The sequence below is a fragment of the Quercus lobata genome, chromosome 8, assembly GCF_001633185.2.
Source record: "Quercus lobata isolate SW786 chromosome 8, ValleyOak3.0 Primary Assembly, whole genome shotgun sequence".
NCBI classification, from domain to species: domain Eukaryota; kingdom Viridiplantae; phylum Streptophyta; class Magnoliopsida; order Fagales; family Fagaceae; genus Quercus; species Quercus lobata.
Window position 1 is genome coordinate 38,688,955 of NC_044911.1, and position 137,952 is coordinate 38,826,906.

A 137,952-nucleotide genomic window follows, 5' to 3' on the forward strand; every position below is an offset into this window, starting at 1 on the left:
AATGTAGCAGAGGAGTTGGAGGAAGAATTAAAGGAAGATGAGGAAGGGGGGAACAATTTTAAAGCTCTGTTTCTTTGGTATTTTATATTCTCCATATACGCCAAATAATGAATTTTGTGATTGATAGGGTTTTAAATAATGGGAATGTACAGGGGTGTTTGATAGAGTAGTTTGAAATGGAATTTTTGTAATTTTTTGTAATCTTTTGAAATACGTGTGGGTGAAAAAAGTGTGTGGAAATGTGTGTAAGTGTGTTTAAAATGTGAAAATTGTTGCTCAAACAGGAATACCAAACAGATTGCCATCTGTGATGAGTAGAATGTTCATCATTTGTAAATTTTGTGTAATTAAAATGTTCTTCATCCAAACACTCATTTATTAGGCTAGTCCTTGATGACGAGTAGAATATTAAGTGCCATATGTGAAATCAACGGCACTACAAGATTAAAATAAGTATTACTATTTACTCAAAAAAAAATCCCAAGGAAGTAAATGGTTTCATAACCGACAGATTGCAATGGTTAGGTGAGTAATCATGGGATGATTAATCATCATGAATGACCTGAAAGGCGTTACTTTGACAACCAGAAATGAACCATAAAGAGGCTCCCGACGGCTATAGAAAGAAGGGCTATAAATAAGCCATCACCCATCGAGAAAAAGATACGCAAACCCAAATAACTACAATCATTTCCTTTTTACTAAAGCTATACGGAGAAGCTTTATGATTGAATCATCAAAGGACCTATGGCTGATGCTACTCCGGTGTAATTCCCTTCTTTTTGCAGGAATTATTACCTTGTCTAGCTAATAGATGAGGTCATCGACTAACGACTATTTTTGGTATCATCACTTGGTATGTGCAAAATTTGTATATTATTAATATGTGCAACAAAGTGAGATGGTTCAAAGAATGATCTCATTGATTAGACAAATTTACAGTTTAAACTTTAAATACAATGAAGAGAGGGAGAATTATTTTGCTAAGTAAATAGGATAAGGAGATAAGTAGATGAATGCCTTATGATGTAACTCCCAAACCCACCTCAAAGCATCTCAAAACTCTAAAGGTTTATTCATCAATTTGTGAACACAAAACAGGGAAAAAAAAGGGTTTATTTATCTTATTGAAGTAGCAACCTTCAATAAAACTGCCAAGTCAATTTGTAAAATTAATATAAAAAATTAAAATGATATATTATGATCCATATAATTAACCCTGCAGTTTCTCTTTATTATTATTTTTTCCCAAGTGATTTGAAAGAGAGGAGTGAACGGGACTTGTCCATTAAATTTATTCAAATATGAAATGATAAAAGGCATGAATCTTCTCAAGATTATAAAACTCAAGCAATCAAAGAAAGTAGGAATCTTTCATATGATTGCTCATTAAGGATAGATCCATCCTATTCTCGAGCACTTTTATCTTTTTCTAACCTTGAAAGTATGACTAGTGTAATTTGACTTTAAGCCAACGTTTGGATTTCGTTTTGAAGAAAAGATTTTTGCATTTTGCTGAAAATTTGATGGGTCCCATGTTATTGTTCATATACTTTTTAGTACTATTCATCATTTTTTGGGTGGATCCCATGTTATTGTTCATATACTTTTTGGAACTATTCATCATTTTTTGGTATTATTCATGGGTTTCACTGTACTATTTCAACTAATTTTTACCTTTATTTACAGTATTTTCAGCAATAAGTTTTCAGTTTCAACAAAATAAGCGGTATCTAAACACACCTTAAATCTTGGAAGGATCTCTCTTTAAGAGAAAAGAAAATAATTTCTACCATATCTTTTTGGTCAAAAGCCGCATAAAGCAAGCACACCGCACCCATATTGATATTTGTGGTAATAGAAGAGGAGAGGACCTCACAAACACAATGTCATTGGGCATTTAAGAATCCTCAATTCAGTTGGTATATCACTATCTTGGTATGCTTGTGTTTATTCTATGTTTCTATTGGCACATACGAGGATTGTTATCTCAGAAAATCAATATTGTAGATACTAGGTAGATACTAGATAGTGAAGCATGTTTTCAGCAATTAGAGTGACGTAAATCTAAATCATTTTAACATGGAAGAAGATGCTCTTCATTTGAAACAAACTCTCTCTATTTTACTCTTGTTCCAATCAAGTTGAAAATTCAGTTAAATTATTAGAGAATAAATTGCAATATACATCCTTAAATTGTGGGGGTAATTTTGACTTTATCCCCTAAAGTTCAAAATTTTGGATCTGTATTACATTTTGATTTCAATTCTTCCATCTATGTCCATTATTGATGACTGATATATCTTTTAAGTGTCACATAAGCCTAGGAGACATTTGTTGAAGGAGGATTGCATTATGGTGGGAAAGAGGAAAAAAAAAAAAAAAAAACAAAGGCCAAGCTGGGATCGTAAGGGCAACTGGTGGAGAGAGAGAGAGAGAGGAAGTAATGGAAAATTAGAAAAAATAATTTTTTCTTTGCTGAATATAAAGTACATTGACCTACTTAGTGAGCTCAAAATGACTTAATTTTGAATAAAAAAAATTATGTAGTTTTGATTTTATATGCCAATTTACAAACAAATCAGAAACGAATATGGATGGAAAGACTTTAGTCTAAACACTAAATAATATTAACCGTATGAATCCAAAATTTTTAGCTTCAGGAGGCAAAATCAAAATTACCTTCAAACTTATAAAAATCCAAAAAATCCACAACACGTGGATAATGTATGCAAATACTATATAGGCATACCAATACAAATCACCAAGTACAAACCACACATCCCCACCCCTATAAACAAAGAGAAAACACCCATTTATTAAATAATCAAAATGGAACATGAAAAACAGGTCAGTAATAATGTCAAATCATATAATGGAAATCCCCCGGGGATGGCATTTTTAATGGGGGAAGATGTATACCAGGAAAGATGGGGTCGCATGCTGCATGTGGTGCTGGCAAGAGAAAACTCCAAGCACTGGTAGTGAGCTCTTGACTATTGTATGCAAGAAGTGATAGGCCACCACGATCCTACTGATTACATCACAAAATTTTCGAAAGAAGTTTATCCATTGGCCTCCTGCAAATGACCCGGCCACCCAATTTTTTTTAAAAAAAAGGAAAGAAACAAAGATGCTAATGCAGACAATAATGATGATGGAACAAGCACATGAATATTTAACATTAAAAAATTAGTAAAAGCAGGAACTAGCATTGAGTAAGAGAGTGAACGAAATTATTCACACCAAATGTGGTGTTTACGAGGTGAACGAAATTCTGACTTGGTAAACCAAACAATGAAAAATTAATATAAAAATAAGTTCATCAAAAGCTTTGTTGCATTAAGCTTATAATAACATATTGCAGTTAATCTTCTGTAGTTATCCAATTGACTAGTTTAATAAATCATGCAAAATTAGCGTGCACTATTTTGTCTTTGTTCCCTTTGTCTTTGTGTGACATACTTGGGACTTGAGGCAGAAAAGTTGGACTCAATCTTCGTTATGAACGCACGCAAGCAGCCTCCAAGAGATGCCTTCCTCTTTCAAATTTAAGAGGTTGTGTATAAAAGTAAAATTCTGTTTGTTTTTTAGTATGGTGCACGTCTTCTTATCAATAATTTAATGTTGTTTCTTTGCCATGCGTTTGTTCTATTAAAAAATCGTATCATTTTTCACTGAGTCAACACACATGCTCCTTGGCCATCTTAACAGCCAATCCACATGCAATGTTTTGTTTAGAGTATCAGAAACGGTGAAACCAATCAAGCTTCAAACGGAGCAAGAAATAAGTCCTAGAGTCTAGCCTAATTAAGTAATTTTTGTTCTTTTATTTATACTAATACCATCCAAATTTCAATTATGTTATTAAAATATTTCATTTAGTTTACATATGATTTTATATTTGGCACAGTGCTAATTACATTCCAAATTTTCATCTCTCTGTGGAAAGTTACAAATACACTTGGTAGGCCCCAGAATCCACAACCTCACCTCACTTTCCATCCTATTATTATGAAGGAACAAAGTGTCATTTGAGAAAGAGTTCATAGGCACAAATTTTTCATTCCTCCCAAACTTCACTTCTGTCTTCTCAATAAGTGAAAGAATATAGCAGATTAGAAACATCATAATGAGTATCAATTACATGATAAAAATGTATGGTAAAATCATTTATCATGACTTAAGATTTTGTGTATAAGCAACTGTCATGATCTACTAGTTGAAAGGGAAGGGCCCTGCATCTGCAGCAGATGAAATGTAGTTTGAACTTTCAAGAATATAAAAAACATAGGAACTGGGAGAAAGAAAATTGATTGTGGCAGCAAGAAAATATACAACGTGAAATCCTCGTGATCACAAATCATCTGATACTGATTGTCACCAAAGGAAGGAAACCTAGTCCTGACTCATATTCTCCCAATGTCAAAACATCAGACTTGCCTTTAAGGAGTCTACATCTGAAATTAAGCAAAAACAAGGAAGAATGAAGACCATTTAGAGCATAAATCCGTGACCAGAGTAATAGATGTGTACATGAGCTCTAGCTCAAATGGCACCTCCCCTCTAAAAAGTGCAAAGCAGATGGTGAGGCCATGGGTTCAAGCCCACTAGGTGCATGAATAACTTACCAATAATTTTAATATATATATATATATATATACACGCACACATGAGGCAATGATGAGCTTCTAGAATTCAGTAGATACAAAGGTTTAAGTCAGACAATTCTAAATAATTTTTTCCATCAGAACTTGTCTATGGTGCCTGGGAGTTCACTTATAGAACTGAATGAGGCTTGAAAATAATTATTTCAAAGAAACTTAAAGTAAATCAAAGGGCTTTTCCCTGAAATTCCACGCTGCTATCGATAGGAATTTAAGCAAATGAAAGAGAAAAGGAGTGTTAATCTACTATGAGAACCATGAAGCCAGAGGGCACAACATACAACAGATCAATGACACTGAAAATCAAAGGTAGACAGAAGCAATATGTTTCCAAAATGATAAACCCTCATTTAATTCATTTATAGTATCCACCCTACATATGATTCCTCTAGTGGAAGAAAGATAACCTTTTGGAATAGGTAATGGGTCAAGTATCTGAAATTGCAAAAAGTGCATCTCGATAATGCATTTTTGGGTGCAAAATGGCATAAGGAGCATAATTGGTTCTTATGTTACACTTTTATTTAGACACACACAGTATCTTGCATAGGGCTTAACTCAGTCTTTTTCTTAGTTGAATCTTCAATATATGGAAACTGGATTTAGCTTGTCATAATCAAGGTGAAAACTGTGTCAGAAGTGGAGTTTGCAGAAGGTATCTGTACTATCAAATAAATAAGTATTTTAAAAGATATGTCAGCATCAATGAGGCCAAAGATCTTTTTTTTTTTTTTTTTTTTTGATAAATAATGAAAGTTCATTAATCAAAATAGCCAGGTACACCAGAAGTGTACATGGATAGGAGTACATCAAGCTCGTAAATTACAATGATTAAGCATATTTAAAAGATTAGAACATGAAAAAGAATTAAAACAGAACTCCAATCAAGCAAAGAGTGGAGGAGGAAAGATTCAATCTCAAGAATCGACCGTTCCTTTCCCTCAAAGCATCTAGTGTTCCCTTCTCGCCAAATACACCATAAAACACAATGTGGGACATCCCTCCACAAGTCAATGTTACAATGTCTACCAAAAGGGCCTTGCCAAGCTGTAAATAAATCCGTAACGCTTTGTGGCATAACCCAAATCACACCAAAAAGGGCTCACACCATAGACCATAGCTCGAAAGCAATGGGACAAAAAAGAAGAAGATGATTTACTGATTCCCCACTCCTTTTACACACATAATGACAGGGACACCCTTGTTCCATAATCTATCAAGAGTCAAAATCTTACCTAAAGCGGCAGTCCACAAGAAGAAAGCAACTCTAGGAGGGATCTTTGAGCGCCACAAAGGTTTCCAAGGAAAAAGAGTGTCAAGGGTCGAGGAGTGAACAGCTGGAAATCTACCCGCGAGACAAACTTGAGATTTACCATATCATTAAGGCCCTCCATCCCCTTGATGCTCTGAGGAAAATTTTATAGTTTGAGAGACAACCAAATAAACTTGCCACTCAGATATTTGTCTTTTATTATCCCACTTGTCATTGGTTTTCATAAGATCAACATCAGACTACATATTAGCTCTTAATCTGTTCAACACCATGCATGGATGTGGTGTGGAAATCTTAGTCTTTACAACAAGATATCTAAAGCAATGGCTAAACTTAAGTCTAGGTGTGGACCAACTTTTTAAAACAAAAGCAACACTTAAAAACATATTTTTTAAATTGCTCTCCATTGCTACACAAAGGTCCCGTAATTGTGTACAAGGCGAAACGGAACATACTTTAAGCTGTCCTTTTCTTTATTTGTTGTTGCCTTTTCAGGTAAGAGATAGCTAAAGCACAACTCAGCTTAACGAAGCATTATCAAAGCCTACTTGATACATCTTTAATCATAACTGCCAGCAGTCATGTATATATGCAAAATTCTCACTGTTCAGCTCAATCTAGGGCCACATACTTCTTTCATTTCAGATATTCATGGCTTTTTAAAAATATATATTAACAAGGGGTGCAAAACTCTTTGAGCACCTAACTAATCTGTGGAGTGCAGACATAGATAGTCCCCTGTCTCACACACTGTACTCCCAAAGAGTTGCTTGGATTCTAGTTAGGAAAGTCAAACTCAATACTCCATTTGAGAGATCATGACTTCAAGGAACAGCTAGACCAACCCCAAAAAGAGTCATGGCTTTATCTACTGCCTCAAACTCAATGCCATCAAATTCTCACAATCATCACACAACCATTTTGACTTCAAGTGTTGGTTTTTCCTAGGAGATCCAAATTTAGCCACATTTTCACTAAAGGAACCTCCTACATGATGCACTTCACATGATCATACATAACAGGCAAGTCTAAAATAAAATTCTTTCTCTACAATACAGTTATAGCATCTTCCCCGTGAATATCCAGAGAGTAAAAATAGCAAACCAAAATAACACAGTTCTTTCTTATTCAAACAAAAACAACATGCATTGCAACAAACAATGATGCAATCACAGAAACGAAAAAACATCATTAAGAACCTTTTTGTCAAGAAGATTTAATAGAATCAACAAACCCACTACTCAGCAATCTCTCCACATACTTCCCCAATATATCCACCTCCAAATTCACCTTCTGCCCAACATTCTTCAAAGGAATCACCACCTTCTCCTGAGTATAAGCTACCAACATGAAATTAAAGCATTCCTCATCATCAAACACATCCACAACTGTCAAACTAGTCCCATCCACAGCAATAAACCCTTTGGGCACTATATACTTCAACAACTCCTTCCCAGTCTTCACCTTGATCCACAAGGAATCCCCCTCAGGCTCCTTTGACACTATCTCCCCAGTCCCATCCACATGCCCCTGCACAAAATGGCCCCCCATTCGGCTCGTGGGCTGCACTGCCCGCTCCAAATTCACGAGCGAGCCTGGCCCGAGCTCGATCAACGAGGTCTTCCGTAGTGTCTCCGGCGCTAAACCGACAGTGAATTCGGACAATTGGGTATCGAATTCAGCGACCGTTAAGCAGGTACCATTAACAGCAATGCTGTCACCGAGATTTACGCCTTCAAGAACGGTCTTTGCGGCTATTCTCATGTCGAATCCGCCATCTTCGGCGATACCCAGTTGCTTAATCTCGCCCACTTCTTCAACTATGCCGGTGAAGAGGCAACAGATGTGGGATTCGAATCGAGTTCTCAAATGGGTTTTTGGGTTTTTTTGGATTGGGAGGAAGAGAGAGAGAGTTGAGGGTTTGAAAATGGGGTTGAATTTGAGGTGGGGTTTGGGTGAGATGGCAGGGGGAGTGAGAATTGAGGCTCTTGGAAATGTGGGTTTTGGGATTTTGGAGAATGATGTGAGAGAGAAACAAGAAATCGCCATTGAGGAGGTGGAAAATTAGGGAAGATCAAGCAATGAAAGGAGAAGAAGAAGAAGAAGAAGAAGACAAGAGCAAAACTCTGAACCTCGGTGGACAAATAGTCAACCTTAACCACTGTCGGAGCCACTGTTCAGATGGACTCGTTGTAAGAAAAATAAATATAATAATAATAACAACAACGTCGACGACAATAACACACACAGCAATGTGACTAAATAGCTATATGGCTATTTTAGATCCACCAAAACACAAAAAACTATCACCTAGCAGTGGAACTATAACTATTTTTTTAGTTTCATTGCTACAATACACATCTATAGATAGATGTGCACTGAAAGCTAAAAAAATAATATTTTATTAAATTTCTCTCTCCTTTCATTTAAAAAATATTTTTTCTTCCTTCCTTTTTCTCTCTCCGGCTTCTCTTCTTTCTTCCTTTTTCCTTCTCAAATTTTTTTTCTCTCCCTCATCAACTCTCTGCTTCACCGATCTGTTTTGGGTTCATCTTCATCACTGTCCCACGTCGCCAACTCATCTCGCCCAGTCCTTCATCGACGATCTTCATCTTCATCGATGTCCCATGCCACCGACCCATCTCGCCCAGTCCTCTATCTCACCGCCAATCCAAACTCCATTGCCGACCAAAGCTTCATCGTCGATCCAAGCTCCACTGGCACCGCCTTCATCGAACTCAATAGCGCTGCGGATTTCGTGGTTGGATTTTGTGGCTGTGGCTAGATTTCGTGGTGGCAATTTGGCTGGATTTCATGGTGGCTGTGGGCAATTGTTCTTGGTTGGTCATGGTGGTGGATCGGTTTGTGGTGTTTTTATTGTAGTGAGATGGATTATTTTATTGTAGTAGATATATTATTTTATTGTGATGTTTCTATTATTTTATTGCATTGATAACTAAAATAGATCCACTACTACAGCATGTGTGTAGGTAAAATAGTTAAAGTAACTTTTGGTGAAGCTAAATAGCTAAATTTTTAGCTCCACTGCTATGGATGCTTATAAGGCTTTATTTGCATTTTCATGAACTTTAACTCACAACCAAAAATCGGTGGGGCCCATAGGTAGCATATGCTTATTTAGATGAGTTTCCAAACCATTAACTTAGTGATAATATCTCATAATTTTGAGTGTTGGGTGAACAATTTTGGAAACACGGTGAGACTGTTTTTAAGTTAAGAGTTTTGAGTTATTAGTGGCAGTTTTGTAAATTTCCAGCAAACACGGGTCATACAGTAATGTCTCGTCCCATCACTGCAGACTTTTGTGAGCAACATATATTTTTCCTCATTACTTTCCCAACCACCAAACCATACTCTTCTTCATCACTTTCCCTTTTCCCTTCTCCCAAACCCACAGCACAAGCAAAACTCGGTCCAAAAGCATTCTTGTAATCCATCCGAAAATCTTTTGCTCCAGTTCCGCTGATCAGCACAAGGCCCAACTCCAACAAAGCTTCGTTCACCAATTCCATTTTCAGGTGAGACCCAAACGCTCCCCTTTCATCTGTTTACATGCCTACAGCAGCTGGGTTTTGCCTTTTCTTTTCTTTTCTTTTTCTTTTTTTTTTCCATGTTCCTCCATTTCTTCACTGTGAATGCTTGGTTAAGAACAATGTCTCAGTATAGCTACTCATGCATATTTTTTTCTTTGTATTTACTCTCTACGTTGGCTGTGAATGCTTGTTTACTCTTGAATACCCTTCATGTTTATGCCTCTTTTTTTGTTTTGTTTTTTTTGTTTTTTAGAAGTTTCTCTGTCTTGTTCCTTTATTAGAACCATGGTATTATGAACAATGTCTCAATATTTATAACCATGTATTGTGAATGCTTTGCTCTGCTTTTGGCTTGGACAAAAAAAATAAAAAAATAAAAAATAAATAAATAAAATAACTACCCTTGTTAGAGTACTCTACCTGTATGCCGCTGTTTTTTTTTTTTTTTTTTCTTTGCTTAATCCATGCTGTGGGTTCCCCTACTTATTTGCTCTATTGTCTGACTTGATTGGGAAAAAAAATTGTCAGCTTTTTAGTGCATGTTTGCAACACATCAAGAAACATGTACCCCTTCATAATTTTTTCATATTAATTTATTTGACGAAGATGAAGCAGTGTTACTAATGAAAATAAGATGATACCTAACACATCTTTAAATCTAACTTGGATCACATACACGGATCTCATGAAGTGCCATGATGGGGTTTCATCTTTAGAATTTGATATTTGTGGTTGTTGTTGGTATTATTGTAGCTAACCATAAAGGGTATTTCTTAAACTGCCTATGTATTCACTGTCAATTAGTTAAATGAAATCTTTCAATAGTATGTTGTTGCTTTGGTAAGTGTTGTTAAACCTCCACACCATGGATGGCATTGAATACATGGAAATGTTTATTGTTTATATGTGATTGTTACATGATTAGAGGTTGTTTTTAGATGGCTGGGGATTTAAGGGGGTGGGATGATGACTGTGTCGATGAATTATGTGACATTGTCTTTGGCCAATTCCTGCTGGGTAATTTTGCGGAAGGTGTTCCCAGTGAGCCATTGTGGGATGTGATCACACACACTCTCAACGCTTGAACTGGGAAGGAGGATAGGTGAGGGGCAGAAAATGAGAGGCAGAGAGAGGGCTTCTCGAAGATGTGAAGGTCATGTTGGGGTTTATGCCCTAAAATCGAATTTATTGGCATGTCATAAATAATTAAATTGTTTAATTAGATGAGACTATTAATAATTGAACTAATGGGACATTATCATAGTCCTTGAGATGCATTGTATGTGCTTTATGTGATTTAGTCACAGAAGATATAAATCACAAGTTCCTTGTAAACTGAAAGGTAGTTCGTAGTAGGTGATGAAATTGGGCGTTTTATCTGCGAAAACTATAACACATCAACTAAGATGATTTATCTTGATCATGTAAGTGGAGACTTCTAGTTGATGTGTTGATGTGTCTTAAGAGTTAAGACATATTGAACTGGACCACTGTAAGATTAATTATTCAATCAACAACTGTCACTTGAATAATTAATCTCACGGCTTCTAATTTCATAGACTTTTAATCTTGAGAGGGTAGTGAACTCGATCATAAAATGTAGGTTACTTTGATATATCAAGACTGAGATCTAATATTCACGATCAAAATCTTAGTATGTTAGGTAACCAAACGTAGTGTTGAGGGAACACATTTTCTCAAGATGGAATTCATAATCTCTTTTTGTAGAGACACGAAATATCCCCTTGAGATAAGTTTAACGGGAACTAGTTATTCAAGGCGCCCACTTTAATAAGGAGTCACTAAAGCTTATATTTATTGAAATTGGATTTCAATAAATGTGAATAACTAAAAGATTAAACCGGGTACTCAAAGATAAAATAGTTGTTTACAAAGTGACAGTTCCCTATGACTTTGTTCATTATGAATATTTCATGGATGGGTCAAATGATATCATTAGAGTCTTGGGATATAATTTATTAATAAGACCTAGAGTGTAATTATATTTATATAGTGGTATTAAATATAATTAATGATAACTTTAGATTTGTCAAGAGTTGAGAGAAAAGCCCAAGGCCTATTGGAGCTAAAGTCTTATTTGTTTCCTTTGGTCTCATCTCAAGCCACAAACTAAAGCCCAATTGGGTATGCCCAAAAGGCTAACCCAATTGGATAATCAGTTTTTATTTAATAAGAGTTATTAAATAAAATAACTACCAAGGTAGTTAGTATGTACGTATGATAAAAATAAAAGAAAACAGTTTTTCTCTACAAGGAGAAGAAGAATGATTTTTCTTTGAGAATTAACGTAGATAAAGACTGATTGAGAAACCAAACTTCTTAGGCATCATAGTTAATATGTACGTATGATAAAAATAAAAGAGAACGGTTTTTCTCTACAAGGAGAAGAAGAAAGATTTTTCTTTGAGAATCAATGTACATAAAGACTGATTGAGAAACCAAACTTCTTAGGCATCATGTGGAATTGAGATGAAGATTAGAGGTATTCTCAAGTCTTAGTTTTGAATTTCACTGCATCAAGATACACTTTCTATTCTTTGTTCTATAATTCAAGGTTACATGTTATCTCTCATGAATGAAGTAGATCCGTGATTGTTGCTTTCCTTGTGTGTTTTGTATAAGATGCAAATTTTCCAACAGGTCTATGGTTTGGGTGAGGAGAAGTTGCAAATAATAGAGGAGTTGTGGAGAGAATCGAGAGAGAAGCTGATGAGATTTTGTGGGAAGGGCATGAAGAGGAGAGAGGTATTACACACGGGTAGTCTGTTGTCGTTGTAGTGCTTTTGCAATGCAATCAATACTATGTGAGACCTAGTGAGTGACAGAAAGGTGGGGTTTTGAATTTGAGATAATTGTGAAAATCTTCAGCCAAACGAGCTTGAGAGTGAGTTATGGGTTTTATTGAGTTAGAGTTGTGAAATATTGGAATATGAGTTTGAGTGAGGAGATTTAAGTTATGAGTGTTGGGATATGAGTGAGTGACAAACCAACAAGGCCTAAATTTTTATTTTAAAGTGATATTTGGTCATTTTGAGCATTGCAGGGGCAAAATTTTATGTTTATTTTAATATAGAAATCTATTCTTTCTATTTTATATTATTACTATTCAACAACACACATTATATATTCAGATTATCTACTTTATGCTACATTTTATTATTAAAATATAATTTTTTATCAATTTTTTATTATTATTCTCTCTCTTTCTTTGTGTATATAAGTAAATAATTATTAAAAAATGAATTTGAATGTGAATAGTAACAATGTATATTTATACAGTTAAATGTGCAAAATTAACAGTTATGTTATTTTACCCATATTGATGTGATGTGAGTGTTCTTTAAAAAAAAAAATACTCCCAAATTTTTTCTTTTTTTAAAGCTAATGTATGAGCCCTAAGATTTTTTTTTTTTTTTTTTTTAAGGGTAAATAGATGACTTTCATTCAAAATTAAGCAGTAGACAAAGAGTTTTAAGGATAGTTCCTCTCATCCTACAACCCAATATTGTCATAATATAAAAAGCATAAAAATGTCCACAGGCGGACTATCAAAAACAACAAAGTCTTGTTGGTGGATGACCCTTTCCTAGCTAGAGCATCTGCGCATTTGTTGGCTTCCCAATAACAATGACTTATCTTCAATTGGGAAATTGGTTGATGAGAGTCCTGCAATCCATAACAAGAGAGGAATGGTTAAGATTACAATTGGACTCGCTAGAAATCCAGTCAAGAACTTGCATCAATTCATATTTCCAATGCCAAGATATTAAGAGCTATGCATAAAGTTAACCCATCCCTTAAAACCCATAATTTTGCATCTACGCTAGTGGAATGCCCAATGTAGGGTCACAATTTGAAGCCCAATCCCAAAATGTATGGAGTCTTGATCCAAGGAGCCTAATACAATGAATTTGTAGAGAATGGGTTGAAAACCCAGACTTTTGCAAATTAGATGATCGGTCAATAGGTTTTGATGCTAAAGAAAGAAAGATAACAAAAATTTATTAGGTAAAGACGTCCTCGGGCTTTACCTGAGGGGGTTGATTCTTAAATATTGTTCTTAAGACTTTGTTACAAGTCTGGTACCCAGATTGCTCTGGCCCCTTCTTTTTTCCCTTCTCCTCTATTTTATATTATCTTCATCTCATTTCCACCGTCCACGTGTAGATTTAGATTGATAGTGCTGATACTTGTTCCATTAGCCCCTCCCTAAAGTCTTTAGGAGTGGTTGTAAAGGCTGAAAAAATGGTTCAGTTAGTTGCAGAGCATTTAATGCAATAGTAGCAACTTTCTCATAGATATTTTTGTGTCTTCCTTTGTCCTGTTCTTTCTCAATACTTATCATCTTCCATGGAATGGTTCGGAGTGTTACTCTTAATGACAGGCCATTCCCTTTGTCCTCGACCTTGCCTAGCCGAGAAAGAGTTCTTCCTCGAATTGGGCCCTTGGCCCAACATATACATAGATATGGGCTCCCTGGCCTTTCACCCCCACACCCAATATTTTGGGTAAATCCTTTAATCCACCGCTCATTGGAGTCACGGATTAATCCCTCTTTGCTAGCCCTTCTATGATTCTCCAGAGTCAAACCATCTATATTGAGTTTGCACCACCCATTGAAGGAAAAATTCTCTAACTCATTATATGGCGAATGACAAAACAATTCACTTGTACTTCACATGACTTAGAGCATCTCCAACAGTTTCAGCAAATTTTTGTACTATTTGGAGAATGAACAGTGACATTTAACTTTTACATACCCACTTTTTCAAATACACTTCCAACAAATTCCCTATCCCATTCTCTATCTTATTTAAATATTATTTCTTCATTCATTCTTTATCATCATTTATTTTTCCTATATTTATTCTCAACAATTATATTTTTTAATGAAAAGAGTTATATTTACAACATTTTTTGCAATACTTTCACAAAAAAATTTATGTGAAAAGTTGTTACTAATTCTAATTTGAACTCATCACTTAAATTATCTTTTTTATCGCCAATATTAACTAATAACAATTTGTTACGTAAAATTTATTGTGAAAATATTGTGGTAAAATTTCTTAATTAAGATTTTTTAATTTTTTATATTATTTTTTATTCTTTCATTTCATTCTCCTCCACACACGTGTCCTCTATCCCCCTTCTTTTATTTCTTTTTCTCCTTTTCTCCTCCAGAACCTTCCAGCAACATCTCATTTGCTCCTCTGTTCCTCAAAAAAAAAAAAAATTGCTTTTCTCATTGGAGAAAAGACAGAGACAGAGATAGAGAGAGAGGAGAAAGACTGGGAGAGATCAGCTTGGCCTCCACCGCATGCATCTCCACCGTCGCTCCAGCATCTCCACCGCCAGGCTGGGTTAGATCGGTTTGGTTTTTTTTCTTTTTTTTTTTTCTTTTTGCATACTTGCTTGTTCTTATTCAAATTTATTTTAAGAATTGGATTTTGTTTTGTGGTTTGTGTTTTGTGTTTGGATTAGTTCTTTTGCTCATGAACAGGTCTCTCTCTTTTCTCTTTTTTCTTTATTTTTTCTGATTTCATTTGATTTATGAGAAAAAAAAAAAAAAAAAGCAACGGCAACGTAGAGAATGAGATGGAAAAAAAGAAAAGAAAAAAGGAAGCAACGGAGAGAATGAGAGAAAAAAAGAAATCTGGATGAGAGAGAAAGAATTGATAAAATAAGGAGTTGGTATAATATTTTTGTGGGGCCCAAATGATTTATGGGCCAGGCGCATCTACCCGAGGAGAATCCAAAGGCCCAAGCCGAGGAAGGCTATGGCCCAAGCTCGACAAAATAGCCTATGGATACCGCCGAGGACAGCTCAGTCCTCGGCAGACCCAAAGTCCCCCCTGAAAGAGGGGTAAAAACGGTATATGACTGAAACTTGGAAGAAAGATCTAAAATATCCGGGGAAAGTTGCCCTTACTGCCATTCAATGCTCTGAACCTGACAGAGCCGCATTCTTTGGCTTTTACAACCACCCCCAATGACTTTGAATATGGGCTGATGGGACAAATATCAATCTTGGAAAGGTTGACCCTATACGTGGACGAAGGACAATGAACGCAGGCAAATATAAAAGGAAAAATAAGTAACCTAAAGGAGTGGTTGGGAAAAATGGCCAAAAACCAGAGTCTCCCAGCCCACCTCCAGGAGAAAGACTCCATGGGTGAAGGAAAACTTAAACTTGTACGAACACCACGAAAAACCCACCGCCTGTCGATCAAGTCCTAGCCTTCCAAACCCACGCTCTACAAATGATATTGTTAGAGCCTTTTCACGTGCGAACCCAACACTGTCACGATCCGCCACGAATCGTGTCCTTACAATTTTAATACAAGAAATTCAATTGCTAATGTACAGTAGCTCATCAGATCTGATGAGCTACTGTTCATTAGCAAAAAAAATTTCCGGATATAGCTAAGCTGTTGGAGCATGAACAAGAGCGTATAGAGGATGAACAGTGTAAAATATTCTCTATATTTTGGCTATGCATTGACTGTTGGAGATGCTCTTATTTAATTAGTCATATAATTTATTTAAATAATCTATTTAGATTGTTTTGGATAATTGGCATATAATAGCTTTAAATAAATTTCTTCAAGCCTATTTGAAGGAAAACTTTGTTTTTTTTTTTTTTTCTTGGATATTTAAAAACTATACAAAAATATATTTCAGATAAAGCAAGGTTTGAGATGTGGACACGTGGCAATTATTTGACACATGTCTAAATCCCAAAGTACTGGACTCAAGTCAATTCCTTTTGGATAAATATTTTTAAAACCAGTTTTAAAAACATATTTTTAAGTGGGTTCTAATTAGGTCAACCGATAAAATTTCTTGTAGTTGAACAAGAGACACATAATTCAATCTCTACCTACCTACAACAAAAAATGATTGTGGTGTCTTAATCTGATAATAACGAGCAATCATTAGGAGTAAATGTCATAGGTTGAAACTCTAAAAAAAACGTATTTTAAAAATGATGAGCCAAAAATTAACAAATTCTTGAAAGTTTATGTTGGAATATATGCACAAAAATCTACTTTTGTGATTTTGTGAACAAGATCACTAAACAATATATGCTCAAATCTATACGTGTGAATGTAGAGAAAATAAAGTAAAACTTACAAACCAAATGAATGAAAATTTTTTGATAAAAAACTAATTAAGGATAGTGTTTGACACTACGTCCTTAAGATAAATTTCACCCCTCTTACTATTTATTTAGTGATGCTTTGAGTCTTTTAGATGTTTGCCTCTCAAGATACAATGATCAACAACACGTAAAAAAAGCACTACAATTTTCATGCACAACAAACAAAAATGTGTGTGTGTGTGTGTGTATCTCTCTCTCTCAAAAGACTCTTATGAATGAATGTAAAAGAAAATTTTGAAATGAAATGAGGGATGACCATTCATAGGTACATTTGCACCATTTCAAAATAGGTGCAATATTGAATAGACATATTGTTACTCCCTCACATTAGATAAGAAAATGTGCAATAACGAATAGACATATTGTGTTGGAATTAAGTACACTGCACACAGACAAACATTAAAATAAAAATTGATTAAAAATTTGATGGACAAAACCCAACCCACATGGGCCGGCACTTACATAATCAATTTTTCATTCATACCTTAATGGTTTTTGATAAGTGTCTATGACGTTAATATATTTTTCCCAACAATTTAAAGTCACAAAAATTATTTGCTAAAAAAAACTCACAACAAATGTTCTAATCTTTTATCAAAAACAAACTCACAAAAATTAAAATTTGCGATAGTTAACATTTAAGTTGTTCAGATATCCTCTAAAAAAAGGTTGGGATATGTTTAGAAATTGAACTTATAGTCTTATATAGCGTATTTTTAGACAATTTTTTTTTTTTTAGAGAGATTTAGACAAATTCTGGTGGCGGGCCAAAAGACGTAAAGAACGCAGAGCGTGAAGTGAAATTAGATCCATTTTGAGGACAAGTTTCAGGCAGAATGGAGGGTTCTGCCCAGTTGTGGTCCGACATGTTGATGAGCCTGAAGCAAACAGGCCCCATACGCAAGTATGTGAAGGCCATCTTTCGTAAAGTTAGTTAAAAGATATAGATCTTATTTGTTTAAAGTAATCTTATATATTCTTTGTTAAAGATATATTAGTCCAATGTAATAGGTCCAAGCCTAATCCTTCTAGTCTAGGGTTTAACCTACTATATATACCCATGTTATGATTCATTGTAATACAGGATTTGTACTATAATTCATTGTAATACAGGATTTGTACTACAGCCTAATATATTATTGATGTAACTCTTTAGGGTTTCCTCTATGAATATAGGCTGTTAGGCAAAACCATGTAACTCTCGTGTATTATTATGTTCTATATTTTATGTTTTTGCTTCTACATCCCTATTAACATATTCAACGATGTGTGTCAATTAGGGAAGTCAATACCGTTTTATACAAGCCGATATGGCCGGTATTTTCCGTTCCAAAACTCACTCTAATACAGAAACACCCCCTATTTTGTCTCACTCTAAATACCGGACCATTTCAGAATGTACTAGCCATTTCGGCCCATTTGGCCATTCTGGACAAAAAATGTATTTTGGTCTGAAATGATTTCTTCAGCAATTTTTTCATTTAAACCAAAAAATAAAATAAAATAAAATAAACAAAACAAAACAAAAAAAAACAAACAAACAAACCATGAACTAGAGGCTAACAGAGGCGTGGTGCCACCCTAGTGGCGTTGCTTTAGTTGGGTTAAGCGGAACTGAAGCTTGGTTGGACTAATCGTCATTTTATGGAAGAAAGAGAGAACAGTTGAATAAGTAGAGAAGGAGATGAGAAGAAAAAGTAACAAAAAGAAAAAGCAATAAAAAATAAGAAATAGTTGAAAGTTAAAGGGCCCGTTTGGTCATAGAGTACAAAAATTGTTGTTTAAAAAGATGTGAAATTGTGGTTTAAAAAGTGTTGTTGAAAAATATGTTTTAACGTTTATAAAACAAAAAAAAAAAAAAGTGTTTGGTACCATGGTTTAAATAACAAGTTTCAGTGTTCGAAAAACTTAAATATATGTTTGGTATGTGTGTGTTTAATTTTTAAAAAAACTGACACCCTGTACAAAATAAAATTTTTTATTTGATGAGGGCAGAGGGTTTGATGAGAGGAAGAGAATTGAACACAGACATGTCACATCAGGTGGTTCCCATGGTGTTTGAAAGTATTTACGGTTCCAACGTTGTTTGTTGTTTAAAAAAAGGCCACAGGTGATTTCAAAAAGCATCATTTAAAAACCATATTTTCAACAACAATTTTCAAGCAACACTGAACACAAATATGTTGCCAAACGCGTGTTTTTATTTTTAAACACTATTGTTCAGTTTTTAAACACCGAATACCAATGTTTAAACTCGGTGACCAAACGGCCCAAAAAGGTGTGGTTGAGGGATAAGGAGTAGAGTTATTGTCCACACCAACTCTCATCTATTTCCAAGGCAATCCTGTGGGTTTTACAAGTTTCAATTTTGAAATTTTACTTTCTATTTTTTTTTTTTGAAAACTTTCTATTTTTTTCTGTAATTATATTTTATTTAATTTATTTTTTAAGTCTTAGATAGTGTTAGATTGGATATGATATGTTGGACTTGGGCCATTTTTATTGGTATGTTGAACTAAACATATAGGTGAGATATAAATTTAATAACTATATACATTAATTGGTATCGAAATATTTCATTGTTTATCAAACCAAAACGTCTTCTTGTACAGTATTGACTCCCTTGATATCAATGCTAATATTTAACTTCTTCTATAAAAAAAATAAAATAAACTCATAATTTATGCTATTGACCATTATCTATAAATTTAAAACTTTACATTTTACATGACAAAATATATCCTTGAACATAGATAAATATCTTAATTGAATAAAAATACATATTTTCTTTTCAAAAAATTTAAAATATACTGTAGAATTTAAGTGTCATATTCACAATTCTCACAAAGTTAGGATATTCAAGAATTGACATGTCCTACTTATAAGATGAGAATTTTAATTTTTCCTGTTTCAATAAATTTGATATTTTAGTGGGATATAAGTCTCGAAATTTTATTGTCAAATGAACTATTAAATTTTCATGAATTAACAATTTTAACTAAAAAAGACAATCTGAAAAGAAAGTTGATGAGGTTGGTGTTGAAATGGGCCATGTGTATGACTTGAATTGCCAAGCCCAAGTCAACGTAAATAGAATCCTAGTTGTAAAAGGAATGCTCCAGCCGACCTTAACATATACATATATATACTGTATTCAAGTGCAGCCGTGAGAATACATAGAGAGATTTCCAATTAACCTAGTGAGCAAGCCACATGAGAGAAAATAGAGAAAAGAGAGGCAGTCAGCTTCTATTCTTAATTTTTCTGTGAGAGAATTTTTCTGTGAGAGAGTGCTAGGGTGTAATTGGGATTTGGGTTTCTTGAGAGTATTCTTGTGCACTATTGTATTTTTCCTGATAATAGTGAAATCTCTGCAACTCCGTGGATGTAGGCAAATTGCTGAACCACGTAAATATTGTCTTGTGCGTGTGATTATTTTCTTTGACGTGTGTTTTCTCTATTTGTTTTGTTTCTCACAGGTTGGAATTTTAGGTTAAATTCCCTACAACTGGTATCAGAGCCTAGGGTTAGGTTTGAGTGGGAGCAATGACAGAGGAAGCAGGAAAGGCGTCTGGAATAGAAAAATTTGATAGCACAGGCTTCGCGTATTGGAGGATGCAGATTGAAGATTATCTCTATGGGAGGAAATTGCATCTGCCTCTTTTGGGGACAAAACCTGAGGCTATGAAGGCTGAGGAATGGGCTCTTCTTGACAGACAGGTACTAGGAGTTATCCGGTTAACTCTGTCTAGGTCTGTTGCACACAATGTTGTAAAAGAGAAGACCACAGCAGATCTGATGAAGGCTTTGTCTGGTATGTATGAAAAGCCGTCAGCAAACAATAAGGTGCACTTGATAAAGAAACTATTCAATCTGAAGATGGCAGAGAATGCATCAGTAGCACAACATCTGAATGAATTTAATACTATCACAAATCAATTGTCGTCTGTAGAAATTGATTTTGATGATGAGATTCGTGCTCTGATCGTCTTGGCTTCTTTGCCAAACAGTTGGGAGGCAATGAGGATGGCAGTAAGCAATTCTACAGGAAAGGAAAAACTCAAGTACAATGATATACGAGATTTAATTCTGGCTGAGGAGATTCGCAGAAGAGATGCAGGTGAATCCTCAGGATCTGGTTTTGCCCTAAACCTTGAGACAAGAGGCAGAGGTAATAACAAAAATTCAAATCGGGGCAGATCAAAATCCAGAAATTCTAATCGGAACAGAAGTAAATCAAGATCAGGCCAACAAGTACAATGCTGGAATTGTGGGAAAACAGGTCACTTTAGGAATCAATGCAAAAGTCCTAAGAAGAAGAATGAAGATGATTCTGCTAATGCTGTAACAGAAGAGGTACAGGATGCATTACTTCTTGCAGTAGACAGTCCACTTGATGATTGGGTCTTGGATTCAGGAGCTTCGTTTCATACCACTCCACACCGAGAAATCATACAGAATTATGTTGCAGGTGATTTTGGTAAGGTGTATTTAGCTGATGGTTCAGCCTTGGATGTTATGGGTATGGGAGATGTTCGAATATTGTTGCCCAATGGGTCTGTTTGGTTACTGGAGAAGATTCGACATATTCCTGACCTGAGGAGGAATCTGATTTCTGTTGGACAACTTGATGATGAAGGACATGCAATGCTATTTGTTGGTGGTACTTGGAAGGTTACAAAGGGAGCTAGGGTATTGACTCGTGGAAAGAAGACTGGTACTCTGTACATGACCTCAAGTCCAAGAGACACAATTGCAGTTGCTGATGCAAGTACTGATACAAGCCTATGGCACCGCAGACTTGGTCATATGAGTGAGAAAGGGATGAAGATGCTGCTGTTAAAAGGAAAACTACCAGAATTGAAGTCCATTGATTTTGACATGTGTGAAAGTTGCATCTTAGGAAAGCAGAAAAATGTGAGCTTCTTGAAAACTGGCAGGACACCGAAAGCTGAAAAATTGGAGTTAGTACACACTGATTTGTGGGGGCCTTCTCCGGTTGCATCCCTTGGAGGTTCAAGGTACTACATCACTTTTATTGATGACTCAAGCAGAAAGGTATGGGTTTATTTTCTGAAAAATAAATCTGATGTATTTGAAACCTTTAAAAAGTGGAAGGCTATGGTTGAGACAGAAACAGGTTTGAAAGTAAAATGTTTGAGGTCAGATAATGGAGGAGAGTACATAGATGGAGGGTTCAGTGAGTATTGTGCTGCACAGGGAATTAGGATGGAGAAGACCATTCTTGGGACACCACAGCAGAATGGTGTGGCTGAGCGCATGAACAGAACTCTCAATAAGCGTGCTAGGAGTATGAGGTTGCATGCTGGACTACCAAAAACTTTTTGGGCTGATGCTGTTAGCACTGCAGCTTACCTGATAAACCGAGGACTTTCAGTTCCCATGGAGTTCAGACTTCCTGAGGAGGTTTGGAGCGGTAAAGAGGTAAAGTTTTCACACTTAAAAAGTTTTTGGTTGTGTTTCTTATATTCATATTGATTCTGATGCTCGTAGTAAACTTGATGCAAAGTCTAAAATATGTTTTTTCATTGGCTATGGTGATGAGAAATTTGGCTATAGGTTTTGGGATGAACAAAACAGGAAAATCATCAGAAGTAGAAATGTGATATTTAATGAACATGTTATGTACAAGGACAGGTCAACTGTAGTGTCAAATGTTACAGGGATAGATCAAAAGAAATCTGAGTTTGTCAACTTAGATGAATTGACTGAAGGTACTGTCCAGAAAAGGGGTGAAGAAGATAAGGAGAATGTAAATTCACAAGTAGATCTGAGTACACCTGTAGCTGAAGTCCGCAGATCTTCTAGAAACATTAGACCTCCACAGCGTTATTCACCCACTTTAAATTATCTCCTGTTGACTGATGGTGGTGAGTCAGAGTGTTATGATGAAGCCTTGCAAGATGAAAATTCAAGCAAGTGGAAGTTAGCCATGAAGGATGAGATGGATTCCTTGTTAGGGAATCAAACATGGGAACTGACTGAATTGCAAGTAGGAAAGAAGGCTTTGCACAACAAGTGGGTATACAGAATAAAGAATAAGTATGATGGTAGCAAACGTTACAAGGCTAGATTAGTTGTTAAAGGGTTCCAGCAGAAGGAAGGCATTGACTACACAGAGATATTTTCTCCAGTTGTGAAGATGTTAACAATCAGACTAGTACTGGGAATGGTGGCTGCAGAAAACTTACATCTTGAGCAGTTAGATATGAAGACAGCATTCCTTCATGGTGACTTGGAGGAAGACCTTTACATGATTCAGCCAGAAGGGTTCATTGCTAAAGGACAAGAGAATTTAGTTTGCAAACTGAGAAAGAGCTTGTATGGCCTAAAACAAGCTCCTAGACAATGGTACAAGAAATTTGACAGTTTTATGCATAGAATTGGGTTCAAGAGATGTGAAGCTGATCATTGTTGCTATGTTAAGTTTTTTGACAATTCTTACATCATATTATTGTTGTATGTGGATGATATGCTTATTGCAGGGTCTAGCATTGAGGAGATTAATAATCTGAAGAAGCAATTGTCCAAACAGTTTGCAATGAAGGATTTGGGAGCTGCAAAGCAAATCCTTGGTATGAGAATCATTAGAGACAAGGCTAATGGTACATTGAAGCTTTCACAGTCAGAGTATGTGAAGAAAGTTCTTAGCAGGTTCAACATGAATGAAGCTAAACCAGTGAGCACACCCTTGGATAGTCATTTCAAACTAAGCAAAGAACAATCACCGAAGACAGAAGAAGAAAGGGACCACATGAGCAAGGTGCCCTATGCCTCAGCTATTGGCAGCTTGATGTATGTTATGGTGTGTACAAGGCCAGACATTGCACATGCAGTAGTAGTTGTGAGCAGATTCATGAGTAGGCCTGGAAAGCAGCATTGGGAGGCAGTCAAGTGGGTTCTGAGATATCTGAAGGGTTCATCAGATACATGTCTTTGCTTCACAAATGCAAGTTTGAAACTGCAGGGTTATGTAGATGCTGATTTTGCTGGTGATATTGATAGTAGAAAAAGTACTACTGGGTTTGTTTTTACTCTGGGTGGTACAGCTATATCATGGGCTTCAAATCTACAGAAGATTGTTACTTTGTCTAGTACAGAAGCTGAGTATGTTGCAGCAACTGAAGCTGGAAAGGAGATGATTTGGCTACATGGTTTCTTAGATGAATTGGGTAAGAAGCAGGAGATGGGCATTCTACACAGTGACAGTCAGAGTGCAATCTTTCTTGCCAAAAATTCGGCTTTTCATTCAAAGTCGAAGCACATACAGACAAAATACCACTTTATCCGTTACCTTGTTGAAGATAAGCTGGTAATGCTTGAGAAGATTTGTGGATCTAAGAACCCGGCAGACATGTTGACTAAGGGTGTCACTATTGAGAAGTTGAAGCTGTGCGCAGTTTCAATTGGTCTTCTAGCTTGAGGACAGGAGGATGAGTTGCAGGGATGAGGGACTATGTTATGGAGGATTGTGGTTAATGTTTGCAGCTTGTGAGCCCTTAAGGGCTAAGGTGGAGCTGATGGAGGAGTTTGCTAGTGTAGCTTGATCAATTCAAGCCAAGGTGGAGATTTGTTGAAATGGGCCATGTGTATGACTTGAATTGCCAAGCCCAAGTCAACGTAAATAGAATCCTAGTTGTAAAAGGAATGCTCCAGCCGACCTTAACATATACATATATATATATATATATTGTATTCAAGTGCAGCCGTGAGAATACATAGAGAGATTTCCAATTAACCTAGTGAGCAAGCCACATGAGAGAAAATAGAGAAAAGAGAGGCAGTCAGCTTCTATTCTTAATTTTTCTGTGAGAGAGTGCTAGGGTGTAATTGGGATTTGGGTTTCTTGAGAGTATTCTTGTGCACTATTGTATTTTCCCTGATAATAGTGAAATCTCTGCAACTCCGTGGATGTAGGCAAATTGCTGAACCACGTAAATATTGTCTTGTGCGTGTGATTATTTTCTTTGACGTGTGTTTTCTCTATTTGTTTTGTTTCTCACAGGTTGGAATTTTAGGTTAAATTCCCTACAGTTGGTAGAAGTTACCAAACCTTTTGTTTTTAGGGTTTGGCTTAAGTCCTTACCTAAAATGTTTGGTGTAACGAGCTTGTAAAGTTGGCTCTAGGCTAGGCTAAGGCCCCATTACAAAAGAGGCGCAACACATTTGTAAAAGAGACATTATTGTCTCACACTAAGAATGTTCACATTTTGTGTGCAGAGTGTGGAAATTCTTTTTTTTTTTTTTTTTTGTGTTTTTTTGGTGCGAGGGCAGAAAAAAACTGCACCATGAGTGTGGAAATTCTTGAAGTGAGACAATTATAGTCATTTATATTTATAAAAGGAAAACTGTTTCTCTTCAAACTAATTTGGAACCCTTCAAACTCTCTTTATATCTTATTAGATGTAAATTTTAAAAATCTAACCATTGGATTGCATGTTTTTATTATATTCTCCATACTTGCAAAATTTTACAAAAATCAATAGTTATATCATCAATGATAAGTTTAAATTTCAAGTTTTTAAAGTAAAAAATTATGCACAAAAAATAAGCTTATTGATAGAATAGTAAATAACATCTGAATTAAACAAAACTTGACGTGCATGTTGAAAATAATATAAATAACATGTAATCCAACTGTTAGATTTTCAAAATTCATATTCAATGAAAATAAATAAATAAATAATACTATGACCGCATAAAATGGCACAACTTGTGCCATAACTCGGCTACGTGGTGGGTTATAAGTGATAGAGGTGTATCTCCACATGGACCCATTATTACACCTTATCAATGACAATTAACTTCCACTAACAACTTAAGGCTTTATTTTTTTTATCCAATAACCTACACTATACGTTGTCAACACAAGTCACCTAATGTCCTACTTACCCTACACATTTACTTACTGAACAATCTCTATCTCTCACAAAATCAATATTAACTTCACTTAGGGTCCATTTAGTTGGGTGGATTTTAGGAATGATGAAAAAAAAAGAAGAGAAAATTGGGAGAAAAAGAAAATTATTGAAGTATTTAGTTGGGTGAATGGTATCAAATTAGTAAAAATAGTAATTTTAGGACCACACCTTTTACCACCTAATTTTTCACAACTATCATATATGACAGATTATGATTGACTGTATGTCATTTTTACATGAACCCACTACTTTTTTTTTTCCCTTCACTCACAATATACCACGTCAAGTTGTGGCAAGGTTGTTGCACAAAAAGAGTAAAGTCGTATATTTTATTTTCCCTAGTGAAAATGCACGTGTTTACAAGTTTTCCTTTTCCCCACCCAAAACAAAGAAAAAGTAGATTCAGGCATATCTAATTCCTCCTCCTTAGCTGCCTAATTCGTAATTACCGACATCATACAATAGAACCCCAAGATAAAGGTCCACAAAGCAGAAAAATTAGAAAATCTATAACTGGGCGGTAGTGGTGACAGTTGAGAATTTCAACTAACAAAGCACAAAAAAGTACGAATACAAGTGCACCACCCCTCATCTGTCTTCCTAACACTTATTAACCCTTTAGGTTTCCCATCCCCAGCAGTAACATTCCATGTTTTATATTAATATTTCAACCTTTATTCCTTAGAATCCCATTTCCCTTGTGCACCTAATTGAGCTCCAACAATATTGTCGCATCCATGGCCAAAACCAAGAGACTATGCACCCTTCTGTGTAGGCTTATGGCATTAGGTGCCACCGTTTCAGCTGCAATTGTCATGGCCACAAGCCATGAGAAAGCTAACTTCTATTCAGTTTCTTTCGAGGCAAAGTACAGCCACACGCCTGCCTTCAAGTAAGTGATTTGTCGGAGTCCTTTAATTTTGTGCCACTAAGACTTTTCATTGTGTACTTCCTTGTATTGGTTACTAAAAGCTTGCCATGTATAGGTACTTTATGATCGCAAATGCTATTGTCAGTGTTTATGGGGTTTTGGTTCTTTTTCTTCCTTCTGAGAGTTTGCTCTGGCGATTAGTCGTTGCCCTGGACGTGGTAATTGTTTACAAAGCCTTTTCTTATATATACCTGTGTTTTTACTTTGGTTTATTTCATATTAGTACAGCATTCAATGTTGAAATGTGGTTCTAATGAAAACATATCAGAAATCCACCAATAAAGATATGTGGCAACTATTGAGGTTTTCGGCAATCCAAATGTGGCTTTGTTTTCTATTTCCATTTCTGAAAATAGTTAAAATACATGTATTAATCTTAAGAAATAGCATAATGGGTTGAGGATCACGGAGGTCATTAGTTCGAATCTTCCATTTCCAATCTTTTAGGATCATTCATATATATAAAAGAACCCCATAGAGGTAATGTACTAGGGAAATGAAATTGATAATAGCCAAGCCATTATACCAATTATAGCTGATGCATTTCATTATTTGGACTATAGGTTTTCACCATGTTGTTGACTTCAAGCATTTCGGCGGCCTTGGCGATTGCTCAAGTGGGGAAGCACGGAAACTCTTATGCAGGTTGGCTACCCATCTGTGGCCAAGTTCCCAATTATTGTGGCCACGTTAAAGGAGCTCTTGTTGCTGGCTTCATTGGAGTCATTCTTTATTTGCTGCTTATTCTCTATTCCATACACAGTGTCCTTGATCCTCTTCTCTTAAGAAAGAATTAGATGATAAAGTCTCAAGTCCAGCGAGTTCCACCCTTGCTATAAATGTTTCTTAATAGATTAATCTATCAATGTTCTAGGCCTTCTTCTCCATTTCTACTGGTGTGGCATGGGGATCAAGTCTGGTGACAAATATTATGTTTTTTTTTTTTTTTTTTTTGCTACTGCATGTTTTTGACATGGTATTGTCCTCCATGGTGATATCTATAGCTCGGATTATAAGTTTCAGCTTTATCTGGACTAATTAATCAACTTTTTAAATTTCTCTTGGCATTGCAATCAGAGTTCTTTTTTTTTTTTTTCTTTTTTTGCTAAACTTTGCAGTCAGAGTTCTTATTAAGGGAGTACGGAGTACCATAATAAATTAATAATCAGATAAATGAACTTGAGAGCTAATCCTAAATTGGGCTCAAGACAATTTTGTCTTAAGCTTATTCCAGAGGGGTTATAAACTTATAATCATATGCACTGTAAAAGTCATTTCCTGGGGTGGGCTTAAGATTGGGAGTTATAGTACTCTTTTTACTTTTTAGGATGGGTTTGTGGCTAACATCTAGGCCTTGTACACCTCTCATTCTTCTTAAAGTTCTTTGTGGACTTTGTCCCATATTACTTTTTTCTTTTTCCTTTTCTTTTTATAGGATTGTCCCATATTATTAAGAATGAAGTTTTTTTTTTTTTTTTTTTTTTGGATAAAAATATTAAGAATGAAGTTGAATGTTAGCTTTATAAGTGTCTAAATTACCTCGGATAATACAGTACTTTTTTTTAGGTGGGTTAGGGGGTTAACACCCGCTAGTCTTTTATCTATACTTCCAAGACAACTGGATTAAGTACATATCAAGAACATCACAAATTTCATTTCCCTGCCTTTATTTGAAAAACAATAGTTCAAACAATGAGGAAGGGTTCAAGTGAGTGTAGCATTTTTTGCGATGTTTCATGTCTATAGTTCAAACTCGATCACCTTCCCCTCCCTCACTATCTATCTTCTTCTCTATTTTTCTAATAACTTAAATAAAAAAATAAAAAATAAAAATCACTGAAGAAATAACTTTTTTTTTTGGCTTCCCGTCACACAGCAATAAGGATTGGACATCAACATTTTACTAATGAGCTAAGAAGATCACGCCAATGTTTTGTCTATCATATTTGGGGGAATGCAGTGGAAAAAGTTCCTAAAAAGAACCATCAAACTCTTCTACAAAGATTTGTGCAATTTTTGGTCAATCACCAAGCCAGTCTTCCCTATATATATTTTAGCATAATACAAGATTTACTAGAGTTCATATATATATATATATTTATATATGAGAAAAAGTCAAGGCTTATATGAATCACTACATGATATATAAGGGTGTCTACGAAGTGGTCCAGGTTAGATTTGTGCTCAACCAAGATTCAACCTGACCACTTCGGGTGGGGGAGAACATAACCTGCCACCAACTCATCAAATCAGGCCTCATTGGATGGCAGTTGGCTGTCAAGTTTGTAAAAAGCAAATAAAATTTTGTCGGATTTGTTAAGATATGATTGAATATGTCGAGGCGAAGTAAACGAAATCTGGTCGGAATATTGATGTGGACTGCAAAGGAACCTTCAAATGGGTGAAGAACTCGCCAGAAAAAGGGTAGAAGAGAAATTTTTCAAACTAGTTGAGTTCATCAAGTTTCATGCCCTCTCACCCGTCACTCAAACCAACTTCATCAGGTATACACTTTTCAGAACCACCGCCAACTGACAGGCTCTTCTGGTCAATCAAACTTCGGATCAAATGATAGTAGGTCAATCGATTTCTTGAGTTCAATTCTCCTTGGACAACCCTAATGATATAAGACAATTAACTACTTGTGTGGCAAAAATAAAACGAACTATTTTCGTGAATATAATTAAATTAAAAGAAAAAAAAAAGAATAACAGGTAAAATTTAAAATTTAAAATTTTCCCTTGGATATTTTCTTTTTCATTTAAAACACATGAGTATAAAGTTAATTAAAAAAAAAAAACCAAAATATATCAGTAGCCCATAAAATTTAACTATGGAGAGCTGCGCTTTTAATCTCAAAAAGTTTGAAAATGAGTCTTATTGGTCTTTTGGGTTTGGGCTTGAATTGAAGGAAAGAAACAAGTCACGTTTAGAATTGCATATATGTAATGTTTTAATAAATTAAACGGTCATGTCATTAAAAAAAAAAAAAAAATCATTTCATTGCTCCCTTAGGCCGATACTAATAAAACTACAAAAAGTGAATTGAGTGACCAATAACGCTCATTATATATTTTAAGATGCTCAACAGTTACACTTTAGGACTAACAGTGTAGGTTTCTTTTTTTTTTTCTGTATAATAATAAGTATTGAATAGAAGAGAAAACATGTAAGGGAAAAAAGAAGAAAAGAAAAGAAGATAAAATATCAACTATGCGAGGCCCAACCAATCTGGATCCTTCGATACAGTGCAAGCCCATTTGGTTAAGTTGTATACAATCAAGAGCCCACTTTCATCTTCAAACAAACAAGCATGCATGAATATTGTAATAGGATTCCCTTGTGCATCCCGCCGCATATGAGTATTACCCTTTGTATTGCTTCATTTTGCAGCCTCTTTAGTCTTTAATCTTTACCCAAGTCAATGGAAACCTACTCCATCTCCATGCTCATCATAACCTCAGTTTTTATGGACTCGGCAAGCTGTTTTGAGCTATACTCCAATTCATTTTACATCCTGTTAACATATGGTCCCCAATTTCTTAATTTAATCACCATTTTACTTCTTTATTGTTACATATCATACAACCAGCCTTTCTTCAACACATGTCACACACGTATTGCACATACATTGCACCTGACCCAATTCCACATCCATTAAGCAATCTCTTTCATTATTATTCCTTTTTTTTTAAAAAAAAAAAACACAAATAAAATAATATTAGAATCATAATCAATAAGATATGGAAAGATTAATTAAACCAGCACAGTCCCCAAAAGAAATTTTTTTTTAAAAAAATGGGGAGCATATTCAAATATGGTAGTAATTGTTGGGGTCAAAATTTAGTTACAAAATTTGTTGTAGTTTTAAATTACAACCTTACTCAATAAAATAAATATTACTACATTTTTTAAAAATATAACCGTTAAATTGCATGTTCTTTACACACTTAATACATATGTAAAATTTTGTGTTTATCAGATACTATTTACTATATGATTTATAAGTTTATATTTTATGCATAATTTTAAACTACAAAAACTTGCAATTCAAACAATTTATTGATGACATAGTTATTGATCTTTAATTATCTCTAAATTTTGCAAGCATGAAGGATATAAGAAGAAGATGTAATCTAATGGTGGATTTGTTAAAATTTACCTCTAATAAAAAGATATTGCATAAATTTGTAACCTTAAACTACAACTAATTTTATAACTAAATTTTGTCCAATTGTTGCTTACAATGTGTTACACAGTTTTACACACCTTATTTTTTAACTAAAATTATGACTTAGAATGTGTTTGAATACCGCTTATTTTCCTAAAATTGAAAAATTATTATTGAAAGTACTGTAAATAAAAATAAAAGTTAGTTAAAATAATACAGTGGGACCCATGAATAGTGGCTATAAATAGTAGCAAAAATAAATTGAATAGTGAAATAATTTTAATTTTTCATTCTTACCTAAACGCACATATAAAGTTACGATTTCTAAACTCAAAATTGTGATTTCAAGTCATAATTTCAGTTCAAAAATGAGATGCGTGTGAAACAGTTGTAGTATAGTGTGAATAGCACTTAATCATTGGAACATATTTAAATACACAAAAAGCAAAGGGCATAGCTGCAAAAAGCATGGTCGGTGACTGTCATCCTTATCTGACCCGCAAAGCCAACACAACACACAATCTGTCCCCATTCTCTATAAATATAAAACCACCAAGTACCAACGATATTAAACAAAACAAAAAACACGTTTTTCACTTAAACCCTGCAAACCCGTAAAAAATAAAAAATAAAATCCACGAAACTTCTTTTCCAAACAAAAGCTGAGTTAGTTCCACGGAATTTCTCTCTCTCGTAGAAACCCTAACTTTCTCTCTCTCGATCTTTCTCCATCGATGGCGTCCGGATCGTCGGGTCGGGGCAACCCGGGTTCAAAGGGGTTCGATTTCGGATCCGATGACATTCTCTGCTCCTACGAAGACTACACCAACCAGGACTCTTCGAATGGGAACCATGGCGACCCAGTCATCAGCTCCAATTCGGGAAAGGTACTTCACTGTTAGTCTCTAGGGTTTCACTGAAAATTGGTGTTCAATGTAATTTAGTATGTTTTCTGAGGGCATCTTTGGAATCTGGGTTTGGGAATTTTTCGGAAATGTGGATAGGGTTTAGGATTTTGTAGATAATTTGATAAATTCAATTGGGTTTTTATTTTTTTTTCCTTGTTTGAATTGTAAAGATTGCTTTTTTTTCTTTTTTTGGTATTCTATTTATGTTTTGTGGATTGTTATAGCTTATAAAACTTGAAAGCTTTTGTTTTTACTTTTTATATATGGAAAGAAATTAAAATTTTCAACCCTAGATTTTGTTTTAATTTTATAAAACTTTGCTGCACGGATCACTTTACCCATAGGTGAGCTTAGTAATTAGTAACAGCTCAGCTTTCTGGTCTTCTTGGTTTCTCCAAAGATGGGTTTTCATTTTGAGCAAAGATAACATTGCATTATTTCTTGGTTTGCTTTGGTAGTTTTTACTGGTTGGGATCTTTAAAGATTTTGCTCACAAGGTTGTAAGAAATTAAGAATTTCATTTTAACCATTTAGTTGACTTGGGAAGCTCAGTTTGAGTATTTGGTAATTGTTTTATCTGCTACTTGGTGTTTTCATTTGATACTTTTAAGTGATTATAACTGGAGCTTTATTGTTTACACTTGCTTACAAGGAGTTGCTCTGTCCCATTTTGTGCAGGATTTTCAGAAAAGCAGAATCTCAAGAACGGCGATGTTTCCTTCTGTCTATAACCAGCCAGAAGATTCTTTCAGCCAAGATGTGATTGCAACTGTGGAAAAAAGTATGAAAAAGTATACCGACAACCTTATGCGCTTTCTTGAGGGAATCAGTTCACGTCTGTCGCAGTTGGAATTATACTGCTACAATCTTGATAAATCAATTGGAGAAATGCGGTCAGAGTTAGGTCGTGATCATGGAGAGGCAGATTCTAAACTTAAATCTCTTGAGAAACATCTTCAAGAAGTGAGTCAAAATTTTAAATGTTTATATTTCTGAAGTAGAGGAGGATATGCTTTAATATTTTTGTTATGAGATTTGAAATGCAGCAGCTTTACACATTCACATTGTAGGACCTTTATGATATTATAGGCTTCCTTAGGTTTTCTGAAATTTTCCTGTTTGCATCAAAGGATGGTTGGGTTCTAAATTTATTCTATTGTGTGCGGGTAAATAGAGCTGTTGGGAAAACCTTGTCCTTTGACTTTCAGCAAGTGGTCAATAAATACTTAAAGGGACATCTTGAAGTGTTTGAATTACTATTCTATTGGTTTGCTGCAGAAATTCATGGAATTATAATACTTGCTGCAGGGGTTTGTGGGAGTGAGGGGCTGTCAGGTTTGAAAACTAGTAGCGTGCAAGGGGATGCATGGTTATTAGAAGTCATTGTATTTGTATCAATACATCTTCTGTATGTATCCAAAATTTAAAAATATAATTTCTGTAACGGGAATGGCACTGATATGGGAGGCTCCTATTGATGAATAGATAAGGGAGAGTCACTTGAGATGGTTTGGTCATGTTTAAGGATAGTAGTTAATGCACCAGTGAAAGAGTGAGTTGATTCAAATTGAAGGAATAAAGAAAGGTAGAGGAATATTAAAAACAACATTAATATAAGTAGTAAAAAAAAGGACATGTCAATCAAGGAAGTAACAAAGAGTATGAATTTTGATAGAATAGAATGGTTGAAAGAATACATGTGGATGTGGTAGACCCTCACTATTTTGTTGAGAATTCATAGCGGACCCCAAAATTTTGGGTCTTGATTCTTGCTGTTGTTGTTGTTGTTATTGTAATGGCATTGATACAGTGAGATATAAATGGATGGTAGCCAGAATATGGCATGGTTAGATTTAGGGGATTATGATACAATGTTCTATGCCTATTAATGTTTGACATTTATCTTTTAAACTAAACATTTAATGTAATGTCAATAAAACATTTTACCATATAATAATTAATTAACGCATCTGCTTTATTGACACATGGTTGGATATAAATAGAAGCATCAGATTATTTGTGATCACGGTCTTGTTCTTCTGTACAATTAACAGAAAAATGTTTCTATAAAAAAAAAACAGAAAAATGTTGAATATTTTCTTCCATGTTCTTCTTTAGAAGGTTTTGTAGTGTTGACTAGTGTCATTTTTCTTTCCTTTCTCCCATTGTTAATTTCTCATTTCTGCATAGTCTCCGGGGTTCCTCATCATAAAAAAAAAAAATGTTTACTTCTCATGTAATCATCATCATTTTGATTATTATTTACATGTGCCATTTTCATTTGTCGAAAATAATTAAGAACCTCAGTTCTTCCCTATATTGTCTAGTTTAGAATACAAGTTTGCCTATTGAAAGTGTAAAGGCCAGTGATTTTTAAGTTTTTTGGGGTTCAATGAGAGGTTCTCCATGAACATTAACTGGTAAAGTTTCAGGTCATTGGATAATGAAGGGGTTTGGGTTTGAATCTCACATATGCAAAAAAGAAATCTATTAGTGTCTTGGCCTCATTGTAAAGAACAATCATCATGAAATGGATGCAATATGTTTAAAATTTTATTGAATTTCCGGGAGGGAAAAAAAAAAGCAGTTTGGTGATTGCATTATGTTTGTGTTCCTCTGCTTGTGTTTCTTTTGTTTATGCCTTGCTGTCCACTGAGCTGGAGAGGGTTGTTGCTGGTATGTAAATAGTAGGGGTTGCCAGAAGTGTGTTAATGAACCTTTTTGCCCCCAGAAAGTATTTTAATTCATTTAAATTGCGTTGTATTTTTAATTTAAAATTTGAATAACATCTGAGTGGCTGGCATGCTTCTCTAATTAATAACCTGTGGTTGTCATTGGACACGTTAATGGATGTATATCATCAAAATGCGTTTGAAAGAGTTGTGTGACAGCAACTATGGAATTTGGGATTCCATTTCAAATCTACTGTGATGATATCCAAATATTTCAAATTTTTATTTTCCAGATAAAGTCTGTTGGTGCCATTCTGAGTCTTTTTACATACTCACTATTGCAAATTATTAAGTCTTTTCTTTGCCTACTTCGACCTGATATGGAGTGGTAGATAATTTATAACTTTTGTGTTTGTGAGGGAAGCACTTTGATTTGCTGTTAATATGAAGGCTCAAATAACCTCCATTGACATGCTTTACAGTTATCATTTCTTGATTATATGCAATGATCTTCAGTACAATGCCTTCTGCGTGCCATTTGCTGCAAGAGATTAACTTATTTATATTGCCCACTGCAGGTCCACAGGTCTGTACAGATCCTAAGAGACAAGCAAGAACTTGCAGAGACCCAGAAAGAATTAGCCAAGCTTCAGCTTGCGCAAAAAGAGTCATCTTCTTCAAGCCACTCCCAATCCAGTGAGGAGAAAACCTCATCAGCTGCTGCTGATGCCAAAAAGACTGATAACACATCTGATGCAAATAACCAGCAATTAGCTCTTGCCCTGCCACACCAAGTAGTGCCACAGCAACAGCCTGTGGCACCTCCTCCACAAGCACCACCACAGAATCTAACGCAGCAACAATCCTATTATCTCCCTCCAACTCAGTTACCAAATCCACAGGCCCAAACCCAACACACACACAGTCAATATCCACCTGATTCTCAGTACCGAACACCCCAACTGCAGGACATGTCTAGGGTGGCACCACAGCCAACACAGTCTCAAGTAAATCAGACGGCACCAGTCCAACCATTCCCTCAATATCAGCAGCAATGGCCCCAGCAATTACCTCAGCCATCGCAACAGCCCTCAATGCAACCCCAGATCAGGCCCCCATCGACAACGGTTTACTCAACCTACACACCAAGTCAACCAACAAACCCATCACCTCCAGAGACGCTGCCAAACAGCATGCCCATGCAAATGCCATTCCCAGGAATTCCTCAACCTGCGTCCAGCCGTGTTGATGCCATGCCGTATGGGTATTCTGGAGCTGGAAGAACTGTTCCACAGCCGCCCCCGCCTCAGCAAATGAAGGGCACTTTTGGAGCACAACCAGGTGATGGGTATGCAGTTGGTGGACCCCAGCCTGCACTTCCTCCAGGGAGTGGATATATGATGTATGACAGTGAGGGAAGAGCACATCATCCACCTCAACCGCCTCACTACACTCAAGGTGGATATCCTCCAACAAGTGTTGCTCTTCAGAATCCACAACCAACAACAGGCCCCAATCTTATGGTCCGGAATCCAAGCCATTCACAATTCTTTCGCAACCATCCCTATAGTGAACTGATTGAGAAATTGGTGAGCATGGGTTTCAGGGGTGACCATGTTGCAAGCGTGATTCAGAGGATGGAGGAGAGTGGGCAGCCCGTTGATTTTAATGCTGTGCTAGACAGGTTGAATGTGCATTCCTCTGGGGGTTCTCAGAGAGGATGGTCAGGGTAAAGAATTTATTCAGTAATTTGAGTTCCATATCAGTGACAATCATGCGTGTTTTATTATGCATTAATAAAAGGTTGATGTAATGTGCACGGTGTATTGTATATGTGGTTTGAGAGATACAAAGATGGTGTATATCTGCGACCTCATTCCAATACTTTTGTCTTCTGTTGTTTGATGACACTTCTAGCAGTAGAAAGACTTCCATTAAATGGCTTTTCTTTTCTTTTTAAAAAATATATATATATTTCCCTTCTTCGATTGGTAGAAGTCCCAGAATCCATTGCACACAAATAGTTTTTCGAGCTTGTCATCTAATTGCCAATTTGCCATTACTCAATGCGTGTCCAGCCAACTACACTACCATACAGTTTCAAAACCTAGTGATCAATCAAATTTAAACCCTAACTCCAAACTCAGCCCCTAAATCCAAACTAAGCCGTTATCACGTATAGTTTTTTTACTTTTAACAATGCAATAAAGTTACATAGTGTCTATGTCTATTATTCGTTGATTAAAGGGGTATTTCCATGGGTTTGCCTTGGGATCGTGTTCATACCGTTGTATTTAATGATTCGGGTCAGGATTTTTATTCGTATAATGCATACAACTCTAGTTGCTGGTTAGGCCGGTTTGATGCTCTATCCTACATAGTCACAATGCCACCAACCACCTTTGATGATCATATAAATTTCTTGATCAAGTTTACATATTTATATTACCCTCTAGCAACCTTCTAATTTTTATTGTACTTATAAAGTCGGAAGGTTTAAGATTGGATTTCATTTTTCATTTTTTTTTTTTTTAGAAGCAAGATTGGATTTCAAAAGAAAAGAATTTATACCTATCTTTTTTGAGATAGGTAGAAAGTGAGAGAGGTGGAGTTTGAACTATAGACATGAAACACCATAAAAGATGTTATTACCGCTGAGATATCATTGAACCCCTGAATTCATAATTATCTATCCATATATTGCTGATCATAGAAACTCATTTATTCCATTGTATGCAAAGCCATGCGGACAGTCCTTTTCAAGCCTGATTCTTGGAGTAAAGGACCTAATAAGTGTAGGGTCTAAAATCAAATGTTTAACTTACAATTGAGTTTAATATGCACAAGTAGAACCTTGTCCAAAAAAAAAAAAAATGATGAACATTACAATTTTTATTTTCCAAATCCAGGATTTAAAGGACTAGTGTTTAGCTTACATGAGATCGCTTCAAAAATGATGCCAATTTTTGTTATTTTGCCTTGAACGAAATTTGAGAAATTAACTACCTTCATTAACACAACAATATAATCAACCCAAAGAAGAAATTATAAAATATATAAAAAAAAAAGAAGGTGATGATGATAGTGATGAAAGGCCAAACCAAAAATAAGAATAATAACAAAAGTAATCAATTACTAAAATGTTTGATCTTTTTTTCTTTGTTGTAAATTGTTTAGTAGTGTTGTCTAAATTGGGCCAACTAATAAGCAACCCATTACAAATGAAAACAATTTAAAAAAATTTCCGTTGCCGGGACTTGAACCCGGGTCTCTCGGGTGAGAGCCGAGTATCCTAACCAACTAGACTACAACGGATTATTGGTTCCAATGTAAAGTATTATTTAATTTGTAACTATTTTTCAACCCCAACATTCTCAAAATCCTGAATACTCTCAAATACAGAAGCAAAGTAGGGCTAACCTTTTCCAAAATTATCAAACCATTCCAATCCCTTATTGCACCCCAATGCCCAAGTGAGTCCTCTCCTAGCAGGAAGAGACCCACATATCAAATCCAATAGATTCTCTTAAAGGGAAAGTCCACTCCTAATAATAATTCCATATACAAACATTTGATTCTCATTTCTCATAATTTATTAAGACCTTAAAAAGTTGAAACTTGAAACAGACACATTTGCCTTACTTATATAATAACCATAACAAAAAGGTTGAGGCAAAAAGGTTTTATGTGCCCTTTGTAGTCCCAATCCTCCATTTGGCTTAGGCTTAATTTCTTCCCAACTCAATATAATTTAATTTGCAAATGCAAGGTCTGGAACAACTCATATATTCTATAGAATAGTTGCTCCTAATTTTCCATTTTATCTTTCAAGGCACACCAAATTTATAACAAAAGATTTACAAACTAACATAATAATTGCTGTGATACATTCTTTTTTTCTTTTAGTCATGAAAAGATGTTCTTTTAGGAATTAAATTTCAGCTGAAGAAGTCAAATATGCATTGCTTTCTAAATTATCAAAATATTTTCTTTCGAAGAGTGTATCAATAGTTTTTAACTTGGACGTACTTAAATTTTAAAAGTTAAAGTGCAATGATTTAATAAATCAAGAATTTAGCATAAATATATTGAAAACAATAACGTTATTTTGAATCGAATCAAATATGAATGAGAATGAAGAATAACAGTTTTTTAATCCACACACGGTAGGTTGAATTGGAAAACTTCCTCAACCAATGGTGGCTCCAGGATTAATTTTTAGAGGAGTCAATAAAAAACATAAATTATATAAAATTTAAAACAAAAGAAAACTTAAATATATCAACATCACAAAAAATAAAAATCGAAATACATAAAGTTTTACAATTGCTTTCTCTGATGTTTCATATATTGAAGTTGTTAAATGATTTTTTCATTATCAATCCTATGAGCTACATCTTTTTCAATGTACACAACTAAGCAATCATTCATCGATTGATCTCCCATTGATCCATTGGACATATTAATTTTTTTTCCCGGATTTTAAATCAAATTGGTTTGTTATTGAGTTTTTTGTATTTTTTTTGGTGTTTAAAAATGCTAAGATATTGTTAAAATGATCATATTTACCTATCAAATCAAAATCCACAATATTAAACTATCCATCGTCTTGTGTGATTTGTCACTAGACCCAAACCCGAGAAGGAAAACGGTAGTCTATTCGGGGTAGGTTTCTCCTGGGACATCTGGAGTCTGACCCCAGCAACCAAGAAAAGTTGGAAGTTGATGTTTCCCAACTATAATAATCTCTTCCTTTCCTAGTACATTGTCCTTTATTAGAGCATCCACAACCCGAAATGCCATCCTATCCCATTTTACCATTCCAAAAAGCTACTTTATTAATTATACAATACCATTTTACTATACATCCAACATTCCAACTTTTATTTTCCTATTCTACTCATTAAAATAATATATCTACGTAATAAAATATATTTTTCCATTTTTTGTTTTTTCCCAATTTTCTCCTCCCCTTCCCTCAACCTCTATCACCGCGCCTCCACTGCCAAGTCATCACCACCGTGCCTCCACCATGCCCACCACGCCACCACTGCCCACCAAAATCCCATCGGAACAAAAACGCATAAAAAAAAAAAAAAAACCCAGCATCACAAAAGAAAACCAGAAACCCAGCAACACCAGACCCACACCAATCTCCACCAAACCCAGTGAGCCTACACAAAAACGTAGTGGTGCACGATAACGAAACGGTGTGTCGCGGAGTCAAGGACTGGGAAAGAGAGCTGAGGCTTTTTCCGTTGGGGAATTTCGACAGTGCAATGATAACGATGGGAAGATCACCGAGATTTCCGATGTACGATAATGATTTCGGGTGGGACAAACCTTTGGCGATACGGAGCGGTAGAGCTAATAAATTGGACGGTAAGATTTCGGCTTTTCCGGGAAGAGAAGGCAACGGAAGCGTGCCGATCTCCACCAAACCCAGTGACCCACGCCGAGCTCCACCAAACCCAGTGACCCACGGCCGCCGATCTCCACCAAACCCAGTGACCTACGACCGCCGATCTCCACCAAACCTATCACCAATCTGAGCAACCCAGAAACCCAGCCATACCCACCTCTTCCTCTAAGCACCGATCACAGCTAAAAAAAAAAAAAAAAAAAACCAGAACACAAAACACGACCCGAATTGCAACCCACCAGAAAAAATGAACTACTGTGATGTGTGATGTTGATGTTGGGAGGAGGATGGTGTTTGGGTTTGAAGAGAGGAGAGAGCAGATGAGAGAGAAGGAAGAGAGAGTTGAGAAAGTAGAGAGCATTTCGGAATTGAGAGAGATAGTTGAGAATAAAATATTATTTAAATTTATACAATAGTGCTACAGTGTCATTCTACATGTAGAATGGCACTGTAGCACAATTCTAAAAATTTTTACCATTCTTCAGTTTTACAATTCCAAATGCTGACTCTTTTAGGCTTGAAATGCCAAAATTTCTTTAGATATGGCATATGAAAGTCCCAGTGCTGATGCTCTTAGAGTCTAAAAAAACGGATAATTACATGGTTTGGATTTTGTTGCTTGGACATGTATGGTTTACGGCCAATAGATCTCACGTTGTATTAACATTTAACATATACAAAAAAAGGTGTGAAGTTAACCTTAGTAGTGGACCCATAGCTTTTTTTAAATCATTGATTAAGCTCCTCAAAAGAAACAACATCGATTAAGTTATTAAAATAGAACAACTTCTATAAAAAAATGAAAATATATTTAAAAAAAGGGAACAATGAATACTTCTAGTAATATAAATTAATATTGGATCCATTATTCTAGGAGTGCCATTGGGCATCACATGTCTTAGCCGCCCAACTAATTATTGCTTAACATTTTTATCTCAAAAAAAAAAAAAAAATTATTGCTTAACATTGAAACCTTTTTTAATATATATATATATATATATATATATTTTTTTTTGATAGAGAAACTTAACATTGAACTTACACTTGATTAACTTGAACAAAAACATTTTATATGACCGGATTGTAACCTAATATATATGATTAATATGTCAATTTTTGGAAATGAAGTCCTTTGAATTTGATACACAAACATCTCTTTCTCTTGCTTGGTCCTTTTTATAAATAGAGCAAGTTCTTCAAAGTTCAAAGTCCCAAACTGACTCGTTACTAATGGGACGATTTTCATGATGTTTTTTTAACATGTAAGCAGGATTTAAAATAAATAAATAAATTATTCCAACATGTTAGAAACAGGCTAATTTAGATTTTTATAATGTGATCGTGGTTGGTTGAATTAGGATACTCCATGCTCTTCATAAGTTGAATTAGGGTTTGAGATTGTCCCATCTCTATTATCTAATATTATTTCTCCTTGAAATGCATTTCTAAATATTTAGAGAAATTAGGGTCAATGAATAATTTTAAGAGAGTTGAACTATTTTAAAAAGTTTTGACTATAGATGATATATAACTATATAAGAATAAAATTCTTTTTCCCCCACCCTCTCTTTTGTGATGAATCTTTTCTTCCCTATTATTCCTCCCTTACTTTTTCAAGCTTCATTGTCTCTTTGCCCTTGTTGAGACATGAATCAGGTTTGAGTTTTTCTTCTTAACTAACTCAGTATATAAATTTAGAAATAGAAACGCATTCCCTGGTATGCAATGAACTGTCTCAACTGTACATATCAAGATAAAAGAAAGGGTGAAGGGACAATGAAACACATGGTTTTAATTGAATTCAATTGTCTTTGGACAAGATATCACTTTTTGTATTTTATTGGTCAAATCAACCAAATGTTTGAATTTAATTTAAGTTTTTTTTTTTTTTTTTTTTTTTTTTTTTGAGTTAACTCTATGATTGAGACATGTTAATATGAAAAATGAATCATACTTTCCTAACATATTTATAAGTATATATAGTAGAGTTGTCTACAGGTTGTTCCAAGTTGGTTTTGGACTCAACTTGAAACCAACCCACTCAAGTTGGGTGGAAGACGTTGAGACCCACCATCGACAACCAATCACCATAGGTCGAGTCGAATTAGGCATGGGCAAACGATTGATCAGTTTAGGTGAAACTAATTAAGGAGCAATGGTGGGTGGTGATATGTAGATCTTTGCCAGATCTGAGTGGAGAGCAAGATTGATGCGGCTCGTATAGGCATAAATTGACTAAGTTGTTCGCCTCACATGCTATGTAAACGTTAATATTTTATGACATGATATACTCTATTTTTTTTTTATTGTTTTAATAGATGTTGTACAGTCACTATTTAAAATTTATGAAGAAAATTTCAAACATTTTCTAAAGAATAATAATAGTATAATAATATAATAGTACTGTTAATTTCTTGGTTACCCACCTTTACCTTGTCAATGTTTCTTTTTTTCTTTTCTAGGAATGGCAACGGATCAGGTTTAGTACAGGTTTTTTTAATGCTGGACCCGACCCGCAGGCCTTCCCCTGTTACTCAGACTTGGCCTATTTAATAAATGGGTCATTTTTTTAGCCCCAAACCCAGCCCGTTGGGTCTCCACCGGCCCTGCAGGCCCCATCCAACCTTATGGGCTTAATCCGTGGCCCAATCCACCCCAATCTTTAATAATTAAAAAATAAATAAAAAAAGCAACACAAATCAATCAGTCAATCTTGTTGAAATGAGATTCTTAGATAGAAAATAAATAATAAATAAACACACAAAATAGAAGAAACAAAACTCCATTTATGGACTGATTTTCACATTAACACAAACATCAACTCCGATTCACATTCTTTGAAGTTATCTCAGGCGCTATAGTCAACTAAACCAACACAAAATATACACATGCATTACATTATATACAGATTGAATCCTTAAACAAATACCTAAAAACAAAAACTACTGAGAGAGAAAATGAACCCCAAAAAAAAATGAAGAACTTAGAGCACTAAAGCTCCATCGGCGGTGGTTTCAACCATCAATCCCACCCCTGGGCTTCGCCTGACCTCAACATGACCAAGAGCTCCTCCAATCATCACATCTCTCTCCAATCTAACAATCCTGTGCTCCGATCTAACAACACAACCACATCTCTCTCCAATCTAACAATCCCATGCTTCGATCTATGGATCTCGTGCTCCTCCGTGACAAACAACAACCACCACAAGATTCGTGCTCCTCCATGAAGGTGAGGTTGGGTCGGTGAGTGAATGAGAGTGAGGGTGAGGATGAGATGTTAGTGAGAGTCAGTGAGGGTGAGGTGAGAGAAGCAGCTGAGTTGAGAGAGAAATAAGAGAAATAAGTTTTAAGGTTAGGGTTATGAGATAGATATATATATATATATATATATATATATATAAGTAGGTAGGTTTTTTTGTAATTTTACATTAGCTGATCGAGTCAGGCTGGGTCTGAGTTTAAGTTAAGTTTTTACCAAGACTCGGACCCGACTTGGACTTGCTTCGAGTTTTTTTTAAAACCCAAATCCAACCCTATTCTTTATCAAGCTAGGTAAAATCCGACACATTAGGGTAAGGCCGAGCCGGGTACCCGTAGGTCAGGCAAAAATTATCATCCCTATTCTTTTTCTTTTTAGTTGTGTAAAAAATGGGTTTTTCTTATGTGGATTCATTAATTTTACATCACATGACGACAATAAATAATACCACATATACTATTAGGACCTTATATAATATTATTATTATTTTTGAGAGCATATAAGATTATTATTGTGAGTACAACACATTCGTTAAAACATCATTACTCAAACCACTCATGTGAACCGTAAAGTAATACAGATAATCCTGCACCAAACCACACGTAGTTGCTTGTCAATGTTTCTAGATGCTCGTGCCTCGCACATGTACAAGTCATAGTCAGTTAAATCAGGACCGTTACATTCAAATATGTTTAAATCTATACCGTTCATCACGTAAGTAGAAAGAAGACCCACCAACTTGTGGACCACTTTGTGCTGACGTTGAATCTAAAGAGTAAAGATGGTCCCCAAACCCATATATTCCCATCTGATCTTATCTGTCTGACTCTCTGTATGAAAATTTGAATAGGCAAAAAGCCAAGGCGTGAGGTGGGAGTTCTTTTCAAGTCGAAGCTTTCAATTTTTAAATGAGCGCGTTTGACTTCAAGCCGTAAGATGAGTCTACACGTTAAAGAAATCGGCCTAGAAAGGTCGAATTGCTTTGGTCCATTTGTCATTGTTTGTGAGTGGGAAAGAAAGCCTTTTTTTTTTTTTTTTGAAAGCAGAAAGAAAGCCTTTAAAAGAATAGAATAATAGCACTATCATCTTACTTTATTATATATATATTTTTTATTAAAGTTACAATTACCTTATTATATTAAAGCAAGAACGTTCTCTCTTGCAGGGACCTAATTAATAAAATCTTAGTGCTCAAAAAAAAAAATAATAATAAAATCTTTGCACCAAAATTCAAATCTCTAGAAAGCGAAGGGTAGTAAAAGTAAAACATTGGAACCTTCTCGTCATTTCTCTTGTTTTGCTATTGATGTCACTCTCTTGTTTTAGAAATACTAGCATTTATAGCACTGACCCCATTTTTTGGTTAAGAAAAAAAAATTAATTAGGACCTCCTATTTTTAGATTTCTAAATCAGTGGTAAGATTGAGAAACCAGTTGAATTTGACCCGAATATACTCCTATCTTTTAATATAACTTTAAAAAGAGAAAGAAACTCTTAAATCTTTTGAATTGTCTATTCATTTTCATGCAAGTTTATCTTATGAGTATTTCTAATTTTGGTTTGGAATTTGATTTTTTTTTTTATAAATTTAAAAAAGCAATTTTTAACAAACTAATGCTAATCCTATCCAATTCTTTACTAAGATCTATCATCAAAAACGGACGTTATAAGTTGAAACTTTCTAAAAAAAAAAAAAAAAAAGTTACCAGTATCTTGAATTTGATTTTAATGCCAAGAGTATCGTAACTTAACTAATTAGCACCTTCTAATTTTTTCTACATTAATAGAAACATCCCCTACTCTAGCAATTTATCCAAAAACAAAAATCATTTTAATAACATTTGAATTAACAAGTTAAATTGTTAAATTTCTCAATAGTTTCTACACCTTTTTTTTTACTATTCAAATGTTACAATCAACTAATAATCTTGTAGTTCAATTGACACAAGTCTTAGTATTTTTAATAAAAACATCTAAAGTTCAAATCTCTCCCACTATTATAATTATTAAATTATCAAAAGGAAGAAAAAAAATGTTACAATTAATGGAAATAAGAGATTCGAATCATGTATATCCTCATAAACAAGATAAGACAATAATACTGAATTACAAGACTTTTGACATAAATTTTTTATTTATTTATAAAGTTGACTAATACTTTTCAATCTTACTTTTCTCTTTTAAACCCCATAATTGGGTATAAAATTTTAAATTTCACTACATTAAGGAGACAAAATGAGTTTACGTTGCCATATAATCAAATACTACATTAACTAGGCAGTAGGCACAAACTGATAGTGCACCGAAATCATCAAAAAAGTGAAAACAATAGTTCTTTCTTACGTGCATGCGCTAATTATTTGACTTCAGCATATTATTCTTTTCACAATTCGGTAGTTAGGAGAGAAGAGATTTGAATACCATATTTGTTTTTGAAACAATAGAATCTGCTAATCGGTTAAGCTAAAAGATTTCTAATAATTGACTTCACGCGCTAAAACAATAATAAATCTATATTATTTATAAAAGGATTTCTTTTTTTGGACTAGATTTTTTTTGTAGTTCAAAAATATCCCTAGACCATACATTTAAGAGGGACAAAACTTGAGAATAACCTGATAAAGATATATCTTTAACTCCACTTAAAATGCCTAAAAAATAGAACACTTTCCTACTAATCGAGAAATTATAAGATCCACATGGTGGACAAGTGATGTGGTCCACCATTCCACTTGTTTAAAATTGTTAGTTAGAAAATTTTTTTAAACAGAAATTAATTACTGACTCAGCAATTTTAAACAATTGGAAGTTTTTTAATGGAATGGTGGACAAATGACATGATCCACCAGAGGACTCTATAATTTCTCCTACTAATCTATGTTTTCTAAACAAACTTATACAAAATTTAAAAAACAACAACTTCTCAATTCACTTTATATATTTCCTTCAAGATCACATTGCAACTTTTTTTTTTTTTACTTTATCTTACCGATTTCTTTTATTTAATTTTTCGGTTGTGTCATAATCTAAAAATTGAGATAAATGGAAAATTATGACACTCGACCAAAAAAAGAGCCTCATTGCACGCGCAAAGCACATGTAATGAGGCTGGTTGTAGTATAAGAATATTATTATAGTACTATTTAACTTATTTAGAAATTCATAACTATCTCATCTATAAAATATTTAGGGCTTGATTGGTAATAATTTTTTTTTCCCTGTTTTCAAAGCAGTATGAACTATGAAAATAATTTTCAAAACGCTAAAAAAAATAAAATTATATTTGGGAGTCCATTTTTACTTTTGAGATTTTTATTTATTTATTTATTTTTACAAAAAATAATGTGTTGATGCCCTTTTTCTGTTGGATAATCATAAGCTTCGAAATTGAAGTGTGAAAATAAAGCTCATGTACCTTTTTTTTTTTTTTTGGGGGGGGGGGTGGGATAATGATAAGCTTCAAAGTTGAAGTATGAGATTTTTTTTTTTTGTAATAAATAAATAAATAAATATATTTAAATTTTTTTTACATAATGTGTAGATACCCTTTTTTGTTGGATAATGATAAGCTTCAAAATTCAGGTGTGGAAATACAACTGATGTACCCTTTTTTTTTGGGATAATAATAAGTTTCAAATTTGAAGTGTGAGAATTTGTTTATAATAAAGATAAACTCCTTAATTTAAGAAATATAAAAGTTTGAACAAATCTGTGGGATCCATTGTTTCCAGTTTATTTACAACTATACCATTAAAAACATTTTTTTTTTTTATCTTGAAAATATTTTCTCAACTGTTCTCAAAATTATGTTTTGAACAGGAAAAATAGGAAATATTTTTTTGGAAACGTTTTTTTGAAAATATCAGCCAAACAATAAATTCAAGTGTGACACCCACTATTTTTTGGTTTCTAAAATAAAAATTTATATTTAAATCCTATTACTAAACACAGCCTTAAATTCTAGATTTTTATATTTTACAATGACGCATAAAAGGTGAATTTTTTAATTGAATTGTAAAATATCATCAAATTAATACTTAGTTTGACAGGCATGTTAAGAAGAATGAGAACTTACAACCTAATGGCGAAAATTTTAAAATATTAATTTAGTAAGCAGTTTTGATCTTGTTCAAGTTAAAATGGTGCAACTCTATGAGATGTTACACTACTTCATAACTTCTTATTTAGGTAGTATTTTGATGAATGAACTATTAGATTACATTATCTTTTTATACCCTCCATGCCTGCAAAGTAACAAGATACTTAGAGATCAATAGCTATCTCATCATAAAATTTGTACTTTTTAAAAATTTTGAAATTATACACAAAACATTACTATATGGATTACATACTAAATAATTTATGATTACAATAAATTTGACATGCATGTATAAACAATGAAAATATATAATTCAATAATGAGGTTTGTAGGGTCAATTTTTGGGGCCCAGGCCCAGCAGGTAGGTGATTCTGACCCAAAGAGCCCTAGACAATGAATTTGTAGAGAGCGGGTTACAGAACTAGGCCTTAACGAAGTGTGTGTTAGTTAATTTTGGGCCATGCAGCCATTGAACGTAAGAATATCTCCTTTATATCCACTGGATGTTTGTTCCGAGGAGACGTGTGTGTGCACTTCTGTTCCTGATCAAAGACTGTAGTCTTTCTCTCTCTATCTCCTTTTTTCTTTTCTCTTTTGTTCCGATCCCCTCTTCATAGGGATGCCCTTATCTTATGTAGCCTCCCTAAAGTAATCAGAACCTTATACTTGTTGATCATCTGGACCTTCACTTGAGTGTCCGTCCCATCGAACATCTACCCTACATTTTTGTGAGTTGCAGTGGCCAAAGTAACACTGTTCGCCTGTCCTCTCCACATTTATGCGGTCAGAAAAGTAGCTTCCCTGCATTTAATACGGCAGTTGTGGTCTCCCCCTGGACATCCTATACTCCCTTCCTTCTCCTGGCTTCGTGAGGCTCGTCCTTACTACCAATATTCGTTGGAGTGATTCCTTATTATGGATAGGGTGCACGTTTGGCCCATATTTGGCACTTCCGAGGAGATATTCCTCTTCGGGCCTCTTTTAAAATAAGTTTGGACTCATCAGAGTTGGGCTGGAAGTCCTTTTGGCGCCCCATTTTCTCCTCGGTCGTGACTGGACTCTGTATGGGGCCCAAGGCCCATTGTCTGATTTGGGAATTTTACCCCTACAAGGTTTTTAAAATAGTGATTCAATAAAAAAAAATAGAGAGATATAACATCACAAATAGTCACATAAAGTATAAATTGAACTCATCTCTCTCTCTCTCTCCATTGGATTCCTTGTTCTCTATATTATTAACATGATTGTCAAATTTTGTGTTAATCACGGGTTATTTACTATACTATGAAATCCAAAATCTCATAAATACGCATAATTGTTTTTTAATTAATTATTTTCTTGCATTATTCTAAAATACAAAAAACTTGAAATTTAAATATTTTAAATACAAGATAATTATGCCCAGAGTTTTGTAACTCAATTGGTTGACACATTTTGATATTCCTTAAGATTTAAATCCCCCCTCTTTTCAATTAGAAAATTGTGCTGGTATTGGGGTGAAAATTAGAAATGAGCTTGGTCAAGTAATGGACTCTCTATCCCAACGTATTCCCTTGCCGTTTACAACCATTGAGGTTGAAACTTTGGCAGCATGACGAGGTCTTGAACTGGCTATGGAAACAAGTTTTGAAAAGTTTATCTTGGAAGGTGATTCACAAATCCTCATCACAGCACTCAATGAAGACTCTCACTCATTATCCAACTTCTGCCACATTGCAAAAGATATTCAATACCTTGCCTCTCATTTTTCAATGTTAGATTATTCCTATGTTCGTAAGTATTGTAATACTGTAGCTCACTCGCTTGCGAGACGAGCAATTTCCATTTTTTAATTTTAAGTTTAGATGGAAGATGTACCACTAGACATCACTACTGTTTTACAGGCTAATTTTACAGACCTTCATTAATGAATGTCATTGTCTTTCTTTAAAAAAAAAAAAAAAAAAATCCTCCTCTCACAATTATAGAATCATATATATATATATATATTATATAAAATATGAGACAATTATTGATTTCTAATTTTTTTTTAAAATTTCCAAATAAGGAAGATATAAGGAAAAATGTAATCCAATAAAATTCATTAAAATACATATACAAGAAAAAAAAAATATTGAATTATAAAATATCATAAAATTTTACACCAAGTTCTCAGTCCATATATATTTAAAGGATTTTTTTTCGAAAAGAGGATAATGGATAATGCATTTACCAAAATCCAATCAAATTGTAGTCCTTTTTCGTTTTAATCCAATCAAATTATTGTCTTGAATCTGATAATCACGTGACACTAACGTTTTGGTTATGTTCATGATGTGGACCAACCGAGCAAGTGTTTTTTTTTTTGAGAAGACGTCGACCAGTTGTTAAAAGTTAAAACCCGTCAAATATATAGGAATCGTTGGACAATAAAGGTAGAAATAGAGTTTGTTTTAGATTCGGGTTCAGCGAATAAAGATTCGGAGAATTCCACTTTGACTGCATTTATTATCTTGCGAGAACTTTAAATCTCAAATGCAACAAGGGCCTCCTGGTCCGGATTCTCAAAAAAAAAAAAAAAATGCAACAATCCATGCAAGGAATGATTACAGTAGGATCTGTAGCTTTGTTGTGCTGCGTCTGCTGTTGGACACTGATTTACTTTTGGATAAACTTAGTTTGGCTACCTAATTAGTTGTAGTCTAAAATTATTATTTTTTTTAATAAAATAAATATAATTATATATTTTAAAAATTTAATTGTTGTATTGTATACTTTTTACATTTTTAATATATATGACAAATTTTGTGTTAATTGAATATTATTCACTATATGATCTATAAGTTTATATTTTATGCATAATTTTAGACTATAAAATTTACAATTTAAATAATTTATTGATGACATAACTATGGATCTTTAATTTTTTAGAAATTTTGCAAGTATAGAGAATATAAGATGAAGATGTAATTCAATGGTAGGTTTGTCAAAATTCACCTCTAATTTTTTCTACATTAATAGAAACATCCCCTACTCTAGCAATTTATCCAAAAACAAAAATCATTTTAATAACATTTGAATTAACAAGTTAAATTGTTAAATTTCTCAATAGTTTCTACACCTTTTTTTTTACTATTCAAATGTTACAATCAACTAATAATCTTGTAATTCAATTGACACAAGTCTTAGTATTTTTAATGAAAACATCTAAAGTTCAAATCTCTTCCACTATTATAATTATTAAATTATCAAAAGGAAGAAAAAAAATGTTTCAATTAATGAAAATAGGAGTTTCGAATCATGTATATCCTCATAAACAAAATAAGACAATAATATTAAATTACAAGACTTTTGACATAAACTTTTTATTTATTTATAAAGTTGACTAATACTTTTCGATCTTACTTTTCTCTTTTAAACCCCATAGTTGGGTATAAAATTTTCAATTTCACTACATTAAGGAGACAAAATGAGTTTACGTTGCCATATAATCAAATACTACATTAACGCAGTAGGCACAAACTTAAGGAGACAAAATGAGTTTACGTTGCCATATAATCAAATACTACATTAACTAGGCAGTAGGCACAAACTGATAATGCACCGAAATCATCAAAAAAGTGAAAACAATAGTTCTTTCTTACGTGCATGCGCTAATTATTTGACTTCAGCATATTATTCTTTTCACAATTCGGTAGTTAGGAGAGAAGAGATTTGAATACCATATTTGTTTTTGAAACAATAGAATCTGCTAATCGGTTAAGCTAAAAGATTTCTAATAATTGACTTCACGCGCTAAAACAATTATAAATCTATATTATTTATAAAATGATTTCTTTATTTGGACTAGATATTTTTGTAGTTCAAAAATATCCCTAGACCATATATTTAAGAGGGACAAAATTTGAAAATAACCTGATAAAAATATATCTTTAACTCCACTTAAAATGCCTGAAAAATAGAACACTTTTCTACTAATCGAGAAATTATAAGATCCACATGGTGGACAAGTGATGTAGTTCACCATTCCACTTGTTTAAAATTGTTAGTTAGAAATTTTTTTTAAACAGAAATTAATTACTGACTCAACAATTTTAAACAGGTGGAAGTTTTTTAATGAAATGGTGGACAAATGACGTGATCCACCAGACAAACTTATAATTTCTCCTACTAATCTATGTTTTCTAAACAAACTTATACAAAATTTAAAAAACAACAACAACAACAACTTCTCAGTTCACTTTATATATTTCCTTCAAGATCACATTGCAATTTTTTTTTTTTTTTTTTACTTTATCTTACCGATTTCTTTTATTTAATTTTTCGGTTGTGTCATAATCTAAAAATTGAGATAAATGGAAAATTATGACACTCGACCAAAAAAAAAAGCCTTATTGCACGCACAAAGCACATGTAATGAGGCTGGTTGTAGTATAAGAATATTATTATAGTACTATTTAACTTATTTAGAAATTCATAACTATCTCATCTATAAAATATTTAGGGCTTGATTGGTAATAATTTTTTTCCCTATTTTCAAAGCAGTATGAACTATGAAAATAATTTTCAAAACGCCAAAAAAAATAAAATTATATTTGGGAGTCCATTTTTACTTTTGAGATTTTTATTTATTTATTTATTTTTACAAAAAATAATGTGTTGATGCCCTTTTTCTGTTGGATAATCATAAGCTTCAAAATTGAAGCGTGAAAATAAAGCTCATGTACCTTTTTTTTTTCTGTTTTGGGGGGGTGGGATAATGATAAGCTTCAAAGTTGAAGTATGAGATTTTTTTTTTTTTTTTTTTTTTGTAATAAATAAATAAATAAATATATTTAAATTTTTTTTACATAATGTGTAGATACCCTTTTTTGTTGGATAATGATAAGCTTCAAAATTCAGGTGTGGAAATACAACTGATGTACCCTTTTTTTTTGGGATAATGATAAGTTTCAAATTTGAAGTGTGAGAATTTGTTTATAATATAGATAAACTCCTTAATTTAAGAAATATAAAAGTTTGAACAAATATGTGGGGTCCATTGTTTCCAGTTTATTTACAACTATACCATTAAAAACATTTTTTTTTTTATCTTGAAAATATTTTCTCAACTGTTCTCAAAATTATGTTTTGAACAGGAAAAATAGGAAATATTTTTTTGAAAACTGTTTTTTGAAAATATCAGCCAAACAATAAATTCAAGTGTGACACCCACTATTTTTTGGTTTCTAAAACAAAAATTTATATTTAAATCCTATTACTAAACACGGCCTTAAATTCTAGATTTTTATATTTTACAATGACGCATAAAAGGTGAATTTTTTAATTGAATTGTAAAATATCATCAAATTAATACTTAGTTTGACAGGCATGTTAAGAAGAATGAGAACTTACAACCTAATGGCGCGCGAAAATTTTAAAATATTAATTTAGTAAGCAGTTTTGATCTTGTTCAAGTTAAAATGGTGCAACTCTATGAGATGTTACACTACTTCATAACTTCTTATTTAGGTAGTATTTTGATGAATGAACTATTAGATTACATTATCTTTTTATACCCTCCATGCCTGCAAAGTAACAAGATACTTAGAGATCAATAGCTATCTCATCATAAAATTTGTACTTTTTAAAAATTTTGAAATTATACACAAAACATTACTATATGGATTACATACTAAATAATTTATGATTACAATAAATTTGACATGCATGTATAAACAATAAAAATATATAATTCAATAATGAGGTTTGTAGGGTCAATTTTTGGGGCCCAGGCCCAGCAGGTAGGTGATTCTGACCCAAAGAGCCCTAGACAATGAATTTGTAGAGAGCGGGTTACAGAACTAGGCCTTAACGAAGTGAGTGTTAGTTAATTTTGGGCCATGCAGCCATTGAACGTAAGAATATCTCCTTTATATCCACTGAATGTTCGGTCCGAGGAGACGTGTGTGTGCACTTCTGTTCTTGATCAAAGGCTGTAGTCTTTCTCTCTCTATCTCTTTTTTTCTTTTCTCTTTTGTTCCGATCCTCTCTTCATAGGGATGCTCTTATCTTATATAGCCTCCCTAAAGTAATCAGAACCTTATACTTGTTGATCATCTGGACCTTCACTTGAGTGCCCGTCCTATCGGACATCTACCCTACCTTTCTGTGAGTTGCAGTGACCAAAGTAACACTGTTCGCCTGTCCTCTCCATATTAATGCGGCCATAAAAGTAGCTTCCCTGCATTTAATACGGCAGTTGTGGTCTCCCCTTGGGTATCCTATACTCCCTTCCTTCTCCTGGCTTCGTGAGACTCATCCTTACTACCAATATTCGTTGGAGTGATTCCTTATTATGGATAGGGTGCACGTTTGGTCCATATTTGGCACGTCCGAGGAGATATTCCTCCTCGGACCTCTTTTAAAACAAGTTTGGACTCATTAGAGTTGGGCTGGAAGTCCTTTTGGCGCCCCATTTTCTTCTCGGTTGTGACTGGACTCTGTATGGGGCCCAAGGCCCATTGTTTGATTTGGGAATTTTACCCCTACAAGGTTTTTAAAATAGTGATTCAATAAAAAAAAAATAGAGAGATATAACATCACAAATAGTCACATAAAGTATAAATTGAACTCATCTCTCTCTCTCTCTCCATTGGATTCCTTGTTCTCTATATTATTAACATGATTGTCAAATTTTGTGTTAATCACGGGTTATTTACTATACTATGAAATCCAAAAACTCATAAATACACATAATTGTTTTTTAATTAATTATTTTCTTGCATTATTCTAAAATACAAAAAACTTGAAATTTAAATATTTTAAATACAAGATAATTATGCCCAGAGTTTTGTAACTCAATTGGTTGACACATTTTGATATTCCTTAAGATTTGAATCCCCCCTCTTTTCAATTAGAAAATTGTGCTGGTATTGGGGTGAAAATTAGAAATGAGCTTGGTCAAGTAATGGACTCTCTATCCCAACATATTCCCTTGCCGTTTACAACCATTGAGGTTGAAACTTTGGCATCATGACGAGGTATTGAACTGGCTATGGAAACAAGTTTTGAAAGGTTTATCTTGGAAGGTGATGCACAAATCCTCATCACAGCACTCAATGAAGACTCTCATTCATTATCCAACTTCTGCCACATTGCAAAAGATATTCAATACCTTGCCTCTCATTTTTCAATGTTAGATTATTCCTATGTTCGTAAGTATTGTAATACTGTAGTTCACTCGCTTGCGAGACGAGCAATTTCCATTTTTTAATTTTAAGTTTAGATGCAAGATGTACCACCAGACATCACTATTGTTTTACAGGTTGATTTTACAGACCTTCATTAATGAATGTCATTGTCTTTCTTTAAAAAAAAAAAAAAAAAAAATCCTCCTCTCACAATTATAGAATCATATATATATATATATATATATATATATTATATAAAATATGAGACAATTATTGATTTCTAATTTTTTTAAATTTCCAAATAAGGAAGATATAAGGAAAAATGTAATCCAATAAAATTCATTAAAATACATATACAAGAAAAAAAAAATATTGAATTATAAAATATCATAAAATTTTACACCAAGTTCCCAGTCCATATATATATTTAAAGGATTTTTTTTTCGAAAAGAGGATAATGCATTTACCAAAATCCAATCAAATTGTAGTCCTTTCTCGTTTTAATCCAATCAAATTATTGTCTTGAATCTGATAATCACGTGACACTAACGTTTCGGTTATGTTCATGATCTGGACCAACCGAGCAAGTGTTTTTTTTTTTTTTTTTTTTTGAGAAGACGTCGACCAATTGTTAAAAGTTAAAACCCGTCAAATATATAGGAATCGTTGGACAATAAAGGTGGAAATAGAGTTTGTTTTAGATTCGGGTTCAGCGAATAAAGATTCAGAGAATTCCACTTTGACTGCATTTATTATCTTGCGAGAACTTTAATGCAACAAAGGGCCTCCTGGTCCGGATTCTCCAAAAAAAAAAAAAAAAAAAAAAATGCAACAATCCATGCAAGGAATGATTACAGTAGGATCTGTAGCTTTGCTGTGCCTGCGTCTGCGGTTGGATACTGATTTACTTTTGGATAAAGTTTAACTATATAGTTAGTTGTAGTCTAAAATTATATTTTTACTCAATAAAATAAATATAATTATATATTTTAAAATTTTAATTGTTGTATTGTATGTTTTTTACATTTTTAATATATATAAAAAATTTTGTATTAATTGAATATTATTCACTATATAATTTATAAGTTTATATTTTATGCATAATTTTAAACTACAAAATTTGCAATCTAAACAATTTATTGATGACATAACTATGAATCTTTAATTTTTTAGAAATTTTGCAAGTATGAAGAATATAAGATGAAGATGTAATTCAATGGTAGGTTTGTCAAAATTCACCTCTAATAAAAAATTATTGAGTAAGGTTTGTAGCTATATTTTGTCCTTTATTTTTATCAAAAAAATAAAGAAAAATTTGGTAATTTGCGTTTATACTGGGTAATATTTGGGATAATTGCACTCACACTCCTAAAATTTTGTTTTAATAAATATAATCCTTAAACTCCACATGTCACAAATAACTCATAATTTTTAAGTACTCTTAGAATACAAAGAATGGTGCTTTCTTCTCTCACATTCATAATGAGATCCACCATGAATGTGAGAGAAGAGAACACTATTTCTTAATGCTCTAAAAATACCTAAAAATTTTCCCTATCACTTTGCCATCGAAGAAGCTAATGTCCCAATCATGTGACATGCATGCGGGCCATAAAATTGACAAAATAATTTTCGGAGTTACCGGATTGAAACAAGAGACTTGTACAGACCAAAAATCAATTATAACTACTTCAAGTACAATTGAGGCAATAGATCTTGTCGCTAAAGCACCGCCATTATCACCACCATAGTCACGACCTCGATTTGGGACAAGGTTCACGTAGAGTCTTAAGGACTAGCAAAAATGCTAACTATGGAGGCTATATGCGAATGGGGTACTAAGGAATTCGAATCACCTAGACGATTCTTCCCCCTTTGCCCCTCACGGTGGTGTTTTGATTGTCACACATAGGGGAGGGAGCTATGGAGATGAATGGTGGGGCAGTTATTGGAGTTGGTGATAGTGGAGGAGAGGGAGGGACATTGAAGAGGCAAATAGGCATATGTATGTGTCAAATTATTATTTTTTGAATAACACAACATTTATCAATTTTTTATTCTTCAATTTTTTGGGGTCTGAAAAGAAAAAAGTCAAATTAGGAGAGAGAGAGAGAGTGTTGTGACTGTTACTCCAGTGATGTTGCGGTTCAATTGAGAGAGAGTGTGTATAGTTTCGATTCTCCCTCTCCTACCATAAAATTTAGATTTCTATCTCACAATCCCTTTTTCCCTTGTTTCTATCTAGTTAGCCCAACATTATTTTTGCCAATTTTATGTTCCACGTGACTTGGACATTAGCTTCTTGGGTGGCAGAATGATGGAAGGAGCTATTTGATACGTATATGAAGTTTAAGAACTAAGTTGATTAAAATAAAAGTTCAAGAATATAAACATAACTACCTCAAAATTTAGGGGAGAGAAAATCCATTTTACCCAAAGAAGGAAAAATTGCAACAATTACACAATACCACATTACCGCTTTACTTAAAGCCTAAAGGTGAGCTTAACTTTTGTTCCAAAGACGAAGCTCTCGAGTGCATTTGGGTTCAGTTCAACGGATAGCACAAAATAAAGGCTAGTGTATTTTTATTTTTAAGTACAGTCATTACCTAACTGATGCTTGTATGTAAAACAGTAAAAGAACACGCAAGTCGCAAAACTCGCAGCTATTGCCATCATGTGATAGATACTCCGCTTTATAAGTGAGCCCCCAACAAAAAAAATGTTATCAATTTTCAACTCACCTTTACTTTTGGTGGGTTCCGAATCCGAATTTGGATAGATTTCAGTTCCGATACCTGACCTCTTCATGTGCGTCCTTAAAATCATAGCCCATTAACAAGAATTATTTATTATGAGATAGCAAGTTTCACAATTTATTTTTGTTATGGTTGTAAACAAGTCAGGTTATGTCAAGTAGTGCGTGTTTAAACTTGGCTTGTCAATAAAAATTAAAAGTTTAAGCTTGGCTCAAGTTTGGCTCTTGAAACAAGCCTAAAATAATGTTTGAACTTGAGTTCGTGGGAAATCAAAAAAGCTTGAGTTTTTATTTTATTTTATTAATTAGTCATGCCAAGCTTGAGCTTAATATAAAGCTCATTTTTGAGCTCAGGTCAAACTTTTGAGCTTTAGATCCAACTTTTGAGCTTTAGATCCAACAAAATTACAATATCAAATGTTCATTCTATCATGCTTCTAGTTTCACCTATGATTAGCCATTGTTCAAATTGCAACTTTACATAATTAAATTCATCCATTCATCATCCCTTGTCTATAGCTTCATCACTTGTTTAAAATATAGTTTTTACATCCACATTAGATGGTGAAGAACTAGAAAAAAACTTGTTTGTAACTGTTGTGAATGAGAAATGACTAACATGTTTTATAATTTTACATTAGATGATGGATGGGAAAGGATCATATGTGACCCACTTATAAATAAATAAAATGTAACTAAAGTCTAAAGTGGTGCTTGGTTAGTTGAGAAGGAAGTGAAAAATTAAGGTAAAGGGTAACAATCCCATGTGGGCCACTTTATTATTAAGACATGAGTAATGAATTTATTTATCAAACGCATATTATGCCTATAATTGAGTCTATATTCGACTTATTTTGTATCTAGCCTTATAGTTTACAAACTTGTTCATAAATAAATTTTTTTTTTCTTGGGCTCGAATTGTTTATTAAGTAAGCCTAAAACTAAGATTCAAGTTTGACTTATTTATAAAGAAACAAATATGAACGAGTTTTTTATCGAATCGAGTTTGAGTTGTTTATGAATGGCTTGGTTTATTTACAACCCTAATCTTTACCATCTACACATCTCAACCATAACATTTTTTTTTTTTTTTTGCTATCAACCTTAACATTTGACATTTGACATTTGACATTTAGATTCATAATAATGATAATATTTGACATTCATGGGGATGAATATTTTGATCACCTACCTTTGAAGAAGTCGAAAATTCAAAACCTTTGAAAAAAAAATTATTTATGTAAATAAATATGACTTCCATTCCCAATCAATTTTAATTTTTAATTTATTTATTTTATTATTATTATTTTTTTTAATACTTGTTAAGTGCAAGAGATAAAATCCCAAGCAAGAGGTTACAAAAGAACCTGGGTGCCACTTGGCTACAAGGCTATTGGCTTCCATTCCCAATCAATTAAGGCAACCTTCTTGTCCTCTTCTGTATTCATCCTTCTATTTCTTGGTGAAAAGGATATTTTATCCATATTTTAAGGTCCTGCTCTTTTAGCTTGATATATACTCATATTAATTAGATATTGAAGATATACGCGTATTTTAAAGTCATTCCCTTAGCTTGATATTTACTCATATTAATTAGATATTCAAAGATATAAATGAGTCTATGACACCTATATTCATTAAAAAAAAAAAAAAGGAAGCTTTTGACAAAAACGGGGTGAAACAACCTTACAATTACATCACATGGGACAAATCCTCTTACACCGTTTCACATACTGCCGTACATTTGCTGCCACTTGCCAATCCAATCGTAACTGTCTTCTGAAATCTTAACGGCTAAGTGAGCAGAAATTCAGGAAAAAAAAAAATAATACTAAAAAAATTACACAGACCTGAAATTCCGGCCGGAGATTGGAGATCATACAAATCTAACTTTCAACTAAAATAAAAACAAAAACAAAAAAAAAAAACCAGAAATTTTATAATAATAAAAAGTTCAAGGAGTATAACGAAATTTTGTAATATTTTAGTAAATTAATTTATTTTCAAGACTCAAAACTCTTCTTCTTTGTTTAAAAAAAAAAAAAAAACACACATTTTTATTATTATTTTTTAATAACAAAACACGCCACCCCATAAAACTGCTAGCGCTCGTTGTTACTTGTAAGATTTTGTTTCGTGTCTAAAAAATAAAAATACATAAATAAAAGAAAACAAATTAAAAAAACGAAAAACAAAACCCCCAACGCGTAAACGCGCCCATTCCTCTTTTTTCTATTTGCCTTTTGCATTTCCCCCCTTTCTGTTTTTGATTCGCTGTGCACGTTCTGCCCATCTCTATCTCTCTCTTCTCCAAACTAAAAACCAACCTCGATATTCACTATACCCGAACACTATGAGCTACCACCGCCAACGCCCACCTCCGAGCCCGAACCCGAGACAAACCCGGCCCAGTCCAGCCCCACCGCCATTAGAATCCGATCCGTACAACATAATCCCCATCCACAACCTCCTCGCGGAGCACCCGTCGCTCAGATTCCCGGAGGTCCGAGCCATTACCACCGCGCTCCGAGCCGTCGGCGACCTCAGGAAGCCGCCGCACAACCAATGGGCTCCGCACATGGACCTCCTGGACTGGCTCGCCCTCTTCTTCGGCTTCCAGAACGACAACGTTCGCAACCAGCGCGAGCACCTCGTCCTCCACCTCGCCAACGCTCAGATGCGCCTCTCTCCTCCGCCGGACAACATCGACGCCCTGGACGCCGCCGTTTTGCGCAAGTTTCGGAGGAAGCTCCTCAAGAACTACACCAACTGGTGCTCCTATCTCGGCAAGAAATCCAATATCTGGATCTCCGATCGCCGCGAGGCCGCCGCCGATCACCGCCGGGAGCTGCTCTACGTGTCGCTCTTCCTTCTGATTTGGGGTGAGTCTGCTAACCTCCGCTTTGTTCCCGAGTGCATTTGCTTTATATTTCATAACATGGCCATGGAGTTGAACAAGATCTTAGAGGATTACATAGATGAGAACACCGGCCAACCTGTGCAGCCCTCGGTCTCCGGCGAAAACGCGTTTTTGAACTGCGTTGTGAAGCCGATTTACGAGACGATTAGGGCTGAGGTGGAGAGTAGTAAGAATGGCACTGCGCCGCACAGTGTGTGGCGCAATTACGACGACATTAACGAGTACTTTTGGAGTAAACGGTGTTTTCAGAAGCTCAGATGGCCGATTGATTTGGGAAGTAATTTCTTTGTGACGGGTGAGGGTGGCGCGAGAAGAAAACATGTAGGGAAGACTGGTTTTGTGGAGCAGAGATCGTTTTGGAACTTGTTGAGGAGCTTTGACAGGCTTTGGGTGATGCTTGTGTTGTTTTTACAGGCGGCGATTATTGTGGCGTGGGAAGAGAGGAGATATCCATGGGAAGCTCTGCAGTCTAGGGATGTCCAAGCGAAAGTTTTGACAGTGTTTTTCACTTGGAGTGGGATGAGGTTTTTGCAGTCTCTGCTGGATGCAGGGATGCAATACAGTTTGGTTTCGAGGGAGACAATGGGGCTTGGCGTGAGGATGGTGATGAAGAGTGTGGTTGCAGCCATGTGGATCTTGGTTTTTGGTGTGTTTTATGGGCGGATATGGGCGCAGAGGAATCGCGATAGGAGGTGGTCTGCAGAGGCTAATAGGAGGTTGGTTACTTTTCTTGAGGTGGCATTGGTTTTCATTTTGCCGGAGCTTCTGGCTGTGGCGCTGTTTGTGATTCCGTGGATCAGGAATTTCCTCGAGGAGACGAATTTGAAGATCTTTTATATGTTGACTTGGTGGTTTCAAGGGAGGACCTTTGTGGGTCGTGGGTTGAGGGAAGGTCTTGTGGATAATATCAAGTACAGTTTGTTTTGGATTGTGGTGCTTGCTACCAAATTTTTGTTCAGTTACTTCTTGCAGGTTAAACCGATGATTGGCCCAACGAAAGCATTGTTGGATTTGAAGGATGTGCAGTATCAATGGTATCAGCTTTTTAACAATAGCAACAGATTGGCAGTGGGCTTACTGTGGATTCCTGTTATTCTGATTTACCTCATGGATATTCAGATTTGGTATTCAATCTACTCGTCTTTTGTTGGGGCGGGTGTGGGATTGTTTCAGCACTTGGGTGAGATTCGAAATATTGAACAGTTGAGGTTGAGGTTCCAATTCTTTGCAAGTGCTATTCAGTTTAATCTCATGCCGGAGGAGCAGCTGTTAAATGCAAGGGGGATGAGGAACAGGTTTAAGGATGCCTTTTATCGATTGAAGCTGAGATATGGGCTTGGTCGGCCCTATAGGAAGCTTGAATCTAGTCAGGTTGAGGCGAAGAGGTTTGCTTTGATATGGAATGAGATAATTTCGATTTTCAGGGAAGAAGACATCATCTCTGACCGTGAGCAGGAGCTGTTGGAGCTGCCCCAGAATTCTTGGAATGTCAGGGTCATTCGATGGCCTTGTTTCCTCCTCTGTAATGAGCTTCTGCTTGCGCTCAGTCAGGCCAAAGAGTTGGTAGATGCTCCTGACAAGTGGCTCTGGTATAAGATATGCAAGAATGAGTACAGGCGTTGCGCTGTGATTGAAGCTTATGATTGTATCAAACACTTGCTGCTTGAGATTATCAAACGCAACACAGAAGAGCATTCCATTATGACCGTATTTTTTCAAGAGATTGATCACTCCATTGAGATTGAGAGGTTCACTAAAACATTTAACATGACTGTTCTGCCCCAGCTTCATACCCAGTTAATCAAACTTGTTCAGCTATTGAACAAGCCAAAGAAAGATCCTACCCAGGTAGTGAACACTCTGCAAGCCATTTATGAGATTGCTAAACGGGACCTTTTCAAAGACAAGAGGAGCATTGACCAGCTGAGGGAGGATGGTCTGGCTCCTCGTAGTCCAGCTTCCACACAGGGGCTGCTTTTTGAGAATGCTGTTGAATTGCCTAATTCAGATAATGAGACATTCTATAGGCAGGTTCGGCGGTTGCACACAATTCTTACCTCTCGGGACTCAATGCACGATATCCCAGTAAATCTTGAGGCAAGACGCCGAATTGCCTTCTTCAGTAATTCACTTTTCATGAACATGCCTCATGCCCCTCAGGTTGAGAAAATGATTTCCTTCAGTGTTCTGACCCCTTATTACAGTGAAGAAGTAATCTATAGCAAAGAACAACTCAAATCTGAGAATGAAGATGGTATTTCGATCCTGTACTATTTGCAGACAATTTATGCCGACGAGTGGAAAAATTTCTTGGAGAGAATGCGCCGAGAAGGGATGGTGAGGGATACCGAGATATGGAATACTAAGCTGAGAGATCTCAGGCTTTGGGCATCATACAGGGGTCAGACACTCTCCCGAACTGTTAGGGGAATGATGTATTACTATCGGGCTCTTAAGATGCTGGCATTTCTGGATTCTGCATCGGAGATGGACATTCGGGAAGGATCACAAGAACTTGGTTCGATGAGGCGAGACAGCGGTTTTGATGGTTACTCCTCGGAAAGGTCACCATCTTCTAGGAGATTAAGCAGAGCAAGCAGTTCAATGGACTTGTTACTCAAAGGCCACGAGTATGGTACTGCATTGATGAAATTTACATATGTGGTTGCCTGCCAGATATATGGAACTCAGAAGGCAAAGAAAGATCCACATGCCGAGGAAATCTTGTATCTAATGAAAAACAATGAAGCCCTTCGAGTTGCCTACGTTGATGAAGTTTCCACTGGGAGGGATGAGAAGGAATTTTATTCTGTTCTTGTGAAGTATGATCACCAATTGGAGAGGGAAGTGGAGATCTACAGGGTAAAGTTGCCTGGTCCCTTGAAGCTTGGTGAGGGAAAACCGGAGAATCAAAATCATGCCATCATTTTCACTCGTGGTGATGCTGTCCAGACTATTGATATGAACCAAGACAATTATTTTGAAGAGGCACTCAAAATGCGCAATCTGCTGGAAGAATTCAGGCGTTATTATGGTATCCGGAAGCCTACTATCTTGGGAGTTAGGGAACACATATTTACAGGTTCTGTTTCATCACTTGCTTGGTTTATGTCGGCTCAGGAAACGAGTTTTGTCACCTTGGGGCAGCGTGTTTTGGCGAACCCTTTAAAAGTTCGAATGCATTATGGCCATCCAGATGTGTTTGACAGGTTTTGGGTCATGACTCGTGGTGGGATCAGTAAAGCTTCCAGAGTGATTAATATCAGTGAGGACATTTTTGCTGGCTTTAACTGCACATTGCGTGGAGGGAATGTCACTCACCATGAATACATCCAGGTCGGCAAGGGAAGGGATGTTGGGTTGAATCAAGTGTCCATGTTTGAGGCCAAGGTGGCTAGTGGAAATGGTGAGCAAGTTCTTAGCAGAGATATCTACAGGTTGGGTCATAGGTTGGACTTCTTCCGAATGCTGTCATTCTTTTACACTACTGTGGGATTCTTTTTCAACACAATGGTGGTGATTCTGACTGTATATGCATTTCTGTGGGGCCGACTCTATCTGGCTCTTAGTGGTGTTGAGGCTTCTTCTGAGGCTAGTACTAATAACAATGCAGCACTTGGTGCAATCTTGAATCAGCAGTTCATCATCCAGCTTGGTCTGTTCACTGCCCTTCCGATGATAGTGGAAAACTCTCTTGAGCATGGGTTCCTTCAAGCTATCTGGGATTTTCTGACAATGCAGCTCCAGCTTTCATCCGTATTCTACACGTTCTCAATGGGAACTCGTGCCCACTACTTTGGCCGTACTATTCTTCATGGTGGTGCAAAATATCGGGCTACCGGGCGTGGTTTTGTTGTGGAGCACAAGGGTTTTGCTGAGAATTATAGACTCTATGCTCGTAGCCATTTTGTGAAGGCAATTGAACTTGGGTTAATACTTGTAGTTTATGCGTCACACAGTCCTATAGCTGGCAACACATTTGTTTACATAGCCTTGACCATCACTAGTTGGTTCCTGGTTGTGTCATGGATTATGGCCCCCTTTGTGTTCAATCCTTCTGGATTTGATTGGTTGAAGACAGTGTACGACTTTGATGACTTTATGAACTGGATTTGGTTCCGTGGCAGTGTTTTTGCAAAAGCTGAACAGAGTTGGGAAAGATGGTGGTATGAGGAGCAAGATCATCTCAGGAACACTGGCATTTGGGGTAAAATAATGGAAATAATCTTAGACCTCCGATTCTTCTTCTTCCAGTATGGGATAGTATATCAACTAGATATTGCAGCTGGAAGTACCAGCATTGCTGTTTACTTGTTGTCTTGGATCTATGTATTTGTGGCTTTTGCGATTTATGCAGTAATAGCATTTGCTCGGGATAAATATGCGGCAAAAGAGCACATATACTATCGTCTAGTCCAATTCCTTGTGATTATACTTGCAATACTTGTGACAATTGCTCTGCTGCAATTTACAGCTTTCACATTTATTGATATTTTCACTAGCATGTTGGCATTCATCCCCACTGGGTGGGCCCTGATATTGATTGCCCAAGTACTCCGGCCCTTTCTGCCTACTCTTGTTTGGGAAAGTGTTGTTTCTGTGGCCCGACTATATGATATAGTGTTCGGAGTAATTGTCATGGCTCCTGTGGCATTACTGTCATGGTTGCCTGGGTTTCAGTCAATGCAGACAAGGATCCTTTTCAATGAAGCATTTAGTAGGGGCCTCCGCATTAACCAGCTTGTTGCAGGAAAAAAATCCAATGACTTATAATTTGAGGTAATTTCCTGATTCCAATTTCTAACCCTATTCCTTTTCCTTCCTTTGGTAGAATCATTTTTATTCTTGGCGTAAGCTATGTATTTTTCTGTATAGTATGGATTTATTCTTCTTCATGGATGCACAAAAAATGTGGGAGTATTGAGTAGAGTAAATTTGTTGACAGACCTTTGTTTTGTGTTAAAGTACTCAACCTTCCTTTTTCTTAAAATTTGATCAGTACACAGTGCTTAGCTTACTGTGTCTGACATGAAGGTTCTTTTCCATGATTGCTATCTGGTCTGACTGATATGGATTTTGTTGTATTTCTAGCATGTTATCAGACAATGGGCAAATGGCTTATTTAAAAGGTGGCTGTCTAATAGAACCAAACAATGTTTGGTTTAATGTCAAGAACAATGGATGTTGTTTACTTCTCTGAGAGGGAGAGGGGGGCGTATGATAAGCATTTAGTTTGTCTTTTGGTGTTTATTTGTTGACACTTACTCTAGCATTGCATGTACTAGTTTTGCCTTGATTTTATTTATTTATTTATTTTTTTTTTTTTTGTGTGCGTGTGTGCTTGCCCCTTTGCTCTCTGTTATTGTCTGCTTTCCTTGTGGCCTTCTAAAATTGTCCTTATTTTTTCACTCAAAAGCTCTAGAATAGTTTGATTTGCTATGAATTCTGTTCCATGTGACACTTGATTAGATACTTAACTCCACAGTAAAACTTATAAAATTATTCCATAAACCCGGTATATACTGTCTCCTTGTCACACAAGGGTAGGTCCCCTGTGTGGGATCCATAGGTGGGAGTGTCCTTATGTAAGAGGAGGGTGCAATACACCAGTCTCCAGATGCACTGAATAATTTCACGTAAACTTGGCCATTTTGAAGTCTTGGTTAATGATGATGTGCGTATGTTTAAACCTTTTTATTTGTTTAATTGGGTTTATTTATTTTGAAGAGATGACTGGGTTAAGTTAACTATTATCTAATATATATCCTACGGAACTTCCAGCTGTTACTCAAGAGAGTTGCATCTTGTTTTGCAGGTTTGATTTTAGCACGAGGTGTAGAGAAACAATAGAATTGGAGAAGATTGATTTGTTTTTGCTTTGTGGAGGTTCTTATGTGCACGTCAGAGTGGACTTCCATTTTATTTCATTTCAATCTCAGTCAGGAGGTAAAGGACAATACCATGTGATTCTTTATTGCAGGCTTCATTTTACCTTTAGTAATGTAATTAGTTAAAATTTCTCATATTTGATCTGATATTTGGTCGGGGGGCTCTTATTTATATGTGCTCAACTTCCCACTTCCCCCATATTTCTAAAGGTACAGCTCTTGGCATAGTGTTTATACAGAGTACAGAGAATAGTGTGGTTTTGCTCAGATTTTTAGAGTATTTATTATTCTTTTGTCAGAAATTGAGGTGGTATTTAATTTATTCAAGCTTAAGACATACTTTCTTGTCCTAGCTACAAGAAGTCACGCCTTACCATTCTATATTTGCCATTTTACTATGTTGAAGTGGATGGCGAAAGCAGAGGAAAAGAAAAGAAAAGAAAAACATTGTGGAGACTCTTTTGCAGCGTTGTTTTCTATTTTATGGTTTGGATTATTTTCTTAGTTCTTCAAAGATACAAGTAATAAATAGGTCTCTGATCCATTTTCTTTCTGGGCCGGATACTATTAGACCTCAGTTTCAACTTCCATGCACGTTACCTGTCATTTGCCTTTTCTCAAATCCTCGAATGCCCTTCCAACCTCGGCTTAGGTAAGATAGAATGAAATATGGCTTTTGAGCTAATATTATTTAAAGCGAGAACTTTGGAGGCTGATGTTCTTAAGATTGGGAAGCCGTTTGGGTGATATGAATTTTTCGTTCCTTCTTTTGGTGCTAAGATGTCCCAAGTTTTGACTTTTGAGCACCTTTTTAATTCCTGGGTATTTGTAGGCTGTACTCGAATATGCAAGGAACGTTTCTCAACTGAATCAATGGAACATTTTTTTTTTTCCTTTTGAATAGGAATCATTGAAACATTACCAAAAGTGACAGTTGTCATTTACTATCTTTTTCTTTTCTTTTCTTTTTGTACATGTAATAAGAACATAAGAAGATCAGAAACAAGACTATCCCAATGAAAGTTGAGAAAATGATTTATTTAATTTAATGGGATCCATGTCAATGGAAGCGGGTTTGATTTGTTACTGTGGGAGAGACTGTGGGCAAGAAGCCATTGGTTTGAGACAGTGAAGGCTAAGCTATTTCAACTCTTTTTTCCGAAAATTGTTTGTTCTTGTTTGTACTTTGTAGTACTAGAGTCTAGTAGATATGATTAAGAAGAAAGAAAATAATTAATGCTTTTTTGACTTCTCGTTTTTGGGAGCGTAATGTACGTGGTCGAGCGTCGGTTGTACTGTCAAACTCAAATATATACAAACGGGCCTTGGTGCTTTAAAAGTTTAAGTGTGCGTTTGTTTCAACTCCTAAAAGTTGAAACAAGTTGAAACGTACATTTTTATTTTTATAAAAGCTGGAGATAAATGTGCGTAACTTTTTGAAAAAAGTTGCATTTTTAGCTAAGGCAAAAAACGCGCTGAGAATGCGCAAATGTTATGGACCGTAGGAGGTCCATAAACCAAAACGTGCATGGAAATTTTAACTATTCGTTGGGCTGGATAGTCAATTACGAAAATACCCTGATAAAAGGTCATCAGTTCTCACACCTGAAGGACTCTCACGCCTCTCATCTCATCTCTCTGCTCTCCCTTTGCCTTGAAGCTCACTCTCACGCCTCTCATCTCAAGCATAATCAAAATACAAACCCAAAAACATAATCTTAAAATTAATCAAACTACAACAATAAAAGCAAAAAAATTCTTGCTCTCATAAAACTGATATAATTTAAACAACAAATCTTAAATCAAAACAACAACAACAACAACAACAGCAGATCAAGAACAGAAAAAAAAAAAAAAAATTAGAACAACAATAAATGATCAAGAAAAAAAAAAAATAGAAACCGATTTGACAAATCTAAAATAAAAAACAACAACTAATTAAGAACAAGGAAAAAAAATAGAAGCCGATATGACCCCTGGTTGCATGCACTCCGCAGTGAGGAGGAGCAGCAGTGGCGGTGTGGTGGAGCAAAGACGATTTCTCCTTTCTCTCCATGCGTGTCTGTGTGTGTTTGAAGATAATGACACCAAAAAGGCAAGCAAGATTATGGAATCAAGTATCACAGAGAGTTAGAGAATTTATGGAATCAAGTAGAAAAAGAAAAAAAAAAGGAGAGCAGAGAATGAGAGGGCTGGAGAAATAAGAAGAAAGGAAGGCTCTGGAATCAAGTGGAATGTAAAGGAAAAAAAGAGATGATGGAATCCTATGGGTATACGTGTGTGGTGGACAAAATGCAAGAGGAAAAAAAAAATGAGGAAACGTATGGATGAAAGAAAGGCAAAGAATTAGAAATCACTATATAAAAATACTACCACAATATTTTCATAATATTTTCACAATAACTTTTAAGTAATTAGCTAATATTGGTGAGTAAAAATATAATTTCAGTGGTAGGTTCAAATTAAAACTAGTAACAACTTTCCATATAAGATTTTGTTATGATTCTTGTGAAAGTATTGCAAAAAATATTGTGGATGTAACACTTTTTGTTAAAAATATAATTGTTGAGAATGAATAGAAAAAGAAAAAATAAATATTAAAAAATAATAATTTTGATTAAAAAAGTGGGTAAGCAAAAGTTAAATGTTACTTGTAAGGACACGATTCCAGCGCGGCCCAGTGACATTTTCGGGTTCACGCGGGAGAGATCCCTCACAATACGATTTGTAGAGAGTGGGCTTGAAAAGCTTGGGCTTGGTCACGGGGGGATGGTCCGGTCTGGATTTCAGAAAGATCCCTGTGGAAAATGGACTGGGCCTAAACGTTTAAAGCCCCGCCATACTGCCACCTCTGAGAATGGGATCCTCGGACTTGATCCGAGGACCCTTGTGGTCCTTTCCGGCTGTCCAACGGAGGACTTTCTCTGTTCTGTGCATGGATCGTTCCGGCGATCTTCCTCATGAAGTCTCCTTTTTTTTCTTTTCCTCCCCCTTGCTAGATTCACTTACTTCTTCTTTTATACTAGTGTGCGTTCGATGTCCTTCGTCCACGTGTAGGGTCAGTCTTTACAAATACTGACATTGGTCCCATCAGTCTAATCCCGGAATTGTTGGGGATGACTTGATAAAGCTGTAGAGTACGGTTCTGCCAGGCATTGGGCCTTATCCAGAAGGGTATTTAGGGTAATCGCCCCAAGGTATTTTGGATTTCCTTACGAATTTATCCCTTTATTCTGGGCGGATTATGGGCCTGCCGAGGACTAGACTGTCCTCGGCTGCCTCCCAAAAATTGGTCCGTGCTCGGCGTCATGGAGCTTGGGCCACAGTTCTTCTCGGATTGGGCCCTCGGACTTTCTAAGGGCAAATGGGCCTGGTCCACGAATTGCTGGGCCCCACAATAGCCCCTCAAAACCCTTCTATCCGAATTCCGGATTGGAAAGGAGGGTTTTGGCAAACCCGGGCCCTTAATATGGCCCATTTAGCTTAATCCCGCATTTATGTGAGCTGTTTCTCAGGAAGTCAGGCGGTTTTTGAGGGATTCCTTTTAATCCGCTCGGAATCTGCTCCTGCCGCTTGGATGTCCCAGACGCGCCCTTAATGAATTCCCCTTAATGAGGCTCATTTATGTCCAGCGGCTCATTTGATAAGGTGGAGAAGTGGAACGGACGCCTCTTTTTTCTTCAGATTCTTTGGGAAGGTTGAATGCATTTAATGCCATCCGTTCTGCTCTTCCTATAAGAAGGCAAGCAGGAGGCCATCACTTTCGTACTAACTCCCTTCTATTCTTCTGAGATCGCACCAAATGATGAAGAAATCATGCCCCTCCTCTAGACACCATATTCTGATAAAGCTTGAAATGGCTCGATCAGGGCAAGGGTGGCGCAGACTTAAGATCTGTCTCGCCTCTCTTTCAGCCAAAATCCGAAGCAGGGACTCGTCGTGTCGAACTCTCGGCGCGACTGAGTCGAGAACAACCAAGACCAGCACCACCCGGCTCCTCATGAGCATACCTAATATGGCACCAACGTGTTAGGAGTCAGGGCTGGGGCAGGGGCTAAGTGCTTCTGCTTCTCCCTCTTTTGCTCCTTGGTGCCCTCCTCCGCTTTCCTCTTATAGTTTTCCCAGCACCAGTTCCGTCCTGGTGCCTTCCCTTTTCCCTCTTTTGCTCATTTTCTTTCTTTTCGTCCCTTCTCTCTTCTTCTCCTCCTTCTTTACTCATGTCCTCCATCTTCCTCCTTCATCTCCTCCATCTTCTTCATTGATTTCTTCCTTACTATTTCCTTCTCCTTCAATTCTTCTTCCTTCTCCTTCAATTCTCCTTCCTTGTCCTTCATCCTTTTCCGAAGAAGGTTCTTGTCATGATATGAGCAATGTTGAGGCAGAGACTGAAGAGACCTTGAAGATGAGTTTTAGAAGAAGCCTGACTGTTTACTTCTCTGTACTGCGAGTGTTATCGTTGCTTCAGCAGTTCTCCTTTTGTATAGGCTTGTTTGAGCCATTTTTCGTACATTGTAATAATCTCTTATATTAATAAAAGTGTTTATTATTTCATTTTGCATATTCCGTTTATGTTTTTGTATATTGGTAAATGCTGCTCGGCTTAATGAGAAAGTATCTAAACCGATGACAACTAAGACCAAAATACTTGATAATAAAAAGATGTTGCCATAACTCTAATATAAGTGTTTGGCCCAATAAGGCCGACCAGTGAAAAGTAATGATTACCCATGCTGGCCGAGGAGAGAACTGGAGGCTTGATGCCGTGTTTGGGTCCGAGGACCATACAAGGCCTTGATTCTATCCAAAACTCGTAATAATAATAATTTTTATACTTGGTTTCCCCATAGGCTTGAGTCCGAGGACCATGCAAGGTCTTGGTTCAGTTCATAACTTGTAATAATAATAGTTTTTATACTTGGTTTCCCCATAGGCTTGAGTCCGAGGACCATGCAAGGCCTTGGTTAAGTCCATAACTTGTAATAATAATAGTTTTATACTTGGTTTCCCCATAGGCTTGAGTCCGAGGACCATGCAAGGCCTTGGTTCAGTCCATAACTTGTAATAATAATAATAGTTTTATACTTGGTTTCCCCATAGGCTTGGTTCAGTCCATAACTTGTAATAATAATAATAGTTTTATACTTGGTTTCCCCATAGGCTTGAGTCCGAGGACCATGCAAGGCCTTGGTTCTGTTTTATTCCCTCTCCTTAGGTATCCCGTACGCGGCCGGGCGGGAGGTTGTCCTCGGCATTAGTTATTACCCGGTGTGGGCCGTAGTCCGTGGGCCATCATGTAGCAAGGGCATGGGCCGCGAATTTACTAGGCCCACAGATTAGGAGATATTTCCATAGTCTTTGGCCACGCGGTACTTTTGGGTGTCCCGATGTTCGAGGTGCACCTCCACGAGGCTCCTTTAGTCTTGTCGTTGCAGAGGTTTGTTGGAAGTCGAGCTGGAGACGTTTTGTCTGTAGCGTTCCTTGGGAAGCTGCGCTAATTAAATGCCACCACCCTATCTCCTCAAATAAATAAGAGAGCAAGTTTCTTTGCCTAGGCACCAGCTCCTTAGTCTCCTCCTTCAGCTTCCTCCCGCAGCAAGTCATGTTTGAGACGAGGGTCGGGGAAGAAAAACTCTCTCCGCCGCAAAGGCGCCACGTTCTCCTCAAGCTCAGAAGAGTGATATTCGGGCAACGAAGGCATAGATTCAAAGAAATATTCCCTTATGACAGAGGGGTGAGGGTGTTTCCCACGCTTTTAGTCAAAATCCGAAGCAGGTTCTGGTCATGCCAGATTTTTGGTATGTCCGAAGAAGGAATTTCCACCATCAGCACTGTCTACCTTGCAGCCGGCAAATTTCTGCGGGGGCTTCCCAACTTTCGGCTCCCTGCATCTTCTTTGTAGATGGTGTTAGCTTGAGGTCAGGTTCTTTTGCTGCCTGAGTTTCGGGCACGTGAAAGCGTTGAGGATGAAACGAGGTCTTGAGGCAGTAGCCAACCTCTCCTCTGTGCTACCTGCATCCTCCCCACTGCGGCGTGAGGCTCAAGTTGGGCTCCTTTGCTGCCGGAGCTATGGGCATGCGAAAGCATGGGGGAAGGGACAAGGCCTCGAAGCAGTAGCCCACCTCTCGTCTGTGCTACCTCCTCGGCCTTCTCTTGCTTCCTTGTAACTTTCCTTTCTATCATGCAGCAAGTTTTATCACAAGTTGATTTCAGCTTTTTGTTGTATGCTGTACTGTTTCTTTGTTTTAATAAGAAAGGAAATTTTGCCTACTTATTTTGAATACTACTCTTTTTGCAACATTATTTTGTGGAAGGGTGTGCTCCCTGTGTCTGTTTCTTCAATGATACTTAGAGCAGGAAGTTTTGAAACATAATCCAATCAGTCCTAATGTACCAACACTACCAAACCTTACGGCGATAACTCATAGCAGGTTTAACTCAGGAAACTAGCAAAAATAACAATTGAATATTCTGTGATAAGTATGAGAGTACCGTCCAAGGAGTTGACGGAGGGTAAAGAACTCAAATTGTTTCTCAGGTGACGTACTGCCCTAAGTCGCATCGATTCCCTTGGTGCTGCAGATCTAAGAGCAGACTTGCGAATCCCCGCAGTTTGGGAACTGTCCCAATGGCGAGTGGGGAGCTTTCCTCAGATGAATCCGAATTCTACGTAATGTAGTTTTTCCTTACGAGTAGTTGGTTTTCTCATAGGTTTGAGTCCGAAACTTGTGATGTTTATCTCTTGTACTTGGTTTCCCCACAGGCTTGAGTCCGTGGACCATGCAAGGCCTTGGTTCTGTCCAAAACTTTTGGTTTTCATCTCTTGTACTTGGTTTCCCCATAGGTTTGAGTCCGAGGACCATGCAAGACCTTGGTTCTGTCCAAAACTTACGAGATTTATTTTTGTGTGTTTGGTTTCCCCACAGGCTTTGATGTCTTGGTTCTGTGGACCATGAGCAATGGCCTTGGTTCTGTCCAAAACTTTTGATTTTCATCTCTTGTACTTGGTTTCCCCATAGGTTTGAGTCCGAGGACCATGCAAGACCTTGGTTCTGTCCAAAACTTACGAGATTTTTCTTGTACTTGGTTTCCCCACAGGCTTGAGTCCGTGGACCATGCAAGGCCTTGGTTCTGTCCAAAACTTTTGATTTTCATCTCTTGTACTTGGTTTCCCCATAGGTTTGAGTCCGAGGACCATGCAAGACCTTGGTTCTGTCCAAAACTTACGAGATTTATTTTTGTGTGTTTGGTTTCCCCACAGGCTTGAGTCCGTGGACCATGCAAGGCCTTGGTTCTGTCCAAAACTTTTGATTTTCATCTCTTGTACTTGGTTTCCCCATAGGTTTGAGTCCGAGGACCATGCAAGACCTTGGTTCTGTCCAAAACTTACGAGATTTATTTTTTTGTGTTTGGTTTCCCCATAGGCTTGAGTCCGTGGACCATGCAAGGCCTTGGTTCTGTCCAAAACTTTTGGTTTTCATCTCTTGTACTTGGTTTCCCCATAGGTTTGAGTCCGAGGACCATGCAAGACCTTGGTTCTGTCCAAAACTTACGAGATTTTATTTTTTGTGTTTGGTTTCCCCACAGGCTTGAGTCCGTGGACCATGCAAGGCCTTGGTTCTGTCCAAAACTTTTGGATTTTCATCTCTTGTACTTGGTTTCCCCATAGGTTTGAGTCCGAGGACCATGCAAGACCTTGGTTCTGTCCAAAACTTACGAGATTTTTTTTTTTTTGTGTTTGGTTTCCCCACAGGCTTGAGTCCGTGGACCATGCAAGGCCTTGGTTCTGTCCAAAACTTTTGATTTTCATCTCTTGTACTTGGTTTCCCCATAGGTTTGAGTCCGAGGACCATGCAAGACCTTGGTTCTGTCCAAAACTTTACGAGATTTATTTTTTTTGTGTTTGGTTTCCCCACAGGTTTGAGTCCGTGGACCATGCAAGGCCTTGGTTCTGTCCAAAACTTTTGGTTTGTTTTTCGGATGTAAGCCCCTAGATCAGGGCGGGGAGAGCCGGCTTGAGGCCAAGAGCCCCTAGGGCTGCCCACGCCATGGGCGCTGCAAGGAGTAGCCCCTAGCAGAAGTTTATGTCGGAACAACAGCTGCACGTCAAAGGAGACGGAGGAAGCTCCGTGGATTTTTGCTTAGTAGAGAGTTGACTCCACCGCCACCTGCGCCAAGCGCGCATGCTCCCCACAGACGGCGCCAATTGTAGGGACACGATTCCTGCGCGGCCCAGTGACATCTTAGGGTTCACGCGGGAGAGATCCCTCACAATACGATTTGTAGAGAGTGGGCTTGAAAAGCTTGGGCTTGGTCACGGGGGGATGGTCCGGTCTGGATTTCAGAAAGATCCCTGTGGAAAATGGACTGGGCCTAAACGTTTAAAGCCCCGCCATACTGCCACCTCTGAGAATGGGATCCTCGGACTTGATCCGAGGACCCTTGTGGTCCTTTCCGGCTGTCCAACGGAGGACTTTCTCTGTTCTGTGCATGGATCGTTCCGGCGATCTTCCTCATGAAGTCTCCTTTTTTTTCTTTCCTTCCCCCTTGCTAGATTCACTTACTTCTTCTTTTATACTAGTGTGCGTTCGATGTCCTTCGTCCACGTGTAGGGTCAGTCTTTACAAATACTGACATTGGTCCCATCAGTCTAATCCCGGAATTGTTGGGGATGACTTGATAAAACTGTAGAGTACGGTTCTGCCAGGCATTGGGCCTTATCCAGAAGGGTATTTAGGGTAATCGCCCCAAGGTATTTTGGATTTCCTTACGAATTTATCCCTTTATTCTGGGCGGATTATGGGCCTGCCGAGGACTAGACTGTCCTCGGCTGCCTCCCAAAAATTGGTCCGTGCTCGGCGTCATGGAGCTTGGGCCACAGTTCTCCTCGGATTGGGCCCTCGGACTTTCTAAGGGCAAATGGGCCTGGTCCACGAATTGCTGGGCCCCACATTACTGTTGATTGTCCAAACAGTACAAAAATTTGCCTAACCTGCTGGAGATGCTCTTATATATACATTGTCCTTTTTGATAATTTATCCCTCAAACTGCCACTTTTATAAGTGCTAGCCAAACACTCAGTTTTTTCAAAAAGCACTTTTTAACGGTTTTTACCAAACACTTAGTTTTTTGAAAATGCATATTTTCATTATGCACTTTTTGAAAACTCCATTTTTTCATTATGCACTTTTACAAAAAGTTGAACCAAACTCACCTTAAATAGTGCCCATTTGTTTCCACGTTTGGGGCCCAAAAAGGGCTTTTTGAAAAAAGTCAGGCCTAAAATTGCGTTTGATTAAGCCCAAAACGCAACTTTTTGATAAAAATTGCGTTTTGGGCATAGGCCAAAAACGCAGAAAATTTATGGACCTCTGAGGGTTCATAAATGAAAACGCGCACTGCACGTTTGATAGGTTACCGTTGCTGATGATGGAATTACGAAAATACCCATGAAATTAATCAGTTCTCTCAACGCCTAACCTCACGCCTCCCATCTCTTCTCTCTGCTCTGCCCTCTCCGTGAGAAATCAACCTAAAGAATACACAGAAAAATCATTACCCAAAACACAAACCACAATCTAAAATTACAGAAATCAAATAGCACAAACCCACGGCCAAACAACCATAAACACACAGAAAGACAGAAAGAAAGAAGAAGAAGAGGAAGACGAAGAAAGACCGAACCCACAGTGTTGGGTTCGGATTCGATTCCGTATCCAATGACTTCAAGGTCGTGAGGCTTCTCAATGTTCAGTTCAGGTCTGCGAGTAATTTGCTTCATATAAGTCAAGAAGCGGAAGTGTATAGCGTCAGTAGTGGTTTGTGGAGAGCTTCTGGAATCAAGTGGAAAAAAAAATAAAAAAAGAGAGAAGAAATTGAGAGAGCCGGAGAGCTTTTGGAATCATCAAGTGGAAGTAAAGGAAAAATAAAAGAGGAAAGAATGAAAGAATGAGGAGCTTCTGGAAAGTGGAGCTGTGGAAGTAAAGAAAAAGAAAAAGGAGAGGATGTGGACAAAATAATGTATACGTGTGTGGTGGACAAAATACAAGAGAAAAAAAAAAAAAAAAGGAAAAGGAAACATATGGAGGAAAAAAAGGGCAAAGAATTAGAAATCACAATTTAAAAATATTACTACAATATTTTCACAATAAATTTTAAGTAATTAGCTAATATTGATGAGTAAAAATATAATTTCAGTAATGGGTTCAAATTAGAATTAGTAACAACTTTTCATATAAGATTTTGTTATGATTCTTGTGAAAGTATTGTAAAAAATATTGTGAATGTAACACTTTTTGTTGAAAAATATAATTGTTGAGAATGAATAGAAAAAGAAAAAATAAATATTAAAAAAGAATAAATTTGATTACAAAATAAAAATTAAAAAAGTGAATAGGTAAAAGATAAATGTCACTGTTGATTGTCCAAACATCACAAAAATTTGTCTAACCTGTTGGAGATACTCTTATATATACATTGTCCTTTTTGGTAATTTATCCCTCAAACTGTCACTTTTATAAGTGCTAGCCAAACACTCAGCTTTTTCAAAAAGCACTTTTTAACGGTTTTTACCAAACACTCAGTTTTTTGAAAATGCACTTTTTTCAATTATACACTTTTTGAAAACTCCACTTTTTCATTATGCACTTTTACAAAAAGCTGAACCAAACTCACCCATAGAAGGGAACATCGATGTGCCATATGAAAGGGAAGCAGTTGTGTCCCCGGGGCCATCTTTATATCAATTTAGAACAATCTAACAATATTTGTGGGCAGCAAAATTTAATTCGAGGGTTACTAATAAAAAGGCTATGATAATTTTTTTTTATTGTACAAATTTAACAGGAAAAAGTTAAAGAGTTTTCTATTTCAACACTTTCTAGTATTTCCAACGGAGATATTTGACTCAAAATTTCCTTCCTCACTTGTAGCTATAATAATAATAATAATAATAGTAGGAAAAATTTTAGTTTTAAACAAGTTTGGAGTTATTATTTTTTTAATCCATTATAGTGATTTATGAGATTATCCATTTTTAAGAGTGATGCTATGAATGGGATACCTACTTTTCTTAAAACGAGCTTTCTTATATATTAATATTAAAATTTAAAACTGAAAATGTTTTTATTATTATTTTTAAACAAGTAGCAAGAGGCTGTAATCCCAATAACACTTGGTAAATTCTAATTGTGTTTGTTATCTATGAATTAAATTACAAAAAGAAAAGAGAAGTGTTTTGGAAAAAGCATAAGAAAGAATAATCTTAAGCGTTAAAATTATAAAATTAGAAGTTAGAGTAGACTGTTTTTGACAGGAATCAATCAAAACTGATATATAAAATAAAAAGAAAGGGCGGAGCTCATGAAAAGCAGGTGAGGGCGCACAGTCCCAAATCCCAATCCATCCCTTTCGGCCGACTTACATTCCAATTTCCAGGTCGGCTGGGAGTCTGGGACAACTACGTATCAATTGATCCAAGTTCTATCGCTATCTACATCCACAATCTTCTTCCGCACTCCTTGCCAAAAAGCAAAAAGCTACCCCATCCCCAAAAAAAGAAAAAAAAGCAAAAAACTACACTATCGTATTTTAAAAGAATGATATTATATGATTCTCAAAACAAAAGAGAGAATGATAGTATGAGGTCAATTTTATGATAGCTCCAATAAGATCGCCTCAATGTTAGGAATCCATTGGGTTAATTATTGCTTTTCTTTTTTCACGAAATGGTTTATTACTTACTTGCTTTCATTGATAGGAAACTAATCATAGCATGCACTATCTTGAATGCTTGCATCATATTATTATTATTGTTAAAAATGAATCCATTGGGTTAATTATTGCTTTTCTTTTTTCACGAAATGGTTTATTACTTGCTTTCATTGATAGGAAACTAATCATAGCATGCACTATCTTGAATGCTTGCATCATATTATTATTATTGTTATTATTTTTAACATAGTAGTGTTACACAAGTATGCTTGTAGAAATTTCTTTGGTGGTCAAATGACCATTCATGAACACTATGTGCATGATGATCATTTTACAAATACAAAGTTCTTGTAAGATGTAGAAGGTAAGGGTCGAGATTCAAGTTTTCAAGAGGAAGGTTCATATGCGTATAAACTTAGATTAAACTAAAGTATAATTTCTATCTTGTATAAAAAAGATGACCATTCATGGCACATGATTAAAAATAAATAGTTTGTCAAATTATATTTAGGATTTTATGTTAATTAAATTTAGTGTAAGGCAACAAAAATAGAAATAATGTAATTTAATAATGGATTTGTTAAAAAGATACCTAAGCTCTTGCTTCTACCTCCCAAAGTTTTGCTTTTTATCTCACATTTCTTCTAAAAAAGCAAAAAAAAACTAACTTTTTAAAAAATAGGTTAACTTAAAATTTTTGCTTCACTTTTAACAAATAAGCTACTAAAAACTAAGCGATACTAAACAGATATCATCTGCAAGAAACTTTTTTAACTAATTTCATTTCTCTTTGATGTTAAAAATATGTAATTCAAGAGAGGCTAAATATTAGTGCATATTTGATTGTTACACACAACTGTACACACACTTTGGAGTAAAACCGTGGCTTCATATCACAATTTGAGCTCCATAAACATTGCTATTCAAAGAGAGTAAGAAAGAGTGCATGGAAGGAGGCATGAGGGATACCTCATGGGAACATGACTCATCGTAACCCGACACTGAAGCCAAAGTTGAAAGTCTACACATTTGAGATATTTTATTAATAGTAACGAAGATTCATTTCATAACTGTCTCACTACTACGTCTCCGATCAAAGCCTTTATTATCTTCACCACCTCTCTCTCTCTCTCTCTCTGTGTCTCGGTTTCTCTGCTTTTGTTGTTTTGAATTGAAACCAATTATCATTTTGGTTTCAGTTTTCATTTGTCTCTTATAGATGGAGAAGCCTCTGCTAAGCGGAGAAAGCAGTAGAGCTACTGCGGCTGGTCGCAAGAGAGAGCACCATAATCGTTCTGAGGCCATTGCTTACGGCTCGAATTTTGAAAAGGCTGCTGCTCTCGTTGATCTGGTTCGTTTCCTTCTCTGTTTCACTTTTTTAATGTATCCAATAATTCATCTTCTTTCCCTCTTAAGAAAGTGTTTATTTTTTGGGGTGTGTTAAGATTAGAGTTTTGGTGAATGTAGTTGTGTTTTAATGGTGAATTTGATAATGGGTTTTGTGTTTGGTAATTATGTAACTATGTAATGAATGGTTGTAGTTATAGTTGTTTAGGCTTATTTTATTTGTTTTGGATGTGGAATTTTGGAGGATTTAGATGTGATTTGGTGATGTTGATGTGAATTTTCAAATGGGTTTGCGTTTGATAATATATGTAGTGGTATAAAACTTAGATACACTACTTTAGGTGCTATACATTAGGTTTTCAATTGCATTCAAACACTTGGTTGCATTTGTCAATAAGACATAAATAGCATTATGCTTCTTGTTAATACTGATTTTTGAAGTCTATTTCATAATGGGCTTGTTTTTAGAATTTCAAAGTAGGTTTCCATGAATACAAGTTAAATTGAGCTTTTACCATAGAAGAAAATGAAAAAGAAGAGTCATATGAGAATTCAAATTGACTTTGAAAAAAATTAATATCTTTTAATGTGTGGTGATAGAATCATAGAAGGGGTGGCACATTAATCCGTTTGACATTTACCATACATTGGTAATATATGTTGTTGTTGTTGTTGTTGTTGTTGTTGTTGTTGTTGTTGTTGTTGTTGTTGTTGTTGTTGTTTTTTTTTTTTTTTTTTTTTTTTTTTTTTTTTTTCTTTCAAATATTGTCCTTCCATTTTATGATTGCAATCTTTCGTGATTTTGTTGAAAGCCTTTTAAAGTACATGATGAAATCAGGGATATATTTCTGAAGTTTCTTTTTAATAATTCTTTTAACGTGTGTACCTAACCAAAGAAAAATTCATTGATGTGCATCTCGTTTTTAATTTTTTATCCTCATAAGGTGTCCTTTGTTTTACATTGGATTTTGTGATATTTGGAAGACTTACAAATTGTGTAACCAAGAAAGAAACAAATAGAAATTTTTAGCCTTGTCTACCATTAACATTATTTGAGATTTTCAGTCATTACTTTTTCAATATTCTTATTCTCAAAATTTTCTAACAAATGATTACTTTTTATTGGTTATTGGCTGAAAATGCTTTCTGCAGGCCGTAGATGGTATTGGTTTACCCGAGGAAATTCTTGATCATTCAAACTTCCAGAGTGCTGCAAAATCCTACCTCGTTTTTATTCAGTTTGATTTCTTTTGGTCCCTCAATTATTTTGCAATGATAATCCTAAATTTCTTAGAGGTTGGTTTTTTCCCCCCCTTTAATTTTGGTAAACCATGGTATTTATTTATTCTGAACTCTCTAAACTCTGTGCAGAAACCTTTGTGGTGTTCCAACTATTCTACAGATTCTTGCAATGATAGGGATTACTACTTTCTTGGGCAGTTGCCCTACTTAACTGGTGGGGAGTCTCTTATTTATGAGGTAAGAGTTAGATATTTAGAAGAATTGTATATGACCTCTAATTTTAATAATAATAATTTAAATTGGAAATGTTTGAAAACTATTTAGGAATCTAGTTTATAGGACAAAGCCACTTCTGTTTAGCATCTGTTTGCTATCTTTGTGCCAAGTGGTTACCTTATATATTTGAAATGATTGGAGTTTCTTGTTGATGTAGGATCTTTAAAATTTTTGCACCAAATTAGGAGTATTAATGATGTTTTGAAGGGTTCTTGAATAGGGTTTGATGTTTAAAGGTGTAGGTAAGGTTAAGTAATAAAAATATTGGATCTTGAATGAACTTGAAGGCTTTTTGGTGTCAAAATGGTGAATGGAACATGAAACAAAAATAGATAAAGCCTAAGCAACCACACTTATGTTTCCTAAGAAATCACACCCTTAAGGCTTAAAAAAGAAAATTAGCTGCTGGAATTTTATTAAAGTCAATCTCTTTATCTAAATTTTATTGTCTACATAGTACATAGAAGGCTATTATAAAACCCAATTGTAGAAAGGACTACTAAGTGTTAAGAGCACTCTCATCAGGTGTGCTAAATGCTATAATATTTGGCATATCAAACTCCAAAATATGAGCTTCATCAGGTGTTCTATATGTGCTATTTTTTTGGAACATGCTATAGTACGCTCCCAAATTTGAGAACGTACTGTTCACCTTTACTATAATTTATATTACTTTTTTATTCTCGCTGGGTCCACTACCTCTGTCTCCTTATCTCCTTCATCGAAATGTATCAGCTCTCTCTCTCTCACTTCATTTCTTTGATTTCTCTCTCTCTCTACTCCACGTCACTGCCTCCATCTTCGACGAAACTCAAGCCGGAGCATCAAGCCATGCCACGCCACGTCACACGAACCCGATCTACACTCTCAAATTGCCGTCCACCAACACAGCCACACAACCAGACGAAACTCAGGCCGGAGCATCAAGCCACGCCATGCCATGCCACACGAACCCGATCTACACTCTTAGATCGCCGTTAACCAACACAACCACACAAACCAAATCGTCATCCACCAACACAGCCACACAAACCCGATCTACACTCTCAGATCGCCGTCCACCAACACAGCCACACAAACCCGACCCACCACATCCACAACAACCCATGGCCTAATCACCACGCCACGCCACGCCGCCGAGCTTGTCGTGCCATCCACCACGTCATCGGAACCTCCCACCATCAGATTTCTCTTAATCGGCCTGCAGTGGTGGGTTTTACTTTTGGGTTTGTTTGATTTGGGATGTGGGTTTGTTTGATTTGGTTGTGTTTTTTGCCTTGCCGATCTCTTTGGTTGTGTTTTTTTTTTTTTTTTTTTAATTGAGGTGGTGTTGGTGGATGTGAGTTTGTGCCGGTGGTGGTTGTCGGTGTTATTGCGGCAGTGGTGGTTGTGCCGTTGTTGTTGAGGATGAGGATGATAGAGAGTAATTAATATATTATTTTAATATGTAGTAAATATTATTTTAATGTATAAAATTGAAATATAGAACATCTGATAAATAGTATGTTATAAAATGATGTATTAAAATGATAAAGTAGGTTTTTGATGTGTTACAATGACATTTTTTATGAGAGAGCTGATGAAAATTCTCTAATAACCTCTTTTCTAGAAGGACCAAGAATTCTAATAACAAAGCAAAGTAATTAAGTACTTCTAAATCAAATAGAAAAAGACTCAACATATAATTAGACACATGGACCTGTAGTACAGCTATGAAGTAGGTGTGCGTTTTCGGATTCGGGTGCAAAACTCAGCCATTTTTGAAAATGTAAGATGTGGGTGCGGTGGAGTCCGATGATTAAAAAATTATTAAGAATATATTTATTTATATTTTTAATATATTGCTAAGTATATTTTTTCACACTATATAAAAATATATATCAAAATTAAGAGTAGTATTAAATGATAACTAAAAATAATGTTCATAAATTAAATACAACCCACAAGTTTGAAACTAAAACATTTTATGACATTGGAAATAAGAATACAACTCAAGTTTGAAATTAAAACAAAATAAAAGATTATCAAACCCAAGTGACAATATTATTACAGCTTATATAAAAAATAATAAAAAAATAAAGAAATCAGATCACAGACACATTTGAGTAATAATCAGAGCATGTGTGAGTGAGTTGAGAGTTGAGACTCTTGAGAGTGAGATTGTGTGAGTGTGAGAGAGGGGAGACGGAGAGCAGAGGCCAGAGAGCCGTGGCGTGGAGCACAAAGACGAGAGAGGGACAGAGAGCTGAAGATGAGAACTGTGGACTGAGATATAGGGTTTTTGTCCAAACGGTGCGTTTTGCAACCTTTTTTTAAAATAAATTTCAGCCAAACGGTGCGTTTCGCACCTTTTGTTTTTTGAATTTCGGCCTGAATCGGCCGGTTCGGCGCCGGTATCCTTGGTTGCGGCCGATACGGATCGATTCGGGTCGAATCGGCGCGTATCGCGCCGAAAAAAGAAAAAAGGAACACGAAACCGACGCGCAGGCAGCGGCGTCGCCCGCGCACCCCGCGTCGGACGCGGGTTTGGCGGCCAAAATGCCGCGTCGGTGCTTCATAAGTACAGCCCATTCCAGAAAATCTCTTTGAATTTTTTATTCAACCTTTTTGTAACTTAGGTTTCGCTTGAAAACAGAGAATAGTATGAAGTGGAAAAAAAAGAAAAAAATCATTTTAAAATATTCTTTTCTTTCTTTATTTGAGTATATTAAATATTTATTTTTATTGTTTGGAAGTTTAAGTAGGATTAAATAGGAGGAAATGGAACGAGGAAGAGGGAATATTCATTCATCTATTTTCTTAAAATCTTAAATTTTCGTTCTTCCGAAATTGGGAGGAATTGGAGGTAATGAAATTAGATTTAATGATTTTTTTACTAAAACTTCCAAAATATCCCTGTATATTCAACTCTTTATTTTAAAATAGGGGTCTAATAGTAATATTGTCATAAAATGATTCCGTTCTATTTTCTCCATGTTGCTCCCAAACAAGATTATTTACATTCTATTCATTTTCATTCTTTTATTTTAAAACATCCAATCAAAGTTACTTAATTCCATTTCATTTTATTCCATTCTTTTCTTTTATTTAAATACATTCCATTCCCTTCCCATATGAACTCTCAAGCGAAACCTACAGACAATGGGAATAAATATAAGAAATAGGTTAGATGGCTAGATAATGTACTTTTGATTAGAGAGAGTATCCCCCTTTTGATAAGTACAATTTTGTCTGGCTAGTCCATCTCTTGTGCATTTGATTTATAATGAAATCACATATATGCCTTGAAGTGAGATCCCAAAGGCAAAATTATTTCATCAGAATGGATGAGACATGTAATCCGAGATTACTTGCCAATTTCTTGACATTCATTACCTCTCTCCAATTGGCACATTTTCATATATACTTAAATTGATCTTCAAGCCTGAATCCGCCTTGAAACAAATGAGGACGCATTTAAATAGCAAAGTTGGATTGAGTTTACATCGCAGAAGATAAGTATATCCTTAATGAAAAGGAGATGGGATATCACCATTTATGCCTCATATTATTAATGGTAAAGACCTTCAAACATCCCCTTGACACAACTTTTGCTAACATCCTTCTCATGCCTCAACCACCACAAACAATAATGGGAAAGGGGATCTCTTTGACATAAGCCGCCATTGCTATTGAAAAAACACTAGGGGTGCCATTCACGAGGATAAGAAATTTGAATGTGGAAATACAAAATGCTATACACTTCCTCTATTTTCCCCCAAAGCCACATCTTTGTAACAAATAAATCAAAAAATCCAAATTGACATAGCCATAATTCTTTTTCAAATCAATTTTGCACAAAACCCACAGATTGTCAAATTTCAAATGACCATTTAAACATTCATTTGCTATTAGGGTAGTGTCAAGTATTTCCAATGGAGACTGCCCCCCATTGCCATAAAAATGGTTATATTTGGATGGCTGCCCCACATTGTTTGATGTGGTGCCTTTGGAGGGATAGGAATAACCTAGAGCTTTGAGGATTTTGAGAGAACTTTGCCAAATCTTAAATAATTTTTCTTTAAAACCTTGTTGGATTGGATGTCGGTAGTGCGTAGTTATTCTCTATGTTTGGTTTGTGATTTGATAGATCTTTGTAATTTGCGTGCTTGATTGTATGGCCCCCAATTTTATACACCTATATACTTGGGTGACTCTATCAGTTTGATCTCAATAAAATTCATTATTTAAAATTAAAAAAAAGATTTTGAGGAATTGCTGGATATTTATAATTTTAAGTATCTATCCTACGTAGCTACTATTTGGATAAGAAAATTCAATGTTTAATATGAATTCATGTTCCAAGAAACATTGCAACTAAAATTTCATTTTTTGATAAGATTTATTTTTTGATTGGTGAGTTAAATACGCTTGGTAGGTTTTGAATCCATGACATCACCGTCCAGCCACAACCCTCCAGCCAAACTTCTGAAAGAAGGAAGTTCCATTTGAGTCGATGGTCATTGGACTTGATAAGAAAATTACAAGTGAAATTTTGATCTTTTGAAAAAGATTATGATGAATTGTTGAAAGTTTCTTTGATAATGGCAGTAAGACCTGTTTAAAAATCTATCTTAAAGGAACAATATCCTCAGTTTGTCTCCTTTGATCAGAAGTCTCAGGTTTGACCCATTATGAGAAAGGTCTGTAGTTTAATTAAGCACAGAAAAGAAAAAATAAATAAAGAGCATGGCCATTTGTTGTATCTTTGTTAATGGATGTTGGATTGTGGGTAGGTGATCATTATCAAATACTGATAACCTGTTAATGATGTCTTCTAGGGGGGCTTTTTTTGGATATTCAATCATATTAGGTCTAGTGTTAGAAGGTGTTGATTGAATACATAGCATGTCAAGGATTTATGTTATTTATAGTTTGGTTACTCTTAGAAATGATACATGGTGTTGAGGTGGTACATAAATCTTGTACTTGAACTACAGAATGTTTAATTTTGGGCATATTGCTAGATCCCTAAGGTTTATTTGAGCATCTCAGCTTAGTTTTTTGTGCCACTAGTTTCCTTGGTTTGATGTATTATATGGACAATCTTTTGCAAGTTTCATTAGTTTCTGCTTTTTGATGCAGGGCATATCTCTATTCATACTTGTGATACATACCTTCTTTCCAATTTCATATGAAGGGTACGATCTTTATTGGAAAAGTCTTCTTAATCGATTAAAGGTACTTTTTGATTCTTTCTCGTGTAGTTATTTTCTGACTTACCAAAAAGTGAAAGAAAGTGATTTCCTGGTTTTTAATTTTTACCGAGAAGCCTTTTTTGATAATCAGAACCTTCTGTATATATCTTGTACTAGGTATTTAAATTTGTGACTCAAATAACTGATAAGTTCACCAAAGAAAGTAAATCTTTCATGAGATTGACTTCTTTAGTGATTTAGCTGATGCTCTCTTAGTTGTATTATTAACCACTTATCTTTTCATGCTGCTTAAGTGGATTTTCTCTTTGGTTGTCATTCTGATCTTCTTTCACCTTTAGTTTGTATTGAAATGCTTCTAGATGTTGTTGCATTTTGGTTCATTGAATATGTTCTTAATATTGAGATGACTTAACCTCATCCTTACTTGTATTCTTCTCATCCATGTTCATATTCTTATTTTGGTTGCATTTTTTTAAGTGCACATGTTGGTTCTTGAGTGACCATTTTGCACCTTTATGCACTTTTATCATAACTTTGTTTGCATTTCTTTTGTATATTTCTAGTTCCGGTGTACTAGGTGTGCCTTGTTTTAGTAAAATCTTTACTTACTAAAAAAAATCTGATTTCTTCATATGATAGTTACTTGATGATAAATGCATATTAAATGCAGTTTGAAAAAAAAAAAGGTTATCAAGTGGATCTAATAGAAAGAGTTCCTAGCAGGAGTTGGTTTGATCAAGGTTAAAGTATTGACCATGTAAGATAGCCTGAAATTGCCTTTGATATATAAAAAAAATTATATATTGTTTTTTCTATGATTTGGATGAAGGCCCAAAACAATGGTCTACGATTCAAGCTGTGAATGGATCGAAATGCATATTTTGTTGATAATGAAAAGAAGTCTTAAGCAATGAAATATCCTTGATAGAAAGTAAAATGTAGTCTTTTGATTTCTAAATTTTCTTTCCATTAATTTTTGGATTAGTTTGAGTAGTGACAGCAACAAAAACATCAATAGCGTCCACAATGATTGGATCGGAATAAGAAACAGTGTATCTTTGAGATCATATGATCTTACAGTTTATAATGCAATTCATATGTTGACCCTTTTATATGTAGGCCAGAGAAGAAAAAAGTCTGGTGCTGACGTATATCTGATTTATTTGTTAAAAGTTCAATGTTGTGATATTCTGTTCCTTTAGTCTGATTGTGAAATTTCCATTTTTGTTTTTTTTCAGGTGGCTTTGCTGTTAATTTGGGTTGCTGATATACTGGTTTATGCTCTCTATTTGTCTTCAGGGGGCTTTGATTATCTTCCTTTTAGAATTGCACCATATATCAGAGTTGTGTTTTTCATGCTGAGCTTTAGGTATTGTGTGATAAAACCCCCTTTTTTTTTTAATTACCCGTATCTTTGTCTGTGTGCATGCCCAGAATTTAGATGTAAGGAAACATGGGCTCGTACACTGATTTTGCAGAGGTTAAGTCTTATGAACTTATACTTCCCAAGGTACATTTAAAAAGTTATGCTTTGAAATGAAAAAATTGCAGTAGGGTCCTCTAAAACAAGAAATCAAGATAGTCCTTTTTTCATGGTGAGAAAAGAAAGAGAACGAGGACAATAAGAAAGAAAAGAATGAAGATGAGGTGACAGCACAATGTGACTCCTCTACTTATGAGATATAAGAGAAGAGAGAGAAGAGGAGGGAGAGAGAGATGGGAGGAGAAAAGCTCTTTCAAAATGCCAGTCAGCATTTAATTATTGTTAAGGCTGATTCTGTGTTATACTTATACCAGAACTGTTAATAGGCTTTAGAAGCCCTAGAAACAGGTAGGAACCTTCTAGAACTTTCCCAAGAAATATTATAGTATGCTAAGACTCTAATTTCCTTTACAAAGACTTCCCAAAATTAATAATCATATCAATCCTTAATAATATACATCCCCTGTCCAGGGATCATATATCCTTGATTCAAGAATAACCAAATAAAATATAAAAACTTAATTAACTACCATGGACACTTATTCTTGGGCTTTGCCTTAGCCTTAGGCTTCCAAAGAGAATATCCTTTCTTTAACCATGTTATGATTCTGCCATCACAAATGTTTTCAAATCAATTAAATAGCTAACTTAGCTCCACCTCATCTAGCTGCTAATGGACCTCAAATGCCTTTCGATGTCTCTCTTCCTCTAACATCTCCCTCTTCAAGGCGAATGGTGAATCTGTTGACCATCTCTTCCTTCATTGTCTGGTGGCTAAGGATCTATGGTCTATGATTTTGGGCTTATTTGGAGTATTTTTGTTATGCCAAAGTCTGTTGTTGAGCTCCTAACTTCCTGGCAAGATTGGTTTGGTCGTCATCGAAATGGACATATATGGATGGTCATTCCCCATTATTTGATGTGATGTCTTTGGTGGGAAAGAAATAGCAGATGAATTGAAGATAAAGAGAGATCCATGCCAGGCCTCATTATTCTTCTTTAGAACCTTATTGGACCGGTTGTCAGCTTTGGGAAACAAATCCTTATCTTATATTTTTGATTTACTTGATTCATGTAATTTCTGTTCTTGATTTGTTTACCCTTGTATACTTCCTGTGTATTAGGTGTCTCTTTTATTTTATTTTATTTTATTTTATTTTATTATATCAATAAATCTTAATTACTTATCATAAAAAAAAAAAACCTCCCTCTTCATTCATTCTCTCTCCTGTAGCTGGGATTGAGGAATTTTATGGTGGTGTCTCTTTTCTGGTGGTTTCTTTGATGGTGGGTGAGCATGAGACCATTATTGGGAATGTTATCATTTTACAAGTCCTTGGAATTCAAGAGCTTTCAGTTGGTCATGTGTCCGAAGATTTGTTTCTCACTCTCTCCACGCCTTGGTGGACGGTACTGATTGCAATTTTGATAGGTAGGTTGCTTACCTTGAGATAGTGGTCATTGGCTTTATCTCTTGTGGGACATTGGTAATGGTCATTAGCTTTATCTCTATTCGAGATGCAATGGGTGGTCCCAATGAATATAGATGTTTGTGGGTTGGAAAGGGAGATCTCTTTGCCATTTGAGAAGTGTAGTTTGGGTGGTAGTTTCACTTTGTCTTATGAGGACAATTTGGTGGGAGAGAAATAACAGTACATTTCATGATTCCAAGTTTAATGGAACATCTTTATAATTCATTTTTCTATTATCCTTGTATGACTGGATGCTGATCATAGGTAGATATCATTGTGATTCTCTCTTTTTTAATTTTTTGGTTGTAATTTGTTGAGGAGGATTTAATGTTTTCTCCATTTTGTACTTGTTCTACCTTTTCTACTAAGATTTTTATCATTTACTAAGAAAAAAAATTCATTGCTAGCCTTCAAGTGAATGGAGTTATAATCAAGAAGACCTAAGAGCAGTTAAATGAAAAATGAACTATGGAGTAAGGGTTATTCCTTTAAAGCTGTTTTATTTGAAGACCGTCTTTGCTTAGGACATATATACATGTGAGGTGATAATCAATAAAAGACTGCTAGGTGAAACCTGAAGGGCAGACACAACCATCCAAATACACAAGAAATTATTGATCATATCTTTAGAGCTGAGATGATAAAAGTTTTGAAATTGTACTTTGAACATAAGACATTATTCTGTTGAACTGAAAAATCTGTGAAATGAAATTTGCTGATAGTTTTAGTTCTGTATCTTTGCTTTAAGGCAGTTTGTTTCTTTGGTAGTAATGAATAAAGTTTTCATTTATAATCAATTCAGTGCAAAGCTCTACCCCAAAAAAAAAAAAAAAATCCAGTGCGAAGAAGTATCTTTTTAGGGTGAAATGAACTGACAAATTTTCCCAGAATCATTATGGCAATATCATGCCCCATACTTGAACCTTACCAATAGGTATAAGACTTATTCAGTTTGAGATATGCACTCAATGCTGACAGTGAAGGGTAAAAAAAACCTTTAATACAGAGAACTCCCTGACTAAAAGGAGTGGGACCTGTGATACATACTCAGAGGCCATAAATTAAGTCTTGATGGTCTGAGGGCCAGAATATTAATTAAATGCAGCTACAAACCATGGGCGACATTAAATTTTTGGGATCAGAACTTGCATAATCACTGTAGATATACATGTTACATGTCATGATGTGCATGCATGTCTTTATACTTTACTTTTAACTGTTAAACAACTTATGTTAAATTAGTTTGATGTTTTCTCATTCTTTTTTGTTCATAGGGAATTACGAGCGACCATCGACATCCTGGCTGGAATGCTTAGCACCTACTTAAACGTCTTGGTATCTTTACTATCTTATTGTTGTACATTATCTTTACTGTTGTTGAGTTTACAATTTTTTCTAGTTTATAAACAATTTGTAGAGATAAATAATCATAAATTCAATGGTGTCAAATTTGACTACATCAGGTTTACTGTATGAGTGTTCAATTGCTATTGGCAGGACTCTGTTCCTTTTGTAGATTTTATAGATTTTATAGATGTCATTAGTCTTACAATGTAATTTTTTAGTGGACTCTTGTCTATTTCATCAGTACTTGAAGGTCTTCTCTCTCTAATAAAATTTCTTACAAGAAAATTTACTTTTTGCTTGTGACTCTGGGAGGATCGTTCACTTTCATTTGCATCTGTTACATTTTAATCCATTGTTTAGTTGTGAAAATACATAATACTTAATGCTTTTAGTTTTCATGCTTATTGCTGACTGCTTTTCTTGAATTGCAGGCTTTAGGGCTTTTATTTCTCCTGTTTTCCAGTTGGTTAGCCTATGTCATGTTTGAAGATACCCAACAAGGGAAAACAGTATTTACTTCGTATGGCACCACACTGTATCAGATGTTTGTTTTGTTCACCACATCCAACAATCCAGATGTTTGGATTCCAGCGTACAAGTAAGTAGGAGTGATTTAGATACCTTTTTTCCTTTTATATTTTTGCAGTGTTGTTCAATTTCTGGCTTGCTATTACTGAACTGGAACATGTCCAATTGTTGCTGTTCTTTGCATGAAAATAATGCATCATTTTGAAGCTGTTAATCCCTTCTTTGATATGTCATTTAAAAAAAAAAAAAAAATTTGTTGTCCGATCTATTTGTACAAGGGTCTTCTATGTGGCACACTCTGCTGGTGATGGCACGACTGGTTGATTTATTACTGCAGGATCTTTTGCTATCAATAGCTGCCAGTATAGTTGACAGAGTATAAAATCTTTAGTATTGTCATCAATTTGTACAATAATGTCATTCCTAAATAATAAAGGGAAAAAACCTGTAAACTAAGCTGGAAACTGAACCAAACAGGAATCACAGCATTAGAATAAGAATCATGTCTGCTGTTACAAGAATCATGTCTGCTGTTACAACCTATTCCAACAACTCTGGACCCAGCTTATAACCCTCAAGGAAACATAAGCTAAGATCCTTAGACACAATTACAAACTAGGAAATTCCAAAGATGGCCGTGTGTTGAATGTAAACCAACTTTCTGAATTTCTTTGGTCTCTGAACTTGGATTTTCCTGAATTTGTTGCTGCCTGTGTCGTGTATTTTCCTTTTATCTGAATTCATGCGTGTATTTACTTTAAGAACTTTCATTCGTTATACTAATTTGAATGTTGAGCATTTTCCAATTGAAGAAACTTACACAGCCTTAGTACTACATAATTGTTTATCTTTTCATTTATTGTGTTCTTCATGTGATTATCATTTGAGAATTAAATGATGTGCCTGCCTAGGCATCAACATGAATATTATGGTATAGAATCTAAGAAACATGGTACGAAATTGAGTGATTTGGTAGGGAATAGTATTTTTAATATAGAATTCCAAATATTGGAGTGCTGAAATAAAATCAGAATATGACGCTTGTTATGTGTAATATATATTTTTTATTTTTTGATAAGTAACTTGTTATGAGTAATATTGTTTAAGTTGGATGGGTGATTGTGTCATCTTCTATTGTGGAGTTAACCCTATAAATGATACATCTGTATTAGGGTTTATTAATTTTTAACCCTAAGCTTGACATCTTGGTTTTCATGGTATTACCCACAATCAACCATTGCCAACTACATGGTATCAGAGAAACTATGTAAATTGTAATAACTTCTCTCTTTTTAGGGGTTTGAGAATAGAATTTCCGTCTTGAAGGTCAAATCTCCTTATGGATTGCATTTACTAATTTTTACATTAAGCTTTATTTGTTCATGTAATAAAGGGTGTTTTAAAGTCCTACTCCTTGGAAAGCTATTTCCATATTGTTTGTAGGGTTTCTAGCAGGAAGGAAATAGCCGGACTTTTGAGAGTATCTAGCTATCTCAATATAAGCTCCCCCTCCCTGGTATAAACTTAAAATTTGTTTGATTGGCTGTTTGCCTTATGTGGTATCCTTTTTCTGCTTTTTTGGACTTTTTAAATTTAGGATTATACCCTTCTTTGTGGAAATTCCATATACTTGCCTTGCACTGAATTTTTTTGTCCATTTTTTGCCATTTATAGTTTCATAATTCATTAAATGTGGCCAGGAGTAGAATGATTAGTACATATTTAAGATGAGAAATGTCAGCAGTCGGGGTGTTCAGTGTAGGTCAACAACCTGGAGGGTATCAGAATTTGTTTCAAAACCTTGAGGGAAGTCCTGTCTTATTATGGTAAAATGTGCCATTGTTACTCGTCAAAACATCAGAAGGCTTTCTTTAATTTTCCCACCCTTTTGCCCTTTTAAAAGCACTTATAGTCCCCTAGCATTTCCGGAAGTTTTATTATTGCTTTTACTTTTTCTGTTTCCACATTTATGTAATTTCCTGGGGACTTGTTGGAACCATGTCACATCTCCATAGTATTTCTCTATTTTGAAGTCTTGAAATTTCTGTTGATGACATATAAACCTTGATCTAATGTATCATCAATTTATATTGTCTTGAAGGGCTTCGCGTTGGTTTTGTCTGTTTTTTGTTCTTTACATCCTATTGGGGGTTTACTTCGTCACCAGCTTGATTCTTGCTGTTGTATATGACAGCTTCAAAGATCAGGTATGGTTTATTTCATCTTCTTAAGCTGCCTCTAAGCATGGACAATAAGACTCAGCTATTGTATCTGTGTTCATCTATTCATTTCAGCTGCTGGTATATTTTTTACTACTTAATGTTCAAGAAACAGCTATGTTTAGTTTCTTCTTGTTTCCTTAAGAAAGAATACAAATGCATATGTTCACATATCTTATTTGTTGTAGCTTGTAAAACAAGTTTCTGTGATGGACTCTAAAAGGAGACGAATCTTGGAGAAAGCTTTTAATCTCATAGATAAAAATGTAAGAACGGTTGTCTCTACAGGATAAATCTTCTCTAAGCATGCTTCAGCAACAAGCTTTTCCAATTTTCTTGATCTGCTTCTTTTGAATGATATGTCTTGCTTATGTCTTTGATTAAAAGTTTCATCTCTGTACTTTGTTTTTGACTTTGAGACAATCCTATTTAGATGGTACTCTTTATACCTTTTTGATAAGTTAATAGTACTCTTTAAATCTTAAAAGGAATTTTTGCTTCTAGACTAGAGGGAGATATATTCTTACTTAAATACAAAAGAAAATAATATTTGTCTTATGTCTTCTTTGAAATAACGTCACTGGAATCATAATGTTCAAGGGCTTGGATTATATGTAATTTATATAATTTTATGGAGTATTGTGGAAAACAATTAGCTGCTATCAGGAAGCAAACCAACAATTTAATTTGAGCTCATGGATGGTCAGACACATTAACACTAACTCCCTTCTTTGCATGAATTACTGCTTGACGGTAGTGACGGAGTGAGCAGGCCCTGCACATGTAGAACAAAAGTAATTAATCACGGGTGGGGATTTAGGATTTCCAATCTATCAGTTTGATTACTGGGGTTTATAAGATCCTTGCTTGAATAGGTTGAAAATGGTGCTAGACAAGAGGGTGTCAGAACCCCAAAATGCCTTTGTAAGAGGGAGACAGATTCTGGACTCTCTATTGATTACCAATGAATGTTTAGATAGTCACATAAGGTACAACATACCAGGGGTTTTGTGCATGTTAGATTTGGAGAAAGCCTACAATCATGTGCATTGGAATTTCCTCTTGTATATGCTTCAAGGACGTGGGTTTGATTCTAGGTGGAGGAATAGGATTTTTCCCTCGTTTGTTTTCCAATGCTTGTGAATGGAATCTCAAGTGGCTTTGTTCAAAGCTCACAAGCTTAGACAGGGAGTGCCTTTATCCCCTTTTTTGTTCATCATTGTGATGGAGGCGCTTAGTAGGTTGTTGGAGACAGCAGGTGGAGGCAATTACATATTAGGGTTTTCAGTTGGTGACCTTTTTGCTAATCAATTAATGATCTCATATCTTCTATTTCCAAATGATACTTTGATCTTGTTTGGGGCTCATCCAGAGCAATTGTGGCCCTTGAAAGCAATTTTTGTGTAGTTTCAAGTTATATCTGAATTGAAGATAAATTTGGGGAAATCCGAATTGGTTCCTGTTGGTGATGTGTTGGATATTGAAGCTTTGACCAGTATTTTGAGATGCAAGGTAGCTTAAATTCCCATAACATATTTGGGTCTTAGGTTCCACTTTCAAAGAAAAATCTGTGTGGAATAGCGTAATGGAGAGGTGTTTGGCTGGTTGAAGAAGAATGTACCTTTTCAAGGGGGGCTGACTTACTTTGATAAAGGGCACTTTATCCAACCTTCCTACTCTAAATCCTTTACGGATATGGTATATTTTGGATTATTGAGACGAGGTGGAGTGGATAAGCTAATGCTAGAATCCTTTCACTGGAGGTTTTTTGAAATTAGATCCTATGAGGTGTTACACTCCATAGCTCAACAGTCTTTTCCATGGAAGAATCTGTGGAAACCTAAAGTGCTAACAAAGGTCAGTTTCTTCCTTTAGGAAGCAGCATTGGGGAAAATCTTAACTACTGATAATTTGCAAAGGCGTTGGATAGTTGTGATTGATTGGTGTTGTATGTGTATAAGAGGGTTGGGGAAACTACTGATCATTTACTTCTACATTGCCCTGTTGCTAGAGGGATGGGGAAACTACCGATCATTTACTTCAACATTGCCCTATTGCTAGAGAGATGAGGAATATGGTATATTCACTATTTGAGATTAAATGGGTCATGCCAAGAGGTGTTGGGGAGCTCCTAGCCAATTGGCCTAGCAAGTTTAGCAAGCACAGCAAAGCAGTGATTTGAAACATGAACCCTTATTGCCTCATGTGGGTATTTGGTGGGAGGGGAATGCTTAGACTATTGAAGGTAGTGAGAGATCGATTCCTGGCTTGAAGCTTTTATTCCTCAAAACTTTTTTTGAGTGAATAATTTCTTCAAGTGTTTATACTTTGCTTCTTTGTTTGATTTACTTGATAGTTGTACTTTTCATGCATCTTTTTGATTGACTTTTTGCTGTGTTCGTAGTACACTGTCTATGTATGTGGGTTCATTTTACTCTTTCATTTTATTTTCAATGAAGTATTATTACTTATCAAAAATAGAAAAGAAAATAATTATGAGTGGGGAAGTTTGGATGACAGGTCCTTCTTGCCTAATGTGGTATATTTGGAAAGAGCGAAATCCCCTTACTTTTGAGGGAAAGGAATTTCCCTTGCCACATCTCAAATTTCTCTTTTTAAAAACGTTATATGAGTGGACTTACAATTCCTATACCCTCTCCATGACTACATTCATGGGCTTTTTAGATGATTTACATTTCCGTCGTTCAGGTTTTTATTTTTTATATTTTAAATGCTCTGTTTCTTCTTGTTTTTCTGCCATTCTTTTGTATACATCCCTGTAATAGGATAGTGCTTTTTTAATGAATTTCTATTACTTATATATATATATATAAATAAAAGTTTTTGAAGAAATTTTATTTGAGCCCTCAATAGCCTCTTGTGTTATCCTTGGTGATTATAGAAGTACCTCAACATTTGAGGTTAGGAGTTCACAGTTCAAAGCACCCTGTGTTTCACTGGTATAACATTTAAAATTAAGGATAAGGTAACTCTTTCTGCCACCTGCAATGACAAATAATGAATGCCCTGGTATAGAGTGAGTTTCAAAATTGAAGGGAGCAAAAGGGCAAGAGGAAGGCCCAAGAGGAGATGGATAGATTCAAGAGGCCGTGCTAAAATACGATTTCCAAGAATCTGATAGAGGATGTGGCTCTAGTTAGAGCTGATGATTACCTTGGTAGTCTTTTTAGGTGAGTTGAGTTGAATGTAAGATCCTAAATGCTTATGAAAGCTAATTGAATGGTACAGAGTGCCCAGTCACTTGATGATGAAACTTTGGTATAGTGTTTTAGAAAACCATAGTTAAAACAGAAGGAAGAAAAAATTGGTGGATGTCATGCCTTGGAACTGGATATTCTATTTTCTTTGACAGGTGTTGATTTTCGTGAGTGATAATGCTGGAGGTGTTTGAAAGACATTTATTTCAAAATTGTCACAACAGTCTGTTTCCTAGCCAAAAATAAATGGTAGGAGAGGCATGCCAATCTCAATTACAATTTTAAATTAAGAGTTTATTTTGAGCCTTGTTTGTGGCTGTAGTTGATGGAGCTCAGGAAAAGGTTTCATGGAGTTTATTGAATGACATTGTTTATCTAACAAGTTTGTATATTGTATGAAAGACAATTGATAACACCTGTTGAATCCGTTGACATATCAATAGACATTAGCATGCTAGTGCTCTCTGAATTTATAGCATGTATGAGTTCATATTTAGATTGAATGAGTTATAACACCCCCACCCAACCTCCCCGTTTTTATTTTTCAAAATACAGCCCTTGTGCTGTCATCCTTGTTTCATGGCATCATGACTTCTTTTTCTAATTTTTTTATCATAATGATTTTGGTTAGTTTTTTATACATTTAAATATAGTTGCATTTGTTATTGTTGACATTACATTTTTATTTATTTTTTGGCCCCTTTTTTGTGCTTTAACAGAATCATGGATTTCTTGATAAAGAGCAATGCATTCGACTGTTTGAGGAACTGAATAAGTACAGGTATTAATGGCACCACTATCTTTAACATGATTTAGGAGTTATTTTCTTTTATTGTACATTGTTGAATGTTTTCTGAAATTCTATTGGTTAATCGGAAGAAATGGAAGGCTCCTGTGTCACTGAACATGGCCCTACGCAAGATAGCCTTCTATCTTAAATAAATAAAAAAAAGGTTTCAGGATACAATGACACTAAAAAGCATGGGGCAATGGAATTTTATACAGATGTCTGGTTTTGACTTTTTGATAATATTTTTTCACTTTGTGTTGTATCTCTTCTGCTCGGAACTTCTTTCTTTCATCTTTTACTAGAGGGATGTGTGAACATTGCATGCCAGTAGAAAGTAGATAACCCAAAAATTCTGGCTGTGGGCAGGAAAATATATAGTATGTTAATTCAATGTTTTTAAAAGTGCTGCAGGTGGGAACCATAAGTTCTTTGGAATCTACTATACTGTCCTTGGTAAGTTGCAAGAGAAAGGACAATAGGGTCATATGTTCCTATTATAACTATATTTTTGGCTGCCTTACTGCTTCTTTCCCCTGGAAGAGGATTTGGAGTGTAAAGGGCCCTAAAAGGGCGTTATTCTTTTTTATGGGCAGCAGCTCCAGATTCTCACAATCGATAACCTTGTTAAGAGGGGACTCCCCTTGGTTAATTGGTGCTGCATGTGTCGACTGTCATTGCTGTGGGGAAATTGTGGAGCATCTTTTGCTTCACTGCGAGTCTTCTCATGCATTGTGGAGTGAAGTTTTCCTGATGTTTGGGATTCAGTGGGTGATGCAAGAAAAGGTAGCATCTTTTCTACTTAGGTGGCAGAACTGGTTGGGGAAGCATTTTTCAAATGTTTGGAATTTGGTACTAGCATGGTTGATGTGGTTAGTTTGATGGGAGTGTAACAGCCCCACTTTTGAGGATGCTGTGAGCTCTATAGATCATTTGTAGTCCTTGCTAATCCGGATTTTGTTTGATTGGTCTCGGGTTCCGGGTTTTACGCATTGTACTTCCATTTCTGATTTCCAATAGTTTGCTATAATTTCTATTTGATTTACTTGTAATTGTTTTAAACACTATGCGTTCATCATCGTGAACACAAAGTGCCTTTTCTTTATAAATAGAATTTCTATTTCTTATCTAAAAAATGAACTGCTCTTCATTTTAATCCTCTTTTCAACACTGGATCTATGATCTAACAAAGAAACTATTAACCTGTGCATTTCAAATGTTGTTGCATTGGTTCTTTCCTCAAGAGATCAGCTTTTCGTATAAAATCAAGGTTCTTGTATTTATCATAGGTTTCATTAATTGTGCTGCTAGGTTGTTGATGTGGAAGCACAAACAAAGATTTATTTTAATTTAGTTTTATTTCTTATTGGAGTCAATATTTTATTTTAGGCCCTCGTAGTAAATTAGGTTTGTTAGTATTTTTATTTAGTCTAGGGTATTTTTAGTCAATCAAGGTTACCTATGTTAGTTAGACTTTAGTAGTCTATATAACAAGGTGTTGGAATCTTTTTGAGGAGGATTATTTTGATGAACAAAATTTCAGTTGAAATCATCCCAATGATCTAGTGCTGACTCTAGCCAATCCTAAATGCTGACTCTAGCTAACCCTAAGTGCTGACTTCAACCAACCTTAGGTGCTGAGTCTAGAAGTTTTCTCATGCTAGGTGCTGATTACTAGAAAGTCTAGGTGCTGACTCAGTTTCTCTATCTTTATGTTTCTAGTTATTTACTTTTGTTGTTGCATCGTTTTAGTTTGTGCCACGTCACTTGTGATGTTGATTTTGTGAATCTTGAAGGATGTCTTATATATATTTCTTGTAGGACTTTGCCAGAAATATCAAGAGAAGAATTTGAGTTGATATTTGATGAGCTGGATGATAGTCATGATTTCAAGGTATTTCCATTTACTTAAGCTCTTGGTTAGACTAAACTAAATTCTAGTGATATTTAATTTTATTTTTTATTAGTGTTCGAAACTTTTCTTTGTCATCTGTTTGAACAATCCATCATTGGTGTAAAAATTTTCATTTAGTCATTTTGCTAAATTTAATCATTTCTATTTTCAGTGTCATGGATATGTTTGCTAGCAAATGTATACAGCACCTACTAATGCACATAAGACTTCAATATTTAGTTTGTAATTTTTACGAATATAAGGAAGAATACACTTGGTTGTAGAGTGCTTCTTGTATTTCATAACAAGCAGATTTTGTTTCCATTTTAGGCAAGATAACATCCTTGCCTCCCATATCTAGAAATACATATAAGGAAGGCATTTGGTTTGGGTCATCTTTCAAGATTCCTTATTGGAATGCAAATAGCTCAAGGGAATTTGGATTTACTTGAAAAAATGTGGGTATTCACATTCCCAAGACCAGGACAGTTGTCCTTTTTTCTTTTTTCTTTTTTTGGATAAGTAAGAAAAAAAAGGAAACTTTTTTTTACAAAAGTGACAATGATACCCTATTTAATACTCTCTAACTATCCAAAGTATAACTTTTTCATCTTACACATTCGCCCTCCTATCTTTTCATTCTCTGTCTGATTTGTTGCTTTGCCACTCTCTCTCTCTGCTAGAACACGATTGCTTGACCATTACCACTGTGGTGAGTATTGCTCTTCCATGCCTAGGTTTTCTTTAATCCATTGCATTTTTTACATTTTAGATTTGTTTTGAAATCTCAATTTTGATAACATTTTTGGGAAGTATGCATGGCCTAGACTTCAATTTTGAGAACCAGCTTCCATAACCCATTGAAGTCTTTCCTGCATTGTCTCCTTCTGGGACAGATGTATTTTGCTCTAGTTATTATTTTAGATCATTTTTATTTTATAATATAATAGGGATAGAGAATGTGAGATTTACTTTTTTTGTTTTAATTTTGTATTCTGTTGTTTATACTGTTGGTTCCTAGACAATATTTTGCATCTAAATATTAATGCACCTTATGCTCAAAAACCTAAATGCTGGGGGGTCATATCCACCCCCCACCCCACCCCCTTTTAGGAACTTTGTTTATTTTTAGTGCTTAGTAACCGGATCAAATTCTTTTATTAAAATTATTAGTTGCCTAGACATCCAAATAAGTAAAAAAAAGGTGATCCTTAAATACGTTCTAACCTTATGATAGAGTTTCATTATCCATTCTTGCCTAGACCCTAGAAATCGAGAATTAACACTTTGCTATATGTTATTGATCTCTAGCCTTTTTTGATTACTGATTAGTGGTTGGACCGAAATTCTTCTGTTTTGTAATAAGGATTAAAATGTGTAAGGAAAAAGTTAGAGACAGAGATGTCACTTTTCCTTGTCTGGTGTTGGGGATGGAAGCCTAGAAGAAGGATGAAACTTGCCCTTCATTGTAAGAAGAGAATTATTATAAGGAAGAAAGAGAATTTTAATTATTATTATACCCTTGTATTAATTTTTTTGATATATGATGCAGTTAAATTGGTGAAATTGCAAAGACCCTTTGTGTTCATCTCATTATTTGGCCTCCCCATAATAAATCCAAAAGGAATATTTGATTCTGAAGAATTATCCTTTTGTTTGAGTAAGGTAATCTGAGTCTTGTGTTAATAGAGATCAGATAGGATCCTGTTGTGATCCTCGATCTCTTCCTGAGTTTTGGATCTATTGGATGATACATAGTGGGGCTAGGTGAAACTTATTCATTCTGTTTTTCCCCAACTACAAAACATGAAAACTGGTTATCTACTAATGTTTCTTCCTTTCTGTTTGCTTCATTCACTTTTCTTCCTTCCTATCATAAAGGCTTCAATAAAATAAAATTTTGACACCCTAATATTAAATTTTGATCTTCTAGTTGTGCTGGAAGGGTAAAGAAAATAGTGTGATAACTCAACCTGCTTCATCATTCACACAAGTCTACCATTTGCTTGCCACTGCATGACCCTTTTTGCCTTTGCTTGAGATTCAATGTTCTCACATCATTTATCTTTCAACAACAACAATTCTAGAATGCAAATCATTACAAGTGGTAAACAGATTATTTTTGGTCAACAGGATTACAAGTAGTGCGACCTAATAATTTGAAAGAACAACAAAATTTGGTTTTTCTTTTCCTTGTATTTTAAACTGTTTTTTACTAGAGATGGACATTGTAGAAGAAAAATGTTATGGTTACTATCATTTGTTGTATGTGTATTTTTCTGATTTGTTTGCTAAACTTCATCTTTTGACTTGTAGATCAACCTAAATGAATTTTCTGACCTTTGCAACGCCATTGCTCTAAAATTCCAGAAGGAAGAGTGTGTAAGTCCGAAATGCCCTAGATCTGAAACATCAGTAAGCTTCTTTTTGAGGGACAAAGAGCTTTATATTGCATCTTTGATACTATGTATTTTGGTTGCAGAAATCTTGCTTTGAGTATTTTCCATCAGTCTACAATTCACCCTGCTCTAAAAAGTTGAAAGGCTTTGTGCAGAGTCCTAGATTTGGATACATTATATCCTTCATTCTCATACTGAATCTGTTTGCTGTTATTGTGGAAACAACGGTATGACCTCTATTTTAATAGAACTGGTGCTTTACATTTGCCATCGTGGCATGGTCAACATATAGGGTTCATTGCCTTGGATTTATTTGATATTTATGAATTAAAGTTCGCTTTAGTATTCTTGTTTGATGCCTTTAGTGGTATGATCTTAGTGCTTATGAATAAACTTGCATTGACTCAAAAAGGATGTAATTTCTAGATGCTATTTTGTTGTCAAAGTTCATCATTGTGGTGTAAAAATAATTTATTTTTCCATCACTGCATGTTTCAAATGAAATAGAATTCAAATGGTCATAATTATTTTTCTGTGGTGTTTGTCATTTGGTTCTTGATTGGCTTTCCCAGCCCCCTTCCCCTACCCCATACCTGAGGGGACCCCTTTTAATTATTCCATGCAAATGGAATTGAGAACATTTTCAACAGGCAGCAGCTTTCGGGGATCTTTATTAACTGCCCAAATGGGAAAGAGGAATTTAAATTTTCTGGAAACAGATGCAACCGTCAATTTTATTATGGACATAGAGTGTTAACACGTCTCTGTGAATTTATTATTTTGAGTATGTATATTATTCTTTGTTTTAGGGTTTTATACTGGCAGAATAACAGTAGATACTAAAGATAATGAGATAATAATGAGGATGATGATTGCTATGAGTAGTGTTTATATAGGGCACATTTGGCACACTGAATGGAGTTACAATAGTGATGATGATCTTTATTACTAGAAATAAAAGATGGTGTAATCAAATAACTAAACATATTCATACATTTGATTGTAAGTTGCAACATTAGGAAATATCTTAGTTATTCAATTATTTTTCCTAAAAAGGAATAATTTTTAAATTTGAGAGAGGTTATTTTATTTATTTATTATTTTTGTAATTGTTGTGTATATAGAAAGTTTGTATATTTGTAAATATATTAATTTTAGAAATTATTACACCTAGTCACCTACTAAGGAAAAGCTATTACAACCCGTTTAGAGATGAAAGTTATTTCTCTTTTTAAAAAATAGTCATTCTTTAGAAAGTTTGTATATTTGTAAATATATTAATTTTAGAAATTATTACACCTAGTCACCTACTAAGGAAAAGCTATTACAACCCGTTTAGAGATGAAAGTTATTTCTCTTTTTAAAAAATAGTCATTCATAAAGAATGACTATTCTTTGTAATAAAAACATAACTAAACTACAAAATAGATAAACCATAAGAATAATTATTACATTACAGTGTCTACTATAGTCTACCAAACATATCCATAGTAAGGGGTAAATGTGTAATAATGTACTAAGGTTGACAACAAGAAGTAAGTGATGATGACGATAATAATTTGCAAGTTTCTTGGAAAAATTGTATTACATCCTCATAATTCTCCATATTCCTAGGATAGTTGGTGAATTTTTACTTGTTTCTACAAATTAATAAAAAAGTTGTAAGCGTCATGACATCAAGTACTGATCATGCCATTTTCAGCTGAAGCATCCTCTAAATTGTACTCCTTTTTTGGCCTAGATTGCAACGAGTTTGCAGCTTGAGTTGCCCATGATTACAGTGCTGGGTAATTCTTTTTCCCATATTTTGTCAGCTGTGGATGTGTCACTGTTGAATGATTAAATCCCAAACCCCACAATAATCGAGTCTTAGAAGAGGAATGCTTTTACATGTTAACTAACAAAGGCACCTAGTTTAGTGCTAATTGCACATATGATGTCAGAAATATTCTACCAGTCATTTTTGTCAATTGATTCTGGGTCAACATCCTGAATGATGTTAGTGTTCCAGATTTATTTACCTTAAGAACAGCCATTTCCACTACTCTTTACATGTCATCATTTTCAGTTAGGTTTTAGAATAAGAAAATTGATGATACGTCTACCGTCTGATACCTGGTCTATTTGGTTTCAAACTATAATACCAATGTCCATTCTCTAGGATGATGAAAGGCGCCAGCACATCTACTAAAGTGAGAGATGAGGCCATTAATAGGGATATTTTGGCATTAAAAGGAAAGTAATATTTCCCTCTAACATTCTCAGAATGGAGTGAGGAAACCTTTCTAATCAATGTTGAGAGAGAGAGAGAGAGAGAGCCCATTAATATGAATCTTTTGACATTAAATGAAAAGTAATATTTCCCTCTAACGTTCTCAGAAAATATTGAGGAAGCCTTTCTAATCAATGCTCCATTAATGGAGATACTCTTTGACCTTCTTGCAAGTCAAAACAAAAAATCTGACAGAACCAAGAATCAAATATTTAAATTCATTTCTTGAACACTTTGATACTCAATGGCACTCCAAACTATTAATAGAGTTGTTTTTGTAATAGAGTTGTGCTTTTGGTTTCTTGATTATTGGATCTAGAACAATTAATTGGCAAGTGGCTCATGTATCTTTATCCTGACATTTATAAATCATGCTAATGTGGAACGCTTATTTTGTTGCAGCTTGATATAGAAAATAATTCTGCTCAAAAGGTGTGGCAAGAGGTAGAGTTTGTCTTTGGTAAGTGCTTGTTGAGGATCAACTTATCTTCATATGTACACGTGTGAATTATTGCTAAACTAACAATCTATAGTCTAAAGATGTTTATGGTGAGCTTCTGAGTTGATGCAAGTCTAGCATTTGCATATCTGTAGATTAAGAAAATTAAGACAGCATAGATTTTTCAGCCACTATTCATGGTTGGCTGCTAAAATTGTCCATTAAAGGATTTTCATTGTTACAATTAGCTTAGTGGATTAATATATTAAAAAGGCAGTTAGTGACCTTGGTAGTTATGTCAGTGATGAGAGCTTGAAATGATCCATCATAACTATGTATATATTCAATGATTGAGACGGTCAATTCTATTCTAACCATCAGCATTGATGTTTGGAACCAATATTGATGGCCTTCCTGAATGTTGATACCTTTTCAGGCACAAGCCGGAAGCATAAGTGTATTATATTTGAACCAAGGCTATGCTTAGGGTCTTTTAGATCACAAGTGAGGGAAAGTGCAACATATGAATGCTAGATGAGAAACACACTGAAGCATGACAAGCCAGAACTTTGGAACAATAAAATTAAAATAAAGGATAGGAACCTAGGAATTAGCTCCTGGGCTTGCTTGGAGTCAGCACCATGTGAGAAAAAAAACCACTAGGAGTCTACACCAAACAAAAAACCAAAAGAAACTTTCATTCACCGAAATCGCATCTCCTTGAAAGAAGTACAATAGTTTGCTTATATAGGAATACTAAATCCTAATTCTAATTAGCATAGGAAACCCTACTTATTGAATGATAGAAGTACACTAAGATTTAAATAAAAATACTAATTAACCTAATTGAGTACTGGGGCCTAAATAAAATAAAATTTTAATTAATGTCCAAAAAGAAATAAAACTAAAACAAAATAAATTGTTGCTTGTGGTTCCCGCATCATCAACAACACACACACACATGCTCAGGCAAAGGAGCATTCTGAATAATAGCTAAACTTATTGATGGCAGTGTTGGCAGTCTCTATTGCTGCTAGACTGACTATTAGACTTATTGATGCATGCTCGATTAACAGGAAATACTTGATAATCTTGGGTAATAGTCTTCGGTAGTGATGGCAAGTGAAAAGGTAACTACTATACATGTTCTGACTTGGGCTAGAAGTCTGTTTTCTGCTTTGAAAGTTTTCAATGTTGGTACTCCTTTAGAAATGTTGTACTTATTAACTTGCTCTTTATTACCTGTTTGGTCTCATTACTCCAAATTATGTGTGCTATATAGACTAATCTTAGTTTCTGCTTTTGAAATTAATAGGTGTCTTTTTCTTCTTTTGTCTTTTTATCCCACAGGATGGATATATGTGCTGGAAATGGCTTTAAAAATATATTCATTTGGATTTGAGAATTATTGGAGGGATGGTCAAAACCGCTTTGATTTTATGATCACTTGGATAATAGGTAATCAGATTGGAAAATAACATCCCTTTGTAGTACTATTTATTGCAATGACTTTACAAATCAATCTTATAGGCATCATAACAATATTGCTAAATTTGATAAATGGAATTGTCTATAGAAACAACTTTTGCTATTGCTAAATGGCCCTTTTGATTATTATATGGAATGTACATCATTTATTTCTTTTGTTTGTGTTATTCTCCGTTCCATTTATATTACTATTGATTGATGATTCTTATGTCTACAGTTATCGGAGAAACCTTGACTTTTGTGGCCCCTCAAGGACTTACTTTCCTTTCCAATGGCGAATGGTAGGGAATATTTTTCTTAAAAAATATTTTTCTTCTTTACATGAGAGTTCGTCATTTTCCCTCACAATGTTTGTCCTAAGTCTTTGCTATTGAGGTTTTTACATAATATGAAAATCTTTGAAGAATATAAGTTTCTTAGTCTAGGCATGTTGACAATTTTTTGGATGATCTTTACATGACCTCCCCATTGACTTCATCAAATTGCTCTCAATGTAGGACACTTCTTAATGATATTTACAAGTTTCTTATAGGAAAATACCAGTGATCATACCATAGACCTGTGTTTCCTCTGATGTCCACAGAACATTAAGTTGATAAATTTGATACAGGAATTTTATGGTTTATCATAGCTTTTAAAGCACTTCCTCATCTACAATTATTTCTCCTTTGTTAATGTTAACAGGATTCGCTACCTTCTCCTCATAAGAATGTTAAGATTGATAAGGCTGCTGATGTACGTCAAGCGTTACCGTGCCTTCATTGCCACTTTCATAACCCTTATACCAAGTTTGATGCCATACCTTGGAACCATATTTTGTGTCCTATGTATTTATTGCTCTCTTGGTGTACAGGTAAATTCTTTTCTCCTGCTTGCTTTCAAAGAAAGTAATTGACTAATATTAAGATGCTCTTCTTCTTTCTTCACCAATCCGTGCTTCCCTATTATATTAAATGGAAGTACATGGAAAATGTCTAACCTGTACTTACAATTTTTCTTCAGCATATGTTTGGAAATACTGAAGTTTCTGTTATGTGTCTTCACAGATTTAAAATTTAATATATAGTGTGGAGGGTCAATTTTATACCTAATTGATTTAGACCTAGTTTCAAAAGTTCCATCAGTCACATTTTGAAGGTTGATAATTCTAATCTATAGGTCATTATTTGATACAGCATGTCTTTTAGACATCTGATAGCCATATCCATGTATAATATTGAATATTTCCTCATTTATGTTACTGTTAAAACATTCTCCAATTTTTTTTCTTCTAATTTTTAGATCTTTGGTGGGATTGTCAATGCTGGAAATGCCAGTTTGGATGGGACTGATCTTTCAGATGATGAGTATCCTTTATTCATTAATAAACTATTTTCTAAGGTTTCATTTTATCCAGCCATAGCATGACTGTGATATCTTTCGGTTTTATATTGATAATAAAAGGCTATTATTGGAAAATTCTATTAGATATTAATATTCAATCATTTTGTAAATTGTTTATTGCTTCTGCAAAGATTTAATTGCAACAAATGTCAATTTCTTCAGTCAATTTTCTTAACAAAATCAGCTATTTACTTTTCAATTTCAATGACTATCCGAATGGTATGGTGACACTTTTCAATTTACTGGTCATGGGAAACTGGCATGAATGGATGCAGGTATAACTACTGTTTTATTTGTAATTTTTGTTGAATTATATTATCCTGAATGATCATCTTTCTCTACATAGTGAATGATACTGTCTGTTTGGCTATTCTTCTATGATTTATGTCCTCATGGAATGCTTGCTGGGATTTTCCCTTTTTTTTCTCTCTCTCTTTTTTATTTGAAATGTGATTATGAGAAGCTAGGCTTTCTTGACTGTACCTCCATGTTGACAGAAGATTTGGGGTTCTTTATGAGGGAGCTGTTAATGGGTTGGCTACTCTGAACCTACCTGAAATACAAATTGGAAATTTGCAAACTACAACCACTAGATCTATAATGCATCGCAAAGATTGCATGGATCTAGACAATCCATGCATTTTGATCCCACATGGGACCCATGGATTTTATTTAGGCTCCACCGAGTGGATGGTTTGTAGAAACTCTCACGTAAGAGAACTGATCTTGTGGGAACCTGTCACAACCCAAACCCAATCAGACAATTGGTTCTTATGAGTCACAGAGAGGCAACCATATTCTTGGGCACATTTCTGTTCATGCATGTCTTGCCATGATGGGAAAGTGTTGTATCTGACATGAATTCTCTCTCCTTCAGAGTGTTCAAGTTACTTGGTATGATCCACGTCATTGTGTCTGTCCCAGCATCAAGGCTTTAATCCTTTTTTGGTTCAGTAGAGTTACTAGCTAATGCTTTTGTTTTCCACCCTACAGAATATATGTTCATTTAAAATGTCAGTAAACCGCATGTAGTGCACACAACTAATATTGGGACTATAGAAGAGGTTCAGGCATATTTAAGTTGTTATCAGCAGTTCTTCGTTAATCCTGTGTTATTACTTTTATGGTTCAACTAGTTAAAATTGAACTATAATTGTGACCTACACTTTGTGTCATTCTTTTAATTGCCATTTATCATTTCAGAGCTACAAGGAATTAACAGGAACTGCATGGAGCCTCACTTACTTTGTCAGCTTCTACTTAATAACTGTGTTACTGCTTTTAAATTTGGTAAGTTTTATTAACTTTTGCTCCATTTTTTTTCTAACCATGTTGCCTATATGTTTTTTAAAATTAATAAGTTACACAAGCACTTAGTGTGGTCTGAACCCACTACAGGAGAAGGAGGTGCCATTTGAGCTAAAGCTTATTGGCCCTTTCTCCATGTGTTGCAGAAGCAAAATGCCTGCCATTTGATTGTTTTGCAATTTATGAGGTAGAGCAACTTCGTATATTGAATAAGATGCTGCAGAAACAGATTTTCAGTAATTGACTAAAACCAAAGTTGAAATATGTCATTACAATTTTGTTTGCTAAAATTTCACATAGAGAGTGACAGTAATTACCTTTATGTATGAAGCATTCATACATAGTAACTTCACAAGGGTCAGCCCATAACAAAGAACAGTTTTGGTTTGGGTAAGTTAGGGGCCTTGATTCCATCCTAAAGATTTTACCTGTGACTCCGGACAGGGTTGTTGAGAATGACTTACTTTTAACATTTTAAAGATTTTCTTATCAGGAATTTGGAATGTGAGAAGCCTTTGCTGCTGTGGCATTGTTGTCTTAATCTTAAATTTATTTGTTTAGTAAATGAAGAAGCTCTACTTGGAAAAGATGCCCCTTTGCTTAATGTGGGTAATTTTGAGAGAGAAACAATTATACATTTTAATGATATTGAGCTCTCGGTTATTGATCTGATATCATTATTTTTTAGGCAGTTGTAGTTTGAATTGGGCTTTAGAAGCATGTTCTAATGTAGAGTTTATTTATTCTACTTCTTTTAGGTTGCAATTTTTGTGAATTGTATTCCTTTAGGTTTGCTTTATAATGTCCTGTTGACATGATGTGTTCCTCTTTTCAAAACAATTGTGTATTAATTACCCAACAAATGAAGATTAACTTTAGGGTTTGTTTTTCATGTAATTTCAGATTGTAGCTTTTGTATTGGAGGCATTCTTTGCTGAAATGGAACTCGAGTCATCAGAAAATTTTGAAGAACAGGATAAGGTTGGTAGCTGTTCTGCACTTATTATTACAATAGAAAATTAAAGTTAGGTCCATCTCTTGAAAATGTGAGCATGATGCAGATATATGATTTCCCTTTCACTTAAGAAAATTACATAAATCCTCCTATAATTCTAGGGTGATTTTCAAATTAACTCTTGAGTTTCTCATTCCATCAATATCCACCCTTTAGTTTCAAAATTGTTGCAATCTAGATCTTCATTGAGCTTTAATTAACTAGAGATATTGGAAATTCAAGCAAACTGCCCTTGAGAGCTATTTGGAGGCTAAAGGCCTTTCACATGAACGATAAAATGACAGTACAAACTTACAAAATGATGGCATCTTCATTAGATTGTGTTTATTGATTAGGTTTTACATATAAATAGACCGTTTTTTGAATTTTCTTTTGTGCCAAAATACCATCTGCAACTCTTGTGTAGAATTTTTACTGCTTAGATAAATTCTAAGTACAACTTATATGGATTTCCATTACTTTTAGTTAACAAATTCAAAGACTTACTAAGAGTACATTGTAACACTTCTAAGATTATAGGGTTGTCATTAGTGCAATCAAAACTTTTAGGTTTAGTTTGACGCTAATACCAAGCTTTGGGGTTTGTTTTGTAATTACTTATAAATATATTTTGAAAATTGTTTGATTATCATGTTATTGGGTTGTGAAGTCCTATAATTGGTTAAGATGAAGACACTACTCAAGAAAAAAATATATTGCATCATGATTTGATTTTAGCATCTAACTTGTCATTTTCAAGTTTTCATTAACTATCTAACTAATCAATTTTAAAGGAACTTTTTTTGAAAAGTTACATGGGTTGTAGTGCATACAAGCTCAGAATACCTCTTGATTTGCCTCCTACTGATTTGGATTATTAATCCACTTGTGTGACAATGCTGCAAAGATTAATGTAGGCAATTCAAAAGTTTTAAAATTGAAATTGCAATTATTTCCTAAGTCAGGTTGTTTTTCATGTTGCTCAAATCTTCAATGATGTTAATAGGACCATGTTAGGTTATCTATTTAGGCTTCAGAAATGATTAAGATTGAAGTTTGCCTACATTGCTCAGCATTGCCATATATATGTTCTGAAAGTTACTTGATATCTATATTTTTGCAAAACAAAATTGGTAGAGTAATGGCTTCTTTGCTTTTTATTAGCAATAGATAAATCATTATTGTTATCCACATAACTTATCACCTCCATTAGAATTAATTTCCTAAACTAATCATTTGTTGTTGTTAGTAGGAGCTTTTTTTTTTTTTTTTTTAATACTTTTTTTTACCATCATACATTTAAGCTGCACCAACCCTCAATATTTGAAATGAAATCTTATTGACCATAATTAGAGTTTTTCTTGCTTTGAACTGGTTGTTATTTGTTGTAGTCTTTCTTTCTTGTCACCATAGTCTCCAATGTTTTTGATCCCCTCACCAGTTTATACTTATAGTTCTATGAAAATATTTAAATCATATAATTATTTTATTACCTTTTCAATCTAGGAAGTACAAGGCAGAAAGGATCGTCGACGATCTGTTGGGTATGTATGGTGAACTAGTTTAAAGATTTGGAAAGCTCTATTTGCATCCTTTAATGGACGTTAACAGCTACCTTGTCTTGTTCTTTTGGCTTGGTGCAGTACAAAATCACAGAGCCAGAGGGTTGATCTCCTTCTTCATCATATGTTGAGTGCAGAGCTCAATAAAGAGCCCCCCAACCCATAGATTTGCTTCATTCCACTTGTGGTAACTGAACTAGACCTCACAAAATCTTTTTTCCAAGATTTGATCACTTTATAAGACTAAAAAGCGACATTTTGTTTTCCCATTGGATTTGCTATTGTGAATTACAAGTTAGAACTTCACAAATTTCTCATCGTAACTCTGCTTTTGACAATTTTTTGCTTTCCATTGCAATAGCTAACCTGTTACCATTTTATGTCTTTGTGAACTATAGAGAAAAATTCTGAAGCCATTTTGCCCTTGCTTTGGGGTATTTAGCCTTTACTCTTTAGTGGTTAGCAAAGCAAAAGAATTGTTTCAAGTGACTCGTCCCGGAAGGAACCATGCAATTGCTTTAAATAGTGAGCAGCAGACACACGCTTTGTTTTTCATGCCATTGGTACCAGGTTCTCCTTTTTGGCAGGCAGCTTAATTTCTGTTAGCCTACACAGCTTATGTTCTCCAAAGGCGCGCCCCACCCCAATTTTTTTTTTTTTTTTGGGTACAGAGTTTGATTACAAGAAGTTGTGCAACTACATTTTGTTTTTGTTATAGTTTTATATTGTATTATTGTTTGTACATGTGAGGAAAGTATATTTAGCAGTGGAAGGGATTATTGTTTCAACTTTTGAGGGTAGACTACGCAAAGCCTATAAAGAATAAAGGGAAAGGAAATTCACATAATGCCATATGCGGATGCCACAGCTTTTTTTGTATGCCTATATTATGCTATCCAGCATCTTAATCTTATTTTATTTTAATGCAAATTATAAAATGGGCTGTCTAACTTTTTGGAAAATGGTCTAACTTCTTATATATTCAAAGATGTTGTGCTTGATCCATTATTCACTAACTGAGCTATATAATTTTGGTTTTAAAAATAATTAATGGTTTATTATATCAAGTCAAACCCATGACGAGGGCCTTATAAAGCTTGTAGCTAGCTACTGCGGTAATATCTCCAATTGGGTAAGACTTAGGTACAGTACTTTGCTTAAGATTTTGTCATGTGGGATTTTTCTCATGGGATAGAAGTGTATTTTTTTAGTTAAATAGTCACGTGGCTGAATCTTAAAAATGACCTAAGGTACTGTATATAAGTTTTGTTCTTTCCAATTATACGATATTTTGGCTATATAAGAACTAAGCCCACCACTACCTCATTTGGAGTCGGGATCTCTCTAGGAACTAAGTGCTTGGTGGAGTAGGGCGAGTGCACGGGTTTGAGCTGAGCTGCAGGGGCAGCATATTTAGCATGTAAATCGTTTTTTTTTTTTTTTAAAAAAATCTCCTAAATTCTATTTTATTTTCTTGGCTTCCTTTTCTCTTTTAAATTATTTAAAAGAGGAATCTTTTTTTTTTTCTCCTCCAAAAGCTTCTACGAAATGATTTTTACTTTTTTTTGTTTTTAGCCACTAGAGGAAAGTGACTCCATGAGATTAGAGGCGTTTTCATACTATATATATATATATATATATATATATATATTCAATACAAATTGGAAGGGGCCAACGCATTATTGTCAATTATTAGTAAATTAGTGGAATCCCTTAACGTTCACTACACCACACAAGGCTTGAAGCACCAACTGTTTATTTTATTTTATTTTTTATTTTTTATTTTAAAGGTATGAAGGTTAGCATCTACTTTTGAAATGAAATGACTCCATTTGTTGAAATTTTCTTTTTTGCATATCCGTATTTTGTAGGACGATTAAGAGAATCTATAGGCACCAACTCCTAGATCTCATGATTTATCAATAAAACATCTTAGGATAACTAGCTAAAAAATCTACATTATGTTGACCTTTGCCTTAAACTAATAAATCTTGATGCTTCAATAACAGTAATTTAACCTATAGTTTTAGGGGAGAAGTTTAGGTCCAGTTTGTCTAGTGTAGTGGACTTAATGGGATGTTGCCACATGGCACTTCCTAGACACATGGTAGCATCCTATCGGGTCCAGTACACAGGAAACTAGACTTAAACAAAATCCTAATTTTCTAATTGTTTGCAATTTGAACTCTTAAAAGTTCTATTTCTACTAAAAAGTAAAGATAATATATATATATATATATATATATAACTATCTAGAAATTTACAATCCCTATATGTGAATGGTGGGTAATACTATATCACTAAAATCATAAAAAGTTTACAAAAGGCCTAAAAAAATCATTATAGAGTAACACAATTTAATCAAGATGTCATTGTTCTTGTTTAGTACATATGTGTCGAGTCTTTTAATATAAAAATGATTTTGTTAATGAATTCCCTAAGGGTAGGGATTAAGATACATTCAATGATTTATTAAATAATATTTTTATACATTTTAAAAATAAATAAAGTCAAATTGTACACATATTAAAAAAAGAGCAAGACTTAGGTACAATACTTAGGTGCTGTTCCTTAGGTTCCCCTTTTAAAATTCTGTTATGTGAATTTTTTCTCATGGAATGAAAGTGTATTTTTTAGTTAAGTAGCCACATAGCTAAATCTTAAGAGAGAAACCTAAAAAACAGTACCTAAGGTGTTTTGTCCTTTAAAAAAAATATATACACAACCATAATGAATTTGTATGTGTAAACTAATGAATCATTAACATGTGTATTTTATTTTTTGAAAAGTGTGCATTACAACTCATATTTAAATATTTCTTAATCTTCAACTTAGACACTCATTAACGAAACCTATATAAAAAATAAATCTTAAGTAAATTTTACTATCTATTTAACTTATTAATGACTACCCATTATGGGAACAAGTTAAAAACAACTTAGAAAGTCAAGTGATTATATAGTTGAAGTATATAATTGAGAGAGAAAGAGAGTGAGTTACGTGGCTTCATTGAGTGGTACTTTTAATTATTAAATCTCCACCTAGAGAGAGCATCTCTTAGTCATCTGTCCTTATATAGACCCCCATCCCATCCCATTCTCATCATAGAACAAGACAAACCTTTGAGAGAGAGAGAGAGAGAGAGAGAGAGAGAGAGAGAGAGAGAGAGAGAGAGAGAGAGAGAGAGAGAGAGAGAGAGAGAGAGAGAGAGAGAGAGAGAGAGAGAGAGAGAGAGAGAGAGAGAAGCATGAAAAGGTAAGTGGTGCTCAACATGACATCCCTATCGAGAAGGCATGGGAAATGTACAGAGACAATGAAGTTATCAGCAAAATAAATCTTGAAATGCTTGTGGTGCTCAACATGACATCCCTATCGAGAAGGCATGGGAAATGTACAGAGACAATGAAGTTATCAGCAAAATAAATCTTGAAATGCTTGCCTGAGATGAATACATCCAAGGAGATGGCAGCCCTAGAAGTTTGAGGCTTTTTACGCTTGGCCCCGGTATATATAAAAATATATGTCTTTCTCAAGCTTGATTTTTATGTCACTCTTTCTAAAAGAACCGAGCAAAGTTGCTCGAGCTCATTAACAAACTAGATTATATATGCAATTTTGGTTCATTTTCTTGTTGAACTAACTAAAAGTTGTTCATGAACTATTTTGATTACCATATTCTTTTTTCATATGTAGTAAAACCACTTCACAAAACTATACTAGTAATTAATAAATGAACTATACTTGAAATTATATTAATTGAATTAAGTAAATAAAATGATTTTGTGTATGAATTAAAAAAAAAAATTAGATTCATAAAAAATGAAATAGGTTATTTATATTATTAATAAATTACAAATAATAATTTGATATTTATGAATTTACTTACTGTAAGGACGCAATTCGCAACGAACCTGAACAGTGTTGGGTTTGCACGTAAAAAGGCCCAGACAATATAATTTGTAGAGCGTGGGTGTAAAGAACTAGGTTAACTGTGTTCTCTCTTAAAAAGATTCACTCTCACATAGATTGAAGGTCTAAAGTTGGTACAACGATCGTTTTCTCTTGCAATCAGTACAATTCCTTTTCTCTCTACTTTTTCTCTCTTCCTTTTTGTCTGTGTTCCTCTCCCTTTCCTTTTTTTTGTTTTGATCCCTCTCTTCATGCTCTTCTTTTAGTTTATATACCCCCCTTTGTGTTCTATTCTCACCACACACGTGTAAGTTGAGTCCGGAGGATTTTTTTCTGTCTCCTCTCGCATCTCCTGGAACTTCCTATGGGCTGCTGTAAGGCTGCTTTCTTACTGTTCAGGTATTACCTCCACATTAATGCGGCCAGAGAGTTGGTTGAGAAGTCATTAATGCGGAGGCAGCTGTAGTTATAGATATTTGTTTGCCTTATCTCTTTCATCCTTGGTCGGTTATTCTATCCTTTACGGTGACCTAATTCTGAGATCTGGTTGCAATAAGACCACGTCCTGATCGTCCTCGGACGCATACTACCGAGGAGTATGGTATCCTCGGACGGACATGCATCCTCTGATGGGCCACGAGCCCAACAATCCTGAATCAATTTTGAATTTTATGGGCCTATTGATCGAATGGTCCCCACACTTACTAACTTAAAAAATCTAATATCAAGTATATATATATATATATATATATATATATATATATTAAATGTCTATATAAGTATATTTTTATACATTTATTCATTTAAACATATAATTAATGTTGTAATATAATTTAATCAAGCTTTATATTCACAACTTTATTGATGAATACATTATTAGATTTAAGGTTGGATCATGCAATAGTCAAGTTTAAACTTAGACTTAAACTTGAGCTTGACTTGTTTACTAAATTATAAAAAAAAACAAAAAAACAAAAAAAAAAACCATATACTAGTTATTTCTCAAATCAAGTCCATACTACTAAAATAACAACTAAGTTCATATATAACCCTATACACTCCCTTTTGCATTCTTGATATCCTATTCATATCCTATTCGTCCCCAAATGAAAGTTGCTTCAGAACTTGCCTTAAATTCTATGTTTGATTTAATGTATATATTTTTAAAATTTTCTTAGTAATTAGGAAAAGTAAATTTAAAATAGAATCTATCCCTTACTAATAGTTATATATAGAAAAAAAGAAAAAATTTTGACTTCAAATATATTTTGAACCTAATAAGTTTCAACCTCTAATAACAGGAAGATGACATGTACGAAATCAATTCCTCAAAAAAAAAAAAAAAAAAAAAAAAAAAAAAAAAAAAATATGAATTTATCCAAATCATAACTATCGAAAGCTCCTTAACAAGATTATTGCAAGTTTGAATTCAAGTTTATATCAGAATCACCTTCCACCTTTAACTTAAACTTGAGAACCAAAAAAAAAAGAAAAACCATTTCATGCATGAAAAAAAAAAAAAAAAAAACCGTATATAATTTTGTGCACTTACATTGTTACATGAAAATGGATGCAAAAGTGGTGGACGCACGCAGCCATCAGCAACTACATGAAAGAATCAATTGAGAAGATAGAGAAGGTGGAGATAGGGCAATCCGTGACATAACGTGTGATCGGAGGTGATGACTTGAGGAGGATGTACGATCCATATAGGGTCACCTTCTCATTCATTCCTGTGGAAGGAAAAGAGAATGAGATGTGTTCGCTGAATGGAAGGCTGAGTTTGAGCCACTCACTCCAGAAACACCTCCACCATTGAAGGCAAGAGATGCTGCTCTAAGATTCCTCAAGTGGTTTGAGAAGTTTGAGCTAACTTGCTACCAACAAATTAGCTTAGCTAGCTAGATCAATACATGAGCTATATATGGTGAATAAGAATAATAAGATGGGGATGCTGTGTGTGTTTCTTTATATATTGAAGTCAAATTAGGATATATTTATGTATGTCAAAATTTATGAATGTGGATCAGTCAATGACTACTTGGGATTTCACGTACGGTTGTTAAGTTTGTATTTGTTTATACATATATATCATACAAATGATTATATGAGTTTGTAATTCAAGCTTGACAAACCCAAATAACAAATAGATATTCTATGTTTGGGCTTCTGATAATAATTAAATTGATATCAATTTATTTATTTATTTTTTTGTATCTAAGTGATCATAGTGGAAGAGTGGAGACCCGGGGGTCCTAGAGGTTGATTTTGGATCAAATTTGAAGATATGCATTTTAAATCAAGTATAAAACATTTCCATTCCAATTAGTCTACTCAATTATTCCCCCGCCCACTTGCCCTACTGCCTACAATCCATGTAGACAGCTCTCTAATCCCACTAAAATCAAGAATTTTGAATTGGAGAGTTTTAAAGGGTACTACAAGTTTTACTAAAAAAAAAAAAAAAACTGAAAAACTTATGCGACAATGAACATTATTGTTGCAATTTTAACAACATAATAAATAGATGTTTAACTCCTCAAAAAATAAAAAATAAAATAAATAGATGTTTAATTAATTTTTGTGAATGGTAACATATCAATTTATAAAATTTATGAAGTAAAATTTGTAACATATCTTGCATTACTCAATCAAATCTGTTTGGTCCAAGAGGTAGGGGTCACATGTATTGAAGTTGCTTGAGTAATTATTCCAAGAACAATACACCATTCTTGCACATAATATTGGATCCCAATAATAAAATCTATGATAGTATATATGAGAGGAAGAGGATTCAAAAAAAAAAAAAAAAAAAAATAAGAAAAGAAAAAATATATATATATGAGAGGAAGAAGCATTAATCCTAAAATATTGAAAATTTGTTCAAGTTTATTTGATCTAAGTGTTATGTATGTGAAACTCTCTTTTGGAAACTTAAATTTCGGTTCTTGTCTCTCACACCTCACAAACACTTAAACTTGTGAAATGACCATCTTATTGAAGGTGTGGTGTGATGTGATTTTATTTTTATTTTTATAATTTATAATTATTATAATTTAGTCTTTATCTACATCCAAAATTTTATCCTTTTATTTTGATTGGATAGTGAAACAAGATGCATATAAAGTGACAGTATATATAGTATACTATAGTTTTCCGAAGTAGGCCAGTTGGCTGCAAACATTCCCATTTCAAAAAAAGTTAACCAAAAAAATTTGTGAAAGTTACCGGCAGCTTTATTAATGTTCACATGTCGTAGACAGTGACAAACTTGCCAAATCGTTTGATGGAGATATTTTGGTCAGATCATTTGGCAACACGACATTAGTACCCTATAAAAATGGTATTCTCATATCTCACGACTTCAAGATGCCAATAGACATACTAAAATATGATTCAAACACTCTCATAACTCAACTTACATTATGTAATGTTTATTGCACAAATGTTCAAAGTTCAAATTCTTCTTCCTGTAGTAATTATCAATTTTATATAATAAAAAATATAATATATTTTTAAAATTTTATTAAAAAAATATAATTATATTTCTATAAAAGAATTAATTTTTGGACAAAGTTTAGTTATAAAATTGGTTGTAGAATAAATCTACAACCTTACTCAATAAAATAAATATTACTATATATTTTAAAAATCTAACCCTTAAATTGCATATTCATTACGCTCTTAATACACATGTCAAATTTGGTATCAATCGAATATTATTTACTATATGATCTATAAACTTATATTTTATACATAATTTTAAATTACAAAAACTTGCAATTTAAATCATTTATTGATGACATGATTATTTTTTTTTGTGTAAACAATAATACTTATTAGAACACATATGAAAATAATAATACTAGTGTTTTAAATCAGGTTTATAATACATTATATAACCAGAGTACAACTACAAAAGAGTCTAACCTTTGTAGTTGATGACATGACTATTAATCTTTAATTTTCTAAAAATTTTGACAGCATAAAGTATATAAGAAGAAGATGTAATCCAATGATGGATTTGTCAAAATTCACCTTCAATAAAAAAATATTGAGTAAAATTGTAGTTTTGGACTAGTTACAACCGATTTTATTGCTAAACTTTGTCTTTAATTTTTTTAGAAATTTGGAGGGCATGGCCCAAGACTCCAACTAGTGAGAAGACTTGTTAGGAACTCTCCCCTCCCTCAAAAGACAGAAAAGAAAATGAAAGTTTAGATATCTTAGATTCAAATATTCACAAGGTTGAAATTTTCAAGAAAACAATAATTATTAATGTATATATACACACACATATGTATCAAATTCAATTTAAAATAATAAAAGTTATTTATTTATTTATAGTATTTAAGGGCTATTTGGTAAGAGAATTTAAATATAGTTTTTTTTTTTTGCAAACCATAAAATGTGGGTCCTACACTTGAATATATTGTTTGACTGATATTCTCTAAATATAGTTTTTGGAAAATTGTATCATATTTTCCTTGTTCAAGCCAAGATTTCAAAAACAGTTGAGATTGTGTTTTCAAGATACATAAAACGTTTTTAATGGCATAATTGTAAATAAAATAAAAGCAATTGACCCCATAGATTTGTCCAAACTTTTCTTTTTCTTAAATTAAAGAGTTTATCTTTATCACAAAAAAAAAAAAAAAAAATCTCATGCTTCAATTTGAAACTTATCATTATTCAAAAATAATAATAATAAAATACATGAGCTCTATCCCTTATCACTGTCTAAAAAAAAGAAAAGAAAAGAAAGAAGGTTAATACATTACTTTTTGTAAACTTAAAAAAAAAAAAAAAATCAAAAATAGAAATAGTCTCCCAAAAATCATTTTTTGTTTTTATTATTTTGAAAATGGTTTTTAAAAGTGGCCGACTATATCTGGCTCTTAGTGGCGTTGAGGCTTCTTGTAAGGCAAGTAGTACTAATAACAATGCAGCACTTGGTGCAATCTTGAATCAGCAGTTCATCATCCAGCTTGGTCTGTTCACTGCCCTTCCGATGATAGTGGAAAACTCTCTTGAGCATGGGTTCCTTCAAGCTATCTGGGATTTTCTGACAATGCAGCTCCAGCTTTCATCCGTATTCTACACGTTCTCAATGGGAACTCGTGCCCACTACTTTGGCCGTACTATTCTTCATGGTGGTGCAAAATATCGGGCTACCGGGCGTGGTTTTGTCGTGGAGCACAAGGGTTTTGCCGAGAATTATAGACTCTATGCTCGTAGCCATTTTGTGAAGGCAATCGAACTTGGGTTAATACTTGTAGTTTTTGCGTCACACAGTCCTATAGCTGGCAACACATTTGTTTACATAGCTTAATTTGACCATCACTAGTTGGTTCCTGGTTGTGTCATGGATTATGGCCCCCTTTGTGTTCAATCCTTCTGGATTTGATTGGTTGAAGACAGTGTACGACTTTGATGACTTTATGAACTGGATTTGGTTCCGTGGCAGTGTTTTTGCAAAAGCTGAACAGAGTTGGGAAAGATGGTGGTATGAGGAGCAAGATCATCTCAGGAACACTGACATTTGGGGTAAAATAATGGAAATAATCTTAGACCTCCGATTCTTCTTCTTCCAGTATGGGATAGTATATCAGTTAAATATTGCAGCTGGAAGTACCAGCATTGCTGTTTACTTGTTGTCTTGGATCTATGTATTTGTGGCTTTTGCGATTTATGCGGTAATAGTATTTTTGCGATTTATGCGGTAATAGCATTTGCTCGGGATAAATATGCGGCAAAAGAGCACATATACTATCGTCTAGTCCAATTCCTCGTGATTATACTTGCAATACTTGTGACAATTGCTCTGCTGCAATTTACGGCTTTCACATTTATTGATATTTTCACTAGCCTGTTAGCATTCATCCCCACTGGGTGGGGCCTGATATAGATTTCCCAAGTACTCCGGCCCTTTCTGCGGTCTACTCTTGTATGGGAAAGCGTTGTTTCTGTGGCCCGACTATATGATATAATGTTCGGAGTAATTGTCATGGCTCCTGTGGCATTACTGTCATGGTTGACTGGGTTTCAGTCAATGCAGACAAGGATCCTTTTCAATGAAGCATTTAGTAGGGGCCTCCGCATTAACCAGCTTGTTGCAGGAAAAAAATCCAATGACTTATAATTTGAGGTATTTTCCTGATTCCAATTTCTAACCCTATTCCTTTTCCTTCCTTTGGTAGAATCATTTTTATTCTTGGCATTAGCTATATATGTATTTTTCTGTATAGTATGGATTTATTCTTCTTCATGGATGCCCAAAAAATATGGGAGTATTGAGTAGAGTAAATTAGTTGGCAGACCTTTGTTTTGTGTTAAAATACTCAATCTTCCTTTTTCTTAAAATTTGATCAGTACACAGTGCTTAGCTTACTGTGTCTGACATGAAGGTTCTTTTCCATGATTGCTATCTGGTCTGACTGATATGAATTTTGTTGTATTTCTAGCATGTTATCAGACAATGGGCAAATGGCTTATTTAAAAGGTGGCTGTCTAATAGAAACAAAACAATGTTTGGTTTAATGTCAAGAACAATGGATGTTGTTTACTTCTCTGAGAGGGAGAGGGGGGCGTATGATAAGCATTTAATTTAGTTTGTCTTGTTGCTACTAGTGTTTATTTGTTGACACTTTCTCTAGCACTGTATGTACAAGTTTTGCCTTGATTTTATTTATTTATTTATGTGTGTGCGCTTGCCCCTTTGCTCTCTGTTATTGTCTGTTTTCCTTGTGGCCTTCTAAAATTGTACTTATTTTTTCACTCAAAAGCTCCAGAATAGTTTGATTTTCCTATGAATTCTGTTCCATGTGACACTTGACTTCACAGTAAAACTTTAACTTATTCCATACACCCGGTATATACTATCTCCTTGTCACATAAGGGTAGGTACCCTGTGTAGGATCCATAGGTGGGAGTGTCCTTATGTAAGAGGAGGGTGCAATTCCTTTGGCTGTTTAGCTGTTTAGTTTTTAATGAAATTCCTTTCTTACCGATAAGGATAAAATTATAAATATACTCATTGATGGGAAGGCGCAGAGCGACGTTCCAAACAAACCCGTCAGTTTGTTTTGTGCCCACTGACAAATAACAGTAGGGAGTCTACAACTTTAAGCTGATGAGGTCAATTATGGAAGGCATAAAGCTGACGACACTAAGTTGAAGGAGATACACAAGATTGACGTTTCTAGTATAATCTTGGCTTGGCCTCCACATATGCACGTATAAGGAAACATCTTGTGCCCCACGGCAAGTGTTAGTCTCCTACGAGGAAAGGATTCTGCAAAATACGCTTATGAGGACTCCTATAAGGAAAAGCCTTCCAAACCAAGGAAGATATGTCAACCCTCTATTACTATAAAAGCCCCAAGACCCTCACTAACCAAGGTACGCATAATTCCCCCCCAGCTCTAACATCCTAGAGTTGTGAACAGTTCTAACATGACCTTCGGAGGATATTTGGCTGGCACCATACTAGTGCTCTCTGCTAGGTCTTCTCTTTTTGTTGTGCAAGTGCTGTCTCGAGCACGTGAGGATCGTGTAACTTTCTGTTGATTTTTCAGTATCATCAGTTAGCGCCGTCTGTGGGAAAACGCACTTCAGCGACTTGTAAGTCATACTATCGCTTCCCGAACAAAGAGTTGCATGGTACTTACTCTCTCAACGGCAACCACCAACAACGTTCAGGGAGACGAGCTGCAACCCATTGCCCTGGAGAGGCAGGTCTAAACCCTCACAGTAGTAGTGGAACGTCTTACCAAACAAAATTAGGACCTTGAAGACCAAGAAGGGACCAGTGTTGAGAGAAGAGACCAAGAGGGGCCGGAAGGTAGTAACGCCCTAAGCAGACCAGAGCAACAGGACATGAGCCGTCCTTCCATCACAGACACGGCTCCCCTTCACATTGTCGCAGAGATGCAGATGATGAAGGAATGAATGGACCTTATGATGAACACCCTCAAAGGACGAGTGTCCAGCGACCTCGATGATCTGGTTCACCGAATCGATTCGCCTTTCACCACATCCGTCAACTCCTTCACCCTACCGCAGAAGTTTTGCATGCCGTAGATAGAAAGCTACGATGGAGCCAAGGACCCTCTCAATCACCTAGAGACTTTCAAGACCTTGATGCACCTTTAAGGGGTAGTAGACGAGATCATGTGTAGGGCCTTCTCTACAACGCTGAAGGGTCCTGCGAGAATTTGGTTCAGCCGGCTGACACCTAACTTCATCAGTACTTTCAAGGAGTTAAGCGCCCAGTTCACTTCGCACTTTATTAAGGGGCATAGGTATAAGAAGTCCACTGCGTGCTTGATGAGTATCAGGTAGCAAGAGGACGAGACGCTGAGATCTTACATAGCCCGCTTTAACAAGGAAGCACTCTCGATCGATGAAGCCGACAACAAAATACTTGTAGCAGCCTTTACAAATGGGTTGCGAAAAGGTAAGTTTTTGTTTTCTTTATACAAGAACAACCTGAAAACCATGTCGGATGTACTTTACAGGGCCACCAAATACACGAATGCCGAAGACGCATTGCTGGCTTGAGAGGAAAAGCCTAAAAAGAGAGAGAGGCAGGAAGACACACGATAGGACAGAGGACGGAAGATGGCAAGAACTAGAGAGCGAAGGGATGACAAACGCTCTAAGCCCCCTACGGGGAGGTTCACGAGTTTCACCTCGCTGACCGCCCTAATCGACTAAGTCTTAATGCAAATCAAGGACGAAGGAGCCTTAACCTTCCTCGGAAAACTGAAGGGAGATCCCAAAAAATGGTCCAGAGACAGATACTGCCATTTCCACCGTGATCACGGTCATGACACGGCCGACTGCTACGACTTAAAACAGCAAATCGAAGTCCTTATCAGGCAAGGAAAGTTACAGAAGTTCGTCAGTAGGGAGAGAACAGATTCGCCTCCTCAAGAGCAAGCCCCCCGACGGGACAACGAGCGTCCTAAACCACCCCTAGGAGACATAAGGATGATTATGGGAGGCACGACGACCACCGGCTCGTCCAAAAAGGCTCGAAAGACTTACCTCAGAATGGTTTAGAACGTTCAGCTAACAGGCGTCATCCCGAAGATGTCACGGGTCGATAACCCAATTATTGGTTTCTTAGAAGAAGATGCTCGACTTTTTTACCACCCGCATGACGACATGCTCGTCATTAGCATCCGAGTAGGAGACTATAACACATATCAGGTCTTGGTTGACAATGGGAATTCTGTAGACATTCTCTACTACCTGGCATTCCAACAGATGCGGATCGACAGAGAACGTCTAGTTCCAACTAACGCTCCACTCGTTGGGTTTGGAGGAACAAAAGTATATCCCCTTGGCGCGGTCATATTGCCTGTAACAATTAGGGACTATCCTCATAAAATCACTATGGATGTTACATTCCTTATTGTCAATTGCTCCTCCACCTACAATGCCATCATAGGACGACCAACCCTTAACTCATGGAAGGCCATAACTTCAACCTACCACCTGATAATTAAATTCCCCACTCAATACGGAGTAGGGGAATTGCAAGGAGATTAGGTAGCTACGCGCGAATGCTGTATTGCGATGCTGGAGATGGACGACCATTTACAGACCATGATCATAGAGGAACAGTGGATGGGGGCGGAACCCGTAGAGAGGCTCGAGGAGATACCCCTCGATAGCTCCAGATTAGACAAAACCATGAGGATCGGCACACTCGCCAGCCCAACGATTCGCCTAGCACTCGTAGCCTTCCTCAAAGAGAATCAGGACGTGTTTGCCTGGAGTCATGAAGACATGCCAGGAATTGACTCGTTAGTCATGGTACACAGGCTAAATGTGTTGCCTTCTTTTCTACCCGTCCGACAGAAGAAGCGAGTGTTCGCCTAAGAACGAGACTGAACAATAGCAGAAGAAGCGGCAAGTTACAAGAGGTGAGTTTCATCAGAGAAGTATATTATCCCAATTGGCTAGCAAACGTGGTGATGGTCAAGAAAGCCAACGGGAAATGGAGAATGTGCGTAGACTTTACGAATTTGAACAAAGCATGCCCCAAGGATAGCTACCCTCTCCCTCGAGTCGACGTACTGGTGGACTCTACAGCTCAGCACCAGCTACTGAGCTTCATGGATGCCTTTTCAGGGTACAATCAGATCTGGATGGATGATGCGGATCAGGGGAAGACTTCATTTGTTACTAGCCAAGGTCTTTTTTGTTACAAAGTAATGCCATTTGTCCTTAAGAACGCGGACGTGACGTATCAAAGGCTTATGAATAAGATGTTTGCGAACCAAATCGGAAGGAATGTTTAGGTCTACGTCGACGACATGTTAGTAAAAAGCTGAAGAGAAGAAGACCATTTGAAGGATCTCGAGGAAACATTTGACATCCTTCGCTCCTACAACATGAAGCTTAATCCGAGTAAGTGTGCATTCGAAGTGACAACGAGAAAATTCCTAGGCTTTATGGTGTCTCAAAGAGGTATCGAGGCCAACCCAAACAAGATCAGAGCCATAGTAGAGATGGCCCCCTTGAAGAACGTGAAAGAAGTACAAAGTTTAAATGGTAAAGTAGTCGTCTTGAACAGGTTCATATCAAGAGCAACGGATAAATGTTTACCCTTCTTTCACACGCTGAAGAAATCTTTTGAATGGACTACCAAGTGTCAACAAGCATTCGAGGAGCTAAAGGCCTACCTCTTTTCCCTACCACTGTTGAGTCCTTCGCAATCGAGGGAAGAGATCTTCCTGTATTTGGCTGTCTCCCTGGTAGCCGTCAACGTGACCTTGGTCAGAGAAGAAGACAAGGTTCAAAAGCCCGTATACTATGCCAACTGGGCATTTCGTGGTGTAGAGGAAAGGTATCCACCCATGAAAAAGCTCGCCTTCGCTTTAATTACGGTAGCCCACAAACTCAAGCCGTACTTCCAAGCCCACACGGTAATCATCCTAACCGACAAGCCCTTACGGCGGGCAATGAGCAATCCCGAAGCTGCTGGTTGGTTGGCACTATGGGTGATAGAGTTGAGTGAGTTTGACATTCAGTACCACCCGCACACCACCATCAAAGGACAGGTCATCGTTGACTTCATAGCAGAATTTACCAACGGGGAAGACAAGGGGGTAGATGAATGTCTGCAGTAGAGTATACATACAGACGGGTCGTCCAACAGGCAAGTCGGGGGTGTAGGTGTCGTGCTTTTCTCTCCTGAAGGAGACCAGATCGAATGTATGGTTCGCCTTGACTTCCCTACCACCAACAATGAAGCGAAGTACAAAGTTTTAGTGGCAGGGCTTGATCTCGCCAAAGCAGCAGGAGCCGCAAGAGTGGTTCTTTACTGCGACTCTCAGGTGGTCAGTAACCAAGTAAACGGGGATTATGAGCGTAGAGGCGAAAGAATGAAGAGATACCTGGACCAAGTAAGGAGAAGGGTAGACAAGCTGAAGGCCAAAATTATCCAAATCCTCAGAAGAGAGAACGAGCAAGCTGACTGCTTTGCCAAAGCCACTTCAGCCGAACATATGACTACCCTTGATAACGTACTCTCTTTTGTTTAGCTTTCTCCACTAATAGATTCTGTCGATGTGCAGGAGATAGGTTCCGAAAGCAATTGGACCACGCTGTTAGTCTCTTACTTGAAAAATGGCGTCTTAATAGACGAAAAGGAGGCCGCAAGAAAGCTGAAGGTCCAAGCAGCGCGGTTCATTTTGATGAAGGACATCTTATATAAGAGAGGCTTCTCCCGCCCATACCTAAGGTGTTTGGGTCCCGAGGAAGCGGACCACATCATGAAAGAAGTCCATGAAGGGATCTGTGGAAACCACTCAAGGTCACGATCGTTGGCACACAAGCTGATTTGAGCGGGATACTACTAGCCCACCATGCAAAAAGACGCTCAGACTTATGTCAGAGCCTGCGAAAAAATGCCAAAGATTTAGCAATTTCATTAGACAGCCATCCGAAGAGTTGACCCCTATGACAGCCCTATGGTCGTTCGCTCAGGGGGGATTAGACATCATGAGGCCGTTCCCAATAGCGGTGCGACAGCTGAAGTTCTTGATAGTAGGCATAGACTACTTCACGAAATGGTTGGAAGCTGAAGTTTTAGCCACCATTACGGAGAAGAACGTGAGAAACTTCGTCTAGAGGTCCATCATATGCAGGTTTGGGATCCCTAGAGTTTTAGTCTCAGACAACGAGAAACAATTTGACAATGACTCTTTCTGGGATTTTTGCTCACAGTTAGGGATCAGAAATCACTACTTCTCCCCCGCCCACCCTCAAGTAAACGGACAAGTTGAAGTCATGAACCGATCCTTGCTCAAAATTATCAAGACTCGACTCGAGGGGGCAAAAAGTATATGGCCTAAAAAGTTGCCAAGCATACTATGGGCGTATAGGACAACAGGAAACAATTCGACAACGACTCTTTCCGGGATTTTTGCTCACAGTTAGGGATCAGAAATCACTACTCGTCCTCCGCCCACCCTCAAGGAAATGGACAGGTTGAAGTTACGAACCGATCCTTGCTCAAAATTATCAAGACTTGGCTTGAGGGGGCGAAGGGTATATGGCCTGAAGAGTTGACAAGCATACTATGGGCGTATAGGACAACGGTGAGGACGCCTATAGGAGAAACACCATTTCGGCTAACGTATGGAAGCAAAGCAGTCATTCCAGCCGAGATTGGACTCACAAGCTACAGGGTGGATAACCATGATGGAAGAAAAAACGACGAGGCTACGCGTCTACAACTTGATCTAATGGACGAGGTCAGGGCAGAACAAAGGCTCACACGGTACTAGGATCGCATGGTTAAGCACTACAACTCTTGGGGTCCGACACAGAGACTTTCAGGTCGGAGATCTCAAGGTCATGGGCATTGCTAGAAACCCTACCCTACCCAAGGAAAGCTCGGCCCCAATTGAGAAGGACCGCACCGAGTCACGTTATGGCAGAGGAAGGGCACCTACCACCTGGAGATGATGGACGAACGGAAGCTACACCACCCATTGAACGCTGAGCACCTGCGGAAGTACTACCAGTAAAAAGGATGGCGTGAAGAGCAGCACCCTTTATTTTTAGTATTCCTTAGTTAAATTTAGCTACACTCCTCGGTTTTTCTATTTTACTTTAGATTTTGCTACAATAACTCTTTTTAAGCCCAAAGGGTAGGTCTTCTTCTTTTAAGAACTACTTTTTCTACGAAAGCATGGTTTATCATAATAAGAGGAGTTTATTTAGATATGGCTAAGGTGTTCGTCTATAGAAAATTGTCCATAAAGTGGACGACTTCATCCCAGAATGAAATATTAATCCACAAAGTGGACGAGCTTAATATTATTGTCCATAAAGTGGACGAGTTTATTAAAGTCCATAAAGTGGACGACTTCATCCCAGAATGAAATATTAGTCCACAAAGTGGATGAGCTTAATATTATTGTCCATAAAGTGGACGAGTTTATTAAAATCCATAAAATGGACGACTTCATCCCAAAAGGATGAAATATTATCAAGTTCACCAAGTGTACAACTTTATTAAAGTCCACAAAGTAGATGAGTCCATAAAAGTGGACGAGATTGCTAAAATCCACAAAGTGGATGAGTTCGTTAGTCCATAAAGTGGACGAGTTCATGACTAAAGTGGACGAATTCATTAGTCCACAAAGTGGACGAATTTATTAGTAAGCTCATAAAGCAGATGAGTTCACCATAAAAGGATGAATTATTAGTAGCCTATGAGGAGGACGAGTTCACTAGTAAGTCCATAGAGTGGACAAGCTCATTCCATAGTTATAGGTTATAATCATAAAGTCCACTAATATAAGAACTCATAAAGTGGACAGGATCATTCCACATGTAGACGGGTTCATGAGTTGACCCACAAGGTTGATGAATCCATGATTGATGCAAACGGACTTATAAAGTCCAAAAAGAAAACAAATTCATTCCACAAAGATGGCTTAATCCACAATTAAGGTAGACGGATCCACAAGTAAACGGGTTCATCTCACAAAAATAAGTTAAAGTTGCAAAGTCTGTAAGTGGACGGATCCATGAGGGTAAGAATCCACAAAGGGATAAGATTTATCACATAAAGAAGTTAAAAACTATAGAGGAACAAGTTTCTTAGCCCACAAAGTGGACGAGTCTATTGCAAAATCTGTTGGCCCACAAATGGGCGAGTTTGGAGTAGACGAAACAAAATTCTTAAGTCAAAAAATAGATGGATTCACAAGGGCAAGAGTGGAACAAAACACACATATTGTAAGCGACGAATATAACATACCATAAATAAAATAGTGTTTTACAAACAAAGCCTAAAAAACAAAAGTGCATTGAAACATTGTTCAAAAATTAGATTTACAAGGTTCAAGAGGTCGGGGGGTCTTGTGGGACCTCGTCACCCTTAGAAGGAAGGTCTTGGGCTTCTTAAGTTGGAGTATTGGCCGATGGGGTTAGAAGGACGACGAGCTTATCCACAACAGCAGGCTGAGCAAGAACGACACCATCATCCTCTGGATTCACCTCAGACTCAGTGAAGTCGTCATTCTCTTCAAGAGTGGCGTTGCCTATAGGTGTCGACAGCAAAGGGTCATCCATTGAAACCTTAGACAAATCCAGGTAAGGGTAGAGGGATTTGACCTGTTTAAGGCAATCCTCAAACCCGTCACCATAATAGTCGGCATAGGAATCAATGAATGTTTGTGACGCCTTGAATTCCTTCACGGCGTCAGCCTTGGCTGTTTCTACCTAACTAAAAAGGGCCGCCAACTCTTTCTCAACCGTCTCCTTAGCTTCTTGCTCTTTCTTCTTTTGACAACCCTCTTCCTCCATCTTCTTCTTCAACTCTTTCACCTCTTGGTTAAGGGTTCAGAAGGCATCCTTATATTGCTTTTGCCCGTCAACCATATTCTTGATGCATTTATGCAAGCAGGTGATCACCCCTTCTTTGGCAACGCCCCTATCTTGTAGTGCCTTCATATGAACCATCGCCTACAAGACAAGGCTTTCGTCAGCTTCTAAGCATAAAAAACGAATAAGTGGAAAAAAGTGAGGAAGGGATGTACCCGGGCAAGGTCAAAGAGTCCTGACGACCCTAGCTCCTCTATCCCTTGCTCAGCACAAGGGTCTACGTCCTGATCTTTAATGATGGACTCCATCATCTTGACAACATAGTCCTTATGTGTGAGAAGACGACGGTCTGTTTCCTTGATGACGGGGTCGGACGTTGTCATCAGTCCTTTGCCCGCCCCATGCTTAGGAGGCAACGACTTCTTAGGAAGCTCCTCCCTGGGAGTTGAGGACACCTTCTTAGAAGGGCGGTTGTCCCTTCCGTCAGCTTTTCTCTTTGACGCCCCTTTGCCGACGGCCTTGGGAGCTGATGAGGGTGCCCCCTCCTTGGCCTTCCCCTCCTCTTTCTTGCTAGCAGCGGCAGCCTTTATCTGCACTCTCAGCTTAGCTGCCTCCATTTCTACAAAAACACAAATGAGTATTAAGACAAGTGACGGCATTAGACAAGCCAACGGAAAAATATGAAGGCTTAAGATGGACAACGTACGACTATGGGAGTAATTGTTGAGACCACGGGCTTCTGCTGTCGGCATAGGACCCCTGCAGTAAGCGTGCAAAGTGTCGAGTGTAATGAGATCCCGACACTTCCGCTGGTCCAACGGAATTTCTATTACCAGGCGAATAAAGTCTTCTCACTCCTCTGTAATATAAGGACAAATACTAGTTGAAAAACAAGGGGAATAGACAGTGTTAGAAGCTTGGAACAAACAAACAAAGGAAAAAGAGCAGACGGGATTAACTTGAATCCTTGACAAAAGCCCAAGTGTTGTCAAAATAACCATGGGGCATCGTCGCCCATTATTCCTAATGACACACCCAATCCGTCCCTTATACAAAGAAATATCTACTTTTCCAATTCCTGTTAGAATCTGGCATATCGGACACTAATCTTAAGTCCTTCTCCCATGCGGCAAAATGATATGTCTCTTTAGAAGAAACGATGTGCTGGGGTCTGTAGTAATAGAAGAACTCGTCCAATGATAGCTGACGATTCCCTCCACTCAAACTACCCCATAGGATCTCAGCACCTATGAAGATCCTCCAGGCATTCAGAGCAATCTGGCTGATGAATAGACCCAGGAAGTCAGCCAGCTGACGATGCAAAGCCGTCAGTGGTAGTCTAAGCCCCGCATCAAACATGGCGTCGTACATGTCGACGTCTACAGTCTTCCCCGAATAGCACCTTTTGTTTTTCCTAGGAAGACAGATTGGGATATGGTATGGGATCTAGTAACGAGAACGCAACTCCTTAAAGACCCTATCACTCATCTTTGGTAAAAATTTATTGACGGTCCAATCCTCGGGAAGAATGAAGGGACGGTTGCCTCCAGGACTTCCTGAAGTCCCTTCATAGGATTCCTCGTCACCTTCATCTCCGTCTCCGTCACTATCTCTCTCTTCTTCTCCCTCCTTAACTTTACCCTCCTCACTTACTATTTCTTTCTCACCTTCTTCTCCATAACTTCCGACTTCCTCGTCAGGAGATTGGGCTGACGTTTCCCTCTCTATCGACCAAGAGAAGCTCTCAGGCTCATGACCTGAACCAAAGACCTCGTCGTAGCCCGCTCCTTCGCAAACTAATGACTATTCACTCGTCGCCTCTCTAAACATCTATCTACCTACAAGCGACGGATGTATTCTAAAAACCTAAGTCGATGGACTCTCAAAAAAAAAATTTACAGAACAACTAAAATAAAAAATTTGAGAAGCAATAAAGGGAAAAGTGACTTACCAAGTATAACTGACGAACTCTTGAAGGATGACGGTCTTGGCTAAAGCAAGTTGGTGTGGGCAAAGCTCTTAAAGTGACGGGTTCACTCTGGTAATCAACAACAGCAAAATAGAAGAAAATGAGGGGGAGGTGAGGTATATATAAAGGAGGATATGCACAGAAGATGAAGCGATGCCCTTGTACCAGAAGCGGAGCCAATTGAGTTTCGACACGTGTCCGAACATCAAATAAAGGTTACTCGAGGTAATCGCCCATGAACGATTCTCTCTCCTGAGCAAAGGAAAATTAATAATAAACTCCATACCCTGTCAACTTGGGCTGACGAAACTATGAAGTAGGGGGCAGCTGATAAGGATAAAATTATAAATATACTCATTGATGGGAAGGCGCAGAGTGACGTTCCAAACAAACCCGTCATTTTGTTTTGTGCCCACTGACAAATAACAGTAGGGAGTCTATAGCTTTAAGCTAACGAGGTCAATAGTGGAAGATGTAAAGCTGACGACACTAAGCTGAAGGAGATATACAAGACTGACAGTTCTGGTATAATCCTGGCTTGACCTCCACGTATGCACGTATAAGGAAACATCTTGTGCCCCACGGCAAGTGTTAGTCTCCTACAAGGAAAGGATTCCACAAAATACGCTGATGAGGGCTCCTATAAGGAAAAGACTTCCAAACCAAGGAAGAGATGTCAACCCTTTATTACTATAAAAGCCCCAAGACCCTCACTAACCAAGGTACGCATAATTTCCCCCAGTTCTGGCACTCTAGAGTTGTGAAAAGTTCTAACTTGACTTTCGGAGGGTATTTGGCCGGCATTACACCGGTGCTCTTCGCTAGGTCTTCTCTTTTTGTTGTGCAGATACTGTTTCAAGCATGTGAGGACCGTGTGACTCACTGTTGATTTTTCGGCATCATCACTTACCAAAAAAGAAAAAGAAAAAAGAGGAGGGTGCAATACACCAGAAGCACTAAATAATTTCACATAAACTTGGCCATTTTGAAGTCATGGTTAATGATGATGTGCATATGTTTAAACTTTTTTATTTATTTAATTGGGTTTATTTATTTTGAAGAGATGACTGGGTTAAGTTAACTATTATCTAATATATATCCTACGGAACTTCCAGCTGTTGCTCAAGAGAGTTGCATCTTGTTTTGCAGGTTTGATTTTAGCACGAGGTGTAGAGAAACAATAGAAGTGGAGAAGATTGACTTGTTTTTGCTTTGTGGAGGTTCTTAGAGCACTCTGATTAGGTCTCTCAAATGTGCCAAATGCCAAATATTTGGCACATTTGACACACCAAATACAAAAATAGACCCTCATCAGGTATGCTAAATGTGCTAAAATTATAGAACATGCTACAGTACGCTCTCATTTTTGAGAGCGCACGGATGAAAATGCCATTTTCGTTTATTGTTTTTTTATTCATCTTTCTCTCTCCTCTCTCATCACTTTGCATTTTTCTCTTCTCTCTCCGTCACTCTCTATCTCTTCCCTCTCAATCCTCCCTACTCAAGATCTCTCTCATCTTTGCTCAAGATCTCTCGCTGCCTCACCTCGCCGTCAACCTCCATAGCCCTCACCGCCGACCTCCACAGCCCTTGCCGCCGACCTTTAGATCTCTTAATCGGGTCATGGGTGTGATATTTGGGATGGGTTTCGATGTGTGGGTTTTGGGTCATTGATTGATCGGTTAGGTGGGGATTTTGGGCCGGTGGTGGTGTCGTGGTTGTGGCGGTTGTTGGTTGAGTTTTGGGCCGACGATGTTTGTGGCTGTAGTGGGCGGTTGTGTTTGTGGTTGTAGTGGGTTTCAATGTGTGGGTTTTGGGTCATTGATTGATCGGTTGGGTTGGGATTTTGGGTTGGTGGTTGTGGTGGTGGTTGGTTGAGTTTTGGGCCGGCGACGTTTGTGGTTGTAGTGGGCGGCAGTGTTTGTGGTTGTAGTGGGTTTCGATGTGTGGGTTTTGGGTCATTGATTGATAATTGGGTTGGGATTTTGGGCTGGTGGTGGTGTCGTGGTTGTGGCGGTGGTTGGTTGACTTTTGGGCCGGCGATGTTTGTGGCTGTAGTGGGTGACGGTGTTTGTGGCTGTAGTGGTCTGGCAGTGTTTGTTGAAGATTTTGAGTTTCTTTTTCTTTTCTTTTTTGTTGAGGTTTTTTGATTTGGAATTTGTTGGAGATCCAGTGATTGTGATTTGGGCCGGAATTTGTTGTAGTTTGTGGAGGTTGATTTGCCATTGGTGGTGATTTTCCGTTGCCGTTGGTGGTTTGTGGAGGTTGATTGTGATTGTAGTTTAATGTGTTGGAATTTGTTTAATATTATTTAATGTGTTGGATATATTATTTTAATGTATCGAATTGAAAAATAGAAGATGTGATAAATGGTAAATTGTAAAATGATGTGGTAAAATGATATAGTAGATTTTTGGTGTGTTAAAATGACATTTTTTATGAGAGAGCTGATGAGAATGCTCTAACATGTGCACGTCAAAGTGGACTTCCATTTTATTTCATTTCAATCTCAGCCAGGAGGTAAAGGACAATACCATGTGATTCTTTATTGCAGGCTTCATTTTACCTTTAGTAATGTAATTAGTTAAAATTTCTCATATTTGATTTGATATTTGGTCGAGGGGCTCTTATTTATATGTGCTCAACTTCCCACTTCCCCCATATTTCTAAATGTACAGCTCTTGGCATGGTGTTTATACAGAGTACAGAGAATAGTGTGGTTTTGCTCAGATTTTTAGAGTATTTATTATTCTTTTGTCAGAAATTGAGGTAGTATTTAATTTATTCAAGCTTAAGACATACTTTCTTGTCCTAGCTACAAGAAGTCACGCTTTACCATTCTATATTTGCCATTTTACTATGTTGAAGTGGATGGCGAAAGCAGAGGAAAAGAAAAGAAAAGAAAAACATTGTGGAGACTCTTTTGCAGCGTTGTTTTCTATTTTATGGTTTGGATTATTTTCTTAGTTCTTCAAAGATACAAGTGATAAATAGTGCTCTGATCCGTTTTCTTTCTGGGCCTGATACTATTAGACCTCAGTTTCAACTTCCATGCACGTTACCTGTCATTTGCCTTTTCTCAAATCCTCGCGGCTTAGGTAAGATAGGATGAAATATGGCTTTTGAGCTAATATTATTTAAAGCGAGAACTTTGGAGGCCGATGTTCTTAAGATTGGGAAGCCGTTTGGGTGAAATGAATTTTTCGTTCCTTCTTTTGGTGCTAAGATGTCCCAAGTTTTGAGCACCTTTTTAATTCCTGGGTATTTGCAGGCTTGCATGGTCCTGTACTCGAATATGCAAGGAACGTTTCTCAACTGAATCAATGGAACATTTTTTTTTTCCCTTTTGAATAGGAATCATTGAAACATTACCAAGAGTGACACAGTTGTCATTTATCACCTTTTATTTTCTTTTTATACATGTAATAAGAACATAAGAAGATTATTAACAAGACTATCCCAATGAAAGTTAAGAAAATGATTTATTTAATTTAATGGAATCCATGTCAATGGAAGCAGGTTTGATTTGTTACTGAGGGAGAGACTCTGGGCATGAAGCCATTGGTTTGAGACAGTGAAGGCCACACTATTACAACTCTTTTTTACGAAAGTTCTTTGTTCTTGTTTGTACTTTGTAGTACTAGAGTCAGAGAGAATAATTAAATAATTAAAAATACTGTAACAAAATTGAAAATTGAAAATTATGTAGTAAAATTTTTAAACGTGTAAACAGTATTATAAAACCTATTTTTAATGAAAAAATAATTAAAAAGTGATGTTTATAAACCTGTAAACAGTACATGATATACTGTTTATAAAAAAAGTCAACATTCATGAAAAAAAAAAAAAAAAAAAACGTGACACGTAGGAAACGCGGAATCCAAACCGCACCTGATAAGAAAGAAAAGAATTAATGGTTTTTTGACTTTCGTTTTTGGGAGCGTAATTTGCGTGGTCGAGGGCCGCGTTGGTTGTACTGTCAAGCTCAAATATATCAAACGGGCCTTAGTGCTTTAAATAGAAGGGAACATCGTTGTGCCACGTGAACAGGAAGCATCTGGGCCCCCGGGGCCATCTTTATATCCAGTGAGAACACTGACAATATTTGTGGGTAAAATTTAATTCGAGGGTTACTAATAAAAAAGATATGATAATTTTTTTTATTACTGTATAAATTTTACAGAAAAAAGTTTGTGTTTTCAATGAAGATATCTATGGTTCAAAATTTTTCTCCCCACTTGTAGCTATAATAATAATAGGGAAAATTTTAGTTCCAAACAAGTTTGGAGCTATTATTTTTTTAACCCATTATAGTAATTTATGAGATTATCCATTTTTAAAAGTGATTTTATGAATGGGACAGGACATCCTTATTTTACTTAAAACAAGCTTTCTTATATATTAAAATTTAAAATTGAAAATGTTAATTCTAATATTTTTTTAACACAAGTAGCAGGAGGCTGTAATCCCAATAACACTTGGTAAATTCTAATTGTGTTTGTTATCTATGAATTAAATTACTAAAAGAAAAGAAAAGTGTTTTGGAAAAAGCATAAGAAAGAATAATCTAAGCGTTAAAATTATAAAATTAGAAGTTAGAATAGACTGTGTTTTTGACAAGAATCAATCAAAACTGATATGTAAAATAAAAAGAAAGGGGGAGCTCATGAAAAGCAGGTGAGGGCGCACAGTCCCAATCCATCCCTTTCGGCCGACTTACATTCCAATTTCCAGGTCAGCTGCGACAACTCCGTATCAATTGATCCATGTTTTATCGCTATCTACATCCACAATCTTCTTCCGCGTTCCTTGCCAAAAAGCAAAACGCTACCCCATCAAAAAAAAAAAAAAGCAAAAAGCTACACTCGTATTTTAAAAGAATGATAGTATGATTCTCAAAACAAAAGAGAGAATGATAGAATGAGGTCAATTTTATGATAGCTCCAATAAGATCGCCTCAATGTTAGGAATCCATTGGGTTAATTATTGCTTTTCTTTTTTCACGAAATGGTTTATTACTTAATTGCTTTCATTGATAGTAAACTAATCATAGCATGCATGATCTTGAATGCTTGCATCAGTGATTATTATTTTTAACATAGTAGTGTTACACAAGTATGCTTGGAGAAATTTCTTTGGTGGTCAAATGATTATTCAGCGCATGATGATCATTCCACAAATACAAAGTTCTTGTGGGATATATGTGGGATATAGGGAGCAAGGATCGAGATTCAAGTTTCCAAGAGGAAGTTTTATACGCATATAAACTTAGATTAGACTAAATAGAATTTCTATCTTGTATAAGCTTTTTTTTTTTTTTTTTTTTTTTTTTGTGTATGCGCGCGCACGCTTGTCCCTTTGCTCTCTGTTATTGTTTGCTTTCCTTGTGGCCTTCTAAAATTGTCCTTATTTTTTCACTCAAAAGCTTCAGAATAGTTTGATTTGCTATGAATTCTATTTCATGTGACACTTATTAGATACTTGACTCCACAGTAAAACTTATAAAATTATTCCATACACTCAGTATATACTGTCTCCTTGTCACACAAGGGTAGGTCCCCTGTGTGGGATCCATAGGTGGGAGTGTCCTTATGTAAGAGGAGGGTGCAATACACCAAATGCACTGAATAATTTTACGTAAACTTGGCCATTTTGAAGTCATGGTTAATGATAATGTGCGTATGTTTAAACCTTTTTATTTATTTAATTGGGTTTATTTATTTTGAAGAGATGACTGGGTTAAGTTAACTATTATCTAATATATATCCTACGGAACTTCCAGCTGTTACTCAAGAGAGTTGCATCTTGTTTTGCAGGTTTGATTTTAGCACGAGGTGTAGTGAAACAATAGAAGTGGAGAAGATTGATTTGTTTTTGCTCTGTGGAGGTTCTTATGTGCACGTCACAGTGGACTTCCATTTTATTTCATTTCAATCTTAGCCAGGAGGTAAAGGACAATACCATGTGATTCTTTATTGCAGGCTTCATTTTACCTTTAGTAATGTAATTAGTTAAAATTTTGTCATATTTGAACTGATATTTGGTCGGGGGGCTCTTATTTATATGTGCTCAACTTCCCACTTCCCCCATATTTCTAAAGGTACAGCTCTTGGCATAGTGTTTGTACAGAGTACAGAGAATAGTGTGGTTTTGCTCAGATTTTTAGAGTATTTATTATTCTTTTGTCAGAAATTGAGGTAGTATTTAATTTATTCAAGCTTAAGCCATACTTTCTTGTCCTAGCCACAAAAAGTCACGCTTTACCATTCTATATTTGCCATTTTACTATGTCAAAGTGGATGGCGAAAGCGGAGGGAAAAAAAGAGAAAAGAAAAACATTGTGGAGACGCTCTTTTGCAGTGTTGTTTTGTATTTTATGGATTGGTTTATTTCTTTAGTTCTTCAATTAGAAACAGGACTATCCCAATGAAAGTTGAGAAAATGATTTATTTAATTTCATGGAAGCAGGTTTGATTTGTTACTGAGGGAGAGACTCCGGGCATAAAGCAATTGGTTTGAGACAGTGAAGCCAAGCTATTGCAACTCTTTTTTCCGAAAATGCTTTGTTCTTGTTTGTACTTTGTACTACTAGATATGATTAAGAAGAAAGAAAATAATTAATGCATTTTGACTTTCGTTTTTTGGGCGCGTAATATACGTGGTCGAGGGCCGCGTTGGTTGTACCATCAAACTCAAATATATACAAATGGGCCTTAGTGCTTTAAATAGAAGGGAACATCGATGTTAAAAAAAAACCATCGATATGCCATATGAAAAGGAAGCAGCTGGGCCCTTGGGGCCATCTTATTATATCAATTTAGAACAACCTAACAATATTTGTGGGCAAAATTT

At 35.8% G+C, this 137,952-nt stretch overlaps 6 protein-coding genes and 2 non-coding genes across 10 annotated transcripts; 6 read left to right on the forward strand and 2 right to left on the reverse strand.

Annotated features, from left to right (window-relative positions):
• Positions 1 to 2,668: 2,668 nt before the first annotated feature.
• LOC115956757 (riboflavin synthase) lies at positions 2,669 to 8,207 on the reverse strand. 3 transcript variants are annotated; one of them, XM_031075056.1, is made up of 2 exons: positions 7,140 to 8,207; positions 2,669 to 3,080 (listed from the first exon to the last, which is right to left on the reverse strand). In XM_031075056.1, the coding sequence occupies exon 1, from the start codon at positions 7,987 to 7,989 to the stop codon at positions 7,147 to 7,149; it is 843 nt and encodes a 280-aa protein (XP_030930916.1). In that variant the 5' UTR covers positions 7,990 to 8,207; the 3' UTR covers positions 2,669 to 3,080; positions 7,140 to 7,146. The 3 variants fall into 3 exon arrangements, with proteins under 3 accessions (XP_030930916.1, XP_030930914.1, XP_030930915.1); XM_031075054.1 differs by lacking the exon at positions 2,669 to 3,080 and adding an exon at positions 4,055 to 4,460 and having other exon boundaries at positions 7,140 to 8,205; XM_031075055.1 differs by lacking the exon at positions 2,669 to 3,080 and adding an exon at positions 5,407 to 6,073.
• Positions 8,208 to 26,242: 18,035 nt separating this feature from the next.
• LOC115957902 (CASP-like protein 1C1) lies at positions 26,243 to 27,613 on the forward strand. Its single transcript, XM_031076242.1, has 3 exons — positions 26,243 to 26,511; positions 26,606 to 26,708; positions 27,114 to 27,613. Exons 1-3 carry the CDS (start codon positions 26,357 to 26,359, stop codon positions 27,345 to 27,347), a joined length of 492 nt encoding a protein of 163 aa, XP_030932102.1. The 5' UTR covers positions 26,243 to 26,356; the 3' UTR covers positions 27,348 to 27,613.
• Positions 27,614 to 31,280: 3,667 nt separating this feature from the next.
• On the forward strand, positions 31,281 to 36,295 carry LOC115955742 (mediator of RNA polymerase II transcription subunit 15). The gene is made up of 3 exons (XM_031074049.1): positions 31,281 to 31,608; positions 32,308 to 32,592; positions 34,880 to 36,295. The coding sequence occupies exons 1-3, from the start codon at positions 31,456 to 31,458 to the stop codon at positions 36,032 to 36,034; spliced, it is 1,593 nt and encodes a 530-aa protein (XP_030929909.1). The 5' UTR covers positions 31,281 to 31,455; the 3' UTR covers positions 36,035 to 36,295.
• A 1,248-nt stretch (positions 36,296 to 37,543) lies between these two features.
• Positions 37,544 to 37,616, reverse strand: TRNAE-CUC. Its single transcript has one exon. It is a non-coding gene; the product is annotated as a tRNA-Glu (tRNA).
• Positions 37,617 to 59,193: 21,577 nt separating this feature from the next.
• LOC115957811 (callose synthase 12) lies at positions 59,194 to 66,138 on the forward strand. The gene is made up of 2 exons (XM_031076142.1): positions 59,194 to 64,692; positions 65,729 to 66,138. Exon 1 carries the CDS (start codon positions 59,347 to 59,349, stop codon positions 64,684 to 64,686), a length of 5,340 nt encoding a protein of 1,779 aa, XP_030932002.1. The 5' UTR covers positions 59,194 to 59,346; the 3' UTR covers positions 64,687 to 64,692; positions 65,729 to 66,138.
• On the forward strand, positions 62,333 to 62,412 carry LOC115958686. The gene has a single exon (XR_004084611.1). It is a non-coding gene; the product is annotated as a small nucleolar RNA J33 (small nucleolar RNA).
• A 12,176-nt stretch (positions 66,139 to 78,314) lies between the features above and the next one.
• Positions 78,315 to 111,249, forward strand: LOC115956098 (two pore calcium channel protein 1A-like). The gene is made up of 24 exons (XM_031074564.1): positions 78,315 to 78,861; positions 80,010 to 80,153; positions 80,229 to 80,336; positions 85,500 to 85,595; positions 86,812 to 86,942; positions 89,803 to 89,863; positions 90,307 to 90,473; positions 92,505 to 92,610; positions 92,811 to 92,888; positions 96,560 to 96,621; positions 98,449 to 98,521; positions 100,838 to 100,903; positions 101,004 to 101,147; positions 103,595 to 103,652; positions 104,982 to 105,089; positions 105,337 to 105,400; positions 105,804 to 105,972; positions 106,401 to 106,465; positions 106,687 to 106,777; positions 107,706 to 107,792; positions 108,714 to 108,791; positions 110,311 to 110,348; positions 110,448 to 110,553; positions 110,765 to 111,249. The coding sequence occupies exons 1-23, from the start codon at positions 78,730 to 78,732 to the stop codon at positions 110,530 to 110,532; spliced, it is 2,211 nt and encodes a 736-aa protein (XP_030930424.1). The 5' UTR covers positions 78,315 to 78,729; the 3' UTR covers positions 110,533 to 110,553; positions 110,765 to 111,249.
• A 7,890-nt stretch (positions 111,250 to 119,139) lies between these two features.
• Positions 119,140 to 119,607, forward strand: LOC115956848 (callose synthase 12-like). The gene has a single exon (XM_031075127.1). The coding sequence runs from the start codon at positions 119,140 to 119,142 to the stop codon at positions 119,605 to 119,607; it is 468 nt and encodes a 155-aa protein (XP_030930987.1).
• The last annotated feature ends 18,345 nt before the right edge of the window (positions 119,608 to 137,952 follow it).

Coding starts and splice junctions, on each gene's coding strand:
- LOC115957811 (XM_031076142.1), top strand. CDS start 59,347: ATGAGCTACCACCGCCAACGCCCACCTCCGAGCCCGAACCCGAGACAA.
- LOC115956098 (XM_031074564.1), top strand. CDS start 78,730: ATGGAGAAGCCTCTGCTAAGCGGAGAAAGCAGTAGAGCTACTGCGGCT. Junction 105,401..105,803: donor TTCCTTTCCAATGGCGAATG/GTAGGGAATATT, acceptor TAATGTTAACAG/GATTCGCTACCTTCTCCTCA. Junction 106,778..107,705: donor ACTGGCATGAATGGATGCAG/GTATAACTACTG, acceptor TTATCATTTCAG/AGCTACAAGGAATTAACAGG.
- LOC115957902 (XM_031076242.1), top strand. CDS start 26,357: ATGGCCAAAACCAAGAGACTATGCACCCTTCTGTGTAGGCTTATGGCA. Junction 26,512..26,605: donor AGCCACACGCCTGCCTTCAA/GTAAGTGATTTG, acceptor TGCCATGTATAG/GTACTTTATGATCGCAAATG. Junction 26,709..27,113: donor TAGTCGTTGCCCTGGACGTG/GTAATTGTTTAC, acceptor TTTGGACTATAG/GTTTTCACCATGTTGTTGAC.
- LOC115955742 (XM_031074049.1), top strand. CDS start 31,456: ATGGCGTCCGGATCGTCGGGTCGGGGCAACCCGGGTTCAAAGGGGTTC. Junction 31,609..32,307: donor TCAGCTCCAATTCGGGAAAG/GTACTTCACTGT, acceptor CATTTTGTGCAG/GATTTTCAGAAAAGCAGAAT. Junction 32,593..34,879: donor TTGAGAAACATCTTCAAGAA/GTGAGTCAAAAT, acceptor TGCCCACTGCAG/GTCCACAGGTCTGTACAGAT.
- LOC115956757 (XM_031075056.1), bottom strand. CDS start 7,989: ATGGCGATTTCTTGTTTCTCTCTCACATCATTCTCCAAAATCCCAAAA.
- LOC115956848 (XM_031075127.1), top strand. CDS start 119,140: ATGGTTTTTAAAAGTGGCCGACTATATCTGGCTCTTAGTGGCGTTGAG.